General features: G+C 40.3%; 7 protein-coding genes and 4 non-coding genes across 11 annotated transcripts in view; 9 read left to right on the forward strand and 2 right to left on the reverse strand.

Moving 5' to 3' along the window:
* LOC109483112 overlaps positions 1-15,824 on the forward strand; it is a 19,288-nt gene extending 3,464 nt beyond the window's left edge. Inside the window, exon 2 of the mRNA XM_019786104.1 lies at positions 14,725-15,824. Coding sequence (XP_019641663.1) covers positions 14,725-14,994 — 270 coding nt within the window. The 3' untranslated portion in view covers positions 14,995-15,824. The remainder of the gene's footprint in view (positions 1-14,724) is intronic.
* A 21,304-nt stretch (positions 15,825-37,128) lies between these two features.
* On the forward strand, positions 37,129-62,178 carry LOC109483110 (protein FAM167A-like). Its single transcript, XM_019786102.1, has 3 exons — positions 37,129-37,242; positions 58,460-59,061; positions 61,910-62,178. The coding sequence occupies exons 2-3, from the start codon at positions 58,822-58,824 to the stop codon at positions 62,174-62,176; spliced, it is 507 nt and encodes a 168-aa protein (XP_019641661.1). The 5' UTR covers positions 37,129-37,242; positions 58,460-58,821; the 3' UTR covers positions 62,177-62,178.
* Positions 38,924-39,038, forward strand: Trnar-ucg. Its single transcript has 2 exons — positions 38,924-38,960; positions 39,003-39,038. It is a non-coding gene; the product is annotated as a tRNA-Arg (tRNA).
* Positions 62,179-63,287: 1,109 nt separating the features above from the next.
* Trnap-agg lies at positions 63,288-63,359 on the forward strand. Its single transcript has one exon. It is a non-coding gene; the product is annotated as a tRNA-Pro (tRNA).
* A 205-nt stretch (positions 63,360-63,564) lies between these two features.
* Trnap-ugg lies at positions 63,565-63,636 on the forward strand. Its single transcript has one exon. It is a non-coding gene; the product is annotated as a tRNA-Pro (tRNA).
* A 1,641-nt stretch (positions 63,637-65,277) lies between these two features.
* On the forward strand, positions 65,278-67,369 carry LOC109483095 (histamine N-methyltransferase-like). Its single transcript, XM_019786084.1, has 4 exons — positions 65,278-65,402; positions 66,000-66,100; positions 66,239-66,452; positions 66,877-67,369. Exons 1-4 carry the CDS (start codon positions 65,282-65,284, stop codon positions 67,248-67,250), a joined length of 810 nt encoding a protein of 269 aa, XP_019641643.1. The 5' UTR covers positions 65,278-65,281; the 3' UTR covers positions 67,251-67,369.
* Positions 67,370-67,919: 550 nt separating this feature from the next.
* On the forward strand, positions 67,920-70,094 carry LOC109483070 (tripartite motif-containing protein 3-like). The gene is made up of 2 exons (XM_019786034.1): positions 67,920-69,068; positions 69,105-70,094. Exons 1-2 carry the CDS (start codon positions 67,920-67,922, stop codon positions 69,945-69,947), a joined length of 1,992 nt encoding a protein of 663 aa, XP_019641593.1. The 3' UTR covers positions 69,948-70,094.
* A 4,101-nt stretch (positions 70,095-74,195) lies between these two features.
* LOC109483079 (endoplasmic reticulum-Golgi intermediate compartment protein 3-like) lies at positions 74,196-86,573 on the forward strand. The gene is made up of 14 exons (XM_019786044.1): positions 74,196-74,412; positions 74,989-75,059; positions 75,534-75,621; positions 75,849-75,965; positions 76,246-76,277; positions 76,387-76,460; positions 76,982-77,147; positions 77,387-77,444; positions 77,681-77,712; positions 77,898-77,994; positions 81,561-81,625; positions 82,025-82,161; positions 82,605-82,660; positions 84,075-86,573. Exons 1-14 carry the CDS (start codon positions 74,316-74,318, stop codon positions 84,152-84,154), a joined length of 1,170 nt encoding a protein of 389 aa, XP_019641603.1. The 5' UTR covers positions 74,196-74,315; the 3' UTR covers positions 84,155-86,573.
* On the reverse strand, positions 78,877-80,205 carry LOC109483120 (reactive oxygen species modulator 1-like). The gene is made up of 2 exons (XM_019786116.1): positions 80,047-80,205; positions 78,877-79,576 (listed from the first exon to the last, which is right to left on the reverse strand). Exons 1-2 carry the CDS (start codon positions 80,181-80,183, stop codon positions 79,468-79,470), a joined length of 246 nt encoding a protein of 81 aa, XP_019641675.1. The 5' UTR covers positions 80,184-80,205; the 3' UTR covers positions 78,877-79,467.
* Positions 81,223-81,294, forward strand: Trnap-cgg. The gene has a single exon. It is a non-coding gene; the product is annotated as a tRNA-Pro (tRNA).
* Positions 86,574-89,379: 2,806 nt separating the features above from the next.
* On the reverse strand, positions 89,380-110,109 carry LOC109483040 (Na(+)/H(+) exchange regulatory cofactor NHE-RF3-like). Its single transcript, XM_019785997.1, has 8 exons — positions 109,886-110,109; positions 103,634-103,742; positions 101,718-101,882; positions 101,479-101,535; positions 101,181-101,275; positions 100,757-100,856; positions 90,784-90,858; positions 89,380-90,510 (listed from the first exon to the last, which is right to left on the reverse strand). The coding sequence occupies exons 1-8, from the start codon at positions 110,083-110,085 to the stop codon at positions 90,361-90,363; spliced, it is 951 nt and encodes a 316-aa protein (XP_019641556.1). The 5' UTR covers positions 110,086-110,109; the 3' UTR covers positions 89,380-90,360.
* Positions 110,110-115,605: the final 5,496 nt, after the last annotated feature.

Below are 115,605 nucleotides of genomic sequence, written 5' to 3' on the forward strand. Positions count from 1 at the left end.
CTCCTCCTCCCTCCCCCTCCCCTCCTCTCTCTCTCTCTCTCTCTCTCTCTCAGTTTCAAAGGATCAATCTACCTAATACCATGTATTTTTACTACAATAGGCCCAACCAGTCTATGTTTTAGAATGGTAGCTGTATTGTCCTTTCTCAACTCTGGCGGTCTATGATCGTCTATAGCCCACAGGCTCCGCATGACGTCATGGCGCCGAATATAGCTAGCCCAATTCACCATAGAGAGCCCGACCGTCTAGCTACTGTCTTTCTTGCTTTGTCCGCCTGACATTTCGCCATGCTTTGTGTGTCACGAGAAGAAAATTGGTCCCAAAAAGGTCTTTGTCGCACATTGACGTTATACAAGAACCGACGGCAAATTAAGCATGGAGAGAAGATACTGACATATACTATAGTTACGCTTGTTCTATTGTTATGCAACGAACATATCTAAAGGTCGGCAAAGGGCAAAAGAGACAGAACGAACGAAGTCCGTATTTTGTTTTTCTTTTCGTGAAAGCTTTTTTTAAATCTAAGTTTGTGCTGCAATTAGATGTCTCCAGTTCTTAGTTAACTATCTCTTTATACTAATCAGATTTGAGTTAAATTTGAGTCAAACCTGACTGCCAACTACATTACGACCTACTCCCGAACACCAGCCAACCGCCAGCCAACCATGGCCGAACCTATCCGTCCACACCGGAATGTTTTAGTCATTTTGAAACGCTTGGCTTGTGCAGCTGAGCAGTAGCCGACCTATCCGAACACCAGCCGACTACCAACCAACTTGCTCCCGACCTAACCACGTGGTTGGGGTGAGTTCGGTAGTGGTCGGGAGGCCATATTCAGCTATGTGTCACAGGAACTAGTTTTAGATTGATGAACTTTAAGACTGAGGATCGTGGCGCCAGCGGTTCATGCGGCCTGGGTACTTGACTTGTTGACTCCGTGTTGAAGTCTACCGTCGTCTGGTCTAAACCGGCGCCAAAACAACTCCCACCGTTATCTGTAGCTATGCGGTAAATAGATGCTGGGATTTGGTCGTGCTTTGATGTGGTTCAAGTCGAAAAGAGCTTCAGATTCATAGCCTCAGCTATAGCTAGGCCCAGATTTAGCCAGTGGATCAGGGTCTAAATAAGGGAGGCTGTGGTATAATTTCCTTGGGAGCATGTTGGCCCTGGAGCCGAGAAACTGGTCTACGTAGGCCCTAGGAACAGCCCTGTGGTACCCAGACTATAGATTCATGGCATGGGGTGTTCGTAGGACGTCTTGTATGTTCTCATAATAAACAATGACATCGGTAATGGCTAACGGATCTACAAATTTCTGATAAGATGAGCTTTGACTGTAATGTCGGTACCGTAGTCCCCACCAGCCCTAAGTTTCTACCCATATAGCACTCACATATTATAATTATAAGGCATGTATGTCCCGTTCTCGCTTGCCCCATCAATCTAGGTTGGTTTCAGACAGACGCCAGCATTTCAAATACATCCCATCTGTCTAGGATACCAGAGTGGGGCGAACACACGACAGGAATGTGTTGTCAGCAACAAGTTAAGGGGTTGGTTCAACACGTTCCGCTCGTGCGAGGGGCAGAAATGCACACTGGAGTCTGCACGCCAAGTCCAGCTGTGTCAATGGAGGGGGGAGGGGGGCACACGAAAACACGCAAGGTCGTGCAAGGTCACTAAGGTGGAAATCGAACCAAACATTTAATTACTCGTTACTATAACACTCTGGAATAATGTTATGGTTTGAATCTTAGCATACGTTTTTTTGTTATTATCTTAAATTCTTTAAATTCTCAGGGAAATATTTGGCTGTCCGGGCCTCAGTGAACGTGAACATGCATTAGAAAGGTAAATTTTAGCCAGTGTACTGGGAATTCACACTTTTCTCAGAGAAGTGTTTTCGAGTGTCCTCCAGAATGATCGATCTTGCCTAACACCACTTCAGTCAACAGTAGTGACGTGTTTTGCCCAACATCGAGATCGATTGAAAGACAAACTTCACAAAGTCCAAGAGGAGTGTGTGTGCTCTTCTAGAACTCTCCCAACCACAAATATTGTTCTCAAACTTGTCAACACTGTAGCAAAATAGCTAATCTACTCTACTTATGCATTATACGTTTATATGCTTCATTGGCAATTGTAATACCTTTGCAACTCTATATAGATTTGATTCTATACTACAATCTGATGGTATGGCCTAGATTATCAGGCCTCTGTGGCTTCTCCAAAGTCACCTGTCATCAAGTGTACAGGAAGGAAGGAACCAGCCATGGTAAATTTGACCAGTCTTGTCAGCAATTCCGTGACAGTAAACAGACGACTTTTACACACACACAGCACTAAACCACAAGATTATTCTAAAAATCACAAATTTGTCTTCTCGAAGAATGTGCTGACATATCTATGTTGTGCATTGTTGGGATTTTATTTGAAGATATTTCACATTTTTTCTTGGGCTTTACAATAGCTTTCCGGTCTGCTGTGAGTTATTTCACTTCCGATCAAAGAGGTTAAAATCAATTTTTCAACCTACTTGTTCCGATAAGAGAGAGCATCTGCTATTCCCTTATAAAAGGAAGGAAACCGGATGGAAATATTGTGGCTTTTCTAGATAAAACTTGTCGGCAAAACTGATAACTACCACAGAAGTACCAGCAATCTTATCTTATCATGTGTATGATATCCTGTTTGAGGGATTAGGTAATAGATAGATTCAAAATCGCAGACGAAGAAATTCTTTCAGGAGTTGACACAGAAGCCACAAGGGGGCTTTTGCGAAGAAAAACAATTATGTAAATCATATCCTTTAGATGTGGAGAATCATTTCAATTACAAGAATACAAAACAGGAAGAAAGATAAGATCTATGAGGCGGAGAAAGGGAAGGGACGGCTTTGTTCTTCAAAGAAAAAGGATCTCAGGTAACACCAATAGGAAAGGTGCGACCGGATGGGATAATCATAGGTGCTCAACGAACAAAAGAAACAAGAATAGACAGGTATAGATGAAAAGAACAATGCTCTATTGTTGTATTTAAGAAAGGTTCGCGGATAGGTAGCGAAGTTTTACAAACAGGCAAAGTTTTAGAAACCATCCTTGGTACATGTGTATTAAAAATATGCCATATTCATATCTACCTTTATATCTATGTAAAAACAGGCCGCTAGGGAGCCCCAAATCTAATACTTTCGAGGTCTCACAAAGACCTACCTGCATACAAAGTTTCATGACAATCCATCTATAGCTTCTTGAGTTATCGTACTAAAATTACTACATACATACAAAAATACACACACAATACACACATACGCACAAACGCTACCAATACACATAATACTGTGGTGAATTACAATGTAACAACATTGCTAAAATCTTAGTTTGATCCTTATAATTTATTCAGAACATTGCTGTATGTGTGAGTTATATTTCTTACCACTGATATTCAATATGTTAGTACAATGCAAGGTTTCAATGAAGACCACTTTCCGAGCAAGACAATAGAGAATTCCCAGAGCACCGCTGTAGAAAGAAAACAAACACACTAATGGAATGAGGACAGGGAATTTCCAATTCCCTTCTGTGTATCTTTCCCGAGACAGAAGCAGGCACGCGAATCGCACACCACAAACAAACGGTAATCAGGCGAGCACAACTATGCGATAACGAGACAAACGGAAATTAGCCCGCAATTCTAAACATGCCGAATGATAATCTAGTGTGTACGCTACAATAAGAGGTTAGTCTTTATACTTTTGACGTTTTTTTTTTGGCGTTTTGATAGGCTTTCTATCTTTTCAGCTTATATTTAGGTGTATGGGCCTACCCCATAGAAAAGTTGGCAAAATTGTGTCTTTAGTCCTTGGAAGCTAAAATAGGTTTGGTCAAGGTCATTTTATAGAAAATGTTTCTATTGTATACTGTCCTTGGTTTGGTTAACAGGCTAAAATACAAAAAAGAGGTTCCTTGGCCCAACTAAACGCCCCAAAACGGCCAAAGGAGTCCAACCTCTGATTTTAGAATTCGAGATGGGGAAAACGGACGACAAAAGAAATTCAGCTAATTTGTAGACCGACCCCCCTTAGAGCGGTAGGCACCCCAACGAACGGCCGGACAATGCGGGTAAGAGCCCGTGTAATGCCCCGCCGTTAGTACGTGTGTGAGACCGAGAAAATTAGCTTTCTTATGGACTCCACCAGACCTACTGACGCTCGATTACACTTAGAGGGGTGGACCACGACGAATTGTTCCGGGGTGGGAAATTGAAAATTCCAAATTATCCCCGACCTCTTTGACCATTTGGGCATGGGCATTTGTAAATTTGTTCTACTAAAACTTTGCTCAGATCCTTTTAGACCAAATGACCGTAACCCAGTAGTATTCAGATTTCAGTGACTGCTTGCCCAAGTGACTCAGCTATAAGAAGAATAGATGGATAAAACCCACTAAACGTTCCTCCTAAGTCTGTTACGGAGGGTCTTTCTCATCTTTCCTTTGTGACTCGCCGCTCGGACCACAGACAAACCAAACACTTCCCAAATTGTCCTGAGATATTTGGAGCGTTGCCATGACAACTGATTGAGGGAAAACCGTCTTATTTGGGCTGTGAGGGGGGCTTGGTGAGAGAAGTGGCGAGACAAAGTGCAGGATTATGAGACACTCAGGCGGGCCCTTCTGTGTTTACCGTGGAATCTCCTCGTTTGTCTTGCTCTTCTCACGTGCAGGGTCTTGTATTACAGTTTGCACAGTCCATTCTATAGAGGGTCTCTCACAAAATGTCGTCACACAAAACATGTGATACCATCTCTATTTTGTTTAAAAAATCTCAACCAACCGTTGCTATGAAATGTCGCATCGAAAGGATACGTTTTAAGAAAGTTTAAACTTTTCCGATCGTTTACGGTGTGTTTAAACCCTGCCTTTGTTACAGCGTTGAATCAGCTTGAGTGCGTAGCTGAAATACTTGGCCAGAATTTCGTTTGGTTGCCATGCCGACTGATTGAACGAGCCCACATTCCGGCTCTTTTTAATTCCACCTGAGTCAGAATTGTGTCCCACGCGGCACGCACTTGTTCTCTGATTAAAGCTGCTTTTCCCGTTGCCATGGTAACGCAAGAAGGAACAAAAATTGGGCATTGTGGGTAAGGAAGGACCTTACGTCATAGAAAACAATGGCGGACCTTTGAAAGAGGAAACGAAAATGTTGTGTTTAAGGTTAGAAATTTTGCATAACTCACGCAGCGTGAAATTTTGTACCATTGCGTGGTTTGAGATGAATAGAAATCCGCCCACATACACTTCTATTTTAAAAAGCCTTAACAATCTTTGTTCTTTCGGCTCTTCTAAAGCCCATTCAATACAATGCATGAAATCGGCTCTTTCAGTACTCTTAAAATATGTTCCCTTTTGGCACACCCTTAAGTAACATTAACGCGCGCTTAACTATTACATTTTAGCTATCATTACGTAAAGGTACGTAGTGGCACTCATTTCAGCAACCTTTAAGCACAGAAAAGTAAGCTTAAATCGTAATGTTTACGCTACGTATGAGCGCCGTAAAGTGTCCTTATATTGCAATTGTACGTGTGTGCTCATCGCTGTAGCAGTGCTTTAGCCACACTAGAGATTTTCCAGAGTTAGCGGCACATGTCAAGCAGATGTTAATAGTTATCATTTTTGACATCACAGACGAAATTGTTTGAGGGTCCGCGCTCCAGGATTATGATAAGAGGAGGCGGACTTTATCAAACTAGAGCCACGGATTTGAAGATGATCACTTTAATCCCCTTATAGATAAGTGCTGTGTTTGATACAGTAATTGACCTATATTTGGAGTCAAGGTAAAACAAATACACAAATAAACATGCACCATTTTACAGCATTAGATTAAAACAAAGCCAGTAGCCATGTCTGATTAAAACAAATTAAGATGAAGAAAATTAAATACTTAGCACCTTTTTTGCTAGCTGCTATATTGGTGTGTTAGTCTAGAAGGCTATGAAATCGCTTTGCTATAGTGTGGGAGACTATGCGGCATAACTCTTGAAGGCATGATTCGATGTTCATGATTTTTAGTAGGCAGATTACCGTTGGAAAGACCAATGTCAAGTGCAAAATGGGCCTCGTGGGGGGTCCCTACGTTACTGCAGTGGACCTTTTGTGTTTGTCATTTTTCTTGTGAACAGGATAACTCGTTGTAGCTTACAGTATAGAGCAGATGTACAAGGCATCGACCCTATACCGGCACACAAACCAGGATACGGCGGGAAAGCTAGTGGAACTGAGCGGGGGGATTAGCGATAATCTCGGCGGTAAACCTCGCCGTTCCCACCGACTCAGGAGGCTGTAGACACCCGATACTCTAATAGATACTCAAACACTCGCACTTCAGGATAGACTTGACCCGCAAAGGGGCCGATTTTCAGGTTTGTAAAAAAATTAGTGGGGCTCGTGTGGCGTAACGTGTAGCAGAGTGTTTGACTCAGAACCAAGAGGTCCCGGGTTCGATTCCTGCTGTGTCACCAATATTGTGCCTTTTTTTCAGAATCATTCCTCCTTCTTCTTCTTCTCTTCTTCTTCTTCTTAGTTCCTCTAACAACCCCGTAAGGGGTATCGCTGAGGGGGGGGGGTGGAACATTGTACATAAAGTTGCATACAGTTGTCGGAAGGAAATTTTGAAATCAGACAGGTCGTTCGGGCGGTCAGATGCAGGTCGTTTTCTTTCATCACGTTCAACATATATTTGATTCCTTTTGACGTACAAACTAAAGGAAACCACTGTCATTTGCCTTTGTTCTGGCCTTTAATGCGCGTTTTAGATTATAAAGAAAGTGTGACTTCGATTCGTGGTGAAACCATGGAAAATTTGACTACCGTAAGAAGCGAATCATCACGGTGACGAATCACGTGCTAGGTTTACTATTGGCACTACCTCTCCGCCATATTTGTTCTTCAAACTATTCTATAACAATTTCTAGCGGAAATCAGTTTTACTGACATTATAAAGGCGTATTTTTGGTAAATAATCTTTGTTGTTCCCTTAATTCGACTTAAGAAGCGCCGATATTTGTCTTACAAACACTACAAATTTATTTTTGATCCAAAATATTTGATGTCCTTTCAGTCTCGGACACTGACCTCCACACACCTTCGTTTGATGATGTTATTTGATGATGTCAGATTTATTTGATCTGACACGGGCGCAAATTTGTCCAGGGATCGCCAGAAAGCAGAACGGTTATTAAGTCTGCTTTACAAAGTAATTAGAAGATGTTTTTAAACTTACTGAATACGATGCCATGCAACTGAAATGCATTTTGTTTTCACGGTAATGTTATACATTTCCCGTACTATCAGTTTTTTTCAGTGAATAGAATTAATAGAAAGTTAATTGCAAATTCATGCCCGCGAGCGAATTGCAAGAACAAAGAAAATGGTAAAATAATTCTAAACAGTAAAAATTATCATGTTTGAAATAACTTATTCTCAGTGGCCGTCGGTATGCCTAGCCAGGGTGCATTTGTTAGGCTTCCCGGCTGTTAAAGTCTTTAACACATACATTTCACGGCTTTTACACCCGATGGTCCTCCTTAAGTGCTGGGTTTTATCAAGTGAAGAGGATTTTGACGGGAAACCAACATGTTTGGGGTCCCAGCTTGTCTCCAAGTGTAACGCCACTCTCCACAATTCAATAGAAGTTAAAACGTCTTTTCAGGCTGACCCAACAAGTTTCTGACAGCCTTTAGCTCTAAGAGACGGGCGAAATTAACTCTTGACAAGGTTTGACAAAGCCCTCCACGCCTCGCTTCAACTCAGAGTGCTAGGTCCTCGCAACCGAACAGCGAATAAAAATGTGTGTATCATTCCGCCACTCGTAGAAGTGAGTCTACTTGAACAAAATGCACTCAGAGAGTCAGGTTTGCAAGCAAAGGCATCCAATGAAGTTTAAGCTTTAAGGCGTGAAAACTAGGAAATCTGTCTGATATAGACATTTACTGCTATTTCTTAACACTATTGACAGGTGCTTTAAGCATTGACCAGGTATTGAGTCAACCCCGGCCTTTCATTCTCTATGAAAAACATCGTCCTGTTTTATTACGTCAATACCCTTTCACAATCGTCACCAACAACATCCTAGATTTATTTTTCTTGTCTTCCCCGGGACCCATATTACACACCTTCCCTCCATCTACGTACAAGCGTTATGACTCAGTGTTTTCTATCCGCCAACACCGGTAGTATAGAGGCTAAGCCAGGCGTGACATCAGCGGCTACAGACGGCCGGACGCCAAGAGGCCGTCTTTGTTTCTGTTCGATACTGCTGTTGTGGCTTGTTCCAACCCACCTGCATGTCCAGACGTCACAGTTTTGATAGCGCGATGCTTTTAAGTTTGAATAGACGTGAACTTGGGTGGCAGATGGTGAAGAGGGTTTTTCCGCACTTGAAGAGGGTGGATATGGATTATTTATAAGAGTATGTATTAGTCAGAAAGAATGTTAGATGTGGGAGTATACTTAAACGTGATTGTGCGGAATTTAATTTGTTGTTCGCAAGGAAAAAAATGAAAAAAAATACAGGCCCTGGCATCCTTTGATAGCCCCAAATGCTGCAGTGGCGCCCACCATCCAACCACAACCTCTCGTCAACAACATTCGGTTGGAGCAGCCGAACAGTAGCCGACCCGTTCCCGACCAACTCCTAACCATGGTTGGAGGGAGTTCGGCTATGTATTAGCGTTAAGTAGGAAAATGTCCATTACGAAGGTAGAGCACGTTTTCGCGTGCCCAACAACAAGTGAGAACATTTAGGTGAGGTGTAACGTTATGTTGTTGAAAACATCAACAAAGGGTGCTGCATGCTCCGAGAAACCTTAAGGATTGAAAAACACTTCTCCTATTTATCCATCGTGCCCAGAAAGGCTTAACTGCATGGAAACACCACGCCGCTATGACGTACATGCTATATAGCCACCATCGCTGGAACAAAGTCTCCATTCTAGTTCTTTCACAGAAGGTCTGTTTACTGACATTAAAGATTTTCAATTTCCGGCATGATTCGGTCTTGCTGGAGCTAAAATGACAGGAAAAGTCATCACAGCAGGCAAATTTCTCTCAGAGTTGAGACAGATGTTAAGTATCATATCATAGTATACTCTTCCCAAGCCTCTCAAGCCGTTCCCACGAGTTTATAGTCTGATTATGACGTCATGAGCTAGGTTCGTGTCCAAACGATAGATTGGCTTACTCAAGCTAAATTGGCAGAAAAAAACAGCACAGCAGTTAAATGTCTCTCAGCGTTGAGGCAGATGTTAAGTATCATACTTATATTCTCTTCCCAAGCTTCAAAAACCGTTCCCACGAGATTGTCGCCTGATTATGACGTCATGAGCTGGGTTCGTGTTCGAAATTCAGACGATAAAGTGCCTCAGTAACGGTAGACAGCATAAAGACAATATTGTTATGACGGGAACAGGTATCACTCGTGAGAACCTATCAGCTTGGTAATGTCATAGATCGTGTGTTTTTTTATGGTCCGGTCAACCGTGAAATGTCGAGAGGCGTCTGAAATTGGCGGGAAAAATCGGGTGGCGTAGGCCCAGTAGCGCTGACGTCATAGAATGTGTCAATCAGACGCTCGGATTTTCTCCTGTCAAAAAGATACAATCTCTAGAGATTCTGAAGAAGAAAATTGAGGAAGACGTTTCCAAGAAGGTCCTTCTTGAGTCTTAAACCTGATTTAGACAAGTCAGCACTTCTTATCCTTATCAGTTGTTGTTTATACACAAGGATTTGCCACATCACGCACACTTCAGCTAACATAAAGACACTACAAGTTCCGTACTGTCTTCACTCAAGAAATAGAGGATTTTCAACTGTATAAAAGCCTTTCTTCTCGACACTGTAGTCTGTGCGTGTAAGGAGGTTGTTACCGCAATCTTTTAAAGAGATAATGACAGCATATTACGCACGTTGAAGTTTATCTATTCTGTAATTGGTTGAACAGAAAGGATACAAAAGCACAGGGTAACAGAAGCAAAGCCGTTAAATGTGGGTCCAAATAATGGGTGTCTGAATGTACCTGATACTCTCACAAGTTTATTGTAGGTCCAGACAAGTACTGATTACATGTTGGTTGTAGTTAGTGTAATGTCAAGGTAAGGTAATGTTTAACAAGGGTACAATGTGTGTATATTTAGCCAGCTTTATCGATGTAACTACTACCACGAACACAGTAATTATAGACTACAAAGGTACAAAGTTTTACAGGTGTATTTTTAGACTACTTTGTCTGGCGTAACTGTTAACTTATATAACAGAACCCTCGAAACAATAGATGTACACAGCAAAATTAAGAGTCTAAGTACTTGTACTCTTCGCTAGCCTCCACCAGGCGTCGCTCCGCGAAAAAATTGACGCCGCCGCAAAAAAGTCTGCAAAGGAGGCTGGCGTCTTGCGTGAGGAGTACTTCTCACCAGAGATAAACTACAAGATTCTTGTCTGATCCAAACTTGTGTCAAGGAGACGGTCTGTTTACGTCTTATAAGTGTTTTGAAGGGCCTTATTTGTCTTCGTCATTTCGAATACTGAATGGGTCTGCCTCTTATAACGTTCTCATCTTAAATAGGCTCGCGAAACTATCTTCTTGTGATTAACCTTCGGCCTGCTGGTGTAGCGTGTTTTAGGCGTTCTTACCGCTCTTTTTTTCACGTCAGCCCAAGCTTAAGCTTTGAGTGGCAAATGGATACTACCTTGCCAATTTGATACTGTCTTTGCAACCAGCAAAAGATCTGCTTGGAGATTATTTTTTGTCACTAGAACACTGTGGTAGTCACGACAATTTAGGTCATTTTCCTCGCATATCTTTTTGTCTCCTTTGATCTATTCAAGAAGCTTTAAATTTAACCTCCTTGATCTATTTTAGGTTATCCTTGGTCGGTCCTTTGTATCGGGTATGGATGTCATATCTTCACTGTCTCCGACTGTAATTATGTACACACTTATCACTCTGCTATCTGGTATCATCGTTCGGTCCTTGGATGCGGGTATAGATTCCATATTTCTGTTGTCTTCCTGTGTTGGTATACATACAGAGATATCACTACGCCAAGCGTGCCGCCTTTTGTATATAGTTAACGTTCGTTCTTGCAGTGTGTGAGGTTTGAAACAACTCTAACCGTCTTCTCGTCTTGTTCGCACTCACATCTAGGTGTGTGTCTTATGTTTAGACAACAGGTTTACCAATAGAGGATCTGTTTAGGTGAAACTGCAGCCTACTTTTCTATCTAGGCCAAGTTTGCGGAAGTGTTTGGAAGGTTGTCGGTGGATGAATTGAACGTACGGTGTGGTCCATAGGTTTTTGTTCCTCAACAGGTATACCTGCTGCAAAACGGCCAACTGTCGTAAAACGCTACGCCATGGGTATGGATTACTACAGTAAATATTGATGAAATTCTTTATCGATGACAACATTTACTTGTAATTCTGGCTAAGTATCAGCTTTTCTGAACAAAAGAAATTCGTTTTATACATATGAATTTGTTTTTCTTAGTGAAACAGCCACATATTTTCCATCAAATTTTACCACCGTCATATCCTGTAAGGTTATATATGCTTAGTGTGTAGAAATGCATCTTGATCGAAAACATGTGTTAGCTATACACATTTCCGCAGAATTTCCTGCATCGGGATCGGTAACTATTTTTTCCGAGCGATTAGGAAGTTTGCGTGAATCGCGAACTATGTTCACTCTGGCCAACACCTGAATCTTCTGCAAAAATATCCAACTCATTGACACCTTAATATACAAGGATACTGTAACTATATTTTAACCATATAGGTCACAGAAAAACACAGCATATTCGAAAACAAGTTAGATCATAGTTAAGTCAGTTTACCAAACAGTGTGTGATTAACGGCTACGCTGAAAAACACTATCGTTGTTACAAGGCCACCGACGTTCCAAAAACATCACCATCTATAAGGAAAGTCTCAATAACTGCAGAGAAAATAAACATAACGGTGTCAGTGTGCACTGGACAATCGGCAGGTAGGGGTAGGGTTACTGGGCCTTGGGCGCCTCCAGAGTGGACATTTCTGTTGTAATTGTGTTTAGGCACCAAGAGAAGAAAACTAGCGGGAAACAACTAAAGTCTGCAGGGCAGTAGTGTATTGTTTGATCCACGTTCCCACACATACAGGGACGGGGACCACACCGTACGTTTCAGACAAGAAAAATAAGGCCGACAGTTTATTTTGAAGGACAACAGAACAGTGGCTTTTCTTAGTTCCTATTTTTCGCTCTTCGGTGTTCACTATTTCTACAGTTGTTCAAAAGTGTTTCCCGAGTAAAATCATCAAATGTGAACATGGATTTGGGTCAAATATCACCCAAATGACAGTGTACGGGACTGGTAGAAACCATTGAATCATCTTTTGCAAACAGGATTTAGGTTGAAAGGCACTAAAACTGACATCACTTTACTTGTCCTTTAAACACGATGCACTTTTTAAAAGCGCACTTGAAACCTTACAATGATCAGTATCCATATCAATTAAAAGTCTAGCGATGAAATAAAGACCTGAAAATCACGTAGAGAGAACAGCATACACTAGGTCGGTCTTTCATTAATAACTGTAATGGAGAAATATCGGAAGGAAACCATTCATGTAAACAAACTGTGATTAAGTATTAAGCCAAGTAGTTTAGGAAAGTGTACAAAGCTAATTGTGTTTGTCTTTCCTTGGCCGTTGACCGCTTGGGTGATTCAGAATGTCCTTGGCTTTTCACCCAGTCCATCAAACATCGCTCTAATTCACGCTGACGTCCGGATAAAACTATTTAAGCGTTCCAGTTGAGGAGAACCAATTAAGAAGGGAACTCGGGAAGTCGTTGAGTGATTTGAACAAGGCTACTTTGTCTTGATGTAGGTGTACAATGGCTTTGGTGGGTCAGCGACCCTAGACCCTATTCACCCTCATACAGTCATAAGGCTTAGGGAACATTTTGTGTTTCCAGATTGTCTTTTTTCTTTTTTCTTTTTCTTTTTTAGATTTCAGTTATAAATATCCTACAAATAGAGCTCAAATGTAAAACTGAAAAAAGCATCAGACCCAATGTTCAGTTATTGTTTCCAGGGCTATCTCGCCGTTTGCTTGTGGGAAAGGTTGAAATATTTCGCCGATTTGCTGAATAAGAATTCACAAAGCGTACTACGTAGGTGGCATATAGAAGAAACACATCCAAACGTGTTCTCTGAGTCATACGCCTTAGAATGCAGTAGAAGAGGAAGACGAGCGCAGGTGGTAGAAATCACTGAACATTTCGTACCCCACACAGAGGTTTGAAGACGAAAATAGCCAAGAGTCTTCCCTATCTGAGCTTAAGTAAATGAAAGGCGAAGCGAAGCTCCCAAAATAGGACATATTTTTTTTGCAAACATTGCAGAAAGGTTGCGCTTCTATAAACCTGCCTCTGCTCTAAAGGTCCCGGATCATACCTAAAGGTCCCGGATGTGCCGCCATGTTTGACATGTTCGAAGGATGACTAAGGAAGACACATCGGTCGGGTCTGTCTCCAAGTTGTCGTCGTGTAGCTGTTTGCTTTTCTTTAAGTCACGTACGACTTTAAGACACACAAACACAGATGACCTTGGCATTAGTGGTTCTTATCATTTAACAAAACACGGGTGTAAAGTTTTAAAATCTTAATCAACAAGAACGTGCTAATTTAAGAATCTAGAATAGCTTTTAAACAGAATGCCTTCCAAAATCTTGCTTTTAAACAGAAAGAACTTTCTAGAGACGAAAGAAATTATAGATCCTGCTCTTTTAGGTGTAACTTAACACCACTCTTACGTCTTTAAGTAACAAAGCCAAGTTTTCCTCCTACCGGTCTTAGGATTTGACAAGACGCAGCTATGCTAACGGTTAGATTCTTGAGTCGACCTTGGTCATTTACTTTTAAAGGATTTAAGCTGGGAAGATTCCCTGACAAGCTTTTGGCTCAGCAGTGTCGAAACGTCTCACCTGTTGTTTCTTAAATCCTGCTAGTGACAGGAAAAAAGACACCTGCATAAACATGAGAAACACCTGTTCCGTTTGTAATTTTTTACCGCTCATAAAATTTTGAAATACCAACTCGGTAAACAGAAATAAACTAATAAAAAAACAGCCTTACAGAGCAAAATATTGTCGTAGATAAGTCCGTATGATATGGAAATAACGTCTTCTTTATACACTTTATAACAGTGTGCAATATGATAAATTATCTACCCACATGCCAACCGAATTGTTTATTGTTTACCTCACGTTTCCATGGTAACGGCGACTGTTTGTCAAACGGTTCTCGCCACCTGTTATTCCGTAAGACACGGAGGAAATGATGGAGCAATAACACTCACGGGTCGGTCAATATTTGACCAAAGGCTCGCCCTGTAGATGTTACGGACTGAATGGCACAGGTGGACATGGGGGAGGGGGGCTTTGTTCTATCTGACGGACGGGGGAGGGGTGGCCGCCGATTCGAACTCTCGGTCCTCAAGAGTTCGAGAAGTTTCTCGAATGCATATCGTCTGTTACTTCGCAGCTCTTTTTACCCGAAAAGTACCTCTAATACTGCGATAAAAATACTTCATCCCTTTGGAATAGTTTGTGAAAAACAGCCAGTTTTGTTGATACCATTTTGTTCAAAGTTCTAACCTAGAATCTTTCCTGTGTGTTTCCACAGTTGGAGATGAGGTCACAAGATCAGGCACTCATCCAACAGCTCATGAAGTTGCATGTCGGGATACAAGAACTCAAGGCCGAGCAGGACGCATGCGCACTGTACGACGACCTTGACGATGATGATGATGACGAGCTGTTCTACGACAGTGACGTAGACACCGACGATTCGAGTCATTCGGATTCCGAATGTTACCGAAGTTCTTCAAAATACACGAAAATCTCGATCGGGAAGAAGAGTCGGAGGGTCAACCGAAGCTTCTCCGTGTCGTAGAACAGCAATGACACCACGCGACCATAACATGAACTGCAGGGAAAACGGGCTGCATCGAACTACGGTACCTTCGCGAAGGCTCACGAAGACTGCCGAAGAACTACGAAGACTGCCGAAGTCTGAACAATGTGTAGAGTCATAGAAACGAACTCAAGTCGCTGAACGATATGACAACCGCCGAAGATCGCCGAAAGATGTCGAAACTTCACGAACTTGACAATGAACTCTTTGTACGAGGAGAGCCGAAAGACAAGGAACATTTTGCGTATGTGTGGATTTTTATGATCAAGCAATTGTAAAATAATTATTATTTGACAGGTCAATACGACATATTGATGTACAGGGTGGCGTAAGGTAGACGTATTATTTGTACAGCCATTTGTATTGTTATAGAGGGAATCGGACTGCATTGGTTTGCTGTATTCCGGTGAAATATTGCCATCTAGCGGTAATTTAGCGCATTGCACATTTCGACTTGTCCATGGCTTTGGACACATCCCGTCATGCTTCATTCCATTGAATATCACGTTGGCACATGCGCACTACACATGAAGGATTCTGACATGGAAAAATGCAAATTTTCTTGATTAATATACAGTTTGGAAGCTGTATTTGATACAATCCTCAGTGGGCATGGTCATAATTCATATCATCACTGTTTGAAATAGAATTTAGAGCACTGTACTTAAATAGCAGAAAGTGACGAAGGTCAAAATACAACGGCCATAAGACTTAAAAAGGTGATGGAGCCAAAATCAGGGGCTTGGGTAGAGGTATCTTTATCTGCAACTGAAACGGTTTGAATGTTTTTTTAAACTGTTTGGAAAAAATAAGCCATACATGCAAAAAATGACAAGTTTGTTTTACATGAACGCCATTGAAATACATGAAAATTGTCCCTGAAGTGTAGTATCAGTAAATTGTAAAGGGAACCATTACTGCATGGCCAATATGTCTCGCTAGATGGCGCCACTAGTCAGACATACAGTCTACACAACAACGCCGCCTAGCGAACATAAAAGTGGTGGTGCAAATTTATACATCATTTTCTTTGTAGGTTTTAGAAGAAAACGGGCTTTATATCAGTTTGCTTTCATATTTCAATATCTGCAAGAGAAGCTTATGTTCTATATTCTGCTTTTTCACGGTCAAGTGCATCTTATTATTGTACGAAAATGATGTCAATATGGAACTTGGTGTAAGTATTTGTGGTGAGACTTGCGATGTCGGATGTATATAACTGCCTCACTACAGGAAAACAACCCAAACAAACAGCTACCTGTTAAAAATCATGTTCACACTTCTAAAGGATGCCGTGTAGACTTCATGGTCATTCGTTGACAAGAGAGAAAAAATGATGTTACGAAGACATATCTATCAAAATGCGTTGGAACAATCATGATGTAAAACGCACAACCTTAATTCAATACCGTTTTTCCTAATACTATAGTTCGGCATGCGAAAGTTTGAGACATCTTGTCGAATGGCCGAGGGAGTTTGCACTATTACTCTATTTACGTGTGACACAATTTAGACTTTCCTCAAAACAATTTGAACTACAAAATCGCAATTATGTAACAATAAACAAGATATGAATATGAAAATCATTTTCTCAACCTCATGCCTGTAATGTATATGCTGGCGTCAGTCCAATACGAATAAAATATGAAATACATTTGAAATATGTCTGTTATTGTTATTGTCTATAATCAATAGTAATGGATGTAATATCAATGTGTGCAGAAGCACAATTAAGATAGGGCTAGTATCCCCCTTGTACAGTGAATGAATGAATGAATTAATGGATGGATGGATAAATGGATGAATGAATTAATAGATGAAAGAATGAATGAATGAACGAACGAATGAATTAACATTCAGATATAGATAGTACAGAATCATAACACGTTGGCGTAACTGAAATGAAATGCAACCATGATAAATCTTAATATGTAAAAACATTTAACAAGTCATAAATCTACCCAGTGTACACTAGAAGTAAAGATGCTGAATCATGCGGTAGTGACTCACGAAATTACGAGCTAAAAAAATCTACAAAACCATACTTAAGTTGTGCACGAACTATATAAATACTATCTATTACATAAACATTACAAGTGAAAAGAAAACAGTGTAACAATACGACGTATGAAATAGGTTACGGCTTAAGGTACATCATGGGTGTGCCCTGTATGGTTCAAAGCGGCTTTGTTCACTTTCAAAAGGGATAATCAAGAAATAGATCAAAGTATTTGAAGGTTTTGTACGACCTACCTCGGATTTTGCTCTAATGGGTTTACTGTAATTAACTCACGTAGTTCTGATACAGTTCTCAAAGGTAAAGTATTGAACCAACTGGTACATGCCGACTTTTGTAATGTCACGCCTCCGGCCTTTTGCGTGTTTGTAAATGGAAAGGAATGTGAAAGATAGACCGATACCGAACCTCAATTAGCTGTTCACTGACCAATGACAGAATGGTATCTGCAGGTTCGACCAATGAGAGAGTGGCTGCATGTACGTTTTGGAGGTGGGCGGGGCTATGGGATCGACCCCAAACAATAACAGAGGTGACGACAATGATACGTGTGTCAGACTGTAGATAGAAAGTACGTCGACGTGAGGTGTGCAGACGTTACCTGTCATACGTACGTAGTACGTACACGTGTTCTTACGTCAGGTGTGGACGCACACGTACGCACAGGTAAGAAATCAGTTCACATATACATATGTATTAATGCATTTTGCTCTCTAGGGCGTGTATATATATACCTTGTTGATATGATCAGTGACGACTAGACAAACCTTTAAGACTAAAAGCAAAACAACAAAGTATAGACATTTGTGATACAGAACAAACTTTAGCAAGTAGATTTTCTTCATGTAACAGTCCGGTCAAGTACGTCGACGTCGTATGATTGTCTTGCGATCGTCGCACGATCTCAAACTGAGAAAATAGTCGTACGTGCATGTCCTGTCAAATTTATTAAGCTGTCTTGTTACGGAAAAAGCTGGTTTAGATTCTTGTCGGTTAACTGTGATAACTGTACGACAAAGTTACGACAAAGTGCGATGGATACATCTTTACCGTTGCCGTGTAATGTACAAAACCACGTCCACTGCCAAGAATCCATTCTTTATGCACACCTTAAAGCATGCGTAAATGTTCCGTTCATTCACTCTTGTGTGCCTTTACGCAGCTTTAAACGCGTACTTAAAGATGTCGTGCAGTGTACGAACACCAAACACTGCACACTAGTCTGACCACCTACCGCAGCATGATTGACACATGGAAAGCACGACTTCAGGGGTGTTTAGTGTTTCTTTTGTTTTCCTGATTACTACTTTTGCTTTCATCACACGTATCATCCTCAGTAAAGAGATAGATATTATATCATAAAGGTGTATGATAAAACGTTTGATAGCTAGTATTTAAGTGACATGGTTATGCAACCAGCTTTAGTTTTTCCCTGTTAGTTATGCTTGAATATTTTCACAGCTGCTTCGTGACTTATTGTATAGAAGGGCATTCCTTTTGGACAATACAGGCGTCTAGTGTTTCATACAAGTGGGTCACATCGTGAGACAGTTTTCCTATATTGTGTGCATTGGATGTTTTTCACGACTGAATATACTAGTACTTGATGAATCGATTCGTTTTAGAAAATGTGTTGAAAGAAGAAGTTGAATGGATTTTGTCGACGTCTATATATAGCTAGACCTGTATTAAGCCACTGTCACACATTCAGAACCTTCCCCCGAACACCAGCCGACCAAGGAGCAGTCTTACCAGATTTAGGCCACACCTACCTTTCGATTCTAAATGAATCGAATTTTAGTTAAATTTTAGGCACATTTGACTGTCTACTACGTCCCGACCTACTCACAAACATCAGCCGACCATCAGCCAACCAAGGCCGAACCTCCCGTCCACACCATAATGTTTTTAACATTTGGAAACATTTGACTGGCGCAGCCGAACACCAGCCGACCTTGTCCCGACCTACCCCTAACCATAGTTGAAAGATCTCAAGAGCGTCTACTACCAGCTTTCTGGCGATAAAACGTCTTTTGCGGCACCAACTCAGCAACAACTGACGGCCCCTTATCATAAGTATCTGTAAAATTGAACAGTGGTTTGGTAATGTGTTTACCTCTCGGTGTGACATAGTCTACATTCTACTGAAGTTATACCTTTAGGGGTTTTTGTCCTAGTCACATAGCTGGGCCGATTCAACTTACATTATGGTTGGGGCAGAAGGGAAAGAATTTTATTGCTATCCACTTTTCTTTCCCCTTGCTCAAATGATTTCGACACATTAGATAAATTCAAATAGATTTTAAGAGGAGATGCATACAGTGTGCAAATAGGGAAATACATTAAAGTATGTTTGAATCTTTTTTCAGAGACTACATGTTAGACAATAGTCAAACATCTGTTGCTATATATTCTATCTGTATGTAGGATGACTTAATTCATACATAATATTATAATACATGTGTGTATTGTGTATTTAGCTTTGTTCTATCTTGGTTCTATTAGACCATACGAAAGTCAATAAAGAATGTGTGTAAAAAAGTCGGATGTCATCAATAGAATTAAATCAGTGTGGCCTCATATTAGGAGGTTTACTGACAAAGCAGACACATACTTCTCGCACACCCGTAATGCTGTTCCATATTTGATAAACTGATTGATGTAACAGTTCTTGTACGTGTGTTAGGGCGTGTGTCAGTTGACGGTCTGACTAGCCGGCCTAGCCTTGAGACTGACGTAACAAACTTGTTACATTCTGTCTTCAGGGTAAGACTGTGGCATTCTCCCGGCCTGTCGGTGTGCTATCAACTCTCTTCATCCTTCAAGCACAGGTAGGATTGAAATTCTTCTCTTGTGACTATCTAAATAATGTAATATCTACAAATAGACAGTCCGATAGCATGCAAGTGCAATATATTAAAGAATGTTTAATTTCCAAGCAGATATTTTATTGGCTGCAAATTACAGTATCAAATTGGCAAGACCGTATCCATTTGCAAGGCTGTAGCCAGTTCAAAAACAAAGACCGATAAAACATCTATAGTAAGAACGCGTAAAAAATAATCCGAAGCCAAATCCCCTACTTGGAGACTACAGAATTTATTAATTTATTAGAAGTACAGAATTTTTAGATAGCGTTAATGATACTATTAGGTAAAAGCCATGTACTGATATACCCAGTACGTACCTTGTAAATAATTTGCTTTCGTGTATCTATAGTTGTAGAAGACCTCACTAGTGTCACTGTGTTGTTGTTATGTCAATAACTAAGTCTCCCTCTCACAATAGCGCTATACAAACCTTGCCTGCGGCACGACATAGTAGGGATTTAGATCCGAGAATTTACCAGGCGCCACTACATAAATTTCCGTAACTCTATACTGCCTGCCCCTGTCAGGTATGCTGTTAAGTGTCTTAAACAGCGAGTTTCTTTGAATTCAGAACGGAAAGTTGCACGGAAACACTTCAAACGTAGACAGGTATGTGAGGCTCCTTATTAAACTAAGATCTAAAGAAGAGATAAGAAATACCAAGAACGAGTAAATAGCCCGACAACGTCATAGATCAGAAGATGGTTAACACAACGTCGTAACAGGAATACTTCCTTTGTGTGGACAACAAAACACAATTCCTTTCAACAAAAACAAGGTTTGCTTTTTGTTCAGAACTTAACCGAGATATATGCCTTAAAATAAAGCCAAGTAAGTCTGTTATGTAGTCTTTGTAATAGCGGCTACAATTAGAGTAATTTTGCTACGATTAGAGTAATGGGTCTAAACGTAGAATGTTCATTTGAAGGCTGATCTCTCGGTTGCTAATAAAAGTGTATAACTCAGAATGACTAATTGCTTTCGCAGTTAATATCGATTTGGATATATATAGATGGTCTCATGGAACGAATATGGCACACAAGAGCATGTGGTTGTAGAGTTTTCCGTATATGGAACTCTCGGCTTCTCCACTTACCATTTGCCCTTGTGAGCGGAACATATATACTTGTTCTCCTGAAAATGGGTGCAAATATGAAGAAGCCACTGATAGTACTGATAGACACAGCGCTCACATTATTAGTGTTGGAGTGCTCAGAGGATGTCATCAGTAGCACCTACGCCTAACATGCGGTAACCTTCAAGTAAATATATGGCAAAGCCCTGTAATAGAACCATTACTGTATTATCTATCATTACACATGACATTATGTGGTGTGTTACGCCGAAGGGCGGTTATACCGGCTGTACAGATACAGAAGCTTTCACTGGCTATACAAAAGCAGATAAAAGCCAGAATCAGACGGTATTTGGGCGTTTTGTACTTGTCTTGTTCCCAAGAAAGCTCGACCTAGTTCGTTCTCTTTGAAGACTGAGATGTGTAGCTGTATGACTTTGACGTTTTGTCACTTTTTTAATGGGAAGATGACTTCATATGTTGCAGAGTTCTGCCCCTCCCCCCAAAAATAGAAGAATTGCTTTTTATTGTCCAACATACTGTTATCATAGCCATATAAACCGGAAACAGAGCTTCCTTACCGCTTGCTATACATCAATAGATCGAGGTGCAACACAACATGAAACCGCAAGAGGACGCTCCTTCACGGGCAACGGTGACGCGAGCGTAGGCTGATGACACATAGATGAACGACAACTTATCTACCATTTGGGCCATTTGCTAGTATTTCTCAATACCATAAGTGTCCTACTAGATGTTATTGCCTCGCCCACATTTCAGAACTCTTCACAAACTCACCAAGACTTATTCCCAAGCCCCACACGAGGTAACAGGTGTTTGTACAACTGTAAATCTTTTGTCGGTTGGACGTTATAATAAGTAGGTGCTGACAGACGCGCTGTGATCTTGTTCTGTGTACATAACACCGACCCTCGGGGGCAGGGGGCGCTTTTGAACGGTCAGAGGCCAGCTCTCAAATGTATCACTGATCCCATGTTACTATTGATGTTAGCTGTATCAATGAACGTGTTTCTCAATAGACATTTCTTTTCTATACAGACAAGGCATCTGTGCATGATACAGACTTATTATATTGTACTTTTCTCAAATATATAGTTTATTCTTATAGTACACTTGTCACTGAAGTACAAATTATAATTTTTGCCTTTAGATTCGTATCCAGACAGGTTCTTAAAACGAACAAAAGGCAAATCTACAAATGCATCACTAGACTTATTTCTCTATAGGCATTTCTTTTCACAGTTCTTTTCAAAACAAGTCTTTTCAATTGGCAACATTTGTGTGTGATGTAGTCTTATTATATGCTACTTTTCTCAGATAAATAGTTTATTATAGTACACTTGTCACTGAAGTGCAAATCTCTGGCTTTAGATTTGTCTTCATGTACGTTCCTAGATCTCAAAAAGCATCTGTAGAATTTATGTATGAGTTTTTTGTGCAAGAAAGTTATGTAATGCCCCTTACTCCCACGTGTACTGACCATAAAGATACGGAAGTCTATGGCACGTTAGGAATGTTAATTGCGCCCTTGTTATCAGGGGGTTCTAGGGTTGATAAAGTTAGCGACAAAATTAAAAAGATAACGATTTTAAAGAGAAAAGAGCCAATAGAAGTGGTCTAGTTTATATTATACTTTCTTGAGTGCCTCAGTTACAAAATCTTAGTTAAAGCAACCTAAAAATGAGTCGTTATTTCGTAATCCCATAATACATTTATCAACAGTAAATTATGCTGCTTAAAATGTTAATCTAAAGTAGGGATTAACCGAGTCCAATTTGTCTTTGTGACCTTGTCTTCAGCCTTTGTCAGTCTCCTAACAAAGTACCGCTACCTGTCCGTAAGTTACAGGTGTGAGTTCTCTCTAATCCTTTGTTTATGGCAACCGGCCAAATATTGTATCACGAGGGGTCTTCTTTTGTCCGGTTTTGTGCAAATGTTTGATTCCCAGTCATTTTTCTCCCGATACCAGATGTGAAAATTGCTCCCGTAAAGAAGATTTGGTACATTAAGAGGAAATTGCGATTGATATAGACGTCTTCATTTTGTTGTCTATCATTACGTGAGACTAATTAGAAGATGTGATTGCTGTTATAAATGGAATAATGATCTTTATTTGTACATTCAGGCCCATGTGGGTTAAATGCAGTACATGTAGTTTCACATGAGACGCCTATAGCTTACAGACAACATGTAAGGCTATGTCATTACCGAGTTAAACGTTTACGTGTTTCTTCACTCTTTGAAACAGGTGTATTCGAACTAACAGAGTACAGTATTGTAAGAGGATGCATTCTGAAATTCATTTATCTTTATGCTACTAAGTTCAGATAAACAGATGTTTTTTTTTTTTATTCTCCCTTCAAGCCTTCAAATTTTTCGTATAAGCTAAAAAAGAAAATCTGCAATCTGCAATTGAAGCTTTAATATTTGATAACACTACGGTACCACTCACCACTGTTTTCTTTTACTTATCTTTCTGCCTTTTTTTCTTTTCCTTTTGATGTGTTTCTCTCAGGGTCCACTCACAGATCATAAATCTCTCGGTGTTTCCCAATCATTGTCCCATTTCCAGTTCATAGCGGGTCCCTAACTAGGTCGATCACGTTGCCTGGTGGCAATTTGCCACGGGCTCAGCATAAGGGCGTTTTCCCAGCCTCTATTAGGCCTTCGCGAGGACAAATGTAGCCTCTATCAGGCCTTCCTACGGGGGGTACGGATCGTAGAATTCGGCAAAAAGGAAATACTTGTAGTCAGTCCACGGGAGGGTTAATTTCCCCATCTGAAGAGAGGCTTACATGTATTGCCTTTGAACGTAGCGACTTTCCACACAATAACTGCGCGGGCAAATGGAGTCGGTGGTGGCTAAACTCCCCTGGCCAATTATTCTTCCTAGTAGTTGACAAAGTTTTACTGTTTTGGAACCCACAGTCTGTTGGAGGCTATGGGTTTGAGTTATGGCTAGTATTAAAAATCCGGCAAATCGGGGTGAAAAATAGGCCAAGTGAGCCTCTGGATCTTATCGCCAATGCCAGGTACTAGTACTTTTCCAGCAACGGAGAGTCACGGTGTCTGGTAGAGACCCGGCTAGCTAGTCACATTTCAGTAACAGGTAGTTCTTATAGATAGATGGGGGCATTGGCCTTTAACCCTGCTCAGTAGGGGGGCAGACGGGAAGGACCTGCTTCTGGTAACGACTTTTTAATCGGTTCTGCACCTGCCGGATTTATCTCCTGGCAACGGACTGGTCCATCTTCAGTTGGGGTGGGGTGGGAGGTTAAGTAGGCAGGGACCTCGCAATATGTTATTCTAAGTATGGTTGATTCTACGTTTTTTACGCGGTATGATAGTGAAGTCATCTTTCTTAGGATCTGGTTAGCGTTAGGATCTGGATAGTCTCCGCGTATCCAAGAACGTAGATTTTCCCACAGGCACAAGAACCGTGCCTGATCATGGTTCTGTCTAAAGCACGTTTCTGGGCACAACAATCCCCTCTCTCAGCGAAAGAACCTAATCTCCAAGCAGATCATAGGGTGGCAAGGCAGTATCTATTAGCCAGAGGAGTGTTCGGTGGCTAATGGACACTCCTCTGGCCAATGGATACCGTATGATCTGCTTGGAGATTAAAATAACCCTCCTTTCACCTTTTGCAAGTGGCACCGTCCAACACTTCGCTCGTAACAAATCGTGCTTTGCATTGTTGTTGACGACAGAGTTTACACAACCTCACCCCAACAGTCACACGGACGTAACAAACGTTAGAATCACTGTGCGAGGTCGCCCTTCTCTTAAGGGCGATGTTTTCAATCTTCATTAAGGCTGGTTTTAGCGAACAACCGGTGGAGTGTTTTAAGGGGCTTCTCTCATGAACAGCCTTAGAAACCCTCTACCGCAGAAGCGAGCTCTTTCTTGTTTAGGAATCTGAAAATTGCGGTCAAGAGATTGTTGATTGGTGAAAGGTTGGGTTGTAGAGCTCTAGAACAAATATGTCTTACCCCCTGACAACAAAATAGACGGGTTTGTTTTACTATACACCGCTAGAGTACTCTCCAAGCAGAGGTTTGGGTTTCTGCTTATTTTTTTTTTTTGTACTGGAGTTTTGGCATTAAAAAATACCAATGCAAAAAAAAGCCTACAAACACGCCAAAAATAACCCCAAACCCAAACTTCTGCTTGGAGAGTACCGCTAGAGTAGGCCTGCGTTTTCGTTTTAGACGCCAAACTAGTTCAAGAGCCCTGGGTAAAAACGTCAGAAACATGTCAGAGAGAAACACGTACTACACAATGCCGTGTAAGCGGTTTCCGGGCGTTACAAGTGGTTGAGATTAACAGCTTTGAAAGAGATAACACAGAGAGCGGTTGGGGAGGGGGGCAAAACTACTGCATTTTGCGTGTACTTGACCTTCTACGTGAATATTCAAAGAAAGGAATTTCCTATATGTACGCTTCAACCGAAGCCGGGTTTACCTAAAATGGTTGTGTTTGTTGTGTGAACATATGGAGTTACAGATGTTGAAAGAAAGCTGACTATCACCGAGGTAGAACGGTTCGAATGTGAACCGAAGGTCAGCCCAATATCGAATACCAGAGGGTCAGAGGTCATGTGTGTCCGTACGTGATATAATTTATGAGGTTTGGAGCTTGTTTGACGGAGTTATCTAAGATACGTGTGGTTCAAACCCGTAAGATAAGCTTGTTATGCCAACTGGATTCATACAGACCAAACCGCGAAAAAAAACGCGGAGAAATTTTGTGCCCCCTCCCCCCTCACATTCTCCTGTTTTCTTTCGTCTGTAGCTTAAATCTTATATAACAATATAGAGAAACCAATGTCAAAACAAGTTTAAACCTATGAATATATATATCTTTATACCTGGTTAAAATTGTAGTTATTTCTTTTATAACTTCTAGACGAAATTAAAACGACTGAAAAAATAGTAGAAATCATATCGGACTAAAAAGGGGATATATATATGGCACGCGCAGGCAAAAGGGAGCTTCTCTGGCTGGCCAACTCCTCTGGCCAATTACTAGCATATCCCCTTTTCAGGCCGATTTCTACTATTTATTCAGTCTGCAAAGGAGTCTGGTGGAGACTAAGTGTTAGATGTCATCCTCTATTAGTGCAATGTTGTTGGAAAGGAAACCTTTTATGGGTTTCCATAGCCGAAGGCTCTACAATTTGACATTTCCGACACTTCCGCCATTCTGTGCGTAATGGCGGACATTTACATGGATTTCCGTCCCTTAGGCGACCTGACATTTTGGGGAATTTCCGCTCTTTCGGTCACACCAACATTTTATAATACTTTCTTTATTCAATTTGACAACCTTGTGAGCAAAATTAGTCCACGATAAAAATAATGAACGAAGGTAAGAATCAATATGACGTCTAATTTCACAAGAAAGATTCGCCCTTTTGCCAATTTCTTCCATTGTTGGCGCAAATCAAATGTGTATTTTGGAATTTATTCATATACTGAATGTTTGTAAATCCTGACCCCCCCCCCTCACCCTTCTCCACCTAGTCGAAAAGCTGTCAGTATATGACGGAACAAGCAAATTGAGAATAAAGAATGGATTCTACTTACTACTACTCCTACTCCTACTACTACTACTACTACTACTACTACTATTTAAGTACTGTAGTAGTAGTAGTAGCTACTACTACTACAGTACTTAAATGTAGCATTCAAGTAACATGTAGTATTTAAGTACTGTAGTAGTAGTAGCTACTACTACTGCAGTACTTAAATGTAGTATTTAAGTAACCTGTAGTATTTAAGTACTGTAGTAGTAGTAGCTACTACTACTACAGTACTCAAATGTAGTATTGAAGTAACATGTAGTATTTAAGTACTGTAGTAGTAGTAGCTGCTACTACTACAGTACTTAAATGTAGCATTTAAGTAAGATGTAGTATTTAAGTACTGTAGTAGTAGTAGCTACTACTACTACAGTACTTAAATGTAGCATTTAAGTAACATGTAGTATTTAAGTACTGTAGTAGTAGTAGCTACTACTACTACAGTACTTAAATGTAGTATTTAAGTAACGTAGTATTTAAGTAATGTAGTAGTAGCAGCTACTACTACTACTACAGTATTTAAATGGGGCGGCCTCACAACATTGCAGTTCGAGGTCAGCGCATAGTATGTGCTAAACTACTACGAAACCGAGCAAAGTCCCTGTGTGTAGATTATATAAACGTGTTGATGTAGTGTGTGAACTATTTTATCTGGGCCCGCGCGATGTTTGCGTAAGTCAGCCCCTGCGCTGCCATGTATTGGCAGGCCGTACATGTGTTATTTATTGTTTAGTGACATGTTATCGGTCCGATTGTGGGCCGGGACCCCCTGGAGCGCCCCGTGCAGTATTTAAACACACACCGCGCAGTGAGACCTGTTCACTCGGTGTACTGACAGCGTGCAAGCACGGTCTCAACTCACGCCACTTTACACAAGTGATCCAGTTTAGCAGGCTGTCTTTTAAACAGGTACGTGTAGGCTTGGTGTACTGTACCCTTTTGAAATGTTGCATGTGCGTTGCACACATATGCCCCTCCCCATATACAAGGCCCGTTATGGCATGGTCAGTGTATAGCGTACAATGGTAGTAAGTAATGCTATGTTCTTAATTGCTTAAGCGTGCGAAACATGTCATACGGTGAATGTATAGAAATTAGGGCTCGGGAGCATTGGGCTAGCTACTATGAAAACAGCTTTAGTCTATAATAACGACTTTTACAACTGTACCTTTAGCAACTATTATTTGTTTTCATAGGCGTGCGAAACATGCTATACGTATAGAAAATGGAACTGGGGGTATTGAAAGAAGTAAGACTCTATATAACACATGTTCGTGTGAAACATACCATACGTTGAAGGTATAGAAAATTGGTCTAAAGGGTGTAGAACTAGTTTCTATGCAAATTTTTTTCAGGTCAAAACGGCTACCTATACATTACCAATTCTTCACCGGTATTATAGTTAATTGTACAGATTGCGGCTTCTCTGAACTGGAATATAAACTCTATAGGATTGGCTTGTAATTATTTTATAGCGCTATCAGGTGTAGGTTATTGCATATTCGTGCCTCCCTAACACCTTTGAAGTATAAGTATTGCCATCAAGAGCACAATTAAATCTACTGTTTCATGCCATAAATCGTCTGTGTTATCTGAAATACCGTCGATTGACTCTTATCAATTGTACCTGTACCTTTGTAATACTGCATCGTGGCTACTTAATCTATTATCTACGCCAAAATGCTAGATAGTGGCACTGCTCCATACAATCTGTCTCTTCCATTTAAAAGGAACATTTATGTAGCATTTAAACCAAAAGTTGAAATATCTTAATTGCAAAAATCTACACAATGCAGCTTTAAAGATGTCTGAATTAAATCTTACCTATGTAAAAGAATGGTCATTCCTGCTCTATTACTTAACAGTTTAGATCATGACCGATTAAAATTTGAGGTATATAGTTACATAAAATACCGAGGTGACTATACCGATATGCCAACTATACAATGCAAGGTCGTCAAATACATGTACCACAGACCATACACTCAGTATATCCTTCAAATACACCGTAAATTCAAACAAACGTATTGTCTTCTTGGATATATACATGGATGGATAATACATTTTCGTCGATTTTTCATAAAATTTTGTATGATTTTGTGTAGACTGGAGAAAATAATACTGCAGGGCCTTGACATTAATTTCTGACTTATCTTAAATATGGCTATACGGCATGGTTAGTGCGAGAGATATCTGTAGTTTGTTTTGGCAGTGCATTGACCGAAGCTTTCACCACTGCATTGGCAACACAGATATCCTGTGAGTCGTACGATTGCTTGTCAACATGAGGCCATACCGTGCCTACGCTGCTATTAAGGTTTCATTGGGACTTGCTAATTTTGAAGATGGACTCTATTAATATTACACCATGGAATTACGATAGTAGACTTTAACACACTCACACATTCCGTAGATTTGAACGGCTGTCAACTGTCAACTACGTCCGCCATATGGTAACATAAAGATAACCTTAGACAAGAATTCATAATAGCAGCATGTAGCATTGCCGTGTGGCATTTTAGGGAATGGTACGTAGAATTTACATTAGTTCCTTAGCATTCTAAGGAATAGTTTCTTAAAATCAGCTTTCTAAGATATAGCTCCTTAGGGACAGTTCCTAAGAATTACCATTCTAAGGATTAGTTCCTCAACACTCTAAAGAATACATGTAGATCCTCAGAATTAGCATTCTAAAGAATAGTTCCTTAGCATTCTAACGAATTGTTTCGTAGAATTAGAATTCTAAGGAATGGACGACATTCTTAAGTTCTTTAAAGATACCATTCTTAAGTTCTTTAGTATCAGTAATCTAAGGACAAGTTCCCCGGGTCGCACACCTGTCCCCAGGCGGTACCCAGCGGGGAGGCGGCCGGGTGTTGACACAACACAGCCCGCTGGTCCGTGCACGGCCCCCGATACACCTGGCTGAACCGCTACCGTATCAACCCAACGGGGTCAGAAAAAGTTGAGAGAATTCTGTGAGAAGTTAAAACGATATCTTGACGAAAGGATCTGAGACTGCATGCGTTTTTTGTCACAGAATACACCTGTGACATATGAACTACGCTTAAAGCAGGATGATTAAGTCAACATGTGTATAGCCTGGTATCCAATCGTGGTTAGGGCGGGCTCTCTTCGGGATCCTTATAGTTTTCCCCCGCCAAACTCAACTGGCTACCTGGTGGGAATGTTACGTCTGTAGGAGCTTTGCTGCTTTGGTAATAGAGTTTTGTACGCCAGGAGTTGATAATTCAACCTACCGGGGACCCTAGCTGACTCGGGCGGCGAAGAGCTCCTGCAGCCCCGAAGACAGCCCGCCCTAGCCACGATAGGCTGGACACCAGGCTAACATGTGTAATCATTTTGTAACTTAGTAGGGTTGATTCAACTTACTTTGCAAAGAAATGACCAGAAAATTGACTTTTTGTATCGGCCTAATGTTACATAATGCACCTTTAAGTCTGTGAGAAGTTTACTTTTTAGACCAGGGTGTTCTGTGTTCTCTTAATCGATCCTAACACGTCTTGCGTAGACGAGGTAGTCTCTTCCGCTACCAGCGGCGTAATACGTCTGAATAGTTGAAGGGTAGCCAAGTGTAAGATAGGCAGGGACCTACCGTTAACTATCGAGGGGGCAAGGAATTGACAGAACATCGATCTAATAGGTCTAAATACACTAACAAGACAACTGCCATGTTATAGTTCTTACATACAGGCCCATTCACTATTTGAGGATTAGAAAACGATGCACAGAATCATATTTACGCATACCTTAAAGAATGCTTATAGATTCCGTTTTTAACGTGTGCCTTTACGCAGTATTTAATGTGTGCTTAAATATTGCATATCGTCTAGTGAAATACCTCCAAAGGTTTTTTGTTGTGGTGGTTTTCAAAGACAATACGGACTAAGTTACATACAGAACCGTTCAGAATTTGTGGCAACATACAATCCTCTTTATGCTTAAAGGTTCCGTTTTCTTCACTCGTCTGTGTCTTTACGCAAGGTGTGCTTAAATATAGAATTTCATGCAGTGAAATACCTGTTTTTTCAAGTGTTGTTATTTTCAAAGATAATACGGACTAGGTTTGTATACTAATCATAGTAAGACGTGTATACTATACAACGCTGTATTACTGAGACAGTAAAGTGACCGATGGAACGATGACCCCTTTAGCAGTATCAAACGGTCGTTCCTTGATTGGTTGAGAAGTACAGGTGAACCACAAAACCGTGGGAACGAGGCGTGGCAGTCTCGTTCACGGTATCACACTTAGCGGCCATTGTCTAACAGTTAACCAAGCTTCTACCATAACCTGCACAATTAGTGTGTATTACTTCAGGTACGCACGTGAGCGATAATTCAGAAATTAAAACGTTCTGGGCATGCGTAATAAAGATGGCCTTGCTCGTACTAACGAAGGTGTCATACAGTATTGCATGATGGGAATTTCTTCAGAGTTCTTATTATCAAGAAACAGTAAGTGATATACCCCGTAGCCTTGTTTTGCAGGCATTTGTGAGGCCTCAAAATTAAACACGTGCACGCTTTCCCATATTGTGATTATGGTTTCACCTTGAAGTAACGCCTGGTATGCGAGGCTTAGAGGTCTTTTTAGACAAGTCTATAAATTTACGTACCAACACTTCTGTTTACTAGTAAATTCTGGTAGTTTATTGAACATCGACGTCAATGGAGGCTTTTAACTTATACATAAGTGCCCTGTAGACATTCATCTTTCCAGAACCTTTTAAGCGAAGATGTAGAGTATCTAAAAACCTTTAGGCTACTGTAGAGCTAAGATTTTTAGGCTCATTTCTTTTAGATAATAGAAATAAAATTGAACCGAAATTCTTTTAGGCTACTTACAATGTATAAACAGTGCAAATCAGATAACTTGATATTGTCCCCCTCCGTTGACTTTGGAACGTAACCTTCTCATGCCCTAGTCGCTCGTTCCAAACTTCGCCCCGGCAGTTCTTGACTTTTTGACTCTGTGACTATATAAAGTTATTAACATACCAAAGTGCCGGCGTTTAACACACGTGGGAGAGGGTGGGGCTGTTTGAACAGGGCGGAATGACGCCGTACTTAGCCGCCTGGAGGGGCGCATATATCTCTCACAAGTGGAGAATAATGCTAACGAATTCTTTATTGGATACTGCAACAATGGCTTTTACAATGGCTATTAGAGTCCGATTGCCATGTACTCCCCATGTAGAGGTTTAGGCGTTGGCTTATTTTGGCGTTTTTTTCACGGGATTTTTTTGTACTTATTTTTTAATCTCCAAGCAGATCCCTCTCGGTGGCAAAAAGACAGTATCAAATTGGCCAGACAGTATCCATTAGCCAGAGAAGCTCCGCGGCCACCGACCAAGCAGATCCCTCTCGGTGGCAAAAAGACAGTATCAAATTGGCCAGACAGTATCCATTAGCCAGAGGAGCTCCGCGGCCACCGACGGGTGGGGATCAGGACAAAAAAATCGGCCATATATAAAAAGGTAACGATCATTCCCCACAACCTCTGCTTGGAGAGTACTTATTTTTTATGTCAGTTCAAATGGCAAATGGTGACTGCCTAGCAAATGGATACTCGTACTGCCTGGCCATTTTTATGCTTCTTTGCAATATCCAATTGGCCAGGGTACCAAAAGATCTGCCTGGAGATTACGATTGCCATAAGGTTGTTTGGTCTACAACTCAAGTAGGAAGTCGGACGGGCGATTTTTAAAAGTCTTTTATGGTAGGATTTTCTTTTATCCTCACAAAGTAGACTGTTCATAGTAACTCCGATATTTGTTAGGGTAGTTGTTCTTCTGACACAATATGGGTTGTAAGTTATAGCACTAGCTTATATACCATTGTTTGAATCTGATAAGAGCGATTTTAGGGCAATTTTATTAACACCAGTAAACGCTGTGTTTGTAATACGTGATCTTTGAGAACATTTGCGCTCGTTTTCGAGCCTTGACCGGTCATTTTACGGTTGCTGATAACAAGAGCAACCTTTCATCGATTGTTTCTATCTAAATTGCCGGTTGTCTTTTGTTTTTAAGCCCCTACTAATGCTTGTATTGGCGATAATGTATCGATAAAAGCAATCAAACGGCACTTTAGTGGGTTCAAAACAACTTATATATCGACCGCTTGGTGTGGGGTTCTGTAAACTTCCAATCTTAGCTTGTAGGTTTTGTGAGTTTTTTTTATCTTAGTAGTCTTTTGACTACAAATTTCCGTTTCAATACATATGGAGCATAAGGGGGGCGCCCATCTCCCTTTTTTGCAGTCCTAGGGCCACAAAGTTGTGCAAGCACTACCAGGGGGCTAGCCCGCTGGTAGTGTGTGTTTGACCTTCCCATACTCCTTCTCAAAGATTCAAAACAGAAAAAGCAGTCCCAACAATCCTTGATAGAAATGGCAAATGATGATGAAAAACTACAACATCGCAAAGGTATAGTATTTAGATTTTTAAAACAGATAACAGTTAATATCATTAACATATTCTATTAAGCATTTAATGGCTGCAAAAATAAGGCATATCATAGTACAGATAGAAGGTTAGAAAGAAACCTAATAGTATACAAAAGTTTTCACACTTAAACTACATTGTCTTAGACACACATGGCAACGGACCAGTTGTACAGCTATGTTAAACGGTTTCGCAAAATTTCTATTGAAGATTTGCCGATAACCAAAATCAACAACAAACTGCAAATTGCAATAAATACCTTCGCACGGACTTTGCCGGACACGCTGAGAAGCAATCGCTGCCTTATGGACAACTAATTGTTCTTGTCAGATGAGTAAATTTGCTTGTTTGAGAAAGGTTAAGTTCGTGTGTTCCCAGGTCTATTGTACTGTTGAGTACCACATTGAACTATCACGATTGCCCCATTGAAAGTTAAGATTTTTGATCCCAGGTTCATTATCGTGATAACCATGTTGTGGCGAAAACTTTTCTTAGTGTGAAGTATTCTTAAGTTCGTGTGTTAAGCCCTACTTGTTTTTGTCAGTACCCATGTCACATTTGTTATACAAAAATGACTAATTTAACATTGATGATGTTTAAGAGACTATTTATTATGCGTGCCCGTATCTCAAGATCTTTGGTAAATTTACAGATATTAGCTGTACCCGGTTCGTGTGTCCTATGGTGTCGGGAGTCTCTGATGATGTAAAGATCCACTGCTGTTTAATAGACCATTTATTGAGCATTATCAAGATCGTAGGATCGTTTGGTAAATTTAAGGAGATCAGATGATGTTTGGTTCGTGTGTGTCTGAGCTTTGATATGGACCTTTACGTGCGCTGGCATCGGCTGGTGAGTGAATGTTATTGGCAGTTCGTTTATATGCGCATGGTTACAGTCATTCGGCGTCACTAAGTAGGAAATCCTGTAGTTTTGACGATTCTAAAAGCTGCATTGTGTAACATTGGGACGATACAAAAAGTCAATTTTCTGGTGATTTCGTTACAAAGTACATGTATGTATGTATGTATGTATGTATGTATATATGTAGAGCCTCAGTATTTCACATGAACCATCAGTTGATTGTGCGTTCCCATATATGGCCGCCAAAAGGGCATTAGCTCTAAAGCCAATCAGTCTTAAAAGTCAGACTAGCGCATTTCTGTTTCAGCTACGTTTGGAGCTTCGGTATTTCGCATAAACTACCTGTTGATTATTTGCAGCGCGTGCCAAGAGATGGCTGTCAAAGGAGCCTGGTGGAGACTACTTAAGTCCCACCAGTCTTAAAAGCCCGTTGCGAGACTAACGTGTTTTTGTGGCTGCTAAGTTTAGCGCCTGAGTCCTTCACACGAACCACCTGTTGCTGTTACGCTGACATGAGAAAACCGTGACCAAACACGCGGGGCGCGCACGCTATCCAGGACACCTGTTGCCGCAGGGTGTAACATAGGAAGTCATGCGCCCCCTGTCAGATAGGCGTTGAACGACAAGCATACTTGACATACATCCTTTGTGTTGTGATGTAGGCTAATCTCCGACCAGATCATACGGTGGCAAGGCAGTACCCATTGGCCTGAGGAGTGCCAATGGATACTGCCTTGCCACCATATGATCTGCTTGGAGATATTAATGTAGGCTGGGCTGTACCCCTGGATATCTTGTTGCCGACAAAGCATGTGCATCCCTGTAAACTTTTACTTAGAGAGCAATGCACAATATTTATCTATTTACATATACGTCTTTCTTTTATTTTTAAACCACAGTAGCGACAAAATATTACCATGCCTCAAAAAGAGAGCGAAGGAAAGATATTTCAGGAGCTTTCTGTCAACATTGTGCTCATTATACTGCCAAGAAAGTGCGACATGAAATGTAGCGTTACGGAACTCGCAACCTCCCGTTGAATGGTACTGGCATCGCAAAAATGTAACCATTTTCTACAGTCACAAGCGCCTGACAGTCTTTGCGAGTCAGAATGCGTTTGTATGAAGCAGACCGTGTGTTAGGCTCTGCGCACTATTAGGAAAGCACCATGCATGAAAATTGCTCAGACGAGGGTTATGCCAGGAGTAGAAAGGACATGACTCAAGAATGTTCTTCCAACACGCGAGGTCGAAACGTTGTCGGATTTTCTGAAATGTGTCAGCCACCTTTTCTTTGCGCCCAAAAAAAACAGTTACTCAAGCAGCTGAATATGATTTTGGAAACAAGAGTCACTGACGAAAGGTAGTGGATACTAATCCAGTTGCTTTACTTAAGTAACTGTTTTTGACGTATCTTGCATTTTTTGGTATAATTTCCTTGGGAATATGTTGGTACTGGAGCCAAGGAACTGGCCTGTGTAGGCCATGGAAACAGCCTGGCACCCAGGCTACAGCTAGGGCGAAGGGAACATAGTGTCGTGGCGGTGTACGTGTCTGGCATCCAGGCTACCCGCCCCTGCCTACCCCAGTCATTCCAGTTCAAGTGCTTTACCCTTGGTAACACAAAAACGTCCGGATGTTTTGGCTGTACCACACTATAACACCACAAGGCTCACATTCAGCAAGAAACAACGCCTTTCTTCACATTCTATACCCGCTCTTTCTGCAGTTTTTCCATGTACAATAGCCCTGCACTTACGGCATACTTGCTGTTTTGTGTTGTTTTCAGCGAGCAGTAAGAAGTTTTGTCCTGACTTGAACCATACAGACCCCTTGAATACCACTACTGGTCGTTTTTAGGCTAGGTTTCCCATAATTGGCGTGGGTTTAGTCCGGTTTTTACTCCTCTTTAGTTGCTGCAAGTTGAACCATGACCGAGTAGACTGACACAGCCGCAGACGATCTTTCTGTCAGGAATTTCCCGCCTTTTGGAAAGAAAAGAATTCCAAGTTCAGCGCGGCGGATTATGTTTACTCGGACAGTAACAGGACCGGTTTGTGTTTCCAGCCGTGCCTTTGTTGTGTTTCCAAACAGCTCGGGGCTAAATTTAGAGCAACAAAAACTTGGTAGTTTCCTGTGGTGATGACAAGCTGGCCACAAGTCCCACACACGTCGGGCTGTTCACGCTTCCCGACTCTTCGTTCAAGCATAAGTCTCCCTGTCACACGCCACGAACATGGCCTCACGACCGCTAGCCGATCTCCCCCCGACCATGGTGAGGAATAGGTCGGGAGCAAGGTTGGCTCGTGGTCGGCTGGTGTTCGGCCAGGTCGGCTACCGTTTGGCTGCGCCATCTGAATGTTTCTGAGTGTTGACGGGAGGTCCGGCCATGGTTGGCTGGCGGTTGCCTTGTAGTTGGGAGTAGGTTGGGGTGTGGTTGGCAGTGAAATTTGACTCAAATGCATGGAATGAGTTATCTACTCTAACCTCTAAAATATATCCCAACTTTCCAAAGCTTAATGACAAAGGAGTATTTAAAGCTTTGCTTTTGACTACCCAAAACCTACGTATTATGGAAAAGGTGGGACATTGTGTCTTCCACTATACACAGAAGAAGTCAACAGACATAGTTTCACCTCCTAGAATGTGGATTAGCCACTTAGATACTAGTAACTCATTTGGACGTTGTTTCATTGTTTCCATGTCTTTCTTACTTGCAAATTTCCACTCCACGTAATTCCAAAGAAAATAAGTACTGTGTACTCTGTTGAACGCCGACAAAATTTTCTTGTTCTGCGAAAAAAACCTTTGTACCAAATCGTCGTTCAGACCACACAAACTCTTTCTTTTCAGACACAAACGTCTTACCTTACGCCTCATCAATCCATCAATTTGACAACTAATTTACAGCTCTAAAAGCTCCAAGGCTGAAGCAATCAGACTTAAGAGAAAGTCGTTTTGCGCCGCCCGCCGGTGTGCTTACGGGCGTGCGCCGGCTTTGTCCGGACAGAAAGCCCCAAACACCGCTCACTGAATGGGACAGGAAGACTTAATTATGTACTAAGAAAACAAAACCCCAAGGAGTATTAGCTTACACAGGTGACTGTATAAGAGGGCCGTGTGCGGAGGCAAAGCAACACTTGGAGCTAGCTCTCGGTACTGTGTACTTGTAAGCCGACTTTTCTGTAGTACAAGACATTATACTGTTTCTTACAGGGACTCTAGGCTACACAGGACGTACAGGACGCCTGTCAAGCGGCTGTTACGAGACTTGAAAGAAGCGTGTGCCTGTAAGACGTAGTGCTGTTGACTGAAGTGTGCGTGTGAGGTAAGTGTAAAGGTGTACACATACTTGGGAGGGGGTGTAGTCTTTGTTTTTTGTTCAGGGATTTTCTGCCACTCTTGAGTCTACAAATGCCACTGTAGCAAGTTGCTAACTCTGTGGCACATGTATCGAACACTTTCTACACTATCGACAATTACAAATACTAGGATTTGTAAATGTGGTGTAACAGTGGAATTTTTCTTGCATAAAAAAACAACATGCATGAAAATGGTAAACACTACTTATGACCGAACTGCCTTCAGCTGTTGTTAAAAGCAGAGCACTGGTTACTGGTAGTTTTTGTGTGTGTGTGATATGATATTTTACAAAAGAATTGTTAATCGTTTCCTGTACATAAACTTCTGGCTAAAACTAATTAGGATATGGCCGTCCTATAGGATGTACATGTAAGAACGTGGAAACGTACCGTATGTACCTCAAACGCACGTTCTTGTTTTCTGATGACAATATGTGATGAGTTAGACCAGCTATGTCAAAGCATGAGGTAAAAGATAGTAAATTAAAGCACGTTTGGCACATAAAATTGGTGCGAAATTGGAACAATGTTAGAGTGCGTTATTGTTGTAAGTCATACACCCACGGGATAATACACTGTGAACCCCCCTCCCACCTATACCCTGCTTTATAACGTAAGGCTTATTTGGAGAGGTCGACGAATTTGCTCTTATATCAGCATTCAACCCACGTCTCCATAAGGTAAACATATGGCAGGTAGATCTATGTAGTCTTAACGCGTAACGGAAAACGTCAACCTTAATTCGCGGTGCACTGGGCTGCGTTTACGTTCCCTGACGTTATTTCTCCGAAGAATTATATTTTGTCATGCCTTGACGCATCTGTAGTCAAGGGAATATGGGTTAGTATTCTACTGGGAAGATTTTTCCCATATATTCTCAGGGAGGACGCATTCAAGTGTCACAATGCATGTGAAATATGCCGATGCCCTAGTTCCTTTATTTGCTGCACTGCTGGAAACGTCTATTCATATGACGCATTGCGTAGGCGCAAGGTATAGCGCTTGCTTGATTTTCTCTTACGCTTTGATATTTTGATAGCAAAGACGATATCAAGCAAGATATCAAGCAAGGCGGGGGAGACTCAAAAGATAAAAGCAATAAAAATTATGAATCTTGATACAAAACCATGTAAATTTGACAAGGAAAAATGAACATGATTGAAAGTAAAGGAAACGTAAATCACATGCTAAGATCTTGAATAACTCACAATATGTGACTTGTGAGATATTTAATCTAAAAGCTTTAACTGGTGGGTAAATTTAAATCTTTCGTCAAGGCATCCAATGCAATTTCAGGACGACAAAAATATTCTGGATGAGGAAACCCAATCTTGTCTGATATTGTCTTGTACTGCCATTTCTTGGCGCATTTTTGCCATCATTTCATACTTGAGGCATTTCTGCCTCACAGACATTAGTATGCTATGGGATAAGGTTGTTTCAACTCACCACGTTAAAAGAATGACCCAAAAAATGGCTTTGAAAATCCAGTTTTGCCGCCCTGAAACTGCATTGGATGCCTTTAACACAACCTGTTACCGTATTCCCGTAACGTATTCCCGTAACCACTGGAGCCTGCGGAGATTACCGGTAATGTGTAGGCAGGGTTTCATCTTATCTTTGAATCGTGCGGGAGTTTTATGCATTGGGCTGGTAGCGTAATGGATATCGCGTCTGACTTCGGCTCACCTACCTGCAGTGTGAAACACGTGCAGAAGGAGTAGGAATCAGAAGGTTGCAGGTTCGAATCCTGTCCAGCTCGTTCTTTTTTTTTTCTTTTTTTCTTTTCAGGTCGTTTCAAGATATTTGTCTTAAACGATGTCTATACATGGTCTATGGATTTTAATGAGGAATATAATTTTTCCTTTGCTATACAAATATCTAAAACTTGGGAACCTATCTTGTTTTCAATTCATCTATTTATTGCTTGTGCTTTTGTCTGGTTGCCCTTGTGCTTTGGTCTCTTCAGTGGACAGACATTTAGGGCATCTAGGGAGGCAGTTTGTTGTTTAAGGTTTTGTAGACCATCACGGCATTGTAGTATTGGTGTGTGTGTGTCTGTGCCGGTGGTCTGGTGGAGGTTCTGTATAGCCAACATAACGCTACAAGGCCGTTTCAATTCCGGTGTTAACAAACACTCAAGTGGCGTCCTGGATAGTGGACAGCTACAGTTACTAACTTAACATCCATCACTGGAATATTCCATTTCAAAAAGAATAGGGGAGAATACAAAGTAAGTTTCCTTTCAGCTTATAAGGTAGTTTCTTCCAAATGTAATTTTTTTTATAATAGACAATTCGTCCCCTATTTTTCAGTTACTTCCTTCTGCCCCAAATACCCCTCTCAAAGTTAGGATAAGGATAGCGCACCCCTTTAAGACACTAAAGTGGAATAGCCCAGCGTGACCATGGAAACTGAGCGACGCCCTGCACGCGACCACTAATGGTCTTCCCATGTTCCCAAGTTGGAACACCTGTTCTAGAGGAGAAGATTAAGATCAGTTCTGGTCTACTGACTTAAAGTAAGAACTTAAGGACTACATAAAACCCAGGGCCCAAGTGTTAAAGGCATCCAATGCCATTTTAGGACGCCAAAACATGTATATAATATGGTCACTCACCAACTAATGTACGTAATGTGCAAAATGTATGATAAAATATGCAAATGTATTAAATATGTAAAGAGAAGAGACTGATATCGTAAATATATATGTGTAACTATACTATACTATACTAGTATTCATCTATTCAAAAACATTTCTAGCTGCCATGTAAGGGTAGGATAAGAAGAGAAGGGGGACAACACGCACTGCTACACCCGGGCATTCGAAACACCGGGACAACATGCACTGCTACACCTGGCAAAAACCGCCAAACACTTACAGGTTTCCGGGCGATACTTTCTAATTTACTCCGCTTAGTTAAGCGTGAAAATCTCTAAGATTGTACTGTATACTCAGGTGTTAGTTCTTTGTCTTTAAGATATTCAATCCGAGAGATATCTCATACCACACACTTGGGGTTTCTATGGACGGTACTAGTGACAGAAAGATCTAGCTACTAGAGAATTCACGCAGCGGTGGCAATGAAATAACCTCAAAGAGCGATATGCAGTTCATCTTCAGTAGCTGTGGCCTAAACCACAAAGAAAAGCCGCCACAATATATTATTGATAAACTGTACACCAGCGGCATTAATACTAGTAGCTATAGCTAGATAAATAAATGATAAAAACTTTTATGACACCAATTAATGCCAAACCGTTGAAACATGGGAGAAAAAATGTACACGTAATACTTTGAACAATGTATGTGAAAAGCACATCTGTAAAACTTAATAAAAGACTAAAGCCCGTCACAAACATACATGTAGCCGAATATGGCCTCCCAAACACTAGCCGAATTCCCCCCAGATTGGCTGGATGTTGGCTAGTGTTCGGGAGTAGTTTGGGGCGTGGTTGGTAGCCATGATCAAATTTGACTCAAATTTAGCAAAAGCTCGATTCGATTCTTATAGAAAGGTAGGTAGCTTCCAAACTAAAGCCAGCCCTGGCTGAACGTCCCTTTGCATTTATCAATCTATGTTTCTAAGTATCAAGTTGAGCATGTAACATAACAATCTAACTCAATACCTTGCAATAGATTACGACCCTAATATACATACACCTTTGTACAAGGCACACTACTTCGTGTTAAGGAATTGTCCTAGCAGACACCTTGCACAATACCAGTACAAAACGTCCTGTCATGTCCCTTAATATAAACTCCACGGTCAATGCTGCTGCCTGGCATTTCACACGTGCAAGTGGGGAACAGGTGTTACTAGTTTGAATAGCATCTTGTTAAGACTGGTCAATTAATGAACATTAATCACCGTAAGCCATGTGTTTTGGCCATTTATTCCTGTAGTGTCGTATATCCTCAGTTGAAAGGCCACATGGCAAGGTTTTTGTCGCCTTCTCATTCCGACTATGACGGAGGCTTTGGTTGGCGTCACAAGATCAACAACGTGCTTAAAAGCTACTTGACAGCAAAACAAACAAAAGAGGAAACATGGTTACCTTTTGTTCGGTTTAGAATTGCGTTTCGCACACGCCCTAGTCGGCTTTCAAGACCTCCTGAGGTAAGGCTTTTCTTTCTTTTCGCTCTCTTTCCTTCCCTCACTCATGCATTTAGTCGCTCATGTCTTGAATGCATTATATGTTTCAAGGCATCCAATGCAAGTTAGGTGGCAAAACAGAAGCATTCTGGAAGAGAATGTCTGATAATGACGTTTAATGCCAAAAATGTTTTGAAAGTAGCAAATATATGCCTTGAATGTGAAAAAAAAATTGGAAAAAGATGATAGTGTCGTAGAATACCAAAATCAATTTGCAATTCCAACGAAAAGAGTCTATAATTTGCCACACTATACTCTTTGTGTAGTGTGTGTAGTCATTTGTTCAACCTTCATGACCACGAACATTTTTTTTGCCGGCCAAACTCTTTTTATTCGCACGCTTCCATCAGTTTTAGTGGTTCCCGAAGGATGGCATCCATATAATCATAACAACATGGCCTTAGCATTGTGAGTCGGTTTTTCCATTACATACGACCGGTAGTGAAGTTTCTCCCTTAACGTCCGACCGCCGCCCAACCCTTCTTAAGGCTTTGTTATCCTTGACAAACGTTACATTGTTGGAGCGAACAAGTGTCTATTCACGATGGTACTAACAGCTCAACTGTGCGAGTTTCGACTGAATGGACAACAGTGCAATTTGAAACGTCTAGTGCTGTTTTAAAAACCACCTCGCGTGTGCGTGAAGTTGATAAATATTTACCAGAATGCTCATAGACGGTCTTCAGAGAGGATGCTTGGGGACAAAAAGAACTTATACGGACTAGTCCATTTCCTGTTTAAATTTGGGTTAAATTCTAGGCAGTGGCCTAATATTTGACCTTAGCCCCCACAAAAACCGTTGTTGTTTTTTTCTCTAATTTGTCTAATTAGCCACAAATCCCTCGTGTTAAAAGGGAAGTTCTCTGGACGGTTCCATTTCCTGTGGTTTGCGGGGGCGTAGGAAGTAGTGAAAGCGTTTACAGAGTTTCGTACAGGAAAAGGATATTTAGTCTAAATTAGAAGCTACTCTTTTATAGATCTAAAACACAAATTGTATACTAAAGAGTTTTCCATTGCGTAAGATGTAACACAAACATGTTACCACGAATAACAAGTACCAACACATATTCAAGAAGCTTAAGTAGCATATCCCTTTGTACCATTGTTCTAAGGCCATATATAATATGAATCAGTGTATTGTTTGCTGTTTTCTCGACACGTCACTTGCGTTACTTGAGGGTTGATAGCTTTTTGTAGAAAGGTAAAATTTCCGCTGTAGAGTGCTCTCCAATAGTCACAGGTCAAGCCTTGTTCGGGCAACTCAGACTATAGCCTAGCGTTCAGCCTAGCGTGGTTAGGGCGTATTCTCTTCGGGGCTGCAGGAGCTCTTCCCCGCCCGACTCAGGTAGGCTCCCCGGTAGGTTTTGCACAACGGGAGTCGAATGGCTAATTGCAACTCTATAGCAAAGTTCCTACAGGTGTAACACTCCACCGGGCAGTCTGTTGAGCTGGGCGGGGGGACGACTATTAGTGCCCCGAAGAGACTTGCCCCAACCACGCTAAACTGGATACCAGGCTACTCAGACTAGTGCAGGATCCTCTTACCGTAACACCGGATGTGGGCGGTTCTGTGCCGCCACTCCTGAGTAACCATGGTGTTGCACATGGTACACACACACGCCTGTATATATACGTTAGTGAGCCTGATGTTGTTGAGTCATTCTGCGACAGAGTGAGCTTTCGTGCACATCGTACAACAACTGTGCTAGTGCCGTACAAACTCAGGCTCTTCAAGCATATAAGGTAAGCCATTATTCTACATGTAGACAAACGTATCTGCTTGTTTGTCAATAAGTATATTTCACTCCATACCATAGTGTGGATGAAATATATTGTTTTTCCTCATGTTTATTGTCATCGTACTTCTAGTCCTGTCATTTGCTAAATTGATTCAACCTCTTCATTTTGGGGCCAAATGACCTGACATTTGAATATATGTAAAGTGGGCCAATACCGAGGACGTTGTTTTCTTTTCATTATTAGGCTCTTCTATTTTTTTAAACTTTCTTATAAAAGGATGTATATTTGGGGCCCTGGAGCTCAGGTATTATTTAGAACGTTCTTTGCCATAACTGATCGCAATAGAATCTTTGTGAACGGATTGTACGAGAGTCCTACACGGTGCCTGTAAAAACTCGGAAACTCTCGCGAGTTTTGCCGTGATCTCTGGGAGAGTTCCCCGTCTGAATGTTTCTTACATATGATGATATGTGATATAAACGTATATATTGGACAAGTAGGTTTTGGGACAGATGATTGCCAAAATCAAGGTTTTACAAAGATGAAGGATAATAGGCACAATGTGATTGTTATTCTGTGCTGCACACACTAAAGCATGTTCTCGGTAATCTCTAAGCTGACTCATTCTTGGTTACACATGTGGTTAGAGCCAGTTGTTGGCGGCTCAGGATTAGCTTTCAAAATAAGCCACGGTTTCCGGCTGGTTACCCGCACAGTTCTCAGTATATGTACTGTTAGTCAGCAAAACATGAAGTCTATTTATCTACGAGTATGTATTTGAACCATTTTTTAATAACTTATAGTATGAATTTCTTATTTCTTGATATACGAGCCTTTTTTTTATATCTTGATGTTCTTAATTGGATATCGAGTGACATAAGAGAAAGTACGAGCCTGAAATGTCACCGAGAAAGCAAGTATCGTCACCGGGTCGATTCCCTTTACAACTGGGCTTGCTTCTGTCTTTAAAGGCAAAAGAATAAAGAGGCACTGTTTTAAATGCTTCATGTATGAAATGATGAAGAAGGAAATTTGCTAAGAAATGGCAGTAAATGTAAATGTCATACATATTTCCTCATTCAGACTATTTTGTTTTGCCGCCATAAAATTGCTTTGGATGCCTTTAATGTACCTTATCATGACGTACATGTAGGTACGGTGCATACCTTGCTCGTGTGATCTTGTTTGAACACTTTTAACCTTAAATCCGGGCTTTACACGCCGTTGTTTCCGGCGGCTAGCCGGCTTCCGTTATTTCCACCACCTTTAAATGGTTATAAGCGGGTAGTCAGGGCGCGGTTCAACCTATATATCGCTTTGATACATGTGTATACATATATTAACAGCACCATTGCATTCTTTCTTTCTTTCTTTTTTATTAGCAATGACAACAGATCAATACACAGGTTATCAAGGCAGTGGTGACTGGTATTAGATACAAATACAACCGTGTAAGCATTGCATTAGCAAATTCAGCGTGGGCGAGGAAAATATATAGGGCGAAGATCCATGAAATATAACCGTGGACATGTGTGAAGCTCACCCATGAAATTATGACATTTTCAGATAACCTTGTATGTTTATGGCACGGCAAGCTGATGGACCAGACTAATAGCTAAAGATAAATGTCAAAATAGATCAATTGGGGTCAACTTCAAAGGAATTAGTCCGTCGAAGAGTGACACACTGGGAAGCAAGTATTCAAAATTATTCAATTTACTTCGATTGGTAAATATGTATTGTATTTCTTCAGTAACCCATGGACTACTCGAAAGTGCAGGTAATAGCAATTTTATCTCTAGATATGGGGGTGAAATGCTTGATACGTTTGGTTGAAAAATTGATAATCTATTGTCTACTGTCATGCTACACTGTAATTTGACGCTGACACTGTCCTAAAATAAATACTGTTTGTGCAAACGCAGGGAGCTTAATTTCCTCCAAATTATACGTAATTTCCTTGTAATCAATAGTTACACAACTTACAATCTATCAAATGATATCAGCCTTAGGCCTAGGAAAATTGGTGTTTTGTTTGACGTTTCAATCCTGAAAAATCTAAGGGTCAGTAAGTAGGTAGGGATTTTCTTTTTTTAGTTTTTTTTCACAAAGTTTAAAATGTTATTTCCCAATAGCTTAGAAGCTGTCTGTCAAAAGCAAACGTTTAACGTCAAACACAACATTTCTTCTAAGCCATGAGTGCAAATTTAAAATGATATTGTATCCCAATAGCACAGAAGCAGTCTGACCGTCAACATGATGAATGGATGTATAATTTTCCGGTCTGCTTCAAAATTCCTGGACGTCCCAGCACGTACCCAGACATATTGTCGCTCATACATCCACCCTGTTGATACTTGGTCCGGAACCAAGTCGATCGGTAGAAGCATGGATGAAATGTATTGTTTTTTCTCATGTTTAGTTTCCTTGTTTACTCTCCCTTAATTTGTTAAAATTGGTTCAACTATTTAATTTTGGGCCAAATGACCTGGAATTTGGTATGAGGTAGAGTGGGCCAATACACCGGACGTTGTTTTCTTTTCATTTTTTTAAATGAAGGCTATTAGATTTTTTTTTTATTTTCATACAACTCTTACACTAACTCTTACCATTGTTTAGAAACTATCTAATGGTAATGCCCCTACTGCAATGTCACCGTCAACATGATGAATGAATGTATAATTTTACAGTCTGCTTTAAATTCCTGGAAGTCCCAGCACGTACCCAGACATATTGTCGCTCATACATCCAACCGTGTTGATACTTGGTCCGGAAATAAGTCGATCGGTAGAAGCATGCGGATGAAATGTGTTGCTTTTCCTCATGTTTAGTTTCTTTGTTTAGGCAGGCTCCCTTAATTAATTTGCTAAATTTGATTCAACAAGTTAATTTTGGGCCACACGACCTGAAATTCGGTATTAGGTAGAGTGGGCCATACCCCGGGCGTTATTTTCTTTTAATTTCATTTAAAAATGCTATTAGATTTTTTTTAATTGTCATACAACTCTTACTCTAACTCTAACCATTGTTTAAAAGCTATCTAATGGTAATGCCCCTATACTGCAATGTCACCGTCAACATGATGAATGAATGTGTAATTTTCCAGTCTGCTGTAAATTCCTGGAAGTCCCAGCACGTACCCAGACATATTGTCGCTCATACATCCCTCCCTGTTGATCCTTGGTCCCGAGCCAACTCGATCGGTGGAAGCAATTTAACGCAGCCCTGCTCATCAGAGCGCGATCCACGGGGAGCACACAGACATCTCTGTGGAAATCATTGCTTTATTAGACAGAGAACCTGACAACGATTTCCGCTACCCGTGAGGCTTAGTCCCCAGTGATTTGTTGTAACTGTTCGATATCTAGTGATGTACTGCAAAATCAATGATACAGACCTAGATACTGCGGTTTCTGCTAGCTCTTCTCATTGCTTCCTGCTGCATATTTTTCGCAATAACCTTTATTGCACATTTATGTCGTTTTATTGCACATTTATGCCTTTAAGACCTAAATTTATGCCTTTAATAATAATTACGACCCAAATACAGGTCATGCTCTTAAAGTTCTATATGCAGTGATAAGATACACGTCTGGTATCTTACTTCTCCTACAGCAGACATTCACACATACCAAACGGACATTATAAAACAGTACCTCCATTTTTCACGGAGGTAATTACGCTACGGTCATCTATGGCAGTGGACAGTTTATTTATTCGCAGTTGCAGCGCAGGCAATATTTAGGGTACTGGCCTTCGTTAACAGTTCCATGGGGGCCAATAGGCTCTTATTTACACACTCGCCATTATAAGATGAAGACGATTTGTCCTGGCTTCATCTTCGCTCGCCTGTGGTGATTGGACAAATCGTTTTTACGAAGAAGATAAAGAAGTCAAATGGTGACGGCACAGACAGACTGTCTAGGCGCAGGGGAAAAATGCTGTGTGGTGTTTCTGGTTTACAGTCTCGATGCATTAGTAAGCTTATTTGTAGATCATTTGAGCCGAAACCTAAAAAACGGAACTAAAAAAGGCAAACAACTACCTACTGACTAGTTTTTACAGGACTGAAACTGGAAACACAATATTAATATTTCTAGGTCCTACTGCATTATTTTCTAAGTTGTGGCTTTGCCCTCGCTAAGACAGGGACATTATTTTTTTACGATATTGCTACTAGAAAGTTTCCTTTCATGTGCTGCCATTATATGCTTTTTTCAACTTTCATGATTTAACTCCATGCACCCCTCCTATAGAATACATTTGGTACAGTCCTGGCATGTTGAACCGGTGCCCGGCATACTAATGATTTATGGTATGGCCGCACGTTGTGCTGAGAGCGGTTCTAACCTGGACTACATCTCTAAACAGCGGACAGCTTTTCCCTCACAATCAGGTCAGCTGTCTCCAAATATCGTCTGACATTGGTAACCATAGTTACGCTAGGGGGAAATAATTGTATCAGAGTTGAGGTACTAGCTAGTATCTAGAGGTACCTGTGTCTGTATAGCCGGTATAGGAGATATATGGTCATGGCTAGCTCGTTTGTGATATGGAGGTTGTTGCGTAACGGGATTTATAAAATCCGTTTGCTGAGGATTATGGATGTGTCTACGGTGCATTTTGCCGTCTGGTCCTATCTACTCCGCTAAATAATAATATGCTAGCTAGGTAGAAGATATTTGCACAGATTCAGGCAAGAATTGGGTTGTTTGTTTGTTTGTTTGTTTTTCTGCTTGCTTGTCCGATTACCAAGACTTTCTACACTCATGTGTCCACTCTGTGCCTAGTCTGTTGTCATAGAACTAGAAACGGACGCACGGATATCATCTGCTAATAAAAGGCTGCAGGACCGTTAAATTAACAAAATGGAGAAAACACTAAGGTGCGTGGCTATTTATAGCCTCACAGGTTAGCGCAGCTTTGTCTCCTGTTCATACATGTGAGCATACCGTGACGTGAGTTCAATTGGTAATAAAGCTAGCCCTGAATGAATTACGTCATTCCAGTCATAAAGGCCCTGAAGACAATAGCAACGTGTCATTGGTCATTGGTAAACGAGTGACGGGAGAGAAGCCAGAGCATCTAAGACCTAGATAAAAAAATGTCTTGATTCCGGTTGCCCTACCGGCCCTAGCAGAAATCCGCTGACACTAGTTTTCTCTTTTATCTACAACTGGTAACAACATAAAATGTTCGGTCTGATATCTGAATTTCAAACCTTCTGAAACACAATTTAAAGCAATTTTCAGAAGCAACTTTTTATTCAGTAAATCGGGTAAAATAACAATTTGTCCACCAGCAAACAAGTGGACGGGTCCTTGAGACAGTCATGATGCATTGTTAAACTTTATTGATCATCTTAGCCGAAATTTAAAAATAAAACTTAAAAAAGATGAAAATCCAACCATACCTATTTTTTCATGACAGAACTGGAAACACGACATTAATTTTCCTAGGCCTGATATCCCTAAGAATTGCCACCACCATAATCTTACTACAGATCTTTTCCTCACTACGGTTTGTCGACGAAGTAAAAGTACTTAGTCTTAATAACATGTATTGTGCAAAGCCCTCAAACAGGCTACATGTGGTAAGTACGGGAGTAACGGTCTCCAGTGCCTCTTTCTTTGACAGCTGTCTTAAAAAGTTGCCCCCTATAAGAGCCCCTCTTGAGACACTGTGTTCCTAACAGGCGTCAGAGCTGATATAAATGTGTTAACTAGAAAGGCCAACATTTGCTCAAGAGCAAATACAGCACATTTCACCTATTCTTCCCCATTCCAAATTTTCCCAATTCACAATGCAATCCATACCACCCTGTATTTGCTTGGAGATTATCTTTCCATACAACCCTGTATCTGTGTGATTATCATAAGTTTGATCACATTATCCCAGCAGCCAATCAGCAAGGAGAAATAAGTGCAAGTGAAGTGGGCAAGGAGTTGTGTAAAGGTCGACAAATACATCATAAAAGGCCAAAACGGGTCACATTGTCGGCTACTGGAATAGCCAAAGGTCTTTACATTACTCTCATATATCAAGATCTATGCGATACTGTCAGATAGTGGAATAACATAGGCTAGACGGCAAGATATGGGAATAGAATTGTTGGCAATCAATTTTAAGATAGTGACTGTGTTTATGTCTGTCCCTGTGACTTGTTTTTACTTTTTACGTTGGCCTTTCTTTGGAAACATCCTACTGCATGTAGCATTGACAAATAATGTACATGTAGGGCAATACTACATCTTTGTATGTATGTATCTATATTTAGTAATTGTTGTCTAAAATTCACAATGCCTTTGTTCAGACTCCGATGTGTAGACTGTTTGCAACAATGTATGAATGAAACTTTGACCACAACTTGACAAGACTGTTTAGCGACTGACGGTTGGCTGAAAGTCAGACAGCCTTGAAGTCAGCCCGCCAAATCCCGAACAAATCCATCTATCACCGCTCAATTGGGTAAAAGTGAGCGGAATTCCTGCAAACATTGACTAATTTCACACTTGGGTGGTTCCCAATGGATCCAGGGTGCACCAGAGGTCAATGACCTGTCGTGGGAGGGGGGTTAGATCAACAGGTCCAACATCTACCTTTGGTCTCAACAGTCTCACATGGCAAGAGGCGTCTCGGTTTCACATGTTGTATAATGAAATTGCAGACAAAAGCGGTTAGAAATTGAAAGCTATCTTTTAACGCTGCCGCACCTTAGAACCTGAGCTGGACAAGAACACCGAGAATCACAAAAGAGGCACTCAGCATTTCAAATGTATTTGTAACCTAGCCTAGAGAGCAATTACATCGTACAGCGAGGTCAGCCGAAGTTCAACTCTTAACATTTACCATTTTTTAGATGTACAATTCAGCCGACGGACTGCTAATATGTTCCCATTGTGGAAAATAAACCAATTTACTACTACTACTACTATATACTACTACTTCTACTACTACTACTACTACTACTTCTACTTCTACTACTACTACTACTACTACTACTACTTCGACTACTACGACTTCTACCCGCACCACTGCTACTGCTATCATTACTAGAGAGCTGAAATTATTTGTAGTAAAATGACGTTAGAAACCATTGAATATCACTACTACTACTACTACTACTACTACTACTACTGCCTACTACAACTACTACTAGAAAATGAAATGATTTGTAGTAAAATATATCCGGTAGAAACCATAATGTGATTTGAGTATCAACCAATGGCAAAGGTACCCCAATGACGAATGACAAAGGTCATTGCCAGCGGTTCTTTACGTCATAGGCTTTAGAGTTCTGCCAACTGAAATATTGGCATTAAGTAATAGCATTGTTTTCCGATGAAAAGAATTTGTCTAAGCTTATGGCTTATAGGATTAGTTTTATAAAATTTCCCCGTCTGTCACCATGGTTACGCACAAAATAGACCCAAAATAGAGAAACGATCTACTAAATCCTGTTTGAAAAAACACAATAATCAAATCACACCTAAAATTCCTAGCATTCTCTGAAGTTTTCACGAAGACAGCGATTACGCACGTAGCGTTCAGAAATGCTATGCCGAATATTTTCGCCCATACACGTGCCTTGTACCTTTGCGTAAAGCATATTTGCAGACCAGGGTCCGGTTAGAGTCCTTCACGCGACATAGACATCTCTCCATGTACCCTGACATTGCGGTTTGGTCACGCTGTCGCTCTAAACAGTCATTAGTCGTGTTTTGATGGCGTCTTTTTAAGAGAACAAATTTGTCTGCCCAAACTGTGCATGCCATGCATTCCTCCATGATGCAACTCATTGTGACCCTCTAGATTAATTGCTTACCTAAGCATATGTGTAAACAAGTGGTTCGGTGAGTGCGGTCGTGTTCATGTATCACTTGTATATTTCCTTGTATTTTCCCCACATGCACACGAGGTAGTCTAAACTCTAGCTCAGCTATCTTTAGTTTTTTGTCTTAGTGTCTACCTTGTGCCCCCAACGACCGGACTCTCAAGACTTTGTAGGTACGTGTATCTTTATACCTTCAGTATCTGTACCAAGTTGACACCTCATGTTTAAGGGTTAGGGACTATCTAAACCTGACCTCGGTTCAATGGCAGCAGTACATCAAAATGCGATTTCAAGGTAGTGAACCTGAATTTCCAAAGTCAATTTTCTGGTCATTCTTTTAATGTAGTAAGTTGAATCAATCCTATCCCATATCATGATACCTAGTACCTGTGAGGCAAAAATGCGATGTCGCTGACGGAAAACAGTTGCTTGTTTCGTATCGTAGACTGGTTCTAGCTACTTATGGGTGGTACCAAAAAATAAAGCCGCCTCACGTACACTTGTTTGGGTGCTGCTTCAAACGCGTTAAGTATGAGATGATGACAAAAATGTGCTCAGAAATGGCACTAAATGTCAATATCAGATTGCATCATTCAGAATTTTTATTTTGCCACCCTGAAATGGTATTGGATGCCTGAACATCAAGAATGCAACATAACTTGATTCAGCATTTCCCACACTATCTCTCTATCATGCACTGTAGCTATGTCAAGGCCGTGACCGTATTATCAAACACAGTATCTCTAATGTTTAGTTTTCTGTATAATTGTGTTATGCTAAAACATAGATAAGAAAAGCCACTCGGTACCAACCGCAACGTTCAAAGTTTGTTTTTTGTCCAATCATACATGATAACGACTCCAAAGAACTGAAGATTGTCGATACACACTATGTTATGATATTCCCACGTTACCTGGCATTATAACATATATCAGCTATTTGTATCTACAGTATCTCTTTATTAAAAGGACCCCAAGTACCGATATCTAACCTGTATCTGACAAGTCATAACATCTGCGAGACCTAATAACAATCGGTGTCACTACAGAGGTATGTTCAGTCTGACACAGTTTAGATGCTTGGAACACGCGGCAAAGGTGGTATTTCAGCTTTTACAAACAGGTCTGTTAATGGGACCATTTAACCACCAAGGAACTTCCGCAAAACTTCTACTCAACTTGTTTTCGATTCCGTAGAACTGTTTATCTAGACCGTGTTGATGCTTTTACAAACGCATAGCTTCTCTCAGAGAGCTTGCTTTCATATACTGGTAACTCTGTTGAAGAGTTAGGTCTTAAATGTGGAGAGTTGTTGAGACTAAATCCCCTAGCCGAATAAACTTAGCAGAATATAGCCTCCCAAACACTAGCATAGTTAGGAGTAGATCGGGACTCGGGAGCAAGGCCGGGTGGTGTTTGACTACGCCAACCGAATGTTTCAAAATGCTTCAAAACATTCGGGTGTGGACGAAAGGTTCGGCTATGGTTGGCTGGTAGTTGGCTGGTTTTCGGGAGTAGGTAAGGCACTGGTCGTCAGTCAAATTTGACTCAAATTTAACTCAAATTAGATTTGATTCGCAAAGAAAGGTATACGTGGCCCAAATTTGGTCAGACTACTCCCAAACTTCAGCCACTCTTGGCCGGCTAGAGTTCGAGGGGAAGGTTCTGAATGTATTTGTGACAGGAGCTTCACAAGCCTCCAGTACCAACGCAAATGTTAAAGTCACTGTATATAGCAAGACTCAGATCAGAATGAACCGACCCCATGCTAGTGACTGACTAAAGCCTTTACAGGAAGTCCATTGATGCTGATATAACCTGTTTATAGAGCCGGGGAGGTCTTTCATCACTGTATCATATTTTCTGCACCAAGAGAATACTAGATCAACATCGGCAAAATAAATGAGGTAGTTACCGGTATTAATACTCTGGCAAACACAGCTGGCACGTCAACAAGTGACAAAAAGACCATTACTGTATGTACAGAGAAAAACCCGTACCGATCCCTGCATCAAAACTCACTATACAAAGTATCAGAGATTTCGACGAGTTCAGATAGACTTATAAATATACGGTTATAAGAAGATCTTTTTTGTGTGCTAAAGCAAGGAAGCTTTTGGAAGTGAGAGGCTACTTTAAAGGCAACCAATACAATTTCAGGGCAGCAAAGTTGGATTTTCAAAGTCAATTTTCTGGTCGTTAAGATCTTTAAAAATAGAAAGTTGAATCAATCCTGCCCCATGGCATACTGATATCTGTGTGGCAAAAATGCGATGTCATTGAGGGAAAACGGTTGCTTGTTTTGTATCATAGGTTGGCTTAGCTATTTATGGATGGTACCCAAACAATAAAAAGACGCATCACTTAGCTAGTTTTGGGGCTATTTCATACGCTTTAAGTATGAAATGATGAGGAAAATGTGCTAAGAAATAGCAGTTGATGTCAATATCAGACAGATTTCCTCATCCAGAATAATATTTTTGTTTTGCTGCCCTGAACTTACATTGGATGTCTTGAATGACCCCCAACGGTCTCTAAAGTAATTTATTTTATACTTTGAAATGATACATCCCGAAGTTGTGATGCCAAAAGCCAATTTGATCCCATGAAATTGCAATTGATATACAAACCTTTTAGGGGCACCCATACATTATCATCAACATCAGCCAACGTGTTTGTGTTGGACTAATAATTCTTACTCTGTTGTCGCCCAGATAATGGAAAGATCGTGTTTCTTGTCACTCTACCTTTCGTGTATTTAGCAACTCCTTATGGCATTACATTAAGGGCCACTTTAATGGTCCTTAAGAAGGCATCAGTCAGGCAGTAGGGGTTGGGCTGTCAGCGTACAAACAGTAGGAAAAGTGCTCACGCTGTTAAAAGTTCACACTGACCTCAGTTGGGATGGCTTTTCCCCCAAATACACAAATTTTGGAAAAGGTGGGATATTACGTCTTCCATGGTGTACAAAAGAGAAGTCAAACCCCACAGACATAGTTTTAGACATAGATATATTTTAGACAACTACCTTTCATTATGTAGATTTTAGTTATTTTGTACTCTGTTTCAATGTTCTTTCAAGTTTGTAATTTGCAATTAGCCTCCGGGCAGAGATTTGGAACAAACTTATAACAATATCAGATAGTTTATTGAAAATTAATGCCCAAGGGCTAATTGCAAGATCATAGCACATGATAAAATAATGATACAATAGGAATGATTCAACTTACTACATTTAGAGTATAACCAGAAATTGATTGTGAAAATCAGGTTTTGCCAGTCCCTGGATACATATCTGTAACCGTATGGGGTAATGTAAACTGTTTGTAGTGAGCAAGTTTACAATTGCAATGTCCATTACTTTGAATTCAAGGCCAGCCACAGAGGAAACATGTTCATGAAAGAAAGATTATCAAGATAAATGAACTATTCATTGAGACGACATGCACTAATACTACTCGCACGGTACCTACGATACGTATATAATGAAATAACCAAGTGTCTAGTTATTGCGTGCAGTATACTTGGAGCAGTAATCCACAAATTGTATCCTTAAGCTACCATATAGATAAAGCATTAGAATAGCAGCTGCTTTTCTACTACAACGATATCCAATGCCTCGTTTAGTTGTTTACACTATAGCTATACCTACATGGCAGTTTCGTTTAAGTATGGTCCTTAAAGCTTGCGTAGCAGTAACAAACGTTACTATAAACTTGAATGACTACCCACTCTATACACTAGAAGGTTACCCCCTGTTTGAAGCTTCTGATGTTTGTAGCATATTTTGCATGCTTCTGTTGCATTGGTCCTTTTCAAGTTATGCCTTCAGCCTGCTCCCTTTGTTACTTCACCGTTGAGCCAAGACTTTGGGTGATGGATTTAGGGATAAACACAGTAGCTGACAATGGAGCTGAGAATAGCCTACGAACGTGTCGTATTTAATTATACATGTACTGTGTGAATGGGGGATCGTGACATTAGTATCTGAAGATTTGGGCCTGCCTAACAAAGGCAAGAGAATTGTCTAAACCTCGGCCTATTAAGTGCATCCAGTGCAATTTCATTGCGGTAAACATGGATTTTCAATAGCATACTGATATCTATGCGGCAACAAGATGGAAGGATTCGAACTCGGGACCTTGTGGTATCGTCGACAAGTCTTTGTCTGGTGCCTCCCGGCATTTCCCTTCCCCATCCCCGTCCCTCAAACACCATGTTTACCTGGTCGGTCCACCCTACGATCAAACAGTCGCCTTTGTTGAACAACTTTTCAATCACGACCGGCGAGATGTTTTCCTCGCTGTGTGGTTTCCAGGTTTCCCCGGACAGCTCTCATTCATCACCGCCTAACCTTTCCAGTGAACTGCAAACTCAACCCCTGCACCCCCGCGGCCTAATCTAACGTCCCAACCTTCCTTACATCTTGTGGCAGATTTGGATGAAATCATTTGAAAGCGGGGGTGTTTGTAGTGGTTGTGTAACCAAAGCCAGTATGTACATCGCTGCTGTGCTTACCATGTTGACTTATTGTGCATGGGAGCTCGTAGAGTGAGGATCATTATACCAAGGTCTCTCCGATTAGGGCCATTATACCATCGATTCACAACAAAGTCAAGAGGCTGAAGGACAATATCGTAGGCTTGTTACAGAAAAGACTTGCAGAAGGGCTGCACTAGGTATGATCTGAGCTTTCTTAACGGTTCCGTTAACATTTTGTCAAGAGGTATTGAGGAGTGTGACATCTTACATGGGCAAGCAAACTATAAAAATGCATCCTTAAAACTTCTGTCAGTCGTTGTACGCAAATTACCTGTCGTAATCATATATTTAAGTACACCTTAAACATGCGTTAAGGTACAGGGTAAGGAATAAATGGAACATTTACGTATGCTTTAAGGTGAGCTTGAGAATTGATGTTTTGCAGTGAATCATTGAATGCGTAAGTGTAAATTATCATCTCTAGTTCTGATTTAACATTTAAGATATAGATATGAAGTTACGTTGTGTTTACAAGTACGTATACGTTTATGGTAGTCTGATCATCAGTAGGAATCACTACAGGGCGTTTTGGTAGTCAAGACAACATCAGCTATGCCCAAACACGAGATTCAGCCTCATATCAACCTCAATGTCATCTTTACCGTCACCATATGGGGATAAAGTTGTGTACTAATAACTTCGACAAACATGCGAGAATAGAATGTGTCCACACAACCCCACCCGGAGTTAGAACAACACGTTAGTACGTGCTTCTTGGCAACTTGTTATGCAGAAAACTTGGTGGGAGAGTTTTTGTATTTTGACATTATCATTGACGAGTTGTTGGTTTTGGTCACAGATATTGAACTGTATTGTTATCCTTATCACGCAATCCTGAATAAGGTCCGTGGTTATACAGTAACAGTCTAGCAATAGGGGGTCTGTAGAGTTACGCTCTAGACCCAATTAACGAAGGCGCTAGACTATTAACTACAGTTTAAGACCTGGCTATATTGCCTGTTGGACTTGATTAGGCCAAGTTAATTTGATTCTATGGATAACATTCCCTGGGAACCCCAAAACTATGGCGATAAAAAAATGTTTGGAAAAAAACTGCCTTCATTGTGAAATCTACGTAGTTATGAAGGTTGAACAAATCATTCAACACACAAAGTGGCGAATAATAGACTCGTCATTTTTATATTAGATATACTTTTATATTTTTTCATATTCTGTTCTTTTCCTTTGAAAATGATTTTCGCATTCTACGACATGAGTAGCGTTTTACGATGTTGGTGCAATTTACGGTATATATTTGCTCATTTTGCAGCTTCTTTGTACGATTTACAGTAAGGTCGAATAATTTTAGTGCCAACGGACGAAAAGTCATGCTATCCATATAATTAAATCAACATGGCCTTATCGGTCATAGTGATTTCGCCTAGCCGTTGGCAACTGCGGATTGAAGACTTTTATTGTCGTGCAAAAATTGATTAAATCGACTGAAAAGGTGCCGGACACTTAATAGATCTGACCTTCTGTTTGGCCGTGTTACTTGGCGATGGGGTTTTTCTATGCTTTATGGTACTTTATTGCTAAGTAACAGTCCTTAGTCTGTTTCAAACAAGGAATTAACGAGGATATTTCTCGACTTTTCGCATCAATCTCAATCGCACGAGGCCGACGGAAAAACGGCTTAGTTAGGGCTATGACGTCTTGCGTCAGCACATTGGATGTTGGCATGGCAACGTCTGACGTCAAACTGACGCTGCCACTCACAAAAATACCTCTGATTCAGCCACGCAGCAACACACTTCTAGTTATATCGCAAGTCCAAATTAAACCATCTGTCACAGCATTGGATACAGATTGGGTAGCAACTACTAAGTGCAAGCTGTATTCCTTAATCTGTGAGTATGCTAGGAGATAAATAGACAATACTTTGGCCTTTTAGCACTTTAGCAATATATAAAATCGCAGGCCTTTTGCGGCACTGCATGTCACTTTATCACTCATGACATCAGTGTACTGTGTACCTCTCCATATGCACATATAATGTTGTATATGGCTTTTATAGGTCTGTATTGCCGGTCAGTATTCGTCTATAGCTTGTTCTGTAAAGCCCCTGTCACACGTAGCCGCATACTAGTATGGCCTTCCAAACACTTGTTGGCAATCACATTTGACTCAAATTTACCTTAAATACGATTCGACTCATATAGAAGGGAGTTGTGGCCTACATTTGGTCAGATTTCTCTCAACTGACTTCTGTCAACCTTGGTCGGCAGGTGTTCGGGGAAATTGTGACAGGGGCTTAAATCTAGTCTACACAAATAAGCAGCAAAATCAAAGCAAGACGGCACGTACTAGATGGTTACACTAAAGCTTAGGCATAGTTTATGGAGTACGCGACTGTGTACCAAGCACTCTACTCTAGCAGTTACAGCTCCGCCATAGCGTATCTAGGGCGACCATGACCCACTTTCCCACGCGGACATAACCGAGATAATCGCATTTCAGCAGCGCTGATTCCTTCTGTTTTGCTCTGGCCTCCCTTTATGACTTACCAGTGAAAGTATTTTAATCCTCTAAAGGAACGGTTTTCAATTATGGATGGGGCTAATTCATAGAAATTGGTTCGCTCATTTGCCAGTGGTCGTGATGTATAAAGTGTGTCCGTGAAACCCCTCCTCCACCCTTCTCAAGGTTTGCCAACAGCGGCTAGGCAACGTTACGTGGAAAATTACATTCTTAGACCGCACTTCGATGTTATAAAAACAGCCTAATAGTGTGCATTCCTTTCGGGCTGAAGAACGCGGCACAAACATACCAAAGTCAGTACCAGACCCAAACGCGATGATTCTCCCTTTGTGTTCCCTGTCATGTTTGCCACTGTGGTGACATGGATGTGTGTAAAACGTACGATGCTTTGTTGTTTTTCACTGACCCAACTTTGTCTTTGTTGCCGCAGGTGGTGCGGACTAACACAGCTCATCCACGTGGCCGGGATAGTAACTGTACCGACAGGACCGCAGCAGCCATCCTGACCTACAGGCCCTTTTGGACCACGTTTCGCGCCGTTCCACGAAGCAAGCCGTCACTAGGGCACCGACCCCGACCTTGATCGACGCGATCCAACGCCGCTGCCATCTCCCAAGTAACGCTATCTTCACCCCACCCACCCTACAAGTTTGCTCATTAGTTTGGCCAACAGGTTGAAGGCGCTGTCTTGACGACAACAGAAGCCCCACGACTCCTCACCGCATTCTCTAGGCAACCGTCCTCGGGTGCAGAACCGTCCCTCCCCGCAGGTTTTCAATCGTACACGCTTCGATGACAAGTGCAGACATGGGGGAAATTCAAGGCGATATCTCGGACTTGGCACAGCTGAAGGCCATGACTACAAAGCTGAATTTGATGACGCGCCGGCCGTCGTACGTCGAGTGGCGAAAGCAGCTGGAGAGACCTCGGCCCAGACTCGGCAGGCTGCCCGAGGGACCGGGAGAGAGCCGAGGGGATGAGGAGAGGAGAGAGGACATCGACCGGGCCCTGAACTGGCTACGACGAGAACTGGTGAGTACTGGACATAAATTAAGTTTCTCTGTATCTGTATCGGTATAGCTGGTACAATCGCCCTTCGGCGTAACATACCAGCTTCGTAACACACCAGCTTTCTATCTCAGCTCTCTATGCTGCCACAATTTACTGCAAGAAAGCCTATATTTAAGCACCTCAAAGCCTGCGTAAAGGCATACGCAAGTAAAGAAACGGGATCTTTATACAAGCTTTAAGTTGTGCGTAAAGAATAGATTCTGTGCAGTGGCAAGTATGTTATTGGCATGAACAGCAAATCTACTGTACTCCCTTTCAGAAATATGCATACACTACGTGAGGTGTCGTAGCAATCTTCCTTGTCGTTGGCTTTGTTTATACAAATACCCTGACGGTCTCTTAGTGTAACATTGCCATTTGAAAGGGTTGGTCATTTTTTTGTTAAGGACTTGTTTCGGGTGGGGTTTAACCTGACATATGATACAGTAACGCTTAGAGAATTTATCAGAGTTGCTGCTGCCTGAAATGTCTATGGCAAGGAATTCGAAGTAACGCGACAATACGTGACGACAACTATCGCTAGTCTCGCAATGGAGTTATACCAATAAAGTTTCATGTATTCGCTCACAGCCAAATCCTGGCCTCTATAACTCTAAAACTCAGTAGAGTATATCAAATCATATTAGCTGAGAAACGACTCACTGAAAATAGGCCAGAAACCCAGTGTGAATTGAATACATAGGTGCGATATTAGTGGCGTAAAGGTTTTATCCTAGGAATCGCAACTCGGGTAACCTTAACTAGAAAACTGATTAAAAACGACAGAATAAAACCCTCTCAATTTGTTCTCTTTGTAAAATTTTAGAAGTGGCCATTATTCAATTGCAAAGCTTTTCTTCAGCTTTTATCTCAAATTAAGCAACCCAGTCAACTATGTGATTAAAGTCGAAAAAACGAGGCACTGCGTATAATGCATAGCTTTAGACACCGCTTACAACTAGGAGCGCCTATTGTGTTAGTTAATCACAGAACCAATAGGCGCTTTTGTGTTCCTAAATAAGCCTATTACTTCATACAATAACAGGATTAAGGTCTGGGGACCACCCGGTACAATCTATGTGTTTCTAAACGTTAAACGACAAACTTTGTGGGCTGAATAAATCGTAGAAATCTTTACATGTACGATAAATTTGACCCACTATGTCCGGCTAACCCCACTGGCCAGTTGCAGTCCTTTTTACAGGCCAATTTCTACTATTCATTCAGCCTGCAAAGCTCTGGTGGCGTACAGATGACAGAATAACAGATCCGATACAGATAACAGAAAAGGATTGAGAGAAATCGGTTTCTTCTATTAAGCATATCTATACGTGTTTTGTTCGGCTAAAGAGAACAGTCATACTTGTCTAAAACAGTTATACTTGTCTTTACCCACTATAATTTGACGGACAACCTTTGACAAAGGCAATGCTGAAACAGCAACAACGAAAAATTAAGTTAACCAAATGAAAAAAACGCCGTGGCTTCGAAGCCATGCAGATTTCACAGAGAGTACTTAAACCAGATTTATGATATCAATTTCTAAACAGTCATATCGAGTTTCATAAGTACCTTATCATCCAAAGTACTCAACTGCCAATCATCCCAAATATTTCGCCGTATCCTAGCAACGCTGACTCAGTTTATACTTGTTTTTACATCATTTTCTTTGATCTATTTTAGTTTCAAAATTTCTAATTCAAGAGTTGCTAAGATTTTAATTATATTACTTCCAGCTCTGTTAAGTGGAAACCATTTTCTGACCGAATCGTTATCTTTTGAAATCAAGAAAAATGAGGCCGTTTGCCACCATCAAACTTTGTTTTATACATGTGTGAATACTTTTGTACATTTCGTTCTCGTCAAAGTAATTAAGCCGCATGGAGAAGCTATAAGGCAGGAATGCCGTAAACAAATACCACATAGCACGTTTGAATAGAGACTTCTCACCACGCGACATATTCTAGCTTGTACGGTCCATCTTTGATGTGCTGTTTGGCACAATATTACTGATAAACAGATAAAGGTTGAAAGCGGCAAAGCTGGAAGAACAAATATAGAAAATATTTGCAAATATAGACACAACCTGTGAGGTCTTCTGGTCAGAGGAAACATGACCTGATTTTTTTAGTACTTAGGAGATCCACAAATGTGACATGGCATCCAAAGATAACAGAAACAAGGTACTTCAGTTGCCTTGTTCATACTTGCAGATCGGTAGATAAAGTTTTCAAGAGGCTATTTGAAACAAAAGAAACGGGGAGGAGAAAGTGAATTACTGCAGGATGCCTACTCTATGGTTGCAATGTACGAGGATGAGATCAGCGCCACCTAGCAATTTTACTGAGTACAACAACTTGGCTAGAGACACATACACTGTTAAGTTGTTCTACAAAGCGCGGGTAAACTGTACACTGCTGCAATTCCTGCCAAAGAAATGGATTAGAAGCTCAGGTGCAAAGTATTAAACAGTGTACGTGTAGTCAGCGCCATCTAGCAATTTTCCTTGATAAGGCAACTTGCCTAGGGACATGTACACATACACAATGTTAGGCTGCTCTGTATTAAAAGCTTGGGTAAACTGTACACTGTGTTGCAATTCGATCCGTTCCAAACAAATGTACAGAGTTGCAACGTATAATAGTGCAGTCAACGCCACCTAGCAACATTTCTTTTTACGACACCTTGCCTAGTGGTTTCGTTTATACGAAGAGTTGATAATTGTATGCATTTTCTCGCATTTTTCCTACCCAGAAATTTACCAAGAAGAGAACTAGAATAGATCGTCGCCTGTGTTTTTTTTTTTAACATTATACTTGTTTCTACCCAGATCGACATGCGGTCTCAGGACCAGGCCCTGGCGCGCCAGCTGATGAGCCTGCGGAAGGAAATCCACCGACTCAAGTTACAGAAGAGCTGCAACGAACATCAGGAGATGCTCGAAGAAGTACATGAAATGCTCGAAGACCAGGACGAACTGTCAGAGTTGTCATGTGACATGCCACTCAACGGTTACCATAGAAACCTGGGCACGCCCCTCCGCCAATTCGGAGTCACTAAGATGAACATTCACTCCAGAAGATTTTCCTTGTGTTGATTTATAATGTGGAACGTATTTTTATGTCATGATAGAAACCACGATTGAAATTATCTGGTTGCTGCTCTTCTATCAAAACACCTTTAATTGGGACCATGTATATGGAAATTAAAATGCTTAATAACATTAAACTACTAGCACGGTACATACATTGTATATGTACAGTCAATGACATCGATGTCATGCTCAAGATATACTTGTGAATATGGCTCAAAAACATGTTTCACTATGTATGTTCAAGGACATTCTACAAGTAGAATGTCCTCGATATGTAAAAACAAGGAGGTTAAATTAATTGTTTTCATCTTGAATCACATAATCACATTGGTGTAACCAAAGCAGCATCTTTGTTTTAACATTTAAGTTGTGAATGAGCTAAAATAACTGTAACATATATAAGGAAATATAAGTTGAAGAATATAGCATCAATATGTTGCAATTAAATTGCATTGGAATAGCTACTTACTGTTTGCTGAAATCTCAAGATGGCCGCCAGGAAAGTACGTCATCGGGCAGCCTCGGTTTGGATGTAGTCATGCGCAGTAGCCACGCTTGGTGGCATCTGGGGAATTTTCATAACATTGACAATTAATTCATTTAGCGGCCTTCCTGTTGTTTATGTTTTGTCATACTTCAGATTATTATTTACAACATGCTTGTAGGAAAGGTAGCAGGGCGTAACCAAGCAGAATGTTCGTTACGGATACATTTCATGTTTACTCATAGAATATTCAAACTCATAGAATGTTCAAAATTGCAGAGATTTCATGTTTACGTTCATTTGAATGATTTACCAAGTTATCCAGAGGGCACTACACATTAGAATTCTATACATATGTTTACGTACTTTGTTTCCTTTCTACTATTCTAGCCCGATTTTGTGTACAATATTAATGAATCTGAACAATGGGATGTATATATTTGGTGAACTTTGAACTTGTGTTTACATTTACCTGTACTGTTGGCGTCAGGGCCGGATGTTGATATTCTAAATAAAGTAAACAAAACAGGATTTACTTCTATTGTTTTGTTAATGTAACGCAGTGACAATCCCTTGAAAAATCAACAAAACAAAAGTCATAATAGGATACGTACCGGCCAATGTCCATCCGGCTCGCTGGTCTAGTGGTATGATTCTCGCTTAGGGTGCGAGAGGTCCCGGGTTCAATTCCCGGGCGAGCCCTGTGTTTTTTTATTCAGTTTATTATATTATTTTTACTTTCTTCTTCTTTCTTTTTTTTTTTTTTGCTTACATGCACTACCAGAAATTTTAAGGCTGGAACTTGATTCGTCTTCCAAAGAGCACACACTTTTCTATACCTAAAAAATCTCCTTGGACGCACGAAGGTAAACATTTACAACAAAGGAGAAGGAGCTTCTTTCCATCCGGCTCGCTGGTCTAGTGGTATGATTCTCGCTTTGGGTGCGAGAGGTCCCGGGTTCAATTCCCGGGCGAGCCCGTGAATTTTTTTTCACTCATCACGCACGAGAACAAATATAATTATACAAATTATATGAAATATATATTTGAAAGACGCGATGATAGAATTTGTGGACAATTTAAAGGTAGAACGTTACTACGTTTAAGAATGAATGGAAAATTGACTGTTCTACTATCCTTTTTTTCCTTTTTTGGTGTCTATCGCTTTGGGTGAGTTTATGAATGAAACCAAGGACGAATAATATCCTTTTATCTAACATCTATTTGCGGCCTTTCAAGGCTATGAAAAGAGAGCCTGGAGAACCGGTTTGTGCTTACGTCATCAGACAAGTAGGGTGATGCCGTCTTGACAGGTCGAGCGTCATCATGATCATTTGCTAGGACGATCCAGTGACAGTAGACAGCTCGCCTCTGAAAAGGTAAGTTAAAATTCATTTTGATGTACGATAGCTTACTCCCATGTACGCAATGTGAAAGGTGCATATAGCCTTACGTTTTGTTTTAATGCCATAGGGGTAGTGGGTTGTTAATCCACTGTATCTAGGGTATAGTACTAGAAGGCGGAGCCCATCCCTCACTTTTACCTCCCCAAAGTACCCATTTCACACCTGGGTTGAGCGAGGATAGCAGTGTACATAACTAGTAACTAAGTATGCATGGTGAACTAAAAAGTGTCACATACGAGCGTTTAGTCATGGCTCACCACCAGTCACATAGCTGCCACGCGTAAGCCATATGCGTAGGGGCAATGTGGCTTTCAACAACTAGCCATGGCACAGATCTCAAAAGTCGGGCGCTATGGCTATGCAATGGTCTTCAATAATTCTATGACTATATGAAGAGATCGACCTTCAACACTTGCAAAGCAAAATGTTAACGTTATGTTATAGACATCGTAGACTGAGACCTGAATGATCGTACGATCAATATAAGAAAATGCTTACGAATGAATACATCAACCTACGACTATTTACTGGTTGTTTGTCACCAAAAGTAGGTCACTTCTTACTTGTAAAGAAAGTACTAGTAGTCCATTGAAGAGTACGTTTAGCAACTTGTATACGGTTAGGCGCAAGTCATCTATTTTCATTTTCAAGTCAGATAACCTTATAAAACGACTATTTTATCTCAAGATAGGGTCGATGTTTTAACTTTTAGATACTTACTTAACTTACCTCTCAGTTTAATTGTATGTTCCACCGCATATTTGTCCAAAAAGTAGGCAAATTCGAATCTGGAAGGACGAACAAAATGGAGGCCCTTTGTGTTATGCAAACGAACCTGAAGTGAGACAAAAAAACAGAGAATGGCCTCTAGAACGTCTATGTTATACAAGTTGTTAGATGTGCCAACATGATGAACTTAGGCCTGACCTTCTAGTTTTATTGTCAAAATTCTAAAGATTCGCCAATGCATGACTTCACCTAGGCTAACAAGTATTCAGTAAACATACGTCCGAGCTAGGTGTGCAATCAAAGAAACATCGTTTATATTGTGAAATTCATGTTCACAGGAACATCCTGTCAATAGAGGACAAAGTCTTATTGTCGATGTCGCAACCGCTACAGGAACATCCTGTTAATAGTAGGGGAAAAAAATGATATTGTATTATATACTTCCAGAAGGTTTGGACTCTCAGATTTGTTGTTCTGTCAGGAAACGATATGGAGAAGCTAATGACAGAAGAACTAGGAGGGATCGCGCGGCACCAGCAGTACTATGAGGCCGCCTACAGGACGTACCTGGACGCCTGTAGCGGACGGCAGTACTACCTACAGCTCCTGGGTGAGACGGTCGCGACGGCGGCTGACGTCGACGTTGATGACGGCTGTTTCCGTGTTTTGAGCATCGGTGGTGGGTCGGGTAGGGTCAAGGTTCCCGTATCATAATTCTCCATCAAAGACGTCCTTTCATCTAGAATAACGTTAACACATAATCATAGATTATAAATTACTCTCTATGTTAACTTTGTCGTTTTGTCGGGCTTTCTTTTTATGGCCCTTTTTTAGATATGTTATAAAGCGATAGGCAAACGTTTGGACCAAAGAAAATTTGGCAAAATAGAAAGCCCGACAAAACGTATAAAGTGTCTAAAACATCCAAACCAAGCCTGCTTGCATAGTATTACATAGATGGTGTCTTTCATATACACCGTATAATATATATAGCCCGGCCTTCCCTCCATATGGAACTATCTACGTTCAGAACTATGGAAGGCCTGGAGTCCAGCATTTTAAGCTTTGGTACGCTTCTCAAGATCCACTACTTTGGCGGATAATTCTGTACTGAAAACCCTAAACGTGCCATTGCGTTTTCATAATCTATTCAGTTGTTTGAGTAACTGTTTTCTTACCAATATGCGTGCATTCCTTGGAACAACAGGTGAAGCCGACAGTGTGGTCCTGAGAAAACTGCAGGAGATTCACCACAACACGCACGTCATCGTGGTGGAACCCTCGGAGGATTACATCACTGAATACAAGGTACAAACATTGCCTCCTTTACAGACATTCCATGTGCATGGGCGTGCCTTTTGCCAGTGTAAATTTGTGTGGAATATTTATGCAAAATAACTTTAATTTTATTCATCAATAAATATACACCAAAACGTCTGTTTTCAGGAACTATTGGAGCATGAGCCGCACATCGGCAGGCTAACCTTCGATTGGCTACAACAAAGAGCAGAGGAGTACTTCTCCCAGGAGGCTGGAGAGAGGTGTCACCTGATCCACGCCATCCATGTTCTGTACCACGTGGACGACCTTGCCGTGACCTTGAAGAACATGTGGGACTCCCTAGCGGACGGTGGGAGCATGGTGGTAATGATAGAATCAGGTAGGAAGGTATTTGCCTTTTTCTCCTTCCCATGATGCATTCACCATTTCCCATTCCCAGCATGCATAGCACTGGGGAATTCCCAGGATGCATGTCGCCAGGGGGGATCCCCAGGTTGCATTGCGCAAGGGGGAGTCTAATATATGGCATAAAAAAGAGGATCCGTTCCACTCTGTGCAGAGCACAGGGGTGGTGCCCATCTTCGTTTCTGTAGCCCTTGGGCCACACAGTTGTGCAAGCACTACAACAGGAGGCTAGCGTTATACAGCTTGATTTTCTGTGTGTTTTGAGGAGTTGGAGCATTTTGTTGTTCAAAATCAAGTTACTTTTCGAGTCATCAATGGATACAAAAACGTCTGACGAACATAACAGAGAACTGCATGTATAGGCACGGTTTTCAACAATTCCTTGTCATCATCTGTAGGTAAAAGCGACTTCGGTAGGTGGCGCTTGAAAGTCATGGAGACTCTGGGGGTGCCTGAGGACAAGCGTCTGGCAACCTGCCTGAGGGTCTCCTCAGATGTGATAAAGATACTGGACGACAATAACATTAACTACAGCGCCGTGTCTACATCTCCTGAGGACATCGATGTTACCGAATGCTTGAAGGAAGGATCAGTATCAGGAAAATTACTTCTGGATTTCTTGATTCAAACCGCTTACGCCTCTTCAAATCCAGAATTAAGATCAGTTCTGCTGAAGTATTTGAAGAGCCCCGAATTTTCGACCAGGGTTGATGATAAAGTGGTCATCACACAGTATACAGATGTCATAGTAGCTAGGAAAAAATCTACGTAGCTGCAGGGGCATGAAAAGGCTGTCGTCTGTTTTGATTAGCATTTGATAAAATTGTTAAGCTGTGAATGAATTTGAATACTGAAGAAGAGAGAAATGTATAATAGAATAAGCCACATAAGTACACATTGTAGACTCTTTGTACATGTAGTTACTTATACAAGAACATTTTTTTCTGGATTGCAGGCCATTTTTCTGGATTGCAGGATTAACCTTATCTAACTATAATTAAATCGTTACGATGCATGTATATATGTGAGTCTTGTATCAAAATGTGTGTGATGGAAAAATAAAGCGTTTTCAACATTTAGGTCTACCTAAAGTGATTACCACTACTATTTCTTGGTACCACATAACGCCACCCCCTAGTTTCCTATATTTCGGATCATTGCATTCGAAATGTCAAAAATGCAGTGTTCCTATACAAACACACTTGCAATTTAGTGTAAATTGCTCATCACCCAGACGAGGGGTACGTACTTAATGGCACTTTTGTCAGCAGACACTACCAGTAAGCGTGGCTCAACTGCCAGCAAGGCGCTATTCCTGGCCTAAACTATTTATTCATAAGAGGCTGCTAATTACATGCCTAGGCTTCCCTCGCCAATACTGTTTACTTGCTACATTCGTCAGCCTTGCTTTAAGAGTAGTATTTCATCAGAGCCAGACAAGATGGCGTGCGGCTCAGTCACAGATCTAGACAAGAAGATGGGTACAGAGTTTCTGGAGTGTCAGATCTGTCTGGACGACTTAAAGCAGCCGAAGATGCTGCCTTGTCTTCACACCTTCTGTCTGCCGTGTCTGGAGAGAGTTTTAGAAGCAGAGCCGGATGGAAAACTGTCCTGTCCGACATGTTGTCAGGACGTGCCCCTCCCCAAAGATGGCACACGAGTGTTCAAAAACAACTTCCCTGAAGAGAAGCTTCAAGAGGCCGCACAGAAACCGCTGAAGTCGGTGTCTTTCTCAACCCAAGAGCCGGAAACATCTTGCACGGCGTGTGACACTGGATCTAAGTCTACGTACTTCTGCATAGACTGTACGGACTATCTGTGTCAGGTATGTACTGACGCGCACGACCGTATGAAGATATTCCAGTCACACAGAGTCGTCACTGTGAGAGATCTTACCTCAAGTAAGGTCGCAGATGATCTGCGAACCAGGGAGACATCCAAGTGCCCTGATCACAATGAGGTGAACAAGTTCTACTGCAGCACTTGTCTCAGTGTCGTATGTCTGCACTGCGTCGTCGTACAGCACAAGGATCACGATTACTTAGAAATTCAAGAGGTAGCAGAGAAGGAAAGAGCGAAGCTTGACGAGAAACTGATTGCGGTACAGCGGCAGATTGAACAACGGGAACAGTGGTTGGAGCAAGCAAAACCACTGCAGCATGCGTGGCAGTCACAGCTTCAAAGGTGCACCGACGACATCAACGTACAAGCAGAAAGAATGGTACAAGCTGTAGCGAAGGTAAGAGAAGAGAAGATTGCCCAGCTTCAAGCCACAAGCGCTTCCAGAGAGAAACAGTTGAGTGATGCCATTGATGCTACCGAAATGGAACTCGTTGCTTCCAAGAGTTACGTAAGCTTCGCGGATAAAATGCTAGAGTACGGAAGCCCTTCGGAGCTGCTCTTAGCAACAAGGGAGTTGACAGACTGGCTGGAAGAAGGTCCTGACGAAAAATCTGCGATTGAACAAAGCAAGGGTTTGACAAGACTGCGTTTTGACTCACCAACTAATGATTTGGATGAAGCGGTGGCAACTTTGTTTGGTGCCATCAAGCAGATTCGTATCAGCCTACAACCACCCTGTACAACACAGGTAAAACAAAGTCTACAACCACCCTGTACAACACAGGTAAAGCCAAATAAGGCAGATTCCCGTAAGCATAGGAAAGCACGGCTTACCAAGGCCACTGGTACCAAGGGCGTGAACGACTTGGAATTTCGTTGTCCTCTTTCTTTAACTACCTCCATTGATGACGATATAATAGTTGTAGATAGAGACAACGAAAGACTTCAAGTTTTAAAGAAGAGTGGTGCTTTTGTGGGTACGGTGGAACTGACCTTCCAACCTCAGTCTGTAGCTGCTCTGACAAACGGTGAACTTTTAGTAACCGGAGACAAACACAACATCCAAGTTGTTGACAAACACGGGAGGCCATCACGCGTCATAAAAGTGGGCGGAGCCATCGAAAAAGAGGAACCAACCAATGGCATAACCGTGGACAGACAAGGGAGAATCATAGTGACAATCGCTTATGAAATATTCGCACTCAATCTAGAAGGCGACATAACATTCAAGTTTGGAGACAAAGACAGTTTGGGTTATGTCCTTTGGGTTACCAGTAACGGCAGTAACCAGATTGTCGTGAGTGACGAACTAAGCCATAACGTGAAAGTTTTTGATTCCTCTGGTCGTCACTTGTTTTCGTGTGTGTCGCAGGGCGAAGGGAATGGACAGTTGTGTCACCCTGTAAGTGTCATCACGGACAGCGAGGACAACATCGTCGTGGCAGACAACAAAAATAACCGCGTGTGTGTGTTCGGTAAGGACGGCGCGTTCCTTCGGCAGGTTCTGACGGCAGAAGATCATGGAATTACGGAGCCTCTCGGACTGACACTGACTCAAGAAGGTCTCCTGGTGGTTTCTGATAGAAGCTACGACAATGAGTGTATCAAGATATTCAGACTGTCGTAAACAATGCCTTATTTGTCATACTCAAACTCAACTTGAACAGCTATGGACGTCATACAGAATGTACATCATCATCATCATGGTCATAGTCATCACATATAGATACTATGCATATGATAAGAATTATAGTATAATAGAACCTATATAATATATCAGTAGGGATGTCACACTAAAAATAGGGGGGTGCCAAGGATTATTAAAAATGATTCCATGTTATAGAGTAGATTTTTCCGGTCAGAATGCTTCATTTCGCATAAAAATTGGAACAAGTTGAGATTTTCTAGAATTTTTCAAAGTTTATGATTTTGACGTTTTCATTGGAAGATGCTTAAGTATTGGTCCTATGGGAATAGGCTAATTAGTCATGGCACCAAAAGAGACCATAAATCAACGATATCTGACATACATTTTATTGTATCTCTTAAAGTTTTCATGCTACAATCTTCAAATTTTCAGCATCTTAGGATCAAACAATTTGCCACAAAGGTCTTTAATTTCATCTTTTTACATACAAAAGTTTACATATTTTTTCCTAATTTGGCTAATAATTACATAATTACATAATTACATCATTTTTACAGGTAACGAGGTTCCCAGGTAAGATACAAATTGTGAACAGAGCTCTATACTAACAAGGTATTTTTGTGGTCCTAAATTCCCTTTAGAAGTAAACAAAGCATTTTAATGAGGATGATTAAATACCAAAATATGCAAATGAGCCTAATTACCAACATTTATATACATATATTATATACATACATGTCACTTTTCTTTTATATAATAAAAATGTCATAGTAACCTGTTGACATATTAGCAAACTGTAATATTCAAACTAATATTCAATATTCATTTCTTGATTAACTAACAATTATTTCAATTAACAATATGCTAATTAGCCTTTTACAATACATGTATACTTATTACTCTTTTAAATTGCATTTTCACACTAACTACTTTAGTGCATGTATTTATGGATGTTACAATTACAGCTAAATTACTTGATAAAGATAAAATGGTATTTTACAATCTTTATCCGCATTTTTTATCCACTTCACTCTCGTGTCTTCTCTGAGTCCAGTCTTGTTGACAAAGTTAAACAACTCCAAAACTGGCCCGTTTGTGAATCTGTCATGCTCAACTTGACAGCTGCCAGTTTCATGTGCAGTAAGACTCAATCCTGCATTTCTGCACAGCTCTCCTGCATATGTCTCTTCTTCATCCACTAAAATAAAATAAAATATGGGTAGTCAGTATTAGGTAATTAGTATCTAGTCTCTTTGTGTACTTTCATATACATGTACAGCCATATATAAATAGCCAATGGAAAAAGAAAACAGAAAACTAAGAAAACGAACAAGAAAAGAATAGAAGAGGAAAGCACCACTGAACATGAAGACGACCAATTGGAAAAAAGCAACAAGAGAGAAGAGAGAATGCACAGGAGGAAGAAGACAATCACATGGGACCATCTTCTGACAAGAGTGAGTGGAGTAATAGATTCAACAACAACAACAATAGCCATTCAAAATGTTCAGGATGATTCACTTTTCTTTGTTGAATTAAGATTTTAAAAAATGAAATCAACCATGCAACTGGCAAATATAAAAAAATAGTGAAGTTACTAGATTTGGCCTTGGTATCTGACATCAGAAACCAGAAATTTGATATTTTTTCTTCAAAGCTGGATCAGTAAACAAAAAAAAATATCTACATCAGGGGCTGGGTAAATATTGATCACGATGGACAAAACATAACACTTTACGACAATCTCATGATCCGGCTAAAGTTTTTTTTCGTCCAAAATATGCCACATTGTCGTAAATTAAAAGTGTAACACACTTACGCTTAAAATATATTACTAAAGAGCAGCGGAAATTATGATTATAGGTTGAATTAAACCGACAACGTTCGCGATCTCACGCCCCCCTCCCCTCACGGCCCGGCCGCGCGCATTGCACGCACCATTTTTCCGGCGGCCGGGAAAAACTAACAAAATGTTTCGCTAAACCCACAGCTTAAACTCGCCTCAAATGAAACAAAAACTACACCAACATAACCACAAGGTGTTTATATTTGTTGCTATGGGCGGACAAAATTGTTAAATTCAAGAAAAATAACAAAATTTTTCACATACTTTTTGGACGCTTCACATCTCGACTCATACCTCCCGCCAGCGATGACGTATCAACTTTGTCCCACCGCCGTCGTGAACCCTGAACTCTGCCCTTTCACATCAAATCATTCCCAGAGTTCTACAAGCCCGAGCGGTTTGTGGCTTTTGAGTGGAAGAAGACGTCTCCGCCCGGCGGCTTCAAAATAGCGTGCCGCGTTCGCGGCGTCCGAACGGGGCTGATTTTCGGCTGTATTTTCAACTTTGCTGATTTTTAGCTCCTTTATTGATCCATATTTTCAACTAAAAATACAATGACACGATAGCTGACATCATATTCATTGTTGATAACGATTTTTATTGGCATAATACAAACGGTTGATTTTTAACGATAGTTTAAAAATATTTACTGCCTCGCGCGCCCCCGCGTTCCAATGCCCGAGCGGGAAAGTTTGACATGCCTAATATCAGACTGGCGCAAACATTGCCTTTTATTCGTTAAACTCTATACTAGCTAGTGATTGTAAATACAGACACAATTTTTATAGACTAGCTGAGCCTGAACATATATGGTTTGAAATACCCAATCAATAGCAGATATGTTCCATTTCTTTGTTTGCTTACAAGTTTCTAGCTATAGTAACTGTATAACAAATACTCACGGGCAACTCCCTTCTTGGTGGTCCTTCGTCGTCGAAGATGACTCTTAGTGTCCTCTCGTTGAGGGGTGTGACCTCATGTGGCTTCTGAGTCCGAACTGTGCAAATCATCTGTTACATATAATTACATGTGGAAATTAAATCCAATTAAAAGTAAATCAAATCCAATTAAACATGAGGAAATTAAATCGCATACAAAAATCTCCCGTCTGTTTTTGTGCGAGTCCCTGTTATCAAACCCCCCTGCTTTCTATAGCCTCTACCAGGCTTCGGAAGGCGAAAGAGCTACTTAGAAATTCAACTTGAAATTGGCCAAATACCTGCATACCATCTTCGGGTTGGTAGGCTTTTGGTCTGTGGGTCCCGATCTTCTTGCACTAGAGATGTACATGATAGTGAAACTGAAAGATAACATAGGCTGGGGGTAAACTTAGCCGCGGCGACTGTTGCAGGGCTTCTCTTGCTTGCAGTCTTTTACATTAGGCCATGTTGATTTGATTATATGGATGACATCCGCGCGCGCATGAATTTTCGGCCGTTTAAAAAAAAAAAGTTTTCAACCATACTGTAAATCGTACAAAACAGTTGCAAAATGAGCAAAAATATACCGTTAGTTACAAAAAAAACCATACCAATGTCGTAGAATGCCAAAATCAAACGAAAAAAGACGAAATTGTAAAGAAATGAACTTGAAGACTAGATTATTCGCCAAACCATATTCTGTCCCATTTGTTCAACCCTCATGACCACATAGATTTCATAATGAAAACTAACTTTTTTTTTGCAAAACTTTTTTTTTATTCGCACGCGCGCATCAATTTTGGGGTTCCCGAATGATGTCATCCATATAATCAAATCAACATGGCCTTAGCCCTAACAACAGTCGCGGAGCGGTGCATTGGGCCAAATGAACAAACATGCGTTTTACCGTGCCGGAACACTTTGAGACCGAAGTTTGCACGTCCCTAGATTCCTAACAGCCTCACCTAACGTGCCGGGGTGTTTTGTGCGTCAACCGGCCCCTGCGCGACTCGTACCGCCACTATTTGCGATCGCTCCCCATGTATTCATAAGCCGAGTGGCCGCCATCTTGGTCGGCAGCCCGCTGAATCAGCTACTAGCAAATGTGCCACTACTTTTCTGATATATAGGAATAGCTTGTCAGAAAAGTAGCGGCTAGTTTGCAGGCGGCTGATTGCAATCAAAATGGCGGCCACTCGGCTTAGAATACATGGGGAGCGATCGCAGGGGCCGGTTGACGCGAAACTGTACTCTCTATCTGACCAACTCCCCAGGCATGTTATCTCTCTGTCTTATTTGGCCAATTTCTACTCTTCCAGTCGCCTCCCGAAGCCTGGTAGAGGCTCGCGTTCTGCGTTCATCTTTATCTTTCTAGTTTGAAACTTTGCGGGAAAAAGGACCAGTCAGAAGCGCCGACTTGCGGATTTTTCTAAAACTCCCACACTTCCCGGTTCAAAGGTTATCCCAACCACGCATGTGCGAAGAGGCCTCTTCAAACTTTCCAGATCGCCAACTTGGCTTGTTGTCACACATTTCTGTACCTCCCTGTCCCGATTTTGACGCAGGACTCAAGTCTACAGCATGCAGGCGAACGAATGGGCGGCGAAACTCCGGCGGTTCGATGCCTACCCCAAAACTCTGGACGATTTCCGCGTCAAAACCTTCGGCGGAGCTGCCGGTAAGTACCGGCTGGTGCCCCCCTCCCCACTGCCAAATTGGCACCTGTTTAATAAAAATAAAGACAGGTCTAAAGCTTCTACAAGAAAGCCCCTGCCAGTTTCTTGTCTTAAGGGGATGGAATGAAAGTTTTTAGTTAGATGAGTACAGTAGATATTTTTGACTGGCCATGTGCTGTGTCTGAAATTATGTAGTATTTATTTACTATAATTTTAAAGCACAGATAAGCTGATAGATAATAAGGATGTACACACACGGAACTACAGTGTAGATCGATATATCAACAATATATGGTTCCGTTTGTGATTATGGTAACTTTGATACACGTGTTATATGTGACCAGAAAGCTGACCAGAAAGAAAAAAAATATTATTGAAAAAAAAAAATTATGTTTGTCCTTTCAACGTAATTTCGGTCTCATTTCCTCATAATATAATGCCCTACAGACAAAGTGATACATTTTGTAGAGGGTACAGTAATGCGGCTTCACTACGGCTTGCAATTTAACCAAGCGCACTGGGTCTTAGTATGGTGTGTGTTGCACAGATTATAATGATATGTTTCCTTGTTCTTACAGTGACCATCATCAGTGGTTTCTTCATGATTCTCCTGTTTGTGTCAGAGCTGCAGTACTACCTGACTCTAGAGGTGGGAAGAACATGCTTATTTCTAACTATCACCAGTGTTGTGTAGGTAACATGTTTGTAAGTACGTAAAAGCAGGGCTCGAAATACTTTTTCTGCATATCTGTACCAGTACCAGTTCAGGTAACATTGAAAATTACCTGCACTAGATAAATTTTACCAGCAACACTCAGACTCTGCAAAGCATGGATCACAGTAAATACTGTTCAAAAACCATTGCTAAATATTACTTCTTTTACATTTCATTTATAAAGTTGTTTACAGTGATTATACAGCAAATAACAATCCACATACATGAATAAAAAAACCAAGACATGGCCTAGTGCATGTAGACATCAGAAATATCAGTACAACTCCTATTACATTTTGTACCTGCACTAAGTTACCTGCATTTTTATAAGTGAGTGAAATTAGGATAATGCTTAGGAACACAGCAAAGACAATTGTTCTCATGATTCTTTTGAACCTTTGCCTACAGGTAACAGAGGAGTTGTTTGTTGACACCTCGCGAGGGGAGAAGATGAGGATCAACATCGACATCATGTTTCCTAAAGTACCTTGTGCATGTAAGTAACAGGTGTAAAGAATTGACAAAAATATATTGCATTTCTATTTACTAGTATACTGAATACATCTAAGACTCTTTTCTCACACCAGCAATAGTAGACTTTGTAATGTTTTTTTTAGGACAGTTTGTAGATCAGTCATATAAAATTTGGCTGTCTTAAACTATCTAAGAGAAGAGGCTGTTGTAGGGTTTGACTGTACCTGAACCTGTGCCTTCTCTCTGCAGACCTGAGTATAGATGCCATGGACATCGCAGGTGAACAGCAGATAGACGTGGACCACAATCTGTTCAAGAGGAGGATGGACCTGCAGGGAAATGTACTGGATGAACCGGAGAAAGAAGGTCAAGAGATTTCTGTATCATTACCATAGGTTTCTAAAAGTATGTGTAATGGCCGAGTGTTTGACTCAGAACCAAGACTTAGGCAAGAGGTCATGGGTTCGAATCCTACCAGTTGGCACCATCAGGCATAATGAATGCTTCAAACCAGAACTACAGACAAGGCAGACTCACCGGTAGCTGTATAATTTGTTCTTCTGTTTCAAAGTGATTTTAAAGATAGGAGCAAAGTACTAACTAAGAAATAGATTATATTGTCTGATTTGTTTGTTTTCTGTTTCAGACTTAGGAGACCCATCAGATGAGTTTATTCAGGTAAGAACAACATTAAATACATGTATGACCAATTCCTCTGCACACATTTTACCTACTACATATTACTGAATGAAAAAAAACATGAGGAACCATTGTTTTGCTTTTTCAGGCAATAAAAAAGCTGGAGAACAAGACAGCAGACATGTGTGAAAGCTGCTATGGAGCTGAGACTGATGACTTGAGGTAAATTTTGAAATCTTAACCCTCTGAAATGTTATTTCCTGCATTTTGAGAGGCAAATTTTGCTGGTAGACGTACCTTTATAGTTGAATGGCATGTCCTTCCATCTTTTTACACTCCTTTTTTTGTCTGTTGAAGATGATGGATTGGGCATCATTTTTGTCCCTCATGAGTAGCAAAATTCCGTCAAATGCTGGAAAGATACCTGTAGATACTGGCTAGAACATTGCCCCTAAAATTTCATTTTTTTGTGTGCTAAAATGTCACATAATAAATTGTACAACATACCATCTTTTGTAATTGGTCCAGTTGCTGTAACACCTGTGAGGATGTAAGCCTTTTGTAAGGGAAGCCTACAGGAGAAAAGGCAATATAGATATATGCAAAGATAGAGTGTAACAAGCTGTTCGATGTAATATAGCTAGCTGCTACCGCACCGTGTGCCTGCGAAGCTACTGTGTGTTACGTCGAAGGGTGGTTATACCGGCTATACTGATACAGATGGTGTTGTGTAATCTCTCTAGATGCTGTAACACCTGTGAGGATGTAAGAGAAGCCTACAGGAGAAAAGGCTGGGCCTTCAACAACCCTGACAGTATCGAGCAGTGCAGGAGGGAGGGCTGGTCCGAGAAACTCAAGCAGCAGAAAAACGAGGGCTGCCAAGTGTACGGCTACCTGGAAGTTAATAAGGTACGTGGTGATCAGATTTATGTATGTTTTTGAAGGAGCATTATGTAACATCTTGTGCCAGAAAATTATTCAGAGTATTCATGTAATTGTCATTCACTTTTCAGCAATCATCTCACATTTCTGACTTTTAGGGGGTTGTAAGATGAGAGAGGAACTTTTTAGGAAGTTGAATTTTGGAAGGTATGTCAAAGACTAAAATTTACTACTACAGCTACTGTTTTTTTTATCCTCCGGTGCAGGTAGCAGGAAACTTCCATTTTGCTCCTGGAAAAAGTTTTCAACAGCATCATGTACATGGTATGTACCACTGAGATTATAAATATTCTAAATAAAGATTGATCATTTTTGTTTGACCAGCTTGATTGCAACATTTAAGAAAATGATGCCTTTTATGTTACCTTATGCCACTCTATACAGAAAAGCAGTCATTTGATGTCTTCCTATGCTCCTCGCTCTGATATACTATTACATGTAGTAGTACATGTAGTTCCACTATCATACTGTTTTAACTAGTTGTCTCTTCCATCTCACAGTACATGATCTACAACCATTTGGTGGAGAAAAGGTGGGTATACTTTTATATACTGTACTTGAAATACTGTAAGATAGTAGTGTAGCGAAGTTGTGAATATTGGTTCTAGAGTGAATTAAATGTTGTAACAGGGACTACATTAAACTACAAAAAAAAAGATTCAGTATGTGTGATAAGGGCTTGAGCCATTTTTGACAGACATTTGTGCCCACTCCCAGTTTAACCTGAGCCACCATGTGAACCACCTGAGTTTTGGAACAGACATTCCAGGGAGGGTCAACCCACTAGACGGACATGTGATAGCAGCTAAACAAGGTAAGGTTTTAAACAACAGGGGCCTTCCTGTTACCTACTATTATATACTTGTAGTTCTCCTTGAATTGGACTAGACATTGTAAACCTAGAACTCAGTTCATACTCATAATCTGTATTGCAGTTTTGAGTGCGGCATAGGTTTGTATTTTTGGTGTAGCATTGTTATTTTGGCATTGATATCCCATGGCTAGTACATTTACACATAGAAGCTCTATTGTACATTTGACAAGGTATGTCTAAGTACATGTATTATGAAACTTTGAACAAATGAAATTTTCAATCTTTTGCATGTCTCATGTAAGAAAGGTGGTCATATTATAAACCTTACAGAACACACAAACACAAACTGAGTCACATTTAATTTACCATCAATTTATTGAGCTGGAATCATCGTACTACATTTTCCTCACATGGAAACTGGTACAGAGGTTGGTACATGTACATTCTGCAGCATAAATGTAAGGCTTTTGCTTCAAGTCCCCCACTTAACAAACTACATTGTACATGTACTATTCCCTCATTCAACAACTCATCAGTACAAAACTTCACTTAGAATACTTAGAATAGAAGTCTTTGAAGGGCTACAGGTAAGCAGTTTCAATGGGAAGTATGAGAAATACAACTTTTAAATGTGTTATCTGTATGATGATCGGAAACAAACTATGACAGCAATAGAAGACATCTTCTAATTCAAATACATGTACTGTACTCATTTTCAGCTCATAGTATTAAGCCTTTGCACTAGCTATTGTCCAATGGTTGGCCTTTATATTGTGTATCCATGTTTATTACAATCTCTGTCCTTTTTATATGAGTCACAATACACTTCAATTCAGAACCCTTTTGTACATCACTGCAGCAATTGAATAACAATGCAGTTACATTTAACTGTGGAAGATTCCACTTAATAGCAGTGCCTACAACATTACACTTTGATAGATTCTGTAAGCCATACTGTAACCCAAACTTCTTCCTTTCCTAAGACATCCCTAATATATGTTTCCTCCCTGCGATTTTTGTATGCCACTGTGAAAGATTCTAGCCTGGTATCCAGGCCTCTTGCAACTGCAGTGTCTCTTTTGTCCTCTCCTCTATTTACACAGAATAGGAAAGAGACCAGCTGCAGGCAGCTGTAATAGGTTTGGATGCCAGCCTAAAATATTCCTCTTGATAGAAGTGATCACAACTCGTTTTCCATATATTTTTATGCCATACTTTAATCCATGGTACATGTAAGACTGCTCCAGTGTGTTTTCTCACTAAATTAAGTAATGTTGCAGTGATCACGAGTCAACATTATGTTTTTTCTACATTTTTAAGCCACACTATAAACCAGACTTTACATTGGTACAAGACTGCTCCAGCGTGTTCCCCCACTGATGTTTCTCTGCAGTGATCATGAGTCAACATTATGTGTTTCTATGTTTTTAAGCCATACTATAACCCAAGAGCCCCCCTCCCCACTTCCTATCTCTAACACCTGATCCCAGTTCCGATGGACATGAAGACTCCAAATGTTCCTCCACTCTGCATCATGGTTTTGCCGACTTGTCCGATGAACTCCCGTCCTCTCAGACCCATTCTGTAAAAAACATGAGTTCTTACAATCAGATGGTGGTACAGATAATGCAGATTCATGCACAAACAAGCCAATTAAATGAAAACATACATTTACCTAGCCTGCACTGGTCTATGTACTGGGTATATGCATAGAGGTATAATACCTCCATGGCGCATTCAGGTAAAATTAGAGCTGTGCAGGTATTTCTACGGGTCTACCTGTACCTAACCTGCACTGTTCCGTGTAATGGGTTTATATACAATCTACAAATGGAGGTGTATGTGGATTTTTATTTGCTACATTCACTGTTTCCACATATGAAGACAAGTATAAATTGGCAATGGTTTCTGAACAGGTTTTAGCATGATCCATACTTCCTATATGAGTAACAGAGTAAGTGCAGGTAAAATTTATCTGTACCAGTGCAGATATGCAGAAAAAAAGGATTTTGGCCTTAAACATTGACATATATCACAAAAATATCATCTGACCTCAATGATGCGAATGTGCCAAAGAGTGCGCCAGCACTGATGCCGACTGCGAAGCCGATTCCAAAGCCCAGTTTGATCCTGTCCCAACAGCTGGGCCCCTGGCCGTACTGCTGCATGTGACTTCCTACCGACGGCATGCTGAATAATGTAGTAGTACTCGTGCTGCAAGAACTACAGAGATTTTCTGTTATATTACCTTTCTGTCATACACAACCAAACATGGTCAGACACTGCCCTAAAACAATGGTTTGTTTCTATTATTTCAGAGAAATACGTGTTTAGTTACTGATACATGTTCTTTTCAGAGTGCATATATGCTCATGCCCACCACGTGTTCAAACCATCGCTACTTGCATGCTACATGTATCTCATACCTTTGTGAGATTTTTGCAACTATCCAGTATCCTTACACAAACAAGCAAAGAGTTCAAACCTCCTTCTTGTTACAAGCGACAAGTACACATTCATATGTATACACGTGCTTCAGTGCACGTAACGTTAGTGTTGTGGGTACAAAATTATGTATCAAATTATACTATCATAACCTCTTTTGAAGGGCAGAGTTGCCATGTGCATATCACCTTTAATGAATGATAGCATTGTACTTTACAAGTCCAAATGAAACTACAAAAGCGTTTCAGGTACTCTATGTAATATATCCGACATTTATAACACTTTACAAATGATGAAAGGTCTTGCTTGTGATATGCAACCAAGCACGAAACCGAGCATGACCCCTTCCCTACCTGTATCAAGGCTCAATGACGTTGGTTGCACCGTTTCTCAGTGAGAGAATAGATCAAAACGAAGGGGCAGTGTTCTATGTATCGCTTAGCACGCCTAGAAGGGGACAAAGCTTACAAACTTCTCCAGAAACGGGCAAACAAATAATTTTTCAAGGATACGAAGTCAGTCGTGACTCAGAAGACGGCCATGTTGTGTCCCATCATACTGTGCGCCTAGGGTCAAGAGGTCAAGGCGCTTTTCTTTTTACGCGGCCATGTTGGTTTTCCCGCCCGCTATCTTTGATTTTGACAAAAATTTATTCAAATATGGACTTATATTGACACAAATTAGGTATCAAAGTGCACATTTGATTCAAAGGAGATGTCGAGAAGTTGACGAAATTAGTTTGGACTATTCAAAGGCGAAGAAAATCGCTCCACTCGGCGTAGCGGCTTGGTGGTCTAGGGGCATGATTCTCGCTTCGGGTGCGAGAGGTCCCGGGTTCGACTCCCGGTCAAGCCCATATGTTTTTACTGACCTGTATTTTCTCCCGCTTTTAGAAAATATTTTCTAGCCGAAGTGTTGGTAAATTCTACTTTTACTTGTTTTTTTTTTTTTCAAATTTCTTGCCCCAGTGCCAACAAAAATGCTGTGTGCTGAAACATATTTTTACATCCAACAGCTCCCCTATCGGTTTGGGTATGAACTGCAGTAATTACTTGAACTTGATCATTATGATACAAATGTACCACCTTTGCTTACCCATGTTGAATTGTTTGTCCTTCTAGGTTCCATGATGTATCAGTACTTTGTGAAAATAGTTCCAACCATTTACAAGAAAATTAGTGGACAGGTAAGTTGAGAACTGCTGACAATTGTGACAATTGTAACTAATGTTGTAAAATTACTGCTCACATTTATAGTCTGGGGCTTCTTGATAAGTGTGTTGGGCAGTGTTTTAACCAGTGTCCGTCATTCCTTCATTTGACAGATTTTTTCTGCTATTCATGGACAAACATTTTGCCCAATCTGTCATCTTTGATAGACAAAAATTGTCCTGTAAAGATATGGAAAGAGGTGTCATTAAAGTAAGATTACTAGTAGTCTACCAGCAAATATTTGTCCCCAAAATGCAGAAAATAGCATTTCAGAGGGTCAAGATTTCAACATTTTCTAGAGCCATTGGTGTCCAATGATGGAAAAAAATTCAGGCTGGCTGAAACACTGTTGTTCTTTTTTTTCATGTTGATAGGAAGTGAGAACGAACCAGTTTTCGGTGACGAAACATCAGAAGCAGGTAACGGCCTCATCAGGAGAACAGGGCTTGCCTGGTGTGTTTGTCCTGTACGAGCTTTCACCCATGATGGTGCAGTTCACAGAAAAACAGAGGTGAGGCATCAGTAAATAGCTTCATCAGCTGGTTATAAGGTCAATACTGACATATGATCATCCATGCTTTGTAGATAACGCACCAGCTTCTGTATATCTATAGCTGGTATACAAAATGTAACTTCCCTTAGCATAACGCGCCAGCTTCCATGTATCTGTATAGCTGGTATAACTGCCCTTATGCACCAGCTTCTGTATCTGTATAGCTGGTATGACTGCCCTTAGCATAACGCACCATCTTCTGTATTTGTATAGCTGGTATAACTGCCCTAAAGTTATAAGTACTGACTGTATATCCATTGTGAATAAGGGCCCTATGTTTACTAGTAGTATCTTTGTAGCAACTGCAATGAAGTTGCACTGAAGGTAAACTCATCTTTTGTCTGTACGGCATGCTTTTTTATCACCAAAATATTGAAAATGTTTTTTTTTTTTATCTGCAGGTCTTTTATGCACTTCCTAACTGGAGTGTGTGCCATTGTAGGTGGGGTTTTCACAGGTAAGTTAAGCCATCTTGTAATACGCTTCTCAGTATTCTTGCCAGGAATTTTGCTGCTCGTGACCGACAAAAAATTTGCCCAATCTGTCATCTTTAACAGCCAAAAATTGGCATGTAAATACATGGAAAGAGATGTCATTAAACTAAACTTAGTCTACCAGTAAAATTTGCCCCTCACAATGTAGCAAACAATGTTTCAGAGGGTCAAGGTTTCTAAAATTGTTCTTAGTGAGAATGCCCCTGAACCCCCCTTAGGATTGTTGCATCTATGGCACGATGCCTCACTCAACATGTAACATCAAATATATTTTGAATGATAGGAAAAATAGCTAGAACACTTATTCTTCTGTAGAGCCAAGTCTTTGTCACAAGCAATGATGTTTCAGATCTCTCTTTGCCTAGTTTCATTGAGAAAATAATCCATCCTATCTTCTGTTGGTTATTACCTGGCTTAAGCTGGAACTTTCAACTTCAGATCAAATTTCCGAAGTCTTTCTCTTCCCTTCACAGCGGTGCCAAGTTGTCTGGTCCTTTAGTTTGTAGACATCTCATCCATTTACTCATCTTTTCACTGGGATTACAGAGATTTTCAACTTAATGGGAATTTAACAGTAAAGAAACTCAGAGACACAGAAACTGATTTAGAAAGACATGAACTTCTTTCAGCAATGAAAGCCAAACAGTACTGGAAGCTTAACTTTGGCTACACTGCTTTAGAGGAGGACTGATGTCTGATGATAACGACTGTAAAAGATAACTCTCAGCAAATATGCCAGATATAAGTCAAGCATCATGTCTGTATACATGTATGTCTGTATCTGTATAGCCAGTATAACCGCCCTTCACCGTATCAGACCAACTTTGCAGGCGCGCGGTGCGGCGGCAGCTGGCTACTAGTATATTACACTGAATGACTTGTTACCCCTAGCCCTTGAACATCTATACGTAAACATCGTTTAAAGCTATCTAGTGAGCATGCCCCCTCTGTACTTGATTGCAGTGAGTTTCATGATAGTTCTACTTTTTTTAGGGAAAAAATGAGTTTTTAAACACCTCAATCCTTGGTTGATAACTCCGGTACTTGAAGGCATGTGTATGTATGTGTGTTCATACGTGTGTTTCCATACTACATTTTCCATGCTGCCATGGCAGTCAAGGAAACAGTGCTCTATTTGTTTATTGTCCAAAGAAGTTGATGCTGTTCAATCTTCAAGACCTACAGATAGAATGTACTTTCTAGTAGTTCCTAAGACTTTAATGTTATTCTTTTATCCTTCTATCCTACATATGTTACTCATTATGATTTACATATACATAGTACATGTACACTGTATCATTATACTCTGATGTATACATTAGCCCCATGGGCATGAACATGCAAATAAAGATTCTGTTGTTGTTTGTTGTTTTACAGTTGCTGGGCTGATAGACTCCCTCATCTACCACTCAGCCAGGGCAATCCAGCAGAAAATAGACCTGGGGAAGGCATCATGATGAAACACCCATGTGATACCATTTTAAAACCAAATAAACATTATGCTTTAAGTGTAGCCTGGGACCCAGCCTTGTTGAGCTTCTGCCTGCTCCAATTGTTACTACCACAGTAACAGTAGGAGCAGACAAGGCTGGATGTCAGGCTACAGAACAGTATGTGATCAACCCATAGATGTCCCCAAAATCGTTGTTTTAAAATTTACAGCAAATTTACTTGGCAATGTCTTTACAACACACTGGAGTTTACATCAAAGAAGGTTAGACATTCAAACAGAACAGTACATGATACAAAATCAATCAATCAACTGAGTAAATTCTCTAGAAGAGTTAGATGATGTTGCAGACATTTTTCTCTATATTTTATCTGCCACTGATGTTATCTTTCAAAACTTCTGTTATCTGAAACATCTAACTCTTTACAGAATTGATCCAGTTGCTTGACTTATTTTGTATCACATGCTGAGGTTTGTTCAGGTTTGAAATTTTCAGTTCAGTTCTGGTTTAAAATACAGTTCAGTTCTGGTTTGAAATAGTTTCAGATTTTCATGTCCTATTACAAGCCTTCATATGCTGTCATTTTCAACAACATACAATGTACTAGTAGTGTGGAAGGAAGCTAAGAATTCCCAAGAAATGAATTCCCAAGAAAGTCATCTGTCTTGGCTTTCGTCAAAAAGTCTGTGCCTTACAACATCCATCACCAAATAATATCTTTTATTTACAGAGTGATTTGTCTTTAGATGAATGCAAATTACTTTTATGTGATGAAAAATCAGTACCAGTTCTCAAATGTGTTCGATACTTGCGACAAACTCTGACAAATGTATTTTGAATATCTTCGCAACATGATAGACTGTACATAATGTTTCATCATTTCCAGTGGAAGTGTGAATATGTCAGACAACATTTGGCCCATAGGATGTAAATAACAAGTAGAGTTAGTTGGATGTGCATTCAGCAAGCTACAGTCAAACCTGCTCAAGCAACCATCTCCATAAGCAGGCGTTCTGGCCATGACAACCGCAGCCCTAATTTTCGGACTTGCGTGAGCTGGCGCGACCACTTGTCCAAAGCGACCGCGACCCGCACTATTTGCGACCGCAAATAGACTAATATCTGCCTATGCATTGTTGTCAAACGTGTGGCAGAAAATGCTTCTTTGAGAATAACTTGCAAGAATCAGTTTGCCATTGCACCATATAAAATGGCGCCAACTGGTTCACCATTGGTGGAAATTTTCTGCGGTTTTCTTGTTCTCCATCCTACCATGTCACCATGCTTTTTGCGTAAGAAGACCACTTTTTTCTCAGTTCCCTTGGTGGTCTTTTTAGACAAGTTTGACTACAATAATATGTGTTGAATTTTTTTTAAGGACATATCTTGCCATTTTCAAACCAAAAAAATTATATGTATCTGTATTTCAACTGAACTATGTGAAAGGTATATACTGTGTGTGGAATGTTTTGAGGGGTTAAGGTATTGAGCTGAACATTTTTCTTTTGGTGGCGGTGCAAACATGTATCCTGGTCTTGGAAACATTGTTACATTTTTGAGCTGTTAGAATACATGAAAACTATAATCATTATGGTAATGTGCCAAATAACACTTAAATGAAACATTGGTTAAATGGATGTGTGGCAATACTTTAAAGGAGAGTACTGACTGTGAATCATGACGTATTCCCAAGATAGAATTTTTATGATTTTGGAATCGCCAGCAATTCGCTTTTGTTGGTACTGTTGTTTCTACTAGGAACACGAAAATGCGACAAAATTTGTATGTTCACTGCAGCGCAAAATTCAGGTGCCATTAATGAACTTAGAGTTATACCAACCCAATACCCAATGTTCTCTTGTGAGCATTCTGTCAGCTTGCATCCTGGAATAATTTTGAATGATTTTTATGCTCATAGAGAAACAGTTTTACCAAAGTGGGTATGTGTAGATATTTATGGTTTCAAAGCAAATATTTCAATCAATTTAGGGCTATAACTATAAATCATTAGAGATAATATAAATCAGTTCTATTGTACAATGTATGTTAAAATTCAACAAATAGCAGTGAACTGAAAGACAACTCAAGAATGAATTTTATTGTCCAAAGTTGTCTGAGGTCTACATGGGGTAAAAAGGTTATGACATAATTAAGAATGGGTGAGGTAATTGATATGTTCTATTTTTAAGGTGTTCAGTGCATATGAGGCAGTTTTTGTATTGAATACCATCAACTGAAACTCATTCTTTTCGCAAAGGATTTTTGATCTTTTCCTATTTCTCTTCCTCTTGGGCTGTATATACCATCGCTACCAGCACCATTTCTTAGCATTGTGTACATGTATGTGCAATTTGTAGTGAATCATAGTGCAATTTGTGAGATGTTTATTTCGTTTTAGTGCACTTCAATAAATGTCTTAAAATTATTGTGATTTCATTTTCATGCACCGGTACCTCTTGAAGTTATATTATTAAGTTATATTAGGGGAAAATTGCATCATAAGTTCTGTTTCATGTAAATTCCATAATACTAGAAACTAGTCCCTGTACATTACTTATTATTATTATTATTATTATTATTACTTCGATTGTGACCTCAGTCTACAGTTTCTACCAGATCGGAGTCTCTAACCCTGACATAGCCACACACACACACACACACACACACACACACACACATACACACATATACATACATACACACACACACATACATACATACATATATACAAACACACACACACATGCACACACATATATATATTATACATACACTACACACACACACATACATACATACACACACAAACTTACACACACACACAGTTACATATACACACACACATAGAGAGAGTGCGAGAGAGACAGATGTATATAGTGCGGCCAACTCAATACAGTACTCCTTTCCAATTCTGTCTACGTTCTTACACTGCGCATATTGGGACAATCGGATTAACAAAGCAAAAAAAAAATGCAGCGTAAGACACTGCCGAAATGAGACATAAGAATTCAGTCCACTTCAATATTGATTAAAGCATTCAGTTGATCCCAGTGTGATGAGACTCATAAAACTTTGATGATGTCTTGATGAAGGAACAAGGCAAATATTTCCCCTGGTGTCAGACTAACATACTCTGTGGGAGGAACACAGTCATTATCATATCTAAACAGAGTTTTTCAGGGCGTAGGTCTTCTGTGATTGAACACACTAGAGCTTGAAATATTTATTACGGGTCAGTGGCAACAGTACTTTTATGGTTGTGCTCAGGGGAAACATTTTATTAGCTGCATAACAAAGAAGGTATTGTTTTTAGTATGTATGCCCGTGTGTGTGTGTGTCTATGTTTGCGCATGGATCGTAGGTCAGGTTGTATTGGGTATCGTTCGATTTAAACTGTCCCAGAGAAAGAAAGTCATTAATCACATCTACATCTGGTAGCGCTCACTGCTCAAGTGTTTTTTCGATACATGACCTCCTTGACAGTTGGTGTTGTTTGGCTAAGGTTACCAGAATTATGGCTCCTTGTCACAATTCCACAATAATTCTTCAGAATAAGCTTTGTTCCTGAAGCCATCTACTTGCAACCTACATATATCATACTTACAAATATTAATTCAATTCCCGTCAAAATTGGATATTTTGACGGTCATTAATATTGAGGTTTTCAAAATCATATCCAGTTGCTTGAGTAACTGCTTTTTGGCGTATCGCATTACCTGGATATCTAACCTTCATCGACGTATTAATTCAATTCGTTCAATCTTTTTTGAAATGGTTATTTCCTCCGGAATTAGAGTGTTTTGCCCGGAATCATACGTACTGGGACATGTTAAAATAAGCCTCAAGATACGTCGAGCCAGACCCTACATCTGCTTGGAAATTGGATATTTTGACGGCCATTAATATTGAGGTTAATTTAGTTTCTCCCATGTAGAAAACGCTGGATGCCCATTTTGGGATTTGCAATACGCTTCTAACTCGTTAACAGAAGTGTGTCAACACTCATTAACTGGCCTCCTGCCAACAGAGGACTTTGCACACTACAATCACTGCTCTTACTTTAGTACCGTAACGAATCCATGGGGTATTGCAAATCAATGCTGATCTACTTCAAAGTTCTTTGCATATCTCCTGTGTGTCACATTCAATACTACTGGAATATTGACGACGTGAATCCTATTGTACGTGTCAAGCCCCTGTCACACAGTCAGAACCTTCAGTAGTCGTTAGAAACTTTATTTTATTTATTCACATAGATTTGAGAGCAATGTGCTTATAAGGATCCTTTGCTCATAAAACATAAAGTTGTGCATAGTAACGAATACAAAACGTAGGGTGACATAAAATGAAAATGGCTGGCACACCAATAGCACCTATAACTTTAATGTAGTTAATAAAATCTTCCAGAGAATGAAATGAAGTTGAATACAATATCGAAGATATAGCAATTTGTAGAGTATGGGGGGGGGGGTTGGAGGGAAAAACTTTATTTCTGTTTATATGTGAAAACGAAACTGTGTCAGATAGAACGATGTATTCAAAGAACGATATATTCAAATCTTTCAACACGATGAAGACATTAGATGTAACCATACTAGTAATATTATAAGAGCTAGCGCTGTGATAGTTTTGAATTAAGATGAACAACCGACATAGAAAACCTCAAGAAATTCATTGACAAAACAATGTGAGCTACATGTACATTTTTCCATGGCTTTGTAAATACTTGTCACAATATGAAGTGTTCTATTAAATTGTCCTCTTGTTTTTTTTTAAATATCTAAATTTTGGAAAGAATCCATATACGTGAACATATACATCCGCATCACTAGAATATTCCAGCTACAAAATTCATACACACGGATTACTAAAGGTTTAGTGATGTGCAATTGCGACATTGACATTAAACCTAGGAATAAAGATACATTACTTGCTCCAGTTGTGCTTGGAGGAATCGTTTTTCACGGTTGTCGATAAATACAAGTACAGCCATTCGTTGTAATAACTGTCACTGCTATATCCCAATGTTGACATAATTTCTGGATACTCCATAGGCTGGCCACGATCTATTTGTCTGAAAATAAGTAGTAATTTTACAAAATACACATAGATGTGGCAATCCGTTTAGATATATCCTGGATAGATGTTCCTTGGTGTTATACCATATCTTTTGTTATATATACATATACATGAATAGTGATAAACCTTTGATAATAGACATGATACGTTCATGGCGAATATGCCAAACGTGACATCGTTTTATCACGCTCATACTGGTAGATATAGTCACGATTCTTTGTCTCGATTATTGTATAATTCATATTGAAGTGAGCCATGACATTGGCCAGTTTTTCCCAGCCAATTTTCTGTCTATGACCATTGAAGTGTCCTCTGGGTCCCCTAGGCCTCATCCATATGTACAGTAAGCCACGTCGTCATAAATCTCAACGTCAGTCCCATTTTTCATGAGCTCCAGGGAGTGTACTCCTAATCCTCGGCAGCCTTAAACACCTATGTACGAGACACCCCTACATGTATGTTCCGATGCCCCGTGTATATGTGTTCCGACACCCTGTTCTGACAACCCAACCTGTTTTTCTTTTAGATCATTACCCTTACGTACCGAACCCTTTGTCGGAATATATGGGCGTCGGACCATAGCTATAGGGGCGTCAGAACGTAGATGTTTCGAAACAAAGGGAAGTCAAAACATAGGGGCGTCAGAACGTAGAGGTGTTGGGACATAGAGGTTTTGAAACATAGGGTCGTTGGAACATAACATACCGCTTGTATAGGGGCATAGAAACACATATGGGCGTCGTTACTTGATGGTGTTGGAACATAGGCCTGGGGTGCTGGAACATATATGTAGGGGCATTGGAACATAGGGGTGCTGGAACATATATGTAGGGGCATTGGAACATGGGGGTGCTGGAACATATATGTAGGGGCATTGGAACATAGGGGTGCTGGAACATATATGTAGGGGCATTGGAACATAGGGGTGCTGGAACATATATGTAGGGGCATTGGAACATAGGGGTGCTGGAACATATATGTAGGGGCATTGGAACATAGGGGTGCTGGAACATATATGTAGGGGCATTGGAACATAGGGGTGCTGGAACACATATGAAGGGGCATTGGAACATAGGGGTGCTGGAACATATATGTAGGGGCATTGGAACATAGGGGTGTCCCCTTCTTCTCCGTTAGCCCATCCACTCAGATTTGCCGAAGATGACCCTGAAGGGTTGGACGAGTTTCTTCCAGGACCGCCAGAACCTCCTGGCCCAGTGGTAGTGTGGACTGACTACCGTCAGCTCCAGGTGGTCACACCGCTCCTGGATTCTCCGCACAACCTGAAATACACGTTAAAGGTGTCCAATACAGTTTAAGGGTTGACAATGTGTCACTGTGTTTCTGTACTTGTATTATTTGGATACAAAAACTTGGGTTGTCTCCGGCTTTCAAGGTTTGTCTATGCCATTCATTTTGAAGGCCCGGAGGAAGCCAAATGTTGGTTGTAAGAGGTTGTAAGAATGATAATACTATCAGATAATAATACTAATATCAGATATTTGATCTTTTTGTATTTGAAGTTAGATAAAGTCAGATAAGCACACAGAACTAACCTCTTCCCTAGACAGGCCTCCAACATTCTGTCCGTCTATAGTCAAGATCAGGTCACCTCGTTTCAAACCGCTTTCCTAAAAAATATTATTATCAAATTATCAACATGATATGATAAAAAGTATATCTGCATTGCGATTTGCTTATTTTTCCTGTCAGCGATATTCCCGAGCAGCCTTCGTCAAAAAGCGTAAAGGTAGTCCCATGGCCTTTATATATATATATATATGTATATGTATAAGTCGCGTAAAGTGCCTTTTTAAGGACACGACGTTTAGCTAAGAATGCCATGACCTCTGAAATCCATGACCTCTTGGTCTTCTGTCCCCTAAACTTGCCACTCGGCCATTCGACACCACAAGTGCAACGCCATTTGTAACCCATTTTCCAATTAATGGGTCATTTAGTTCCCACTACTCCCTTGCTTGTGTGTGGTGATTGAAACTGACATTTGCAAGACCCATGCTGAAAATTACTTTGTAAGAGGTCCGGTCAGTCACAATGACAAACAATTGACTTGAAGGTCAACAAGCTCTTAACCATATCTCACCATGGTACTCCATTGCTAGTGTAGATTGATTAGAACTGAAATTACTAAGAGTGTAAAGTAGTTTGTAAGGGGTCCAGTCAGTCACAATGACAAACAACTGACTTGAAGGTCAACAAGCTCTTAACCACATCTCACCACGTACTGCCTTGCTTGTGCAAAGTGATTAAATCTAACATTACCAAGATCCATGCTGAGTGAAAAGTAGTTTGTAAGATCTCAAGATGTCCAGTCAGTCACAATGAAAATAAGCTCTTAACCATATCTCACCATTGTACTCCATTGCTAGTGTAGATTGATTAAAACTGAAATTACTAAGAGTGAAAAGTAGGTTGTAAGAGGTCCAGTCAGTCACAATGACAAACAACTGACTTGAAGGTCAACAAGCTGTTAACCATATATCTCACCACAGAACTCCCTTACTAGTGGGAGGTAATTGGGAATCTGAAATTACCAAGATCCACGCTGAGTAAACAGTAGTTTGTAACAGGTCCAGTCACTCACAATAACAACTGACTTAAAAGTCAATACGCTCTTAACCATAACTCACCATGGTACTCCATTGCTAGTGTAGATTGATTAAAACTGAAATTACTAAGAGTGTAAAGTAAGTTTGTAAGAGGTCCAGTCAGTCACAATGACAAACAACTGACTTGAAGGCCAACAAGCTCTTAACCATACCTCACAACGTACTCCCTTGCTTGTGCAAAGTGATTAAATCTAACATTACCAAGGTCCATGCTGAGTGAAAAGTAGTTTGTAAGATCTTAAGAGGTGTAGTTAGTCACAATGACAAACAACTAAGTTGAAGGCCAACAAGCTCTTAACCATACCTCACCACAGAACTCCCTTACAAGTGCGAGGTAATCGGGAATCTGAAATTACCAAGATCCACGCTGAGTAAATGTAGTTTGTAATGGGTCCAGTCAGTCACATTGACGAACAACTGACTTGAAGGTCAACAAGCTCTTAACCATATCTCACCACAGAACTCCCTTGCTAGTATACAATGATTGAAACTGACATTACTAAGATCCATGCTAAGTAAATGTAGTTTGTAATAGGTCCAGTCAGTCACAGTGACAAACAACTGACTTGAAGGTCGACAGGCTCTTAACCATATCTCACCACGTACTGCCTTACTTGTGCAAAGTCTATCATTACCAAGATCCATGCTGAGTGAAAGTAGTTTGTAAGATCTTAAGAGGTCCAGTCAGTCACAATGACAAACAACTGACTTGAAGGCCAACAAGCTCTTAAAACCATACCTCACCACAGAACTCCCTTACAAGTGCGAGGTAATTGGGAATCTGAAATTACCAAGATCCACGCCGAGTAGACAGTAGTTTGTAATAGGTCCAGTCAGTCACATTGACGAACAACTGACTTGAGGTCGACAGGCTCTTAACAATATCTCACCACCGTACTCCCTTGCTAGTATACAATGATTGAAACTGACATTACTAAGATCCATGCTAAGTAAATGTTGTTTGTAATAGGTCCAGTCAGTCACAGTGACAAACAACTGACTTGAAGGTCGATAGGCTCTTAACAATATCTCACCACCGTACTCCATTGCCAGTATACAATGATTGAAACTGACATTACTAAGATCCATGCTAAGTAAATGTTGTTTGTAATAGGTCCAGTCAGTCACAGTGACAAACAACTGACTTGAAGGTCGATAGGCTCTTAACCATATCTCACCACAGTACTCCTTTGCCAGTATACAATGATTGAAACTGACATAATTAACATAAGAGTAAAAAGTAGGTTGTGAGAGGTCCAGTTAGTCACAATGACAAACAACTCACCACGGCATTCCCTTGCTAGTATAGAATGATTGAAACCGACATTATTAACTTAAGAGTGAAAAGTGGGTTGTAAGAGGTCCAGTCACAATGACAAACAACTGAGTTGAAGGTCAACGGGCGCTTAACCATATTTCACCAACGGGAACGAGAAGGCAGATCGATAGATGGTCTACTCCATGTTCCATGGGATATTTGTATTAACCGACCTTTCAAACCTCATGAGAGTCTTTAGTTGGTCTTCATCCCGGACAAGCAATCTAACTCCGGTGATAACCTATCCACAAACTGTCATTGAGTCATGAAAATTTCATCTCTAAATGCGGCTTTATATCTTCTCTTACTTATGTGTCTGGTGTGCCATTAGTGTTAAAGAAGAAATGTGCCCTCATACATTAAAAGATGTATTAGTCATTGCTTTTGAGCCATGTAGATCAAATATATTGGCTTATATAGTCTTACCGCTATATATTTCTTACCACTTTGAGGATTGTATGTCTAAAGCCACACATACCCCTAACTGGTGTGTAACTTGTGTGGTATTTCTTAAATGCAAATTGAGAAATATACCATCATGGTGGTTGAATGACCTGAAAACACCTTTGGGCATTACGTTTGAGCTATGTGGATCAAATATATCGGCTTGTACTCTTACCGTCATATATTTCTTACCGCTTTGAGGGTTGTATGTGTTAAGCCGTAATACCCCACATAATAAGTATTCCTTAAATGCAAAGGAAGAAGTGTACCAGTAAAGGAGGTAAATCACTTGAAAACGCCCATATTAGCCATTGCTTTTGAGCTATGTGGATCAAATATGTCGGTTTTTACTATATATCTTACCGCTTTGTGAGCTATGTGCCTGAAGCCTTAGTAGCACACATAATAAGTATTTCTTACATGCAAAGGAATAAATGTACCACTAAAGGAGGCAAATCACTTGAAAAGTCCTATTAGTCATTGCTTTTGAGCCATGTGGACCAAATATATCGGTTTGTACTCTTACCGCTATATATATCTTACCGCTTTGAGGGTTGTATGTCTTAAGCCTAACTACCCCCAATAAGTATTTCTTAAATATTTTTAGGTATTTCCTGCAAAGGAAGAATTGTACCAGTAAAGGAGGTAAATCACTAGAAAAGTCCTATTAGCCATTGCTTTTGAGCTATGTGGATCAAATATGTCGGTTTGTACTCTAACCGCTATATATATGTTACCGCTTTGCGAGCTATATGGCTGAAGCCTTACTGTCCCACATAATAAGTATTTCTTACATGCAAAGGAAGAAATGTACCAGTAAAGGAGGTAAATCACTTGAAAAGTCCTATTAGTCATTGCTTTTGAGCTATGTGGATCAGATATATCGGCTTGTAGTCTTACCGCTATATATATCTTACCGCTTTGGAGGTTGTATGTCTTGAGCTTTACTACTCCACATAATAAGTATTTCTTACATGCAAAGGAAGAAATGTACCAGTAAAGGAGGTAAATCACTTGAAAAGTCATATTAGCCATTGCTTCTGAGCTATGTAGATTGAATATATCGGCTTGTAGTCTTACCGCTGCATATTTCTTACCGCTTTGAGGGTTGTATGTCTAAAGACGTATGGGCCATCCAAAGGAGGGGCATAAATATGCCTGTAGCAGGAAGTCATTACACGTGATGTATGGTAGATAAACTATGTTTACGGGTCTCACTACACCGTCGGTAAAAGGATAACAGTAACTGCAGCACTTCTTCAAAGATTGAAATGATATACATTTGACGAGAATGACTAGAAGGCAATGAATTTTATTGTTCTTATGAGGAATGTGATAGGAACATTTCATTGAATATCTTAAAGTGAAGCATTATTTTACAGTTCCTTGTGTATTTCGTATTTATCAGGCTAAAACTGGCACATATCCCTAGATCCCTCGCAATCAACTGTCAAAATCATGCTTACCTCCCACCCACCATTCACCCGAAACTATTAGGGCAAGCAAAGGCATAATTCCACAACTCGGCCACCCAAACAGCCCATTCTTTACGCACACCTTAAAGCATGCGGCTTTACGGAGTGTTTAAGATATAGGAATTCGTGCAGTGGCCCGAAGTGATTATTAGTCAATATGACCATGCCACTGAGATTCACATCAATCGCTAAGATCTTTACGCACACCGTAAAGCAAGCGTAAAGGTCCCGTTTCTTCACTTGCGTGTCTTTACGGAGTGTTTAAGATATAGGATTTCGTGCAGTGGCCTGAAGTGATTATGACCATACCATTGAGATTCACATCAATCGCTCTGGATCTTTACGCACACCGTAAACCAAGCGTAAATATACCGTTTCTCCATTCGTGCTGTCTTTACGGAGTGTTTAAGATATAGGGTTTCGTGCAGTGGCCTGAAAAGATTATGACCCTACCCCTGAGATTCACATCAATCGCTCCAGATCTTTACGCATACCGTACAGCAAGCGTAAATGTCCCGTTTCTTCACTGACCTTTACGAGGTGCTTAAATATAGGATTTCGTGCAGTGGCTTGTGGTAATTATGACCATACCCCTGAGATTCACATCAATCGCTCTAGATCTGTTCCGTAATCAATTTTCTTTCGCCATGCTGTATCCGCTTCCGATGGAAGTCATTACCTGGTGATCCAGGGAGGCGCCAGATGGTTATTGACAATCCTCTGCCCGGGGAGAACTCTGTAACTCCCCACTGTCCGAGTCAGACCTCGGATAATCCATCTCCATCAAACAGCGTTCAGCGTAGCGCCTGTCAAACAGTACTGCACAGAAGCTATTCTTTATGCATTAAAGGGGCATTCTGTATCTGTATAACCGGTATAACCGCCCTTCGGCGTAACGCACCAGCTTCACAGGCACGCGGTGCGGCGGCAGCTGGCTAGATTACACTAAACGACTGTTACACCTATCCCTTCAACATCAAAGTCTAAACATTGTTGGAAGCTATCTTATGATGATTCCCCTACTGTACTTGGTGACAGCGAGTTCCACTCTGCGATAGCTCTAGGAAAGAATGAGTAACATTATGTAACATTTTATGCATAAAAATTGATCTTTTATTAATTAAGAAAGAAATATTAATGTGATTTGAATTTACTTCCACTTGTTATCATATTTGTGCAATTATCCCCTTCTTTTCATGGTTGACATTTATGTTAAATGTCAACCATAAACATGAGATATGTTATGTTATGATATTTATGCTAAAACAGCCCACATGAGGCACACCAGAAACTACCAGAATGTAAACAAACATAGCTGACATGCTATTTTAAAGTTTTTACACGCACAAGCTGAAGGTGTCATATTTTGTTACCTCCACTTCCTGAATGTAGTAAAGTAGGCTTGATTCAACTTACTTTGTAAAGAAATGACCAAAAATTTACCTGTTGTATGATCCTAATATAATGCTACATAATGCAGCTTTAAAGTATGCGTAAAGGTTCCGTTTCTTCACTCACGTGTGCCTTTACGTACGCAGACTTCAAGGTATGCTAAACATATGGTTTCTTGCAGTGCGCATTCTCTACTGTGCTTGAATTAAAGAGTGGTAACATTATTATTCCCCGTCATGCTAGTTCTGTTTGATAGATCAAAGAGTAAAATTTAACGACATATCAATTGGCATGTCATAATACCTGCATTAGACATTAAGTCAGCATATAGGAAAGTGCATAGCTTTTAGAAATCCCGAAATCCCTGAGAAGGCTACGACTGTATATAATTTATCTCTAATACACATGTATGACAAAACCAATTTTATACAACGAAGCAATGATACGTTAGATACCATAAGGTGACAATAAGGGCTGCCAAATGTGATTTGGTGTAATATATCTTATTTCTGGCCATAATGAGTGGTTTATATGCGTAAAGAGGGGAAATTTACCATGAAATACATTGACTTCACGGTTTGCACACTAAAATGCAGTTTTCCGTGATACTGAATTGTGACACCTATACACAGTTCAAATCCGTAATACAAATATTCTTATTAATATTCCAGAAAAATTATAACTCCTATCACCATCAAAAAATGTCCAAAGTGTAGCCAAGTCAGTGAAGGTTAGATATCTATAAAGGTGAAATACAATTAATTGCGCCGGGATAAAGTCTCTCTATAGTATATATAGCTAAATTTCAGATAGCCACCAATCATCTGAAAGATAGTGGATGCTATCTGCAACGCCTGGCTCTATATAGACTTAACCGAGCTATTTGAGTCGTTTTTTATTACGCTGTTGCTATAGTAAGGTGCATTGAATTAAACTATAGCGGACGTCAGTCAAAATATCAGTCTGATGAAATATTGTGAATGCCATCAGAAACGTAAATTATTTTATACTAGCTACATTGACTTTCAAACCAAACTGTATAACGGACGTTATAAGCTATGACGTCCCCCGTCTGAACCCATGCCTCCTGACAATAGGGTCGTTAGTCTCACCCTAATGGAATAACGAAGAGACTCGTTCTTTAAGCGGAGAATGCTTTGGGCCGGGATGACCTTCTCGATTAGGCTTATGAAAAGAATGCTGTGTTTCCTATTTCATTCCCGGAAAAATAGGGTCGGTTGGTATGTAAGGATTTTATTTTTTTTTTAGATTTGAATTAATTTTTTTAGACATTAGATTCTGTTTTTTTATCTAGATGTGCACATCTACGCTCTCTAAAGAACCCCAAAATGCATGGGAGCTTGCGAATAAAAAAAGGAAGGGCCATGCGGAAAAAAGGAAAAGTTGCCTTTTTTATGAAATCTGCGTGATCATGAAGGTTAAACAAATGACTAACAAAGACACAGGGTATGGTATGGCGAATAATAGACTCGTCAAATTCATTTCTTCGCCTTGTCTTCTTTTCCTTTGGCAATCTACGACATTGGTATCGTTTTCCAATATATATTCATTCTGCAATTAAGGGCATATATTTTCTCATTGTTATGTTCAACTGATTTGTACAATTTACAGTTTGATTGAAAACTTTTTATCAGTTGGAAACGGACGAACATCCATACGGCCGCGGATGTCATCCACATAATCAAATCAACATAGCCTTTGTGACGAATCGATGCATTTAGAACATTCATGCTGATCCCAAGCAATAACTGGGGTCGGCGGGATACGGGAGGGTATTAAGGTCGTAACTTCTGGGGCGGTTATTCCGCTCGTTTGTTTCTCTGTATGACCTCGCACAGCACCGGTGATACTTAGGAGTGCTTACGTAGAGGATCCGTAGACTAGGGATCAGTAGTTGTGGGTTACTGCGGTTTTTTTCTTGAACTGTATTTACCTCCATGAAACATGGAGGTATTTTTTTTGTATGCCATCTGTGTGTGTGTGTGTGTGTGTGTGTGTCCGTGTTTGTGTGTGTCTATTTTATAATGGATATGGTTGGGTTTAGTCTGTTTCAGTCCGGCAGTTTTTACTAGATTTGTGAATACCACGACGTGATATATCTTTCCAACTTTCCAGAGATATCATTGTCCAATCAGTCGCAGCTGTTATGATCATTTTAAGACATCCTATATTTAAGAACACCTTAAAGCCTGCACAAAGACAGTCGCGAGTGAAAATGGAGGCCTTTACGCATGCTTTACGGTGTACAAAAATAAATAATTCTGTACAGTGGATGTATAGCGAATGTGTCGGTTTTGACGGTGTAAATCAAGTGTGTAACTAGATATTTACGATTTATGACTAGTTCCTGTTCCAAACGAGACACTAACGTATGAGGTGCCTGCACTACTGTATCCATCCTCAGACGTATGAGGTGCCTGCACTACTGTATCCATCCTCAGACGTATGAGGTGCCTGCACTACTGTATCCATCCTCAGACGTATGAGGTGCCTGCACTACTGTATCCATCCTCAGACGTATGAGGTGCCTGCACTACTGTATCCATCCTCAGACGTATGAGGTGCCTGCACTACTGTATCCATCCTCAGACGTATGAGGTGCCTGCACTACTGTATCCATCCTCAGCCCCCCTATGCCTCTTTCCATTCCTCACGGGCCCCTGTCAGAGTTACGCGACCTCGAAAGCCTGACTTTTGCCTTCCTAAGCTGAATTAATGGGCATGGGGCGATCAATCCATTACACTTACGGAGGCAACAAGGTCGGCTAAAAGTCCGCCCGCCTCTTAGGCCACGACATTTTAGATACTGGGTTCTCGCATTCGCCGCTTCATTTATTTTCTCATACATGAAGTCATTATCATGAGAAAGATGAGTTTACTATTCTAGATATGGTATAGTCAATTGGTAAATTTTGAAACAAAAGGATGAAGAGAGTTCTTGTAGTCCAGATAGCTACAGTTTTTCTTAGTATATATCAATGGTTATTGATTGATTGATTGATCTGATTGATTGATTGATTGATTGAAACTCATTGTTTGCAACTCATTGTTTCAGACTTTGCTAGCCTGCTTTGTTGACTTTGTGTGATTTTTGTAGAATATTATTATTTTTTCATTTGTATTTCTTCCACCATTCCGCCATTTTCTTTGCAAGATCCGAGAACCAAAAAACTACATTTTTTGTCGTGGCCTTATCATTAGATGTGTGCCCTTTACTTAAGTCCCTAGTGCAGTTTTAATAATGCTAGCTCTTCGCACTGCCTCATCGTCAGTGACACTCGTGATAAAGATATACATGAGATAGTTGTCTATTGATCTGGCACACTACACGTATAGCCTTTCTTCCAGTAAAAGTGTATGTGATAATATAAGGCGGCGGTCGATACAGCGGAGAAGTCCTAAGGGAGCATAGTTCGTGGAAATGTTAGCTACTGCACCGACCCAACTATATGCAAAATTCTAGGTCCCTGTCCCCCAGGATTTGGAAGCTATTAGCCCTACCTATACAGAATGACACAAGAATGACTTACAGCTGGGAACACACGATACGCTGTCATTTCGTTATAATCCCTGGGGTCTGTCGGTGTGCCCAAAATTACTTTCATTGCACTTTCAAGTCCAAGTAACTATTGTGTATGACTTCTATAACAATTTCCTCGTTTGAGACTGTACTCTTGACCATACTAGGTCGGACAAGGCATCATCCATTTTTCAGTTTGATAGTGAGGGCAGAAATTGTTTTCCATTATACCTTTTTAAGACTAAAGGCCACCAGGGTTCACGTCCTGCCCAAGGTGAGGAAACGTTGGCAGTCAGTCCTGCTGATATAATGATTATATATATATATATGTATATATATATATATGTATATATATATATATATATATATATATATATATATATATATCCGTAAATTGAGGGTATTTTTGGTATGTGTGCGTGTGGTTCTGCATGGGCCTTAGGTCAGGTTGTAATGAACAAGGTTGCAATTGGATTCAGTCCCAGAATTAGAAAGTCATTAATCATGTCTACATATCTGGCAGCGCTGCTGTCAGTTTTTACATGACCTCCTTGACAGCTCACAGTTGGTGTTGGTGTACCAAATCTCCCTGGGACAGACTGAAACCTACCATATCTATTATTACCTGACCTAAGGGCCATGCCGAAACACAGACACACACACGGACGCACACAAACCAATACCAAAACAATACCTTCGATTTTCATGGAAGTAATGGCAATGAAGTACCTTAGCGTTCTTGCTGTAGAGCTCCTCGACATGATGGATGCCCTTCTCGCTGTGAATGGAGATGCCGTAGACTGGGATCTCACCCATCGTCTCGGGGAGCCTGGGAAAAACAAACAGAACGTCAGAAGGCAACCATGAATAGAGTACATCAGAAGTTGTGATCGTGAAGATTGTCAATCACCAACTCAAAGCTGCATTATGTAGTATTAGGACTATACAGAAAGTCATAAAAAGTTTCTGATCATTTCTTCAGTCTTAAATCAAGTCTTTCATCAAGTTTGCATCCGTTAGCGCGCGCTATTTATCTTAAGGTGTTTTTGTTACATGACCTCCTTGACAGATGACAGCTGGTGTTGTTTCCCTTGCATAATAACTGACAAAGACGCTATCATTTGAGTTCTGCTATGATACACATCACACCAACCTGTACAATAGATGTGGTTTTATGGTAACGCTTTTCGGTTCTGCGAAAGGGTGCATTTTCTGTAGAGTGCCTCCAAGAGAATTGTCTTCAAAATCCTGTGGGAAAGAATATACCTTCAGATGTCTTTTTGTTAACTTAATGCTAATGCATAACCAATGATAGTTGTCCATGGAATGCTGACTGTTCATGAAATGTAAATGGTACGTGATGCATACTTTAGGTAATGATGATCTTCTAGGGCCAAGTATGGTCCAACTTAGTTTGATGCACATAGATAGATAGATAGACAGATACTTACTCCGACATTTGTGGTCTTTGGACCTCTGGGTGCGAGACTGCGTTCCACATGGGCGTTCTGAGCATGCGCAAGACAAAAATTGATATGACAATACTGTTAGTCAGTATATAAGCGACTGATCTTTGTACAAGTCAATTAAGTTTATTGATTGATGTTAGCCGGAATATACAATAATAGTATTCGTTTTTATTTCACCAGTAAAAATGAGGGTGTATGATGATGTGCTGATGTAGACTTACCTCTGCTCTTGGTTGCTGTAGTAACCATCCGGGTGACGCCCTGACAACCATTCTCAAGTCGTTCTTTTGACGCTGTATTAGAGCTATGACGTCATCATGACTAAGTGCACGCACATCACTTCCGTTAATAGACAATATGACGTCACCCTCCCTGAGACCGCTTTCCTGGAAGAAGTTTATTTAGAACCAATTGTGAAATTAAAAAAGAAGTGGGTTCACTTTCCATAAGATAATTTCATCAGGTTTGTAGAACATGGGATATAGGGATTTTCTTTTACACTCAACCGTGTTTCTAACTCGCTTATGTTTTACACCTATCATTTACCTGTACAACACCTTCTTCAGAGCTTCTAGCTGCTTCTCGCCGCTATATAATATGAAACTGATGTAGGTGGCGCTTTTGCGGCGAGAACACAATCCCATACATGGCTACGTTTGTATCCCCCCTCGTCCAGGTTCCTCACTGGGCCTTATAGCAACCATCGCTTATGGCCTTATAGCTTAGGGTGTACTTTCTTATACAGACCGGGGGGATGCAAACTTTGCCACGTTTGGGATAATGTGTTCTCACCGCAAAAGCGCCACCTACATCAGTTTCATATTATATAGCGGCAAGAAGCCCCGAGGAAGATACTTACATGCGTCGAAACGTAAGCAGGTGAAAATTACCGACTGTGTATTAAAAGAGGAAATCCTTATAATCCGGATTTCCTTTCTTGTGCCGAGGAGTGATAAGGTTCTAGAATGCCATCACAGCTTCTTGTGTTGAACGTCCCTTGGCGTCAGCCTGAAGACTCTTTGGCATCTCAGACTATCGATTGGTAAATTTACTGCTGTTTTGCACAAGGTCGCTGTTATCCTAATGGTTAATACAGTCTGTTGGGAGGGGCCATTTGGGGAATTACTAATAACTTTCAAATTCCAGGTTGGCACTCGGAAAAGGCTCTTAGTGGTTGGAAAATGCTACTTTACATTTTCGTTAAATAATTTTCACGCCATCGCCATTAAGTTTGAAAAAAAAATCCGGTCACAAGTTTAGTTAGATTTAAGGACTGTGCTTCAATGTTGTAAATAAGCAAGTTGTGAAAGCTCATGATCAATTCCGTAAATTTCGTAAGAAAACAAGGCATATATATATTTTTAGTCATAATCTTCACTCTTGGCTTACTGGTTCTTTCCTTTGCTTTCAAGCAGAATTCGTTCATTAATTACCCTTAGTGTTTGAATAAACGCTATCCATACCTAAGAAACAGCTTACTACTGCTACACACATTTACGAGCTCTTACGTGATAGCCTACAAAGTAGGGGTTGACCATAACCCTATCAAGTACAACCACTGGACAAAATTGGCTCCACAACGCTCGAGGTATTTTTATCCCCTACAATTGGCTCCAAATGACTATTATAAAATCAAATTCAGATAGCTGTAGGCGATTGGTTGCTGGGTCACTAAAGGCGTTGGATTGTCCTCATTGAGCACGATTCATATTAGTCACGCCACCTCTAGATAGGATAGGCACGATAGAGATATAGCAGTGGTGGACTGGTTTATTTCACAAACCCTAAGGTGATAGTAGCATGTCTGCTGCCCTATTGCTGAATTGCACCGCTTTTACAAAATACGTTACAATGTGTGTTACATACTGGTTAAAATACATGTTATGCTACAGATTGATTAATATACACACTTGGTAAATGCGTAAATAATTCTGATATAATTCTTTCAAGACAATCTTAATGTTATAAAACAAGAAAGCAGACTTGTAAAAGAGAAAGTGGATCATTACTATTTTAAATGGAAAGGAGACACTAACTGTGGGGCCTATGAAAAAACTAAAGGTCAGAGGGTAGAGATGTTGTTATTTTTTTCAGTTCTTTTGGGATTAACTAAGGCTAGAATGATCCGACTTCTTACCCTGACATGCGTGGACATGATCTTGACGACCACATGTTGTTCCAACAGGTTCCGTTTGGATTCTATAGTGAAGTTGTAGATGGGCAGGTAGAACTTGTCCGTTGGGGACCTGTGGTATAGAGAATGGGTAGGTCTGTGTCATTATAAACATCATATTCCTGATCCATGCAATTGAAGATCATGGACATCGTCGTTGGGACATCAGTTATGATTTGGAGTTGTCATTGAAAACTGGGACATGCAAGTTGTAGTTAACGATGACCGGATTTTTTTGTTTCAATAACCAGCAAGAGAAATAGCTTAAGAAATAAAGTTAAGCATCTTAGCAGCACGTGTCATTCACTGCACAAAATCCATTCTATACGCACACCTTAAAGCACGCGTAAATGACCTGTTTCTTTACTCGCTCGTGCCTTTATGAAGACGTGCTTAGATATAAGATTCCATGCAGTTAAAGTTGTGTGAATAGCTAAAACTTTTACTAGTCCCCAAACTCGCACTTTTACTAAGCACCGTAGGGTCTACTCCCCGAGTCATTATGGCAGTCCATATTGCCCCACAGGAAAGCACATCCTCTCTATGGGGCTGTATTTGCGCCTTGCTGAGCACATAAACCTCCTAATTTACAGCACTGATTGATGTTGCAGATATCCCTAATGCGGCACAGGTTCTGCTGCACTCTGCCAAAAAGGCCCAGAGATACTCTTCATCTAAAAGCCTGTTTGTTAATCTCATAGCTAATTACTTTAAAGATGTCCAATGGAACTTCAGGGCGGCAAACATGGACCTTCAAGTCATCAGTGACAGTCAAAGTTGAATCAATCCTATCCCGTATACTGATATCTGTGAGGCAAAAATGCAATGTCGCCGACGGAAAACGGTTGCTTGTTTTGTATCCTAGACTGGTTCTATTAAAAATAGGAGACTCCTCACGTAGCCTGTTTTGAGGTTCTTTCAAACACTTCAAGTATATAAAAAAACGATGACAAAAAAGTGGTAAGAAATGACCGTCAATGTCAATATCAGACGATTTTCGTCATCCAAATTGCATTATCTTTGAATGGTATATATTAGTCTGTTTAGCCCACTGCCTCTTTTCAGACTCTGAGTTGACTTCAGTGGCCACTGGCTTAGTATAGTCCGAATCCTATAAGGTTTGAAAGGTTCTTGTGCCTTTTAGCTTTGTTCTTGATATTTTTCCACAAGATGAATGTGCAAATTAAGAGTAAGAAACAACATATGTTGCTTTGGTTGTTCGTTTTGTTGGTGCACACCACATAGATCTAACGACATGAAATTACACCATATACCTTGTGAAAGTAATTAAGACATTTTGATTATCACTTTGATTAAAGAAATTAAATGAAAATCAAACAGTATAAAAGCAAATTCTCATTACTACAGCTACAAAGAGTATATGGATTGTAAAATGTATTGCCCTATTACACGAGTCAGTAAAACTTTATTGATAAAAACGTATCATTTAATCTCGTAAAAGGTCGACTGCATATTTCACAGGCTCACTTTTATGCTTTAACAGCTGCTCGGCTATAAAGTGCCAGCTTTATTTGCTGCTGCACTTTAGAACTTAACGATGCATAGTAGCAATGCTTTTGACCCAGATATGTGCAATTAAAGGTGCCATTTCTATGGGATACGTTTATACAGTTGATGGTCTTATTCTATAGACAATAGACAATGGTAGTCTTAAATAATATTTTGCAGATATGAGACGGGCAAAACATTTGGAGACGTATCTACAGTTTTCATACAGAAGACAGAATGATTATGATAACTACATTGTTGTCTAGTGTTTTTATTTTGTGTATACTATCTACTATAAGGCACTGGCAAACAATACAAATGCAGGCACAGGTTTTTAAAAAGTCATGTTGGGCCTTTTGGTATATGATGTTATGTTGCATTTGAATAGCATTGATACATAGGCATGGATGTATACATCGGTGAATGTGTTTAGTTCTCTTCTTAAACATGCTTCTATAACCATTCGGTATTTAAGCTGAATGGAATACAAATGCAGATCTGTTTCCAACTGGACGATTTGCTGATATTGATCGAATTTCTGTCGGGGCAGGCATCTACGACAGCTTCGGATTTATCCTCTGTTTGATCCACGATTGAAATAGATCATACTTACCTGTGGCTTGCAGGATCCACATGGATTATCTGCACCTGAACATACTGACATTTATGATCTTAAGTAACAACACGATCTGCATTGAAGCTATGTTCTATTACAGTGTGCATGCACCTTAAATTAATATAAAGTCTTTCTTTAAAGGCAGCATACTGCAACATGGATTGACAGTCTGGAATAAACTGACTGCTGAGCAAAGACAATGCAGTACATTAACAGAATTCAAATGTAGACTGGCAGCCAAAATAAAAATGATTTATTTTAGCTACCTATCTTTATAAGCTATCCAGATACGTAATTATGTACAAGTATGTTGAAAAGTAGAAGTAAATTATGATCACACGTAGATTTTTTCCTTTTAGATATTTTAATTTTTGGTGGAAGAAATATTACAAAATGCCTCTTTAATCTTTATATTAACCTAAAAGAGATACAAATAAATCGGTGAACAGCCCGGTAATATCACTGAGATGCTGCTGCGTTGCCAGTGTGTAATAAATATTGATGGTTGATATAATGCTGTCTGTAGTCCATAGCACGAGGTTTCAATACTTAATCCGTGAGTCATGTGCCACTGTGTGTGACCTTGCCAAGTTTACAGTACGTGTCAGTTCCGCTGGGATTTAGAACGTCCCCGTGACCTTCATGTTACGAGTCACTTTTGGCAAAGTCAGCAAAACTAACTTTTTTTTCTCGGGTACGATTTTGTTGGAGTAAAAGGAGAGTGTCATTACCTCCATGAAAAATTGGAGGTATTGTGTTTGGTATGGCTTTGTGTGTGTGTCTGTGTTTCCGCATGGCCCTTGCATTAGATTGTACTGGATCTGTTTAGGTTTTCTGTGCCAGAGTGGGAAAGTTATTAATCGCATCTAAATCATTAGAGCTGGCTGTTTTTGGTTACATGACCTCCTTGACAGCTAACAGTGGGTGTTATTTTGAATGAGAAGAGGGCACAGTCACCATCACAGGAGATCTAAATATTTCATGGAGGTCTGCGTTCTCCAAATTCTTGTCTAGTAATGTATAATATGATTTTGCAGAGTGGTTCGTGGTGTTTAAACTTACCCTGACGGTTAATTAGACATCCTATCACGCCTGTTGGTAGTTCCGACGTCCGCGAAGGACGTATATTGTTTTGTAATGTCTGCATAATATCCAAGCACATTATCAAATTTTGCAAGACTGTGTCAAATTGGCAGAGTATCCAATACGCCACGGTAGGATAAAATTCCAATAAAAACGCCAAAAATAAGCTAAATCCTAAACTTCTACTTTGAGAGTATGTCTGCATACTTTGGACATCATAACTTAAGAATCTGTGAAGGTGAATGTAACACAGTTATGTATAAAATTTATCTGCATACTTTGCCCATCATAAATCAATGACTTATGGACGGATTGTAGTGATATCTAGAATGTGAGTAGGCCTCGTTGCGTTATGTAATTAATGGACTGTATAGAGGTGAAACATTCGGGTGATGGACATAGCCCACTTCGATGGATTGCTGCAGCTTAATAGGTGTTGTAATAGGTAAAGGTACATATCACGACATTAAAAACGTTCTGCAAGCCAATACGCTGCGTGACAAACCACCGGAAAATCGATGCCGACGGAAACTGATAACATTCGTTACTGCTTTTAGACCGAATGGAAGTGTGGCGCTGTTTGCAGCAAAGTTTTATGTGTTTTTGTCTCAGTCACCTATAAAAAAGATAGATAACAGATGCAACGTTGATTGTCAACCTTGTCTTGACTTTGTCTAACTTTTGTTTCCTATGTGACTTTAAAAATGTGTTCGCTTATTTTCATATCAATCAATAGTTCGTGCCTATTATACCTTTTTAAGATTTCCCCAGTGTCGCTGACGAAAAGTATAGCATGACGTCTGACCGTTTCCAAAATCATATTTATTGCAGTTGCTTGGGTAACTGTTTATTGGTGTATCTTATTACCTGGATGTCTAACCTTCATCGACGTTGGATATCATATTCTGCTGGTATGGGCGGACTGTGTGTATCATGTCTCAAGCGACGACATAAAGATAAAAGTAGTGTGATCAGTGATGTAGTTAGTGCTTCTTTTAAGGCTAACTTCTATCCCGTTTAATTTCCATTTGCAGTCCTTATTGAGTCGTGTCTATAGGGGCTAATGAACTAATTACAGACTAATTAACCAGCCTCCTCAATTCATCATTTCCGTGACAACGGTTCGTTTACCAAAGAATCTGGCCCTATCTTCATTTTAAGTCTCAATGATTCTCATTAATGATATATTGTCGAGGTTGCTTGCTAGTTTTAGTGTTTGTGATGATGAAGACTTATATATGCTCCTAGATACACTTTTAACTGCCAAGATCATGTGTGTAACATAGGAAAACTATATTATAATTCTAAAATGCTTACTTTTGCCATTGCTTCAATTCAAAACAAGAGACATTATTACAAGGGAGCACATTTAGAATATTAGAAGTCAGATGGCTTTGGTAATGTTTCTTACGTATGCCCAAGCTAATTTGTGGCAAAATATCCCTTCGCGTGTTAAGTATTGTTTTAATGTGTAAAATATCTAATGACTGTATCTGATACATGTACCTAACGTTTTCACCATTTAAGTAGGAATTAAATTTATAACTTCAAAAATCTTTTAACTCCGATCTTCAGAGTTTCTGTTTAACTAATTTAGTTTGACCAGTCCTTAGAACAGTAGAAGCAGGCTAGGTTTCTTCATCTGTATAGCATGCCTCATTGCCTATATATACCAATAGCTAGAACGAATTTTCAGAACCCATTAACAGTAATAGTGGCGTGCCCGTGCGTATTTCTAAATTATGGCACGTTGCTCATCTAGGTTAGCTGCACTATATCAATCAGGTGAACCCAAAGGACCCTAATTTTTCACAGCGATATGTTATTGGTGCGGCAATGCCTCACTGTTTCACTATGGAAATTTCCTATAAGACCATGTTGATTTGATTATATGGATGACATACTCTTGGAACCCCAAAACCTATGCGAGCGTGCGAATAATAAAAAAAAGGTTTGGCAAAAGCTGCCTTTATTATGACATCTAGGTTGTACAAATGACTAAACATACAGAGTATGGTATAGCGAATAATAAAATCTTCATTTCCATTTCTTCATATTTTCCTTTGGAATTGATTTTGGCATTCTACGCCATAAGTATCGTTTTGAAATATTGTCCTTTTCAATTTACGGCATATATGTGCTCATTGTTCAGCTGCTTTGTACGATTAACAGTATGGTCAAAAACCTTTTTTGGAACTGACGAAAATTCATACGCGCGCGGATGTTGTCCATATAATCAAATCAACATGGCCTAATGCAGAAATCCCATGCTAATATGCAGTGGCTAATACAGTATTGATGTCTACACCGATATGCAACGATATTTCATTCCTCGGGGAACTTTCACGCTGAAAGCTTCATTCCTAGACTATATGGAACAAGGTTCCTTGTGAAAGCTTCCTTAATGGGTAAAACCTTAAACTTTTCAGGTCTAAGGTAAACAGACATCTATGAACTGTTTGAATTTCATGTCTTATACAATCTGCAAATTTCCAACAAAATGTGTAGCTCCACATCAAGTAGATATGTCCAAGCCATACTGGTTTTGCCCAAAGCGTACAGGTATTGAAATATTAATGTAATAAGCACTTCTAAATTTTGCCACCTCCAGATACCCTGTGGGCCTTCAAAGGCACACTTTTTCTAGACAAATTTGGTATTTATATATTCAGAAGTGACAACTGTACAACACTGCAGCGTGGCCTCTAGTACAACTATTATAGCAAGATTTTTTAAATTAATATCTTCACACAAATGACAACTTAATACTGAAAACCTTCATCACAAAGGCCCCAAGTCCTTTGTATATATGTAGATATGTGTGATACTAACATCACTAATTTCCACTTGTCCTATTCTTGCACTTGTCCACATCTACCCCTACCCTACCCTTTGTTTGCACACAGTTACTAACTTTGCGCATCTGCTAGTAATCCTTTATATTGAGGGCTAAGCAGTAAGGAAGAAGAAGAAGGCCACACTGCTATGTTCCACCAAAAGGTTCCTACCTTACGACGAGTTTCCTGTCCTCCGGCGTGAGGCATATCCTCCGCGGCTGTTCTATCCTGCAGATGGAGGGTGATGTGCACCGTGTAGGAGACAGGAGCGGTGATTTCTTTAGTCGGAACCGGTCCTCTACTGTGATCTGTGGGGAACAAGGCAGAGACTCTGCTGCTACATCCACAGGATAAAGCCGGAGTAACTCCATTCTTGCAAACCTTCATGAAACTCCCTTTGCTGCCTGTAATCTTGGGGCTTTTATCCTCATTCCTCCTTTACAAGAAGTGATGATTTTTGACGTCCTTTTGTGGCACTTATCCTTATTTCTCATCGACAAGAATTGGTGATTTTTGCCGTCCTTTTGTGGCCCATATCCTCATTCCTCTTCAACAAAGCTGATAATTTTTGGCGTCCTTTTGTGGTTCTTATCCCTCATTCCTCGTCACAAAATACATTTCATACAGGGTACAACTGAGATCATGACCAATGAACCAGGAAAACAAGTTCAGGCAACGTAATTGCCCTTGGGAAGTCTATCCGAAGGATCACGCGCGCCATAATTGAACTAAGGAGCTTGGTAAGATCTTAAAACTGATTAGCTGCAAAGTGCCAGACGTGACTAAAGGCTGAGATTTCCTCAACGACTTTTTAAGGTAACGTCCAGCAGAACTAGTGGGGTGCAGTCAGCGCATAATGGTCCAATATCACCCATCGAATTTCCCGAGCCCTATCGTGAACTCCTTCCACACCAATGTCTCAATAAGCACGCCCTAGGCCCAGTGAGGCACCAAAAACACAGGTCCACTCACGAACATGGTAATACCGACCCCTCAGGCTCAGGCGATCTTTTATTGAAGCGTTGCCCCTGGCAACAGGTCGTTTGGAGATGCCCACACCTTCTATTTTCCCAGAACGCCGAAGGTAATTACTGGTATCTCGGATGGACATAGTAAGACCCGCCCAGGGCATGACACCAAATATGTTGAAGGTTAGAATACTGCGATTTAGTTCTTCTGACCGACCAAAGAACACGTTGTCTGGAAGACTTGTGTAATTGTGCATTATCTTAACTTTTTGCAGCAAAAATTGAAATATTTTATATAAGAAATATTCGTCTTAAAACAAATGTAAAGCTCTGCAATAACACAATATCACTCATGAATAAACTTCTGATGCAAGAAAAGGGATGTTACACATGACTGGATCAACTTTCAATTCATAAAAAAAACTTCATAAACGCATTAAAATGATAATTTTAGTTTCATTCATTACCTTCTAATTAGAAGACACTGATTTTATGCATGTTCTTGCAAAACCGTAGCGCCACTGGGGAACCATACATCAAACACCACCGGCCCAGTCGGTTCTATCAATAGTCTTCCAATATCTCCTACCTACATTGTCATCCATCTATATCTCATACATGGATGTCCACAATCTCACAAAACGGGACCGTTAGAAAAAAAATCCAAACGTCAACAATTCCCTCATAATTGGTAAGTTATATAAGTGAATATCATATTCATATCATAAACAATCTCTTACTCAGGCACACAGTACCTTGCGAACTCTGCTTCCCTTTAAGTCACATCCCACATTTATCCTTGAGGTATACAACCAACCCACCGTTTACGATGCTTGAAAATGCGGACCCTCTGGTAAAACATTGAGCGATCGCGCTTGTCTAAAGAGGCGAAGTGAAATCGTAGATCTGAGATTGTGTAAGGAGACAGCCCTTAGCTGATGTATTACCTACCATTTTGCTGAGAGATATCCTGGACGTGTTTGCTCCACTGTCATGGCACAGTTGTTACATGTGCGCGCGTCTTCACTGATAACACTATCCGGTACGTAAACGAGCGCTTCAGCTCCTGCATCTCATACAGTACATATTCCCGCTGATGATTTAGTGTGCTTATGCATGGCAACCCCTTCGGGGAGCACAAAACGTAAGCAAGCTCGTGGAAACTGAGCTAGTTTCTATAGTTCAAAGGCAGAGAGCACGTAAAATACGGCCCACCGGTGGAAATTGGTCGAAATTGGAAATAAATTGGTAAATCGATGCCGCGAGCATTTGGGTCATTGTCGAGCGGTGACTGCTTGTACGACAAGCGAAAAATTGCATAATATCATGAAAACAACTAATGGCTTAAAAGCTAGAAGAGGAGAGGCTACAAACACTTGTCAATTGCATCAGGAGTTGCTAGAAGCTATTAAATTTTATTTTGATATAACGTTCCACTGTCAAACATTATAAACCTATAAAGTCGTGTTTTGGTGGCTTTTGTATGTGTATGCAGTTTTGCACGATAACACAAGAAGCTGTGGAAGGGTCGTCATAAAACTTTGTGGATGAATGGTTAGGTCTTGATGAGACCTCGAAATGATTAGACTTTGGGCTCCGTGTGCCTACGTAGCGGCTTGTAATGGTACTGAAACGGAACTTCCGGTTTTTTTTATATCTCGTGATCTGGATATGCTAGGGTCCCGAATTTTGGATAGTAAATAGCCTATTGAGCTTGAGAAAAGAGTCATGTTACTTTCTCTATTTACCTAGGAAAACTCTTTCCAAATATAAACCGATAAAGATATAAAAGGATGTTTTTTCCAAGCTTATGGTACAATGTATTTATTGACATCTATAATACTAGTATGTAATCAAAACTTGTCTGTTGAAATAATGAAATGAGGACATGGCAACGATTGCGCAAAAACGGCAACTGGTATTTTACTTGACAATGAGAGTATGTCAAATTGAGATACTGCTTCCTGTGCATTAAATATTCGTTTACGTTGTGCATTATACACTTAGTATCATTTTTCAGGCTATAGCTGACAAATGTTGCTCGTTTCACATGTGAACACGAATCTGGCTGTACAATAACTCATGGGAACGAAGATGGGCCTCAGGTACAGTCGGTAGAAATACTTACACCACCTAGTGGTCGAATAAGGAATTACAGTAACTACGTCTATAACAACGTAGGTCAACCTGTAAGCCTACAAATACCTGCTTTGAGAAAAAAAATGTTTATGTTCGCAGAAGAAAAATATGTTGTTTTCTTAGTTTCTCCAAACACATAAGGTCAATGACCATCTGAGCCATGATAACTGGCCATGGTACTGTAGCAGCCATCGTGTGGTGCTTGCTTACACTATGTAGCAAGATGAGCTTGTTCGGATATACATATACTAATGTATGAATATGTTTTGATAAGAATAAACAAAGCAGTAGTAGTATGTTAGACTAAACCATTTGAAGGCAAACATTATTCACTTTCTTTTTTCTAATGCACATTCTTTACAAAAGTTACCTTTCTACTTTTGAAATTCTGACAAAATAAAGCAATGATGATTAGAGTCCCAACTTTCTGTTTACTGTATACGCAACATGATACCTTACTAGGTTCTATGTTTTTTTTCTAGGAAATACTGTAACTATCTTTCACAGATTATTTCACAGATCCAATTATTTGCAAAGAAACTTAACAGATAATGTTATAATCTATTCGAACAGACGAAACGCAGAAATTACTCGTCTCTAGGCTAGGCCTTATTCCTTGCTTTTTTGTATTTTTACCTTCCATGGCAAACATCCAAGAATTTACAATGTGAAAAAAAATCTCTCTTCACTTGTTGCCTTTTCAAATTTTCAAATGACGACAAGATTCTGCTAGTTTGGAACCTTGCAAAGAAACGGATAGTTCATGTTGCAGACGAAATTATTCCACTTTCCTTTCTTATTTCTTGGGCCAATGGCGATGCGGGGCTTTCTTGCATCCTGTTAAAACATAAGACACAACGAAGCTTATAGTTATTTTTTTTTACTTTCCGCTGAGTGTCGTTTCTGCAATGGGCGTAATCAGATTACATCAATGCTACAGAACCTTGTATTAACTTTAATTTCTATGAAGGCTACCCGTTTGTCTAAGATTAACAATGAATAATGTCATTCCATGTTTTGTCATTCATCCTACATAAGTATGCAAGCCAACAGATCAAGTCACTATTTCTAAATAAGGTAGCCATTTTAATGAAACAAACAAATAAAAACACCCACCTTCATGTACAAAGTGGCACATTTCCCGCTGCCCTTTTTTGGAAGAATGGAGCTGCTGGGTTCCCCTGGATTCCAGTTTCTGTAGATAACACGTGACCCGTCTGACCACTGCCACCGCCCGACTTTGCGAAGTCCGATCCATACGCGAGTGGCTGTAAGTAATGTATAATTGTCAATTAAATGTTACAATGCTTAGTGAGATACATCTGACTACAAAGCACAATTTGAACATAAGAAATTGTCACATACGTGACTAAGTGAGCAGTGGATCAGAGGTTGCAGATAGTCTGTGGTGACCCCCGTCGCAGTTGGTTGCAATGCACTGGTGTTATTGGTATCTTTGTGTTGTTTTGATAACCTAGTTGCTTGAGTAACAACAATTTCCTTGTGTATCTCATTAACTGGATGTCTAACTTTCATCGATGTTATAAGATTGCCGGAAGTTTGAAATAACCGTTGTAGAAAATAACTATGCAGTACTCACGATAAGCAATGAGACTTGTGATAAAGTTAGTCTCGCTAACGTTAAGGATGGACGTAAGGCTTGCTCCATGTAGTTTACATCGCTCTTCTGCCTCAAACCACGAGGCTTCGCCCTGCATCAGCTTGTAGCAGTGGTTGTTATACTCGCTCCATTCACTCTCACACTGTCGAACTGCGAAAAAAAGCTTAATGGTGGATTGTAGCATCAAAAGAGGCGTATGTTGATTGAGTTCAGTGAAACGTTTCTAGACACTTTCAAGAATTATGTAACATTAGGATGATACAAAAGGTCCATTTCTTGTTTGGCCATTTCTGTGCAAAGGAAATTAAACCATTCCTACTACTACTGTTGCAAATACAGGTACCACAAGCCGCCACACACGGAAAGGGAGTAATAATTAGCATTTTGTTCAGAGCATCTCTCTATACATACACGCTGGTGTTAATCCCTCCCCCTCTCTCTCTCTCTCTCCTCTCCTCTCCTCCCCCCCCCTTTCTCTCTCAGCCATTACCTGTAATAGGCAGAGATGTTAAAGTCTCGCCACTTGTTAAGTAGGGTGAGGTCGAAGAGCGAAGAACGTCTGAGCTGTTTTCCATTAACAATTCCATCATCCATGGAGTACTTGGCTCCTCTACATGTAGCTTTGCCCTGTCATCAGCAGTTGACTCATGGGCATCCTACAAATATCGAACGAAGTCCTATATTCATCATCATCATCATCATCTTCGCCGCTGTTATATTAGTAGTCCTATATTAGCACACCTTAAAGTCTGTAAAAGCACACGCTACTGACAAAATGGGACCCTTTTAATAGGTATGCGTAAAGAATGGATTCGTGTGCATTTAGCATGCTTTTATAATGGTAAAACAGCAGTAAGTCTAATAGTAGAGGAAACATCAATGGTCGGTTTCGGTTGCTGTGAATAAATGAATTAACTTAATTGCTTCACAATCACTACAAGAAATCCTGTCTTTATATTTTTACGCAAATCTTAAAGCAAGCGTAGAGATACAGACAACGGAAGGAACGGAGCCTTTACACATGCTTAAAGGTGTGCGTAAAGAATAGATTTTGTTCATTGAATCGTACATGTTACAATGTATGGCAGTAAAACAACAATACTGCAAAACTAAACTATATATATATATATATATATATATATATATATATATATATATATATA

Source organism: Branchiostoma belcheri, unplaced genomic scaffold, assembly GCF_001625305.1.
Source record: "Branchiostoma belcheri isolate BF01 breed outbred unplaced genomic scaffold, Haploidv18h27 scaffold62, whole genome shotgun sequence".
NCBI classification, from domain to species: domain Eukaryota; kingdom Metazoa; phylum Chordata; class Leptocardii; order Amphioxiformes; family Branchiostomatidae; genus Branchiostoma; species Branchiostoma belcheri.

Bases quoted from the DNA above. Each gene is read 5' to 3' on its own strand.
- LOC109483120 (XM_019786116.1), bottom strand. From the start codon at position 80,183: ATGCCGTCGGTAGGAAGTCACATGCAGCAGTACGGCCAGGGGCCCAGC. The intron at 79,577-80,046 runs GTCAGATGATAT...TGTTTTTTACAG, and splicing joins GGCACATTCGCATCATTGAG to AATGGGTCTGAGAGGACGGG.
- LOC109483040 (XM_019785997.1), bottom strand. From the start codon at position 110,085: ATGGAGTTACTCCGGCTTTATCCTGTGGATGTAGCAGCAGAGTCTCTG. The intron at 90,859-100,756 runs GTACTTCATTGC...AATATTTTTTAG, and splicing joins TCTACAGCAAGAACGCTAAG to GAAAGCGGTTTGAAACGAGG. The intron at 90,511-90,783 runs GTTAGTTCTGTG...CGTGTATTTCAG, and splicing joins GAGGCCTGTCTAGGGAAGAG to GTTGTGCGGAGAATCCAGGA.
- LOC109483070 (XM_019786034.1), top strand. From the start codon at position 67,920: ATGGCGTGCGGCTCAGTCACAGATCTAGACAAGAAGATGGGTACAGAG. The intron at 69,069-69,104 runs GTAAAACAAAGT...TGTACAACACAG, and splicing joins AACCACCCTGTACAACACAG to GTAAAGCCAAATAAGGCAGA.
- LOC109483095 (XM_019786084.1), top strand. From the start codon at position 65,282: ATGGAGAAGCTAATGACAGAAGAACTAGGAGGGATCGCGCGGCACCAG. The intron at 66,101-66,238 runs GTACAAACATTG...GTCTGTTTTCAG, and splicing joins ATTACATCACTGAATACAAG to GAACTATTGGAGCATGAGCC. The intron at 66,453-66,876 runs GTAGGAAGGTAT...CATCATCTGTAG, and splicing joins GGTGGTAATGATAGAATCAG to GTAAAAGCGACTTCGGTAGG.
- LOC109483079 (XM_019786044.1), top strand. From the start codon at position 74,316: ATGCAGGCGAACGAATGGGCGGCGAAACTCCGGCGGTTCGATGCCTAC. The intron at 76,278-76,386 runs GTAAGAACAACA...TTGCTTTTTCAG, and splicing joins CATCAGATGAGTTTATTCAG to GCAATAAAAAAGCTGGAGAA. The intron at 81,626-82,024 runs GTAAGTTGAGAA...TCATGTTGATAG, and splicing joins ACAAGAAAATTAGTGGACAG to GAAGTGAGAACGAACCAGTT.
- LOC109483110 (XM_019786102.1), top strand. From the start codon at position 58,822: ATGACAAGTGCAGACATGGGGGAAATTCAAGGCGATATCTCGGACTTG. The intron at 59,062-61,909 runs GTGAGTACTGGA...GTTTCTACCCAG, and splicing joins ACTGGCTACGACGAGAACTG to ATCGACATGCGGTCTCAGGA.